Source organism: Staurois parvus, unplaced genomic scaffold (genome assembly GCF_062004578.1).
Source record: "Staurois parvus isolate SC_StPar_1 unplaced genomic scaffold, SC_StPar_1.0 ptg000096l, whole genome shotgun sequence".
NCBI lineage: Eukaryota > Metazoa > Chordata > Amphibia > Anura > Ranidae > Staurois > Staurois parvus.
In genome coordinates this window covers 15,919,493-16,063,671 of record NW_028317892.1, presented here as the reverse complement: position 1 = coordinate 16,063,671, position 144,179 = coordinate 15,919,493, and the positions used below count along the sequence as shown (strand labels likewise).

Below are 144,179 nucleotides of genomic sequence, written 5' to 3'. Positions count from 1 at the left end.
AATAAACTTTGGTCCAGCTTCAGAATCTAGAGTGCTAAAGGCACATGAGATTGCATAAGCTCTGAATTTGGCAGTTCCAGGCTTGACAATGATCACAAAGTCAAACCAGGAGGAAAACAAGGAACAACAGGCTTGCCTAGAATTTAGGTGGTGGTTTAAAAGTACTGGAGGTTTTTTATGACTTGTGTAAATGGTGATTCAGTGAGGTGGCCCTTTCAAGAGGTATCTCCACTCTTCTACGGCCATTTTGACAACAAGCAGTTCTCAATCTCCAACAGTTCTTTTCTGTTGGAGAGAAGGAAGCACAGGTCTAATCCAACTGGGAGACTGGAAAAGAATGGCACCTACTCCTACAGATGAGGCATCAACCTTGATATAGAAAGATTTAGTTGTGTTTAGTCTCAGTAGAGCAGGGCTGACAAAGGATTAATTTTTCATTCCACGTGAGAGCAGTTATGAAAGCAACATAAACAAGAGAGGTTGTGGGTAAACTACAGTAGTAGTTAGTGAAGCCTAAAAAGCGCTGTGTAGCTTTGAGACCACTGGGCAGGGGACAGTTGGAAATAGCAGCAATTTTCTTAGGGTCCATAGGAAAACTATCTTTAGAGACAATATAGCCCAAAAAAAGACACCTGTTGAGCTTGAAGAAACATTGCTCTGTTTCAGCATAGAGTCCCTTTGTGCAGCAGTGTTGCAAGACAAAGCAGACAGGACATCTGTCAGTGGGCACATCCCTGGAGAAAACTAATATATCATCCAGGTATATGACACACTTGTAGAGGAGATCTCAAAAGATCTGGTGGTGAAGTGCTGGAAAACAGATGGAGTACTACAGAGGTTGAAGGACACCACTAGATCTTTGTAGTGTTCATCCCTAGTAATAAATACAGTCTTTCACTCCTCTTCCTTATTATGTGAACCAAGTTTTATGCACCATATGGGTCTAGTTTTGTAAAGCTCTGGACTCCATGGACTGAAAAGCTCCATAGTAAGAGGCAGCAGGTAGTGGTTATTGTAACTGATTTGCCTTGCCGTTGGATAAAACATCTTGGTAGTCCATGTAATGAACCAGAACAGGAGAAATGACCTTGGATATAGCCAGAGGAAGAGGCTTGACTGACCAGACTTTGGTGAGGCATCTGGAGTGACAGAAGGACCCCAGGCAAGCAACTGAGAGGATGACCCATCCAGCACTATACAGTAGAATGTTGTTGGAGCCTAGGATGACAGCAGAAGTGGCCTGTTACAAAATGAGGAAGAAGATTGCCTTGTGGTGAAGCGCACCCACAGAAATCTTGCTGGGAGTGGTAGGAGAGCAAACAGGCCCACAGGAAATGACAGCGACATTTACCAAGAAGATTCAAAGTGCTTTGGGGAAAGGCTTGAGGGTCCAGACAAACCTTTTTTAATGTGAGACACAGAAACGATGTTGCCAGTTTCTCCTAAATCTAGGAAGACTTCCAAGGAGACCGTGGCCTTATGAAGTTACAACTGCACAGGAATCTTAGAACATTTGGAACAGGAGTGAGAATGATGGTCCAGCATGCCCCCTTCCAGATATACTAGATGTTGGAGTTTCCTGGCTGCTGTGATCATTCTTTACAAAGTGTCCTTTTTGCCCACAGCAGATTCAAAAGCTTTGGGACTGAAGTTGACCTATTCTATGAGGGACAGATATGTGATGCTTAGGTTCCGATCAGGAAGGCAAAGCAAAGGATGTAAGTGGTTCAATGTAGTCCTGAAAAGTTGGTAACAGAAAAGGATAAAAAGCCTTCCACAGACAAGACCTCTCTTTGAAGCATTCTTGAAAGTGAATGTCTATTTGTGTGGCCAGAATTACCAAATGATCAAGAGTAGTGGGAATTTTGTGACCAGCCAGACCACTTTAATACACTTGGACAAACCCTGCTAGAAGGAAGGCTTCATTAATCCAGGTGACTTCAGCTGTGACAGTCGAAACTGCAAGGCATACTGTCCTACTGTATAAGCTGGAGGCTTGAGCAGCTTCATTGAAGATTCCATAGAAAAGAGCCGAAAATGCAGAAATGTTGTTGGTCACAGGGATGTCTTTTTCCCAGTTCAGAGGCCAAGGCTTCCACAGAGAAAAGGGAAATAACATAGGCCACTGGAAAAGTTTTGTGCTTGCAGCTACTTTATGAACCTGCAGCAACCCTTTGGATCCATAGAGAAGAGTGGTGGAGGCATCAAGCTTTGAGGTCATCAAAACAAAGACTAATGAGCTGGAGGAGACTGTGATGGGGCACGAGGAACAGAAGCTGCAGTGAGAGATGGCTAAAGTTGTATCACATGAGTCAAAAGAGCGTGGAAATGACGAATCGCCTGAACTTGAGTGGCTTCCTGAGAATCAAGTCTTTAAGAGATTAATTAATACAAAAAAGTGCAGCGCTTAAATAAATATACAATATATCTAAAATTAATAATAAACAGTGTAGTGACACACTCAATCCCCTTAGAAATACTCAAATAAAGGGGATAACACACAAAAAAAATTGTGCAACACGTGACTTCCCACTAAGGGAATATAGCAAGTGCAAGTGATAAATGCTCCAATCGTGATTCACAAAAAATGCCTCAGTGACTCTCAAAACTTAATATAAACTCAAAAATACAGTCCACACACAGTGCATATATATACACTATATACAATCTGCTGAGAGTGCTTCCATTCGATGATCATGCAAGTGACTGTGTAAAATTCGTGTTCAATCCTCCAGTGGCCTAAGTGGCCCCTCACCTCATATACTCGACCCTACAGGGTCAGCTCGCTCAAAAGATCACAGCAATCCTGATAAGGGCAGATTCATCACAGGCTCCCCTCAAGGAAAAAAACGCTCCTTATTCCAAGCCTCCATGTAGTATAGTAATATTCTCCCCGGATCATAAATAGACAAGAAAAGCTACCATAGTGTAATCCGTTTTATTTTAATCACATATAATAAAGGTTGCCCACTCACATGTAACTCCTTCTTGTATACAGCTTCGTATCACCTCATGTTAGAGGTGTACTCCATGGGTATCCAAAAGGTGTTCCAATATGGCCCCCACGTCAGAAATGACATCAGATGATTATATACAACAGGTCAAAACCATTGGGGAGAGGTTTGCAGAAAAAGGATATTCACATGATTATATCGGTAAAGGAATGAAGGATGTGGGTGAAATTGAGAGATCCATACTTCTGAGAGATAAGGTTAAGGAGAATAGAGATAATGACCAGTTAGCCATAATTTTAGATTTTAATATGCATTTTAAAAAGGTTGAAAAGATTTTTAGAAAGCATTGGCCTATCTTAAAAGCAGATCCTGTTTTGAATAAAATCCTACCAGATTGTCCTAATTTTATATACAGAAAGGCACCTACTATTAGAACCAAGGTTGTCAGAAATGTGATGGACCTACCTGGTATTAAGAAGGTGGTGACGTTTTTAAATCAAAAAGGTTTTTTTCCATGTAGGAGTTGCTACGCATGTAAAGAAACAAAAGGGATGAATAAGAAGTTGAAATCATTTCAGTCAAACGTAACAAAGAAGGAATATAGTATTCAGGATTTTATCTCATGTAGAACTGAGGGGGTGGTCTATGGCTTGGAATGCTCATGTGGGCTTCAGTATGTGGGGAGGACGAAGAGACCATTATGGAAGCGACTTCGTGAGCATGTGCAGAATATAAAAAAGGGATTTCCCAAGCACAGTGTGTCCAGACATTTTTTGACTCACCACAATAAAGACCCCTCCTCATTACGTTTTTGGGGTATTGAGAAATATAAAGGCCACTGGAGAGGGAGTAATAAGATACGTTGCCTTAGCAAAGCAGAGTCCAGGTGGATATATGATATGAGGACGCAGGTCCCTAGAGGCCTGAACGTGGACTTTGATCTAAATTGTTTTATCAGTGATTTTTAGGAATAGGGGTATATTCTCTCTTTTTATTTATTTAGTTACTATCTGGCAATTTTGATATGTCGAGTGATCTTTTCCATATTTTTAGACATGTACTGGATTCATTATAATTATTCTATTTATTATATTTATTGCGGTATTTATTTAGGAGTGTAATGTAATTTTAAATACTTACGTTTACATATATTTATATTTTTATATATTTATTTATTATCATGTACTAATTACTTATAGATTCCAGTATTGTTTGTGAACCAACAGTTGGGGGTGTCTACATGGGTATTTTTTGATAATATTTTTGGGCCCCAGTATTTATTATGTCCTGTCTCTATTATTTTTAATATTAATTATTAATTTTTAATATTAATTTTATTTTATTTATACTTATATTAATTCCGGATGTTAATAAAATATTGCAATTTATGTATTTATAGAAACCTGAATATGGTCTGCACTCATATGTTGATTGAGTGCTTAGTTAATTATTTGGTGTTTTATGATAGGGTGGTACAGTGCACATATATACATACATTAAATTTGAGTTCAATTATGTGCATTTAAGTTTTTTTTTTTATATATTCTTACATATTATTCTTCGTTTCCTCCTTGCTTTTAGTATTGGGTTACCATAGTTACATATTCGGCAGCTGTATGTGCGGACCCCAATAAAATGGCCGCGGGAGTTCCGCCCATGGCTGCTGATTGGGCATTATGTATTACACTACACTATTATTCCTTGTTTTTCCTTTTACTATCGGGTTACCATAGCTATACATTTGGCAGCTGAAGGTGCGGACTCCAACAAAATGACCGCGGGAGTCCCGCCCATGGTTGCTGATTGGTCACCATGCATTTATTTATTGAGTTGCTTCCTCTATGGGCGTATACCCTAAGGAAGTCACGTGATAACGTGACGTAACGCGTCGGCACACGAGGAGGTAGTTCCGGGTGCGCGGTGACGTCATTTCCGGCGTGGGGGCCATATTGGAACACCTTTTGGATACCCATGGAATACACCTCTAACATGAGTCACGTGTTGCACAAATTTTTTTGTGTGTTATCTCCTTTATTTGAGTATTTCTAAGGGGATTGAGTGTGTCACTACACTGTTTATTATTAATTTTAGATATATTGTATATTTATTTAAGCGCTGCACTTTTTTGTATTAATTAGTCACTTCACCTAATAGGTAATAAGGTTAGTGTCAGCACCTTTTTTAGGGTTAGGGCTCTATTTCAAGCGCAGGAGGATTTTTTTCTTTAAGTCTTTAAGAGAGTTGCTTGTTGAATCAACTGGTGACTAGGTTACATAAGACAAGGTTCGAGCAAACTGTCACAGAAAGGGGTCTGTATCCACTAAGCATGAGACATTTCAGAAAATGCAGAAAATGCAGGAGTGTACCGGAAGCTGGGTTGAAACACAAGTGTCACAGAGAACATCAGAGAGCAGGGGTTACTGGTGGAGGCACAAGAATGCAGGGGATGCTGGAGGTACAGGCGTGCAAGGGCCACTGAAGGCACAAGGTACATAGGAGCAGAATTTGGAGGCACTAGGAGCTCAGCTTAGGCGCAGTGATGCATTGCTCATATGCTGAGCCTTTATGGAAGCACTTGAGATCTGATTGACTACAGTTTCAGCACAGCCCAAAAGATGGTGGCCAGGGATGAGGTGAATGTGACATATTCTGTTTTAGAAAAGAGCTATGGCAATACCTCTGCAGTATCAATTGCCTAATATTACAAAAACAAATAAGGTAACAGAGCAAGTAAAAAAAAAAAAAAAAAACACTACAGGAAAATTTTATCAAGAACATCTACACAGAAAAAAAGGAAATAAAAATTGGATGTGCTGAATATACACCGCGTTCCAAATTATTAGGCAAATTCTATTTAAGTGTCACACAGATTAAATATTTTGTTTTTCAGTTTAACTCATGGATGGCATTGTGTGTCAGGGCTCTTTTGATCACTGAAAACAATCTTGGACACCTGTGATAATTAGATTGGCCGGTGAGCCCAATTTAAGGAAAAACTACTAAAGGACGGTGTTCCACATTATTAAGCAGAGCACCATTTTCAAGCAATATGGGGAAGAAAAAGGATCTCTCTGCTGCCGAAAAGAGTGAAATAGTTCAATGCCTTGGACGAGGTATGAAAACATTAGATATTTCACGAAAACTTAAGCGTGATCATCGCACTATTAAGAGATTTGTGGCTGATTCAGAGCACAGACGGGTTTGTGCAGATAAAGGCACATTGAGGAAGATTTTTGCCAGATCCATGCATCGGATCAAGAGAGCAGCTGCTAAAATACCATTACATAGCAGCAAACAGATATTTGAAGCTGCTGGTGCCCCTGGAGTCCCACGGACATCAAGGTGTAGAGTCCTCCAGAGTCTTGCAACTGTGCATAAACCTTCTATTCGGCCACCACTAACAAATGCTCACAAGCAGAAATGGCTGTATTGGGCAGAAAAATACATTAAGACTAATTTTCAAACAGTCCTGTTCACTGATGAGTGCCGTGCAACCCTGGATGGTCCAGATGGATAGAGTAGTGGATGGTTGGTGGACGGCCAGCCTGTTCCAACAAGGCTGCGACGTCAGCAAGGCAGTGGTGGAGTCATGTTTTGGGCCAGAATCATGGGAACAGAGCGGGTCGGCCCCTTTAGAGCCCTCGAAGGTATAAAGATGACCTCTGCAAAGTATGTGCAGTTTATGACTGACCACTTTCTTCCCTGGTACAGAAGGAAGAACTATGCTTTCCGTAATAAAATCATCTTCATGCATGACAATGCAACATCTCATGCTGCAAAGAATACCTCTGCATCAATGGCTGTTATGGGGATAAAAGGGCAGAAAGTCATGGTGTGGCCTCCATCCTCCCCTGACCTTAATCCTATTGAGAACCTTTGGAGCATCCTCAAGCAAAAGATCTATGAGGGTGGGAGGAAGTTTATATCCAAACAGCAGCTCTGGGAGGCTATTCTGACATCTTGCAAACAAATTCAAGCAGAAACTGTCCAAAAACTCACAAGTTCAATGGATGCAAGACTTGTAAAGCTGCTATCAAATAAGGGGTCCTATGTTAAAATGTAACGTGACCTGTTAAAATGTTTAAAAAGTTAAAATGTTGTTAAAAGTTTGATTGAAATAGCTTTTGATTTCAGTAAATATGCTGGAAACACAACAAATGACAATTTTCAGTACTTTACAACCTATAAAGTGTTTTGAAACTTACTGTGCATAATAATTTGGAACAGTGCATTGTAAGTGTTTTATGTTTAAAAAAAATACTGTTATCATTAGGAGGCTTGTTCAATAAAATTTGAATTGTACTCTTAATAGTTGATAACATGAGAATTATGCTGACTGTTATGTACATCAATTATTTAGGGAAATGAGAAAAATATAATTTGCATAATTTGGAACATGGTGTATACCCTCATCCCTCTCCAAAGAAGCTAAATACCATTTCATGTTTTACACCCAAGGAGGTGGAAATACCAACCATCTGTCTCTGTTACATCCAATGGACCATCATCTTAGAGGATATTTTGTACTGAGAACTCAGCTGGCCACTTTGGGTGATGCTTTAACCACCTCATTACCAGGCCAATTCTGATACTTCTCTCATATACTGTGTGTAAAAATCAATGGATTTTTTTAACCGAATATTACTTAGAACCCCCATATATTATATATGTTTTTGTAGCAAAGGCCCTAGAGAATAAAATAATGGTTGCTGCAATTTTTTATGTCACACGGTATTTGTGCAGCGATTTTTCAAATTCAATTTTTTTGGGGAAAAAATACACTTTAATGGATTATAAAACCCAAAACACAATATATAACTAATTTTGTTGTAAAATATGAAAGATGATGTTACGCCGAGTACATAGATAACCAACATGTCATGCTTTACAATTGCGCACGCACATGAAAAGGCGCCAAACTATGGTACTTCAAAATCTCCATGGGTGATGCTTTAAACATTTCTACAGGCTACCAGTTAAAAGTTACAGAGGAGATCAAGTGTTAGAAATATTGCTCTCACGTTCACGGCCATACCTTACATGTGTGGTCTGAACACCGTTTACATATGTGGGCGTGGCCTACGTATGCATTCACCACTGCACGCAAGCAAGGGGCGACAGGGCACTTTAATTATTTTTTCTTTATTTATCACTTTTTTTTATTTTTACACTCTCTCTTTAAAAAAAAAGATTTTGATCACTTTTATTCCTAATACAAGGAATGTAAACATCCCTTGTGATAGAAATAAGCAGTGACAGGCCCTCTTTATGGAGAGATCTGGGGTCAAGCTAGTGCTTTAAGGAAAAAAATGTCATTGCTTACTTTCAGCCAGAACAGGAAGTGATGTGGTGACGTCGCTCCGGTCCTCCAAGGGCATAGAGATGAGAGGAGGCCATCTTTCCTTCACTCATCTCTATGCCCAGCCACCGTGATGGACAGATGGGTTATTGGGCCAAAGAGTTTGCGCAGCGCTGTACATTAGAGTGGGAGACAGTACATGAGACAATACAGTAACAATACAATACACAAGGGGTTTGAGGGCCCTGCTCCTTGGAGCTTACATTCTAGCAGGGAGGGGATAGTGGTACAGGAGGAAATGGCTGTGGGGGATGGAGTGGTAGGAGGAGTGGGGGAGATCAGCAGTTAGGTGAGGGCGGTGTAGGCTAAAGGTGAGGAGGGTCGGTGACAGTCTGATAGATTGGGGTGGTGAGTTCCAGAGGATGGGGGAAGCCCTGGAGAAGTCATGGAGTCGGGCATGGGAGGAGGAGACCAGGGAGCTAGAGAGTCTGAGGTCTTGTGATGAGCGAAGAGTACGTGTTGGGTGGTATTTGGATATCAGGTGGGTGAGGTAGTTTGTGGCAGTATTATGAATAGCTTTGTATATAAGTGTTAGTAATTTGAATTTTATGCATTGGGCAATCGGAAGCCAGTGGAGGGAATGACAGAGGGGGGTGGCGGATACAGAACGGTTGGTAAGGTGGATGAGTCTGGCCGCAGAGTTCAGGATAGACTGAAGCGGGGATAGCCTGTGATGAGGTAAGCCGGAGAGGAGGGAGTTACAGTAATCGAGTTGTGAGATAACAAGGGAGTGAATGAGTTGTTTAGTAGTTTCTGGGGTTAGGAACGAGCGTATTTTGGAGATGTTGCGGAGATGGAACCTGCATGAATTTGCCAGCGATTGGACATGGGGCTGGAAGGACAGATTGGAGTCTAGAGTGACACCTAGAACTTTGTCTTGCGGGGTGGGACTGATGGTGGCGTTGTTGGTCATTATGGAGAGGGTTGGGGGGGGGCGCGGGCTGGGGGGAAAACTAGGAGCTCGGTTTTGGAAAGGTTTAATTTGAGGAAACATCCAATCTGATATGTCGTTCAGTAGGCAGGTGATTCGGGCGGAGACTGAAGGGGTGAGGCGAGGGGTAGAGAGGTAGATTTGCGTGTCATCGGCGTAGAGGTGGTAGTTGAAGCCGTGGGAGTGTATCAGCTGGCCAAGGGAGGAGGTGTAGATGGAGAAGAAGAGGGGCCTGAGGACAGAGCCTTAAGGGACCCCAACAGAGAGGGGGAGAGAGGGGGAGGTGGCAGCGTTATAGGTAACACTGAAGGAGTGCTGGGATAGATAGGAGGAGAGTCCGGAGAGAGCAGAGTCTCTGAGGCCAAGAGAGCATAGTTTTTTAAGGAGGAGGGGATGGTCAACTGTGTCTAAGGCCGCAGAGAGGTCGAGGAGTAGGAGCACTGAGTAGTGGCCATTAGCTTTAGCAGTTAGCAGGTCGTTGGTGAGTTTGAGTAGGGCGGTTTCGGTGGAGTGTAGGGGACGGAAGCCAGACTGTAGGGGATCAAGGAGGTTGTTGTCATTGAGGTGGGAGCTTAGTCGATTATAGACTAAGCGCTCGAGGAGTTTGGATGTAAATGGCAGCAGGGAGATGGGTCTAAGGTTGTTTAGGTCGGTGGGGTCCAGGGAGGGATTTTAGGTATGGGAGTGATGTGCGCGTGCTTTAGAGGAAGGCACCAGTAGAGAGGGAGAGATTGAAGATGTGAGTGAATTCGCCACTCAGACCACTCTTAGTAAATAGGGAATCGCCAGCTGAAAAAAACAATGGCACTTTGCTGCAGCCATAATCTAGGTATCCACTTCCCAACTGAGGACATATACAGTATGTACTATTGCCGATGGGAAAGGGCACAGTAAACTGTATTTCCACTTGTGCAGCCAAACTGGGATAACACCTACTTTAATATCTGTTATGTGTCACAAGTTACACAGCACAAGTTTAAGAAAATATTTAAAACTTGCAGCTTATCTTTTTTTTCTGGAAACTCCAACAATGAAAAGTTTTACTTAGTTCGCTTTGTTCACCATTGGGTTAGGGAGCTGCATTTGCCATAATTGACCCCATATGTACTAATCAGAACACTGTCTGAGAGTTAAACATTTAGAAGCCGGCCTCCTGAATTGTATGTTAATGAGGACTGGTTTCAGCCTGTTGCCAGCCTTTCAATTGGGACAGACCACAATAAACTTGTTCAGAAATGCGTGCCATCAGTCATGACATATTCTTCAACACATCTAAAAGGTAAAAAGTATTTTGTTAAACATTTTGTTCTTTTAAGTACGATGTGTGAATGGGAATATATAACAAGCATATAATGAAGTTTTCTCAAATCTGATTGCAAAAGTGGAAATACGCTTTAAAAGGTCTTGAATATGCAGGGGCGAAGGAAGAATCATAAAAAGAAGAACAGAGGGAAGAGATTAGCAGTGGCATGACCTTAGGAAGTTTAAGGAAATTAAAACATGTAAAAATGAAACACGACAAACATGAGAATACCTTATAATGAGCATTAAACAGTATTTATGAGCTCTCCCTTAAAGTGTATTGTGGTTTGTGCTTCTGTCTGGATGACAAGTCCATCTCTACAATGTGTTTCTAAGACCCCATTCACACTTGAGCGTTTTTCAGCTCGAAGCTCAGAAATGCTCAAGAAGTAAAATCCCAATATTTTCAATAGCCCCTGTTCACACTTGAGCATTCTGTCGTCTGTAGTAAAATACCTGTTGCTCCATGAAGTACTTTTCAGGCAGATCTGAGCATTTTGTCCCCATAGACTTGAATGGAAAATGTCTGAACAGTGGAAGTGAGCATTTTTTCAAGCGTTTTTTCAGGCGTTTTCAGATCAAACAGCAGCTATTTATTGGTCACAGAAAAAATGTCTAAATGAAAAACACCTGAAAAAATGCCTATAATATTTGCAAATCTGCTAAAAGAAAAAAAATCTCAAAAACGCCTGAAAAAAAACACTTGAAAAAACACCTAAAAATGCGTAGCTCAGTGTGAATGTAGCCTTAAAGCGGAGTTCCACCTGAAAGAAAAAAAAAAGTCAGCGGCTACATAAACTGTAGCTGCTGACTTTTAAAATACAGACACTTACCTGTCCCGGGATCCAGCGCTGTCCTCACCACGACTGGTTTCACCAGCTGTCTTCTCTCCCTGGCGCCGGCATCTTCAGTGTGGGCACCCAGTTGTGACAGCTTACGGCTTCACAGCCAGGTGCCCACTGCACATGTGCGAGAAACGCTGCACTTTGTGAATGGCCCCGTAGTCTTCTGGGACCTGTCATGTGTCCCAGAAGACTACGGGGAGGGAGGGGGGAGGACAACTTCCGCTTCCGATCACCTAGGCGAAGTGGGAGTGGGTACCTGTCAAATTTGGGTACCCGCTCCCCAAAGGTGCCAATCCTTAAAAGGGAACGGGGGACAAAGGCTTAAAGCAGAACTTCCCCTTTTGGGTGGAGCTCCGCTTTAAGGATGTGTTCATACAAAACTACAGCAGTCTGCAGGAACAGCTATTTCTACACACAGCAAAGACAAAACAGAATTCTCTCTACTGGACACAATTTTTATTTCAATAATTTTAAAGTGGTTCTAAAGTCAAACTGTTTTTTTACCTTAAAGTCTGGGATAGGCAAAATAACCACTCATTAGTAGACTATGCTACACAAAACACTAAACAGTTAATACATTTGTGAAATTTCTTACCATTAAAGAGAAAAGTCCAACTGGATTTTCAGGAAGTCATCTCTGTAATGCAAAAGATAACAGCCTCTGCACTGCCAAGGAGGAGGTGTAACAGCAGGGATTACATTATATCCTCTCCTCTCTCTCTGCAGTAAAAGGAAACTACAGTTCCCATCAACCTCTGGGAATTGCATTGAATGTGGGCGGGTACACTAGGCTTGTACATGTGTAATGTGTCTGAGAGTCTGTCTGCTCACCACTCCAAGTGGGGCTGAATTTCATCCCTGCTTCCTGTAGAAAGAACTACAGAAGGGATGTGCCAAGACCAGTGGCTGGGGGAATAGGAGGCAAAGCAGCCACTGGTCTTATAAACAGGAAAACAAAGAATAAACAGTTTGATTTGAATATGAATAGGCTATTTCAAAGCAACTACTGAATGAACCAGAAAATGGATGACATATTCAGTGAAGGTAGGAAATCAGCAACAGGGGCATGTAAAGAAGTTTTTACCTGGAGTTCTGCTTTAATGCATTCCCTGCATTAAGGAAAAAAACACTCCACTATTTCCCACCCCATCCCTAAACACTTACCCGCCTCATCTCACCAATCCAGCCCTGTCCTGGCTGCAGCACCACTCTCCTCTCTTCTTGGTCTCACAGGAGACATTGGGGGCAGCAGGAGCCCTAGGCTCCAGCTGCTGTCAGTCAGACTTCTGTAAGGAGGGAGCAGGGGCATGGCTTACCGGTACTGTGTGTCTCTATAAATGCACATAGCCCTGTTCAAGAGTGCACCTGCACAAGTGTCTTCACAGCACAAGGCTTGCTAGAAAGAGGGAGGAAGAGGGTGCAGACAGAGCCTTTAGAAGACTTTCAAAAGGTAATATTGTTGCAAAGAGTATGTAAGTATAACATCATTTTTATTTTATTTAAAAATCTTTAAATTAAAACTAAAATGTATTTTAGCAAGTACATATTGTATTTCGAGATATTAACTAGCTGCCGACCGCAGATAGCCGAATGACGGCTGCACTGCGGCCGGCCAGTTCTGAGTGGACGTCATATGACGTCCTCCCAGAACGCGCTCTCCTGCGCACCCCAGGGGGCGCGCACCCGGCGATCTCCGTGATCGCTGTGTCCTACAGACACAGCTGATCACGTGATGTGGTAAAAGGCCAATCACAGCGGCCTTTTACCACGTGATCAGCGGTGTCCAATGACACGCTGATCACAGGGAAATGCAAGTGCCGGTTCTCGGCTGCACTTTCCTCACGCTGTCAGATCGTGAGGAAAGTACTGCTGAGAACCGGCAGTTGTCAGAGCGGGGATCAGCACCGATCATCAGGGCACTGATGATCAGTGCCCAGCAGTGCCACCCGCAAGTTCCGCCCACCTGTGCCCAGCAGTGCGCCCACTAGCTCCGCCCACCTGTGCCTAGCAGTGCCCCCACCTGTGCCCAGCAGTGCACCCACCTGTGCCCAGCAGTGCACCCACCTGTGCCACTCTGCAGTGCCACATACCTGTGCCCAGAAGTGCCACCTACCTGTGCCCAGCAGTGCCACCCACCTGTGCCCACCAGTGCCACCCACCTGTGCCCACCCACCAGTGCTGCCCACCAGTGCCACCCACCAGTGCAGCCCAGCAGTGCTGCCAGTCAGTGCCACCAGTCAGTGCCCAGGGGTTGTGCCAGTCAGTGCCGCCAGTCAGTGCCCAGCAGTGATGCCAGTCAGTGCCGTCTATCAGTACCCATCATCAGTGTCACCTATCAGTGCCGCCTATCACTGCTGCATATTTGTACCGCCTATCCGTGACACCTCATTAGTGCTGTCTATCAGTGCCGCCTATCCGTGCCACCTCATTAGTACTGCCTATCAGTGCCCTATAGTGCTGCCTATCAGTGCCCATCAGTGCCGCCTATCAGTGCCCACCAGTGCTGCCTCATCAACGCACATCAGTGAAGGAGAAAAAATACCTGTTTGAAAAATTTTATAATAGAAACAAAGAAACTTTTTTTTTTTTTTCAAATTTTTTACACTTTTTTTATTTTTAGCGCACAAAAAGTAAAGCGCCCAGTGGCGATTAAATACCACCAAAAGAAAGCTCTATTTGTGAGGAAAAAATGATCAAAATTTCATATGGGTACAATGTTGCATGACCGCGCAATTGTCAATCAAAGTGCGGCAGCGCTGAACGCTGAAAATTGGCCTGGTAAATAAGGGGGTATAAGTGCCTGGTAGGCAAGTGGTTAATTTACATTAACCGCTTTTTCTGCTGCCCTATAGCAGGAATACTGTTACAGGGCAGCAGTGGTGCGCAAAATCATGTATACAGTATATACGTTATTTTGCATCTCTGGGTAGGGGGCACATGTGAGCCGCGCACGGGCCCTACCCGCGCAGCTATTCACTGCCTTGGCTGTCAATCACTGGGTCCCGGCCAGTAATTTCTCACCGGCACCCAATGATCACCGAGTATTACTGATGGGGGTAGAGAACTGTATGTAAAGAATACAGTTCTCTCCCCTGTCAGCTCCAGCAAACTGCTTTGTATGGCTCTGCTAAGCAGAGCCATACAAAGCAGTGTGCTTACAGACACAGCTTACTGAGAAACAGCACACAGTTAACCCTTTGATCGTCCCACATGTTAACCCCTTTCTGCCCAGTTCCATTAGTACAGTGTCAGTGCTTTTTATTAGCACTGATCACTGTATTAGTGTCACTGGGGATGTCAGTGACACCAAGTCAGTCCCCCCCAGTGTCAGAATGCCCTCCAGAGTCCCACAGTCCCGCTATAAGTCGCTGATCGCCGCCATTACTAGTTAAAAAAGAAAAATATCCCAATGTATATAGCACCATTTACATGTATTGGGATTTTTTTAGTAATGACATGTAGCAGAATACATTTTGGCCTAAATTTATGACGAAATTTGATTTTTTTAATTTTTTACTGGACATGTTTAATAGCAAAAAGTCAAAAATATTGTTTTTTTTCTCAAAATTGTCACTTTTTTTTATAGCACTAAAAATAAAATCTGCACAGGCGATCAAATACCACCGAAATAAAGCTCTATTTGTGGGGGGAAAAAAAGACATAAATTTCATTTGGGTGCAACATTGCATGACCGCGCAATGGTCAGTTAAAGTAACACAGCGCCGTAATGCAAAAAATGGCCTGGTCAGGAAGGGGGAGGGGGGTAAATCCTCTGGAGGGCAAGTGGTTAACCTGAAAGTAATATTTGTCAAGATTTTATATTTGTTGTTTTGTTTACTCTTCTGTTTTGTATATTGAATTTGACATAATTTGCAAGTACTCCCTCTAGTGGCCTTCTGTATTTTAGAAAATGAGATTACAATCCATGCACACTGGTTTAAAAAATGCATATTTTAAGCTCAGCATTTAGAGGCAGAATAAAAACATCCTTCTGTTTTGTGTTTTTTTACAGCACTTTGCTGGTAGAAAAAAACGCTAAACGCTCCTAAACGTTGCTAAGCGTTCCTAACGTTAGTACAAAAAAATGCTCAAAATGAGCATTTTTTTCTGCCAAGAGCACTGGTGTTTTTTTTAGACAGTGTGCATGGATCCTTAAAGTTATCCAGAAAATTAAGTCTTGCTAGATTTCTTTAGGCTGGCCCCTTCTTCGGGTATAGTTACGTAAAACAGCAAACATAAGTGCCTATACTATTTAAAATCCATTAATACATTGTCTGCCCCTGCTCTGCACTTGCTCAGTTTCTATCTGTTTTTTGGAAATGTGCTAAGTTTGTAGAGGCCAATCTGCTGGCAACCTAAAGATTTACTGCTGCTCATGGGCTCTGGGCTTCAGAAAAATAGCAGCCTCCAGCAAGAAGAAACAGGAACAATTCTGGAGGCAATTTACAGTACACACTAATTATGGTAGCACAATTATTAATGTGGAATGTATGTTTCTTGCTAAATAACATTATGTTTTTATTAAGCTGTTCCACTTTAACGTAAATGTACGGTTTTGTTTCTTTTTAAACAAACTGTTTAAAAATAAAATGAAATGTTTCCAGTTAATATAGTTGTGGAGGCTGGTCCAGGGCTGACTTAGAAGAAACCGAAGAAAGTTTCTGAATTTTCAAACTTTTATTATCACAGCCATCTCAATTTGACAGCTGTGTGGGTGCGGGTAGACGGCCTCAAAGGCACACTCTCTGTCTCTGACAGTCATTGTTTGGCCAGCAATCTTCCTGCCTTTGATTTTTCAATCACAGTTTGTGGAGCCAAGTGGTGTCATCAATGTATAGCCAGCTTTGCCAGCTTAGAAGATAACAGCTACTGCTGTGCTCTCTCTGTTGAAAATCCACAATGCCCAGGAAAACCGGTATCATGGTTGCACCCTGTATTAAATGTTTAATAGTCGAATAAAGTTTTGATATAAACAGGGTCATTTCACCTTACAGATTATCTATATACAGTCAGGTCCATAAATATTGGGACATCGACACAAATCTAACATTTTTGGCTCTATACACCACCACAATGGATTTGAAATGAAACAAACAAGATATGCTTTAACTGCAGACTGTCAGCTTTAATTTGAGGTTATTTACATCCAAATCAGGTGAATGGTGTAGGAATTACAACAGTTTGCATTGTTGAATTGTGTCCATGTCCCAATATTTATGGACTGTATATAACAAAACCACACCTAGCTAAAAGTGTAATCACCCACAGATCCAATGCATAAATACCTCCCCCCAGAGGCTACAAATGTAGGTACAGGCAATAAAGGTCACTATATAGTTTATATTATTATTTTTTATTATTATTATACAGGATTTAGATAGCGCCAACAGTTTGCTCAGCGCTGTACATTATAATGGGAGACGGTACATGAGACAGTACAGTAACAATACAATTCAATACATGAGGGGTTCGAGGGCCCTGCTCCTTGGAGCTTACAATCTAGGAGGGAGGGGATAGTGGTACAGGAGGAAATAGCTGTGAGGGATGGAGTGGTAAGAAGAGTGGAGGAGATCGGCAATTAGCTGAGGGCGGGGTAGGCGTCCCTGAAGAGATGGGTTTTCAGGGTGCACCTAAAGGTGAGGAGAGTAGGTGAAAGTCTGATGGATTGGGGTAGGGAGGAGGTGACCAGGGAACTAGAGACTAGGAGGTCTTGTGAGGAGCGGAGAGTACGTTTTGTGTGGTATTTGGATATCAGATCGGTGATGTAGTTTGGGGCAGTGTTATCAACAGCTTTGTACGTCAGTGTTAGCATTTTGAATTTTATCCGTTGGGCAATCGGAAGCCAGTGGAGGGATTGGCAGAGGGGGGTGGTGGATACAGAGTGATTAGTAAGGTGGATGAGTCTGGCCGCAGTATTCAGGATAGACTGAAGTGGGGATAGCCTGCGGTGAGGTAAGCCAGTGAGGAGGGAGTTACAGTAGTCAAGAAGATATAATAAGGGAGTGAATGAGTTGCTTAGTAGTTTCTGGGGTTAGGAACGGACGTATTTTGGAGATGTTGCGGAGGTGGAGTCTACATGAGTTTGTCAGTGATGGGACCTGGGGCTGGAAAGACAGATTGGAGTCTAGGATGACACCTAGAACTCTGGCTTGCGGGGTGGGACTGATGGTGGCGTTGTTGGTCGTGATGGAGAAGTCGGGGGGGGGGGGGGGGGGGGGCGGGCTGGTGGGAAAACTAGGAGCTCAGTTTTGGAAAGATTTAGTTTGAGGAAGTGGAGTGACATCCAAACTGATATGTCGTTCAGTAGGCTTGTGATACGGGCGGAGAGTGAAGGGGTGAGGCGAGGGGTAGAGAGATAGATTTGCGTGTCGTCGGCATAGAGATGGTAGTTGAAGCCGTGAGAGTGTATCAATTGGCCAAGGGAGGAGGTGTAGATGGAGAAGAGAAGTGGCCCAAGGACAGAGCCTTGAGGGACCCCAACAGAGAGGGGGAGTGAAGGGGAGGTGGCAGCGTTATAGGTAACACTGAAGCAGCTCTGTGATAGATAGGAAGAGAGCCAGGAGAGCGGGGTCTCTGAGGCCAAGAGAGTGTAGTTTTTTGAGGAGGAAGGGGTGGTCAACCGTGTCGAAAGCCGTGGAGAGGTCGAGGAGTAGGAGCACTGAATAGTGGCCATTAGCTTTGGCGGTTAGCAGGTCGTTGGTGAATTTGAGTAGGGCAGTTTCGGTGAAGTGTAGGAGACGGAAGCCAGACTGTAGAGGATCAAGGAGGTTGTTGTTGGTGAGGTGGGAACTCAGGCGATTATAGCCTAAGCGCTCAAGGAGTTTGGATGTAAATGGCAGCAGGGAGATGGGTCTAAGGTTGTTCAGGTCAGTGGGATCCAGGGAAGGTTTTTTAAGTATGGGAAGGTTTTTTAAGTATGGGAGTGATGTGCGCGTGCTTCAGAGGGGAAGGAAATGACCCAGTAGCGAGGGAGAGATTAAAGATGTGAGCGAGGGAGCGTAGGATGGAGGAGGAGGGTGATCGCAGGAGTTGTGAGGGGACAGGGTCAAGGGGGCAGGTGGTGAGGCAGGCTTCAGAGAAGACCTTAGTGACCTCTTCAGTGGTAGCAAGGTCGAAGGAGTGGAGTGTTGAGGGGGTTTTAGTGTGAGGAATACTAGGTGGGGTGGAAGTCTGAGCAGTGGCGAGGTCGAAGGAGAGGAGTGTTGAGGGGGTTTTCGTGTGAGGGATGCTAGGTCGGGTGGAAGTCTGAGCAGTGGCGATGTCCCTACGAATTGTGTAGATCTGGTTTTTGAAGTGGTTAGCAATCTCGTGGGCAGTGAGTGAGGTACTGGGTGGAGGTGGGGGTGGAGAGAGTAGAGAGTTAAAAGTAGAGAAGAGCCAGCGAGGACTGGAGGAGAGGGTATTAATGAGGGTAACAAAGTAAGCTTGCTTGGCAGCATGAAGGGAGGAAGTGTAGATGAGGAAGGCGGATTTATATCGGGTGAACGCTTGTTGGGATGTGGTTTTGCGCCATAGTCGCTCCAGCGCACAACTGCGTCGTTTGAGATTTTTGGTATGGTCAGTCTGCCAGGGTTGTAGCGGTCGGGGTCTAATGCTTCGTGTAATTAGGGGTGCTAACGAGTCTAGAGCGGCTGATAGCGAGTTGTTATAAGCAGTAGTGGCCAGGTCAGGGGAAGGATACTGTCGTAAAGTTGGTCAGCTGCAGAGTGGAAAGGGGCAGGGTTCAAGTTGCGGAGGTTTCGGCTGGTCATAGTCTGACGTTTGGAAGGGTAGGTGTTTGAGGACGAGGAGACGGAGAAGGTAATGGGGTTGTGATCAGAGAGAGGAAAGGGGGTGTTTTTGAGAGGTTGTGGGGAGTACAGAGATGAGAGAAAACAAGGTCCAGGGTGTTCCCGTCGGAGTGGGTGGTGGAGTTTATACACTGTGCGAGTGCAAAAGAAGAGGTTAAGTGGAGGAGTTGGGATGTAGCCGGGTTCTTGATGTTGATAGGGATGTTGAAGTCTCCAAGGATGATGGTGGGTAGCTCGGAGGAGAGAAGGAAGGGTAACCAAGTGGGGAAGTCGTCGAGGAAGTGGGACACGGGTCCAGGAGGCCGATAGATTACTGCAATCCTCAGATGGATTGGAGAGAATAGTCGAATGCAGTGGGCCTCGAAGGAGGAGAAGGATAGAGAGGGAGGGTTTGGGTGGACTTGGAAGGTGCTCAGCGGTGACAAGAGCATACCAACCCCACCACCTTTTCGACCACTGGGTCTGGGTGAGTGGGTCCAGATGATACCTCCATAGGAGAGTGCCGCAGGGGAGGTAGAGTCAGTGGCTTGGATCCAGGTTTCGGCGATCGCTAGGAGGTTGAGGGAGCGGGAGACAAAGAGGTTGTGGATGGCGGTGAGTTTTTTGCAAACCGATCGGGCATTCAACAGTGCACACGAAAACGGGGGGGTGGTTTTGGGGGGCGGTTTTGGGGGCCAGAGGGACAGGAATTAGATTGAGGGGTTGCGGCAGTTCGTGGAAGTAGGAGGGTGCCTTGAGGGTGAGCAAGGTGGTAGAGGACCAGGGTTTGGGGAGATGTCCCCAGCAGTTAGGAGAAGAAGAAGGGTGAGAAAGGTGGCATGGGAGCGGGAAGTACAAGAGCGCGTAAGTCTACCAGTGGTTGTGTTCGAGTCAGTGGGAGAATGGAGTATCAGGAGGAGGTGGTGAGAGCCGTAGTAGGGAGATGGAAGCAGTGAGGGTGCTATGTACAGTTGTTTGGCAGGAGCAGAGGGATATAGAGAAGAGATTTTGGGAACGGAGGAGAAGAGTATGAGGAGGAGGAGTAAAGGAGGCATTTTAGGAAGGTAAACGGAGTGGCGGACAAGTGTGGTGGAAAGTTTGGTCTCGTGCTCCTTTGCGGTAGAGTCGGGGAGACCACCGGTGTCCTCCCCTGCCCTCAACTACCTGGGTGGTAGGGTTGTATGGTGGGGGCTGAGTGCTGTAGTTGGCCTGGTGGTCAATGTAGCTTTGGGCCCTGCTGGGATGGTGGCGGCCTAGATGCGGCGGGCTCTGCAGGCCAGGTGCCTGAGTTGTGGGCGGCGGCGGAGTTGTGGGCAGTGGGAGGCTCATACGGCCGCACTCCCTTTTAGTTGTATTCTGGAGCCTGGAGGTGACTATGATCGGCGGGCCCTGCAGGACAGGCACCGCTGCGATGAGGCTCTGACGGGGAGGCAGCGGTGGAGCGGTGGGGAGGCTCGGGCGGCCGCTCCTCCTTTTCGGCGTGTACCTCTAGAGCTTGACGGGCGGTGGCAGACCGCGGCTCGGCGTGTGTGCATGGGCAGCTCGTGGAGGGGCGCTGGAGCGAGGAAGGACCGGCGCCGTGTGGATGGACAGGCGCCGCGTGGAGGACCACCACCGCTCTCCCCTCCAGGTAAGGGGAGGGTAGGGGAGACCACTTGCGACCGCCGTGAGCCCGCTGCTCCCGGAGTTGGTGGGCGGGAGCGAGCGGGAGTGCGGAGCCAACCGGAGCTGTGTTCTATGCTGCTGCTCCGGTCGCCATCTTGGATCGCTAGTGACCTTTATTGCCTCTACCTACAGATTGTCTATATAATTCAAGCAAATCAGACCTCAGCCAAAGACTTACAATGATAAAGATGAGCAGTAATGTACAACTGAACAGGAAGCAAAGGCTAAAGATGTAATGCATAAATATGGTTGACTCATGTACAAATATTACATTTGTATTTGTATTAATACATATTTACAAACTAAAGACATATTTTTTTTTTATTTACACACAGTTGTGACATTGTTTACTGACCACATTCTTATTTATATCCAAAAAATGTAAAAAAAATATTATCTTGTCAGAAAAAGGAAGATTGTCCTCTTTTTCCAGCTCACTTTAGCTATTAGTATTCTTGCAGAGCACTGTTCTAATAAAGCTCCAAAATGTGTACCATGTTGCTTTTTTGAAAATAAAAATAAGTGGAAGTAAAAATGTGAGCAAAAATGTTTCAATCATGTTACCTATTTTAACCCATAACCTAACCTTTACATGTAGACTTTTCTTTTACACTGATGCTCCATTCACATATTGTGGGCGGAATTGCCGTGAATCTGCCTGCAATTTCAAAATGCACTGTTAAAATGTGAAATTGCTCATCTGCAAGTTCTGAAACTTCTTTTGGGCAACAAGCGTCGCACGATTTTGTTTTTGTGATTGTCGTGCAAAAAATTGTGTGGCAATCTTGGCAAAATCTCCCCATGTTTTCAGGTGCAATTGAAATGAATGGCACCTGAACACACTGATCAGCGGTTTCATATTTTAACAGCACATTTTGAAATTGTGGGCAGAATTGCAGGGATTCCGTCCACGTGTCAAAAAGCCTATATGTGAACGGAGTCTTAAAGAGGAGCTGCACTCTAGAAGCTATGCCCAAAAAAAATAAAAAAATATATTCTTCAGATTTTTTTAACATATAAAAAAGTAATTTTAACATATATTGGTACATATATTTGTAAATGCAGTCCAAAAATGTAGATTTGTATTCTTAAAGACATAGAGTATATCTGAAAATGTATTTAAAAAAATATTTTTCATATATTTTGTAATAAAAATGCATTTCAACATACATTTTTTTATTTTTTTTTATTGAAATATATTTTGAAATATATTGAATATGGCCAAAATTGTAGTATTTCAAATATACGTCAATATATTTGGGAAGAGTATTTTAAAAATATATTTCAAAATATATTTTTCTTCCATGTGGGAAGAAAATGCATGCTGGCACCACATCTACTGTAAGAACAATTTAGCTGCAATACTATCATTTTTGGTTTGGGTTCAGTTACGCTTTAAGTTCAGAAACACTTTAAATTCAAACTTTGGCATTTAACCTGGAACTTAACTCTTAACCTAATCCTGAAAATTAACACCCCATTTAAAAATGATAGTTTGTTTCTTAGCTATTAAAGAGATTCAATAAACTCAATTCACAAAGCTAACACACCAGAATAACAAAGTGAAAGTTATTACAGTTCAAACAATGTGAAAGTTATCAGCCTAGTCATGAGTTTGGAAAATTACTGTCACATGGCTAAACCAAGGATTCTTATCATTGCATAAACACTTACTGAATATGTTCTAACATCTCTAATATTTTCTCAGTCAATCTTAAAATGAGAATGCAGATCAGGAGTAGCGTCTTCACTCTGACTTTACTTGCTGGATGCATGTTCCAGGACTTAGAAAGTATTAAAGCCAGAACAGCCAGGCCACTTATCTTTTCAGAATGAGGTCAACATAAGCAGCCAATATTTTTCTCTCTGTACAGGTTTCCTTTAAACATTCCTTGGTAATTATTGCCATTTAGTAGCATCTACTGTATATATAGTATATATCTGCTGCCTCTAGCTTATTAGCTGGAAAAGACCAATCAATCTATCTGTTCAGGGATGTGCTCACTAAAAGCTTTGTAAAGACAAAAACTGTCTTGCTTCCCCAAGGAGTTAGAGCGAGGCCACACTTAGTACAAATGTGGCAAACCTTAGAAAGCATCAGATAAATGTTTGGCACAGCCAAGACCTTCCCAGAGGAAATTACAAAACACATTTCTTACAATGAAGTCTATATTTATAGTCTGTGTGACGACCTTCTAGTAATGGATGTTATTATTCATAAAATATTCAACTAGAATTGATTTTTCTGTATGCCTTCATGGTAGATGGATATTTTGAGCAGCAGAGTATTCTACAACTGCTTTTCAAAAGCAAATGGATCTGTAGAGAAATTAAAATAGATAGTCTTATCAATGCAGAGAATCAAAAACAAGAAATATATATAGAAACATTATTTATTACTGTGAACATAAAACAGTTTTCTAATGCTAACCACAGATAGGGAAATGTGTTTCTGTTCAGAAAGATATCTGACCGTCTACTGCGGAGTTGGGTTATGCCATCGTTTTTCATGTAACTTGCCCAATGAATTTAGGATTTGCATGCATATTTGGCCCGCTTGCACAGTTTTTTTTCAACAATGTTCTTCAGTGGTTATGAGTGTTTCCAACCATTGAAAGCACCAAATATTCCCCATTCGTCTGATCCTTGCAAACTGTTGTATGGCCACCTTTATAATCTGGTATAACTTTCCAAAATTTGGACAGGGTTCAAGGTATCTAGTTGTAAATGTTACTTTGTAGGTAAGTGGAGGGTACAGTTTACTGAGGCTGAGGCACTCTCATTGGCCACACAAATCTGTTTTCTAGTAAGGGATTGTTCAAACCATGCGGTCTGTCCGAGCATGTGCTCTATTTTGCATCTTCCTTTGCTGCACATTTTAATGCAGCCCATTAATTTCAATTAACTGTCATATACCTGTGCCTGCGTGGTTTCCTCTGGGTACTCCAGTTTCCTCCCACACTCCAAAGACATGCTGGTAGGTTTGATCCTGTCTAAGTTGGCCCTAGTATGTGTAATTATGAATGTAAGTTAGGGACCTTAGATTGTACGCCCCTTGAGGGTTAGGGACTGATGTGAATGTACAATAAATATGTAAAGCGCTGCGTAAACTGATGGCGCTATATAAGTACCTGAAATAAATAAATGAAAATAAATATGTGCATGATTATTTAAATCGTGACACACCATAATCATGGTACTCCAGTACCATGTCCTGGGAGCTCCGGAAGAGCTCTGTGTTTACAGCTGCCCAGTGATCTGGTGACCCCTTTTTTTCCCCCTCTCTACAACAAGAAGTCATACTAATTGCGCCTTCCCCTCTTCTTACTATGGGGCACCTATGTGACCCACACTTGGCGCCGAAGAAGGAGGGGAACATGGAGGAGGTACCACCCACCTACCCCAGGAGTAAGGTACCCAACAGAGAGTCAACAAAGGGTTATCAGTTATTGTACTTAGTACAGTTCAGAATAAAGGATGACAACGTTGCTTGTGGAACACAGATGCTAGTGTTACTTTGCAACAGGTAGAGAATGCTGGTAGACATATACAGGAGGCTTGCATTAACAGGTACAGTATCCCTTGCAGTAACAGGCTCACTAATACTGTACTCCACACAGGCAATCAAAGTGATTGTAAACCCTTTTTTATTAACAAACATACTTACCTGCTCTGTGTAATGGTTTTGCGCACAGCAGCCCTGATCCTCCTTTTCTGAGGTCCCCCAGCATTCTCAGCGCTCCTGACTCCCCTCCATCAACTGCCCACCACTTGATAAGGGAGCACTCCTGTGCACTCGTTCTTGAGCCAGTTTTGACACACAGAGCGTGGCTCGGGCCTGCCCCCCACTTCCTCCTCACTGTCGGTGTTGTACACTGAGCCTAGGTTCACACTTCTGCAGTGCAGCATATCGCATGTGATTCGCACAGTAACCGCACCACATTCCAACAAAAGTTGCAGGACCCTTTTTTTTTGTCTGCACTAGAATCAGATTGCATGGGTATTCACACCCATGCGATCCGATTCTACACATCGCACCGGGTTTTGCGAACCAATTTCGGGGTATTGTTAGTTTAACATATACACCAGCAGTTCGCATGAACGGGGTGCAATTCTGATGCGGTATGGAATTCACACAAAGACTGTGGCGAATTTCGCACCACATCAGTGTGAACCTAGGTTAAAGCTTCATTTAAAAAAAAAATAACAAACATGTCTATACTTACCTGCTCTGAGCAGTGATTTTGCACAGAACAGCCTCGATCCTTTTAGGGGCCCTGCAAATGCTCCTGGCTCCTTAAATACAGTAAATATCTGAAAAGTGTGCACGCATTTGTATTCAGCCCCGAGTCAATACTTTGTAGAACCACCTTTCGCTGCAATACAGCTGCAAGTCTTTTTGGGTATGTCTCTACCAGCTTTGCACATCTAGAGAGTGAAATTTTTGCTCATTCTTCTTTGCAAAATAGCTTAAGCTCTGTCAGATTGGATGGATGGAGAGCGTCTGTGAACAGCAATTTTCAAGTCTTGTCACAGATTCTCAGTTGGCTTTAGGTCTGGACTTTGACTGGGCCATTCTAACACATGAATATGCTTTGATCTAAACCATTCCATTGTAGCTCTAGCTGTACGTTTAAGGTCGTTTTCCTGTTGGAAGGTGAACATCCGCCCCAGTCTCAAGGCTTTTGCAGAACAGCTTTTCTTCTAAGATTGCCCTGTATTTGGCTCCATCCATCTTCCCATAAACTCTGACCATCTTCCCTGTCCCTGCTGAAGATAAGAATCCCCATAACATGATGCTGCCACCACTATGTTTCACGGTGGGGATGGTGTGTTCGGGTGATATGCAGTGTTAAAATGTGGAAAATTTCAAGGGGTATGAATACTTTTTCAAGGCACTGAATATAGACATATAGGGGTTTATTTACTAAAGCTGGAGAGTCCAAAATCAGACTCCCTTCTGCATAGAAACCAATCAGCTTCTAACCTCAGCTTGTTCAATGAAGCTTTGGCACTGAAACCTGGAAGCTGATTGGTTTCTATGCAGAAGGGAGTCTGATTTTGGACTCTCCAGCTTTAGTAAATAAACCCCATAGTATTTTTGTGTAGCTGTGTTTGCCCCATATTGGCACTATATGCCCATACTCTCAATAGTGGCTATTTTAGCAAATAAGAGTTGTCAAATCTGCAAGATAGTCTAGGGATTGGCTAGAGAGAGATCACTTTGACTCAGCTAGCCAGCTTGAAAATGTATTGCAATATATGGTAACCAAGAATCCTCATTTTACAGGCAATAGTTTTCCATAGGTAAGGGTTAAGTGGTAACACCTCCTCAGTATCTTATGTGTTCAATATAAACTTGATGACCAGCGACGTACTGGTACATTGCTGGACTTCAAGTGGTTATCCACTTCCTGTCCGCCCTATAGCAGATATACTGCTACAGGGTGGCACGGGTGAATGCATGCCCTACCAATGGCGCCATTTGCGGCCACGGCTGTCAATCACCAGGTCCGGTCAGTGATTACTCACCGGCGCCTGGTGATTGCAGAGCATCTCCGATGGGGAGGAGAACTGTATGTGAACAATACAGTTCTTCTCCCTGTCAGCTCGTGTGCAGCACAGCCATGCAGAGCAGTCTGATTACAGTGAAGCACACACACAGAGACACAAGTAAAACAGCACACAGTTAACCCTTTGATCACCCCTCATGTTAACCCCTTCCTGCCCAGTGTCCTTAGTACAGTGTCAGTGCTTTTTTTTTAGCACTGATCACTGTATTGGTGTCACTGACACCAAGTCAGTGACACCAAGTCAGTTCCCCCCAGTGTCAGAATGTCTGCCGCAGTCCCGCTATAAGTCGCTGATCACCACCATTACTCGTAAAAATTAGGAAAAAAATAAATCCAGTATCTATACCGCCATTTGTAAACGTTATAACATTCATGTAAACCAATTAATTTACATGTATTGGGATTTTTTATTAGCAAAGACATGTAGCGGAATACATCTTAGCATAAATTTATGCCGAAATTTGATTTAAATTATTTTACTGGACATGTTTAATAGCAAAAAGTCAAAAATATAGTTTTTTTCTCAAAATCGTTGGTCTTTTTTTTAATAGCTCAAAAACTAAAAAACGTACAGGCAATCAAATACCACTGAAAGGAAGCTCAATTAGTGGGAAAAGGACATAAATTTCACTAAGGTGCAGTGTTGCATGACTGCGCAATTCTCAATGAAAGTAACGCAGCGCTGTAATGCAAAAAAATGGCCTGGTCAATAAGGGGGGGAGTAAATCCTCTGGAGGGCAAGTGGATAAAGAAGACCCTACACCAAAATATTTTTAAACAATGGCCAGCGTGTCCCCTCACAATCCTAAGGTATTTGGTTCTGGGGGGGACCCCATGTCGTTTTTTCTTAAATTTTGGTGTGGGGTTCCCCTTATATCCATATCAGACCCCTAGAGGGTTGGGGGGACCCCCTCGCTGCATCTGAAAAAATACTGCATGTGATACCGCCAGCAAAACCCTGGTGATAAATATTGCATCTTTTTTTACCTTCTGTTTTGTTTGTGAATTGGATTTAACTGCTTACCGTATGCTTTTTTTTTTTTGCGGTATTTACACATTTTTAATTTTGCGTTAAATACCTCAGAATTGTTATTTTTTTTGTGTGAATTGGACATTTTGTTTACACATGTGATAATTTATGCAAATGAGTCATGTGACAGTGTTATCGCTAACCTTTAGTGAATTCACCCCTTCATTTTATATTTGACCAAACAAGCAGGTATTATATTGTGTTTTTGTGCATTGAAATTGAAAAGAGTGTATTTGTTCCACAAAAATTGCTTTTGAAAAAACTCTGCACAAACATGGGGGGGTGGTATTTACTAAAGCTGGTTCACTCAGAATCTGGCGCACCTGTGCATGGTAGCCAGTTTCTAACCTCAACTTGTTCAATTAAGCTTTAGCAATAAAACATGTAAGCAGGGCCGTGGATAAGGGGGTACCACCAGTCCTCCTATATGGGGCCCAGGCCAGCAGGAGGGCCCAGGCAGCTGGGTGAATCAGATTTGTGGGACTGATCGGCACGGCGGGGAGACAATTACTGGAACCAATCCCATGTATGGCTCTCTGCAGCAGCTGAAAGCTGGCTTCTCCTCCTGATGGCTTTCAACTTTTGCAGAGAGAGCCATACATGGGATTGATTCCAGTAATTCACCCCCCCCCCCCCCTGCATCACCCTCCCTGTGCACCGTGTTTCTATTTGCTGCCTAGACCCCCTGTGTGCCCACACTCCTGCCAGCATTCCTTCTTTCCTTTCTATCGGCAACTGCAGTTACACAAAAGGTTCCTTCAGTATGGAGACTAAGGGAAGGGTCCGGTAAATATGTCACATTTACCAGCCCCTTACATTCCTGAATGATTGCAATGAGGGATTGGTACCGATCACTCATTGTGTTCATTAATAAGTGAAGCATACTAAACTGTGTTTTTTTTTTTTTTAGGTGGCCCTGCCAGGTTGGCTGTATGGGGCCCCGTGATTTCTAACAGCAGCCTTGTCTGTAAGCTGATTGGTTTCCATGCAGAAGTACAAGAGATTTTGAGTGAACCAGCTTTAGTAAACGAACTCTAGTGTGACAAAAAATTGCAACACCCACCATTTTATTCTAGGGCTCTACTTTAACCACTTCCCGTTTGGCCCATGTATATAAGCGGCCGGACAGGAGCAGTACAGGTGGCCGTTTATAAATGTCCTCCCCGCTCCCTGCCTGAGCAGGGGTTGCCTGCTGTGTCTGGAGCCGAGCGCTGTACAGGACCTCTGTGTGAGGTCCCAATCATGTGATCACTGATTGGCCAATCAGTGATCACATGAATAGTAGTACGCAAGATGTAACTTCTGACATCATTGCTTACTACTAGTGAAATCTGTGAATGATCACAGAGGTCACATGGTACAAGGCTATTCACAACAGCCTTGTACCATGTGACAAGCTGTGACCAATCACAGCTCTCAGTATTTATCAATGGCTACAAGAATGCAGCCAGAGAGAAGAAGAAATTATTGCTTTTACAGCCTGTATGGGTGTAAAATGAAAAAATACAAGTAATACAGTGTCACTATGGTGACACTGTACTGCTAGGGTGACAGTATGTTAAAAAAAAACAAAACAAAAAAACATAAATAATAATATAAAAAAATAAAATAGTCAAAGAAATTTTTGAACATTTATATTTTTTTGGTTATAAACTAATTTGGTTTTTTTTTTTCTTACTAAAATGATAGATGAATACATATTGGCCAAGGTTTATAGAGAAAGATTATTTAATTGTAAAATTTTATAAGAAAAACACTTTTTTTAAAAAAATGTTTGGACTTTTTCATTTATATTGCAAAAAAATAAAAATCCCAGTGGTGAATAAATACCAGCAAAATAAAGTTTTATCTGTCGCAAAAAAAAAATTGATATGGCTACAGTGTTGCATGACCGTGCAATTGTCAAAGTGTGATAGCGCTGAAAGCTGAAAATTGGCCTGGACAGGAAGGGGGTGAAAGTTTCTGGACTTGAAGTGGTTAAAAAATATATAATGTTTGGGGGTTCTAGTAATTTTCTTGGCTTGGTCTTAAAGTGTATAAATGATGCTATTAATTTCTATTGCTTGGTGCAGGCTGTTAAGGATGAAGTTGCTATGATACTGGCTCGATGTGTATACATACTAGGCAGGGGCGGTCTGACCATTTGAGAACTCGGGCACTGCCTGAGGGCCCGGGGTCAGAAGGGGGCCCCATGAGATGCCCCTGGTACCTTTTCATAGGCTTTCTTGGGTGTGGTTTGAGTGTGGGCAAGGACACAGGGGCCCCATGGTCCCCTATTGCCCAGGGGCCCCATGAGTTGTCAGTCCGCCCCTGATACTAGGTTATAACCCCTTTGCATTATATATATATATATATATACATTTATGAGTTTAGACAATATATATATATCACTTCTTTGGTTTTCAATGAAGTTTACATTTCAAGCTATAGCCAATACATATCACTCACACTACCTGTGAACGTCACAGAGCACGAGCACCTTCACCCCACTAAATCACAGAGGCGAGTCGCTCCGCCCCTTTTTGCGTTCCAAGCTTCGTTTTCACACCGAAAGTAAGACCAATGAAATGCAGAGGGGTGAAGCGAAGTGTGCAGCTATTGGTTGCGATGCAGCGCCCTCGTCCCACGTGACAGCCCACTGGGTGTGATAGTTGTGTCAGTCCTGCTGGAAGTAGGTGACCGGTCATGGTGAGGACTTCCTGGTGTGGTACAATTACTGTATAGCAGACTTGGCGTGTAGTTGTTAGTGCCAGTTCTTGGTGCAGGCTTTCAATGTGCTGCTGATTACTGTGTACAAATGCTAACGTGTTGACCTTTAGGTGGTGACGTTACTGGTGAACTTGGAAATGAGGAGCAAAGGACACCAGTAGTGTATGAAATCAGGTCTAACGCCTCCTCTCTCAATCTGCAGATATTCAGGCTTACAGCAGCGAGCAGCCGCCTCAGCTTTTGCAGACGTGGAAGAAGTTTGTGCTCACACACAGCCACCATGCTGCCAAACACAGGGTAAGCGGGATAAGAATGAACACGGTGCATGTGCTGGTGTTTAAAATCAAAAGAAATAAACCCCATGTTCTTTGTTTGCAAACATATGCTGACTGTGTGGCACATGAAGAAACTCATTCCTTGTCATGCTTCTGCCATCTAATTCTATAATATAGGGCAGCACAGTGGCTTATTGGTTGTGCTTCTGCTTTGTTGTTCTGGGATCCTCTGTTCAAGTCCTGACCAGGACGCTGTCTGCATGGAGTGTGCATGTTTTCCTTGTGAATGCACATGGTTAAGCTGCAATCACACAGGGGTTTAGCCGCACTGCGAATCCCAGCGGTAAGAATCTACGATTCCAGACGGAGTCACAGCAGGTAATCACTGGCTGTGCTAACAGTCACGGATACCCGTGGACGCCAACAGTCTGTCATTGCCCTGTACAGACGCAGCTTTCTGTATGCAGCTGTCAGTCTCAGCCGCAGGAATCAATACATTTCTGCAGCTGAAATTCATAGCTTGGCTAAATGCCTGTGCATGTACAGTCAACTTGTTCAGGTTAGCAGGAGTAGGTGCACTTAGTTTAGCACTCTCCTGACCTTGGAGGGTGCTAGATGGGAAGCATTCAACCCATGTTTAGTTCAGGGCAGCAGTTACTAAGCACTTTATCAAAGTATTTTAAAGGGTATAATTTATTTTTATACATGTTTGTCATTATTATGTATTCTTATGAAATCTTGCATAATAACATTTTGTATTGTCTTTTTGAGTCAGCAGGGGGAGCTTCCCCTCCTCCCTCACACCCCCGCCAATCACAATTGTTTGGAAAACTAAAATGTATTTATTTCATGTACTTATATAGCGCCATCAATTTACGCAGTGCTTGCCATATATATTGTACATTCACATCAGTCCCTAACCCTCAAGGGGCATGCAATCTAAAGTCCCTAACTGACATCCATACATACACATACTAGGGCCAATTTAGACAGGAGCCAATTAACCTACCAGCATGTCTTTGGAGTGTGGGAGGAAATCTGAGTACCTGGAGGAAACCCATGCAGTCACAGGGAGAACATGCAAACACCAGGCAGGTGGTGCCGGGGTTGGGATTCGAACCAACGACCCTAGTACTGTCGGGCGGAAGTGCTAACCATTTAGCCACTGTGCTGCCCATATGTATTATTCACAATTTTTCTGTTTATTTTGTTATGGTATATATCTGAATATCGATCAGTCCTGAAGTACTGACGGCCAGTCTAATTTCTTAAGGCCCAAAAATATCAGGGCAGTACAGCTATCCCCCAAATGACCCCTATTTGCAAAGTAGACAGTCCAAGGTGTTTAACTACTTGCCGTCCGCCTGCTGTTTATAAACGGCAGGACGGTGGCACTCCACGGGCGGGTTGCCGTTCATAAACGGCACCCGCATTTTCTAGCAGTAGCGCGCAGCACCGCGATCCAGTGCCCGCTGTGTCCTCCGATCATCTGTGTGAGGTCCCGATCATGTGATCACTCGTTGGCCAGTCAGGGACCACATGCAGAGTAGTAAGCAAAATGTCACTTCTGAGATCATTGCTTACTACGTGTGAAATCTGTGAATGATCACAGAGGTCACATGGTATAAGGCTATTCACAACAGCCTTGTACCATGTGACAACCTGTGACCAATCACAGCTCACACAGTAGTTCTCAATGACTGCAAGAATGCAGCTAGAGAGAAGGAGAAATGATTTCTTTTACAGCCTTTATGGGTGTAAAAGCAATCGGTGTAAAAAAAAAATAAAAAATCATCACCCCCCCCCCCCCCCACAAGTAGTACAGTGTCACCATGGTGACACTGTACTGCTAGGGTGTGACAGTATGTTAAAAAAAAAAAAAAAACTAATATAAAAAAAGTTTTAAATATTTTTGGTTATGAACTAATTTTGAGTTATTTTTTTTTTCACTAAAAAGGTAACGGAATACATTTTGGCCAAGATTTATGATGAAATACTAGTTTTTTGCAAAATGTTATAAGAAAAACTTTTTTTTTCAAAACTTTTGCACTTTCATTTACATAGCAAAAAAATTAAAACCCCAGTGGTGAATAAATACCATCAAAATAAAGCTTTATCTGTCTAAAAAAAAAAAAGCTAAAAAATTCATATGGGTACAGTGTTGCATGACCGCACAATTGTCATTCAAAGTGTGATAGGGCTGAAAGCTGAAAATTGGCCTGGGCAGGAAGGGCGTTTAAGTGTCCGGACTTGAAGTGGTTGATAAGAGGCATGGCGTGTTTTTTGAAGTTTGTAAATTTTTTTTGAAAATTTTAAATGTTTTGGCATTTTCTTTTTATTACATATTGTCACCAGAGAAGTACAGCATCATCATATGATCAGGGATGCTGATTGATGACAGTATGTTTTTAAAACCAAAAAAAAAAGTTTTGGATTTTTATTCTGTTTTTTAAATATTTATTTAACATTTCATCAGAGTAGTTCAGTGTCACCATAGTAACTCTGGGGGGTGATCATGGATTTTTGTTTTCTTTTTTTTTTTTTTTTTTTTTTTTTGCTGTTACAATGAAGATCATTGAACCAGCAGTGCTTTGAACTGTCATGAATTAGTTTTATTCATGCCAGCTGTGATTACTAGTGATCTGTGACTATAGTTAATCACATGGTACAGGGTGCTGTGATTGCCCTGGGTATCATGTGATAGCTGTAGGCCAATCACAGTTCACTAGTATAGAAGGTAAACTGTTATTATTAAGTGTTCTTGCATAGCAGGAACACTTATTGTATTCTCACATATATATTCTTATTATTATAGCCATATTTACCACCCTAACTCCTCCCACAGTTTTTATACTACATAGACAAGTGATATATCAAAACGTGCCGATTGGTGTGCTATTACTTTGTGGAACGTTTCGCTGAATCGTTCAAGAAATATCGCGGTTTTTGTGGCGAAATTTTCCCATAGGAATGAATGGTGCATCTAGAGTGGCAGCAGAGCACAGCTAGAGTGTGCAAAGGAAAAATCAGAACATGATTTGTAAACTGCCATCACTCTGTCATTTTCAAGCCCAACTACACATATCTTATATCAAAACGTTCAGCTAACCCTGCCGTCACTAAAAATGTTCACGGCTAGGACATACTCCTGATAGTTTTCATAATATGACCATTTTTTTGCAACTCACCCCTCCCATTGACATTCATTGAAACTCCACTCTAGACACCTGAAATTTTAAGGGACGTTTTTAAACTGCGACTGTGCCTTCATTTTTTATCTTTCAGAGACATGCTATACATCAAAATTTAGCTTGTGATTCCTGCAATACCAAGCTCTTCGCAGTAGCATTTATACTTTTAAAACTACAAGTGTTTGAAGATGGCAATCGCCAGTGAAGTTGGCAAGTTGCAGCAGTGTGTTTAGAACAGACCTTCTCATATTCCTATGACTGAGTGAGTTGCTATAGCAACCAAAGGTCACTCAAGAGGCAGCTGAGTCACCAGGCTAACTGTGAGCTGCCAAATACAAGCTGAAATGCATTTCTCACTATCAGGCTTGCCATGTGCACTGCTTACATTTCATCATTACTTGGTAAAGGTTGCCGGCAAGAACACTTTACACAAGTTCCCCGGAAATTGTAGATTTTCTAGTTATTATTATTATTATTACATCGAGTTTATATAGCGCCAAAGGGTTTGCTTAGCACTGTACAATAGAGGGGGGGGGCAGTACATGAAACAGTACAGCAACAACAAACAGCACACGAGGGGTTAGAGGGCCCTACTCTTTCGCGCTTACAATCTAGGAGGGAGGGGGTAGTGGTACAGGAGGAAGTGGCTGTGGGGGAAGGAGTGGTAGGAGGAATGAAGGAGAACGGCTGTTAGGTGAGGGTGGGATAGGCTTCCCTGAAGTGGTGGGTTTTCAGGGAGCGCCGGAAGGTGACAGTCTGATGGATTGGGGTAGTGAGTTCCAGAGGATGGGGGAGGACCTGGAGATGTCGTGCGTGGGAGGAGGAGACCAGGGAGCAAGATAGGAGGTCCTGCGAAGGGTACGGGTAGGGTGGTACCTGGGAATCAGGTTGGTGAGGTAGTTAGGGGCAATGTTGTGAATGGCTTTGTAGGTCAGAGTGAGTAGTTTGCATTTGATGCGTTGGGCAATAGGGAGCCAGTGGAGGAAGAGGCAGAGGGGGGGTGGCAGAGTTGGAGCGATTGGTGAGGTGGATGAGTCTGGCCGCTGAGTTCAGGACGGTCTGAAGTGGGGAGAGCTTGCACTGGGGTAGGCCGGTGAGGAGGGAGTTGCAGTAGTCAAGGCGTGAGATAATCAGGGAGTGTACGAGTAGTTTAGTGGTGTCTGGGGTAAGGAAGGTGCGTATCTTGGCAATGTTGCGAAGGTGGAGCCTGCATGTGTTTGTAAGTGATTCGACATGAGGTTGGAAGGAAAGGTTTGGGTCCAGAATGACGCCAAGGACTTTGGCTTGCGGGGCGGGATTGATGGTGGTGGTGTTGGTAGTGATGGATAGGATGGGGGGACGTGGGGAGGGGGAAAGACGAGAAGCTTGGTTTTGGAGAGGTTAAGCTTGAGGAAATGGAGCGACATCCAGTCAGAGATGTCATTTAGGAGGTGAGTGATTAATTTATAAATGCTGCATTGATAATGTGATCACATGTAAATCACCAGCATGTGTGCAGTAGGCTCTGCCAAGACCCGATGACCAAGGAGATCTTACGGGTACATCTGCACATGTTCTGGAGAGGTTTAGCTTTAAATTTACAACAATCTATGAGAGTAAGTCAGAGCAGCCACCTCTCTTCCCCCCCTAAATGTTTTTGGTTTCAATAAAAGGTAGCATTGCCTACAAAGGATATAAGACTCTTGTGATCAGCTTGGATAACTCATAGGTAATGCCTTGTCACGTATTAAATGTTAATTTATGTATTAAGATGTTAATACAAAAACAGACATAAAAGATATTTTTAAAAATGTAAAAAACAAAAAAATAGAATTGAACCAGAACCAATGCAGGTTTTCTTCAGAGCTGACCTTTTATGGAAAAGATTAAACCAATCACAGTAGTTTGTACAGCACAGGTACTTCTGTTACACATTATAGAAATGGTATTAGCCACAGTATTTGACAGACAGGATGCAGGACCTTCCTCAAGTTGGCCAGTGTCAGTCCTCAGGCTGTCCAATGCTGTAGCAGCAGTATATTGCAGCGGATGTAGTGGAAAAAATCAATCTATAGATTTGGCTTTGATATCTTTACAGCAAAGTGTATAGAACAGTAATGTTCCACTATCATCACAAATGCTAAGTCCATTGTATTTACTGAATTGAGTGATGGCAGATAATACTACTGTTGGCCATAGGGGACTGCTTAGAGAAAGCCCAAATGCATTTTTCCTTTGATCCTTGAAAGAGTGTGTAGTTTCTTTGCATACTGGTAAAATCACATGCACGATCAGTCTACAGGTCTTTTTTGTAGTGTCTACCAAGCTTTACCAGGAGCTTGTAAAGAAAAGTGATTTCCCTGATATTTACATTATGAACAGATACAGTACCTGCAGCTTCTCAAACAATTACTTTGTGGAAGAAAGTCCAGCTGGTGGCCTGTTGCTTTTAGTGTGCTGGACATTCTCCAGTGAAGTCATTTTTGGAGGAGCTGCTGTTTGCTGGTATATAGAATTTCCTTACAACACTGAAAGCGTACAAAGCATGCTATGCGGCTGAGCAGTGAATACATGTGGTTTAATTCACCTTGTGCACTTTTCACTGTGCATATATGAAGCAGAATTGCATTTACAGGTTTTATTTTTGGTAACAACAATTTGCAAAAAAATATTAAAGCCAGTATTGCAATGAAACTAGCGTTTTTAAGATGGAATTATTAATGGCAGTTCCTGCATTTCTCTGTAATTGGAAAATAAGCTGAAATGCTGAACTCTTCTTTTGGAAATGTTAGTTTCCTAACTTGATACGATGATCCAATCACTGTTGGGGAACAAGCATTCTGATTGGGAGTTCTGATTTTACTGACTGTATTCTTTTTTAACCACTTCCAGACCGGACACTTTTACTCCCTTCCTGACCAGGGCAATTTTCAGCTTTCAGCGCTATCACACTTTAAATGACAATTGCACGGTCATGCAACACTGTACCCAAATTAATTTTTTACCATTTTTTTTAGACAGATAAAGCTTTATTTTGGTGGTATTTATTCACCGCTGGGATTTTTATTTGTTTTGTTATGTAAATGGAAAAGTCCCAAAATTTTTTAAAAAAGTGTTTTTTTTTTTTATAACATTTTGCAAATAAATAATATTTCATCATACATCTTGGCCAAAATTTATTCCGTTATCTTTTTAGTAAAAAAAAAAAAAATACAAGTTAGTTTATAACCAAAACTTATAATTTTTAAACTTTTTTTACATTTTTATTTTTTTTTTTTTATATTTTTTATTTTTTTTACATACTGTCACCCTAGCAGTACAGTGTCATCATGGTGACACTGTACTACTTGTGGGGGGGTGATGAAGATTTTTTTTTTTTTACACTGATTGCTTTTACACCCATATAGGATGTAAAAGCAATAATTTCTCTTTCTCTCTGTGTGCATTCTTGCAGTCATTGAGAAGTACTGAGTGAGCTGTGATTGGTCACACCTTGTCACATGGTACAAGGCTGTTGTGAATAGCCTTGTACCATGTGACCTCTGTGATCATTCACAGATTTCACACGTAGTAAGCATGATGTCACAAGTGACATCTTGCTTACTACTTTGCATGTGATCACTGATTGGCCAATCAGTGATCACATGATCGGGACCTCGTACAGAGGTCCTGTCCGACGATCGGTGTTTCACTGTGTCCGGAGGACACAGCGGGCACCGGATCGCGGTGCTGCGCACTCCCACGGAGCACGCACAAGCAGGGTGCGGGGAGGCCGTTTATAAACGGCCACCCGACCCTGCAGTGCCACCGTCTGGCCATTTATATGCAACGGCCGGTCGAGAAGTGGTTAAGATCAATCATTGAGAAAGCATTAAGGTAAGAGTGAACAAGGCAAATAGCTTTTTTCTTAAATTTTTTTTTTTTTTTTCCTTCAGCTGCTAACCCCCCTTACCACTGTTACGGTATTAGGAGTTTGGCAATATCAGTCAGGTTTCCCCTTTCATCAGTTTTGTACAGTTCAAATGATTGAGGAGCTGTTGCCCTGAATTACCTTGCTCTTTACTATGTTGAACAAGGACATAATGGGGTTGATTTATTAAAACTAGAGAGTGCAAACTGCATAGAAATCAATCAGCTTCCGGGTTTTATTGCCAAAGCTTAATTGAAGAAGCTGAAGTTAGAAGCTGGCTACCATGCACATTCTGAGTGCTCCACTTTTCGTAAATCAACCCCTATGTTTCTTTAAAGTTCCACAGGAAAATGCAACAAAATGTACTGAAGGTTAGGTTCTAGAGCTTAGCTATAGCTGTAATAGTCAATGCAACTCATATGGGGTGCAGCATTATCTTTATACATCCAAATGTGTGGGTTCTGTCTTGCCTTCCTATATTACCTCAATTATTCATTAGGGCCTAGATTTCCCTGAATATTGGCTACAGGATATATCCCTATAGGATTATAGGGATACCCTAGAGATGCATAACAAAACTTTTCTCATTAGTGTGAGATATACTGACACTGCTCATGGGGTATTGTCTTTTTTGTAATGAGCTACCGTGTGTTACCCACAGCATCTGGTACAAATTTTAAACTTTACAATTTAGTTAAATGAAAATCACGCTTAAAGGCGCCCATCTGAAACCATATATGGTGGATTGGTAAAATTAATGTGTTAGGGCATCATAGTACCATGGGTTTGTGTATATACCTTGCTGATTTTTTAGTTCTCATGTTTTGCAGGAGACTTGCTGGGTGCACTATCTTTGTCACCGGTGCCAGTCGCGGTATTGGAAAAGCGATTGCTCTGAAAGCTGCAAGAGATGGTGCCAATGTGGTTATAGCTGCAAAGACTGCAGAGCCACACCCTAAGCTTCCAGGAACAATATATACTGCAGCTGAAGAAAGTAAATATCAACCAGTTGGTCATGTTTTTATATTTTGCTTGAAAACACTGTATTTCATTTTCTTAAGAATATATATAATATATATTTGAAAATCAGAATAGTGAGTCTTCTGTAATGGGTATAGATAAACAGTTCTAGAAGACGTCTCTAAGGCTTACCATACACTATTCAATTTTCTTGAGAATTTTGCTTTAGATTTACCAAAAACCATATAATATGAGGTCAAACTTAAACAACACTTTCAATTGTATCCATTTAGACGGGCCCTTGCGCTACATAGTTGAAGGTAACTCTAAATGAAATTGGATAGAAATTGAACAGAAAATTGTATAATGTATGGCCAGCCTAAGTAATTGCTGCTTTGACAAAAATAAATGATTAAAACTGATCACAGACATGATCAGCAAGCATTTCCTTCAATAGTGATTTTGTAATATTTGGGTGGTACTGAACACTCAATTTGTAGATGAAGTGATTAGGGTACCTGGTGTGTGAAGTTTTATATTTACCTATAGAGCTCCCCTGAGATTATCTGCTACCTTCAACCTATTTCCTTACCACTTTTGCTGTTGGTTGTGTGCCACGCCTGTGGATTTCATTGTTCTCTGATGAAGCAGTTATTGTATAGGCTCTGAAATTTCGGAGTTAATATACTAATGGCAAATAGTGTGTGCACTGCAAGTGCAGTTGCTCTATTTTTAAGGGGAAGCTCTACTGATTTCCCTTATCCAATCATGTGCACTCAAAAATGCTTTTTTTTTCCCCTTACATGTGTTTGGGTATTCTTTGCAAAGTGAAGCTTTCCCTCATTTACTAAACTCTGGAGAAACTGCACTTGCAGTGCACAGTATGGGGTTGATGATTTGCTGAAGGCAAATGTACTGTGCACCTGTGCAGTTGCTCCAGAGCTTAGTAAATGAGGTAAAGCAAGGAAATGAAAAAAAACAAAACAAAAAAACCCAGCATTTTTGCTTGCAAATGATTGGATGTTGGAAATCCAGTAGAGCTTCCCCTCAGGTGTAGAGCAACTGCACTTGAATGCACTCAAAGTGCGCTTGCAATGCACAGTATATTTGCCTTTAGTAAATTAACCCTTATAGTTGCCTTTAGTAATTCATCTCCATGGTGATGTTGAACTTTATGAAGACCTGTTGAGTGCACTGGGGAGCCATCTGCATTGACTGGTAAAGGAACAGGTGAAAACAGAGGGGAGGAAAACCTAAAGAAAAAAAAAAAATCTAAATCTACCCACACATCTAACATTTCCTTCCCCCAGACAGACAATGCTGCTGTCCAAAATTCCCCCTTCATCCAGAGTGGGGCCAGATCACCAGGTAAAACAAAGGGGGGGAGAAAACTATTGCAGCCACCACACCTAATGATTGGTAAGTTGCAATATATTAAAATCTGGGGTTTAATACCACATTAACTGTGGTAGATCTTTTAGCCTAGGGTTTCATCAACAGTTTCAGAGATGGTTAGATCTGTAGATTCTTGGAAACCTAATAACACAAGCAAATAATGAGCTTTAGGTAGAGAACTCATTTCAGTATATTTTCCTTCATTTTAGGTTTGTATACTGTCTCAATAACATTCTCTCAATTTGCTTTTGATGTTGGGTATCCCACATACAGTATGTACTGTTTGCATTATGTTTAAAAATGAAAGTGGTTTTCAAGTCAAAATAGTTTTTTACCTTTTTTAATGCATGCATGCACTTTTCCGGCTACAGCACCGCTTTCAAAGGAGATACTGAGGGCAGCAGAAGCCATAGGCCTCGTGTTACTGCTAGTCAAAATTGTGTGGGGAGTTAACTATGGGAGCTGGGCGACTTAACTATGGATGCACGGGTGCCCCCTTAGCACCCCACTTGCTAAGGGGACACGAGGAGGAGGGAGAAGGGGACAACTCTGGTAGGAGACCGCCAAAGAGGTAGTAAGGGACCACTCTGTGCAATATCATTGCACAGAGCAGGTAAAAAATAACATTTTTTTTTTAATTTGAGCCAAAAAAATGACCTTTTAGTATTACTTTAAATGCTGTATTAGTATCCAGTCTGTACTGTCTGTGTTATTAGCATGTTTTTTATTTATCCTTCTCTGTATAATAACTTCCATGTTTACATTAGTTGAAGCAGTTGGTGGAAAAGCCTTGCCTTGCATTGTTGATGTAAGAGATGAAAAACAAATCAGTGAAGCTGTGCAAAAAGCAGTGAGCACATTTGGAGGTAAGAATTGTTGTTGACCTGTAACTTATTTCAGATACAGTCTTAAGAGTTCCATCAAAGTCTATCTTTAAAATAGCATGGCTGTTATAAGCAGAAGTTGTCCACTTTTTTTTCACTGCCTGTGCTAGTAGAAAGTAAAAGTTGGTTAAGGTATGCGGGTGAGGTTTGGTAATAGCATATACATATCAAAATATAAGAAAACGTAAAAGTTTCCCTTTCTGCAGAACCTGCAGTTTATTGGGACCAAATTTTTGGAACATGTACGTTTTTAGTGTCCTGACATATCTGATCTAAAAAACCATGGTGCTATGCTTTGGAACTCTCTGGGCATGGGCTGGCTGGAGCCAAGAAGCTTGTGCCCAGTCTTTTGCAAGTATCCCTACAATGCGGTTTGGGGTTCACTGCGTAATGCTTCTAAGCTGTAGCTTGTGATTTTACATCTTTGGCGACAGCTGAAGGACAACTCAAGCAAAGTATTAATATATTAGGCAAGAACAAAGTCCATAGTTAGGTATGCACCAGGGAGGTGGCATTCAGGCATACAAGCAAATAGAAACCAGGGATAGGGTCATAGCCAGAATAGCAGCCAGAAGTCACAAATTGGGATGCTGACAAGGACAAACCAAAAACCTTTGGTGAGACAGTGTCCCAATAGCTAGAGCTGGTTAAGGCTCTAAACACATACATATTGCCAATCTAAGTTTATAAATCCTAATTTACATATCAGATTTAGAAAGTATTTGGCAAGATGATTTCTTGAGACCCTTAACCAGTTGCCCCAGAACATTATATATTTTTTGAAAGCAAAGGCCTTGTAGAATACAAAATGTAGTTGTTGAAATTTTTTTATGTTACGCATTATTTGTGCAACTCTTTATTGAATATTTTTAAAATACACTAAAATGCAGTCTGTTGTACACAAATACAATTTAATCACCCATTTTTCGTACATAATAAAATATGAGGTACTGCAGGGGAAATGGGTAAGAAACATGTCAAGCCTAAGAACTGCAAAATGGCAAAAAATTACGGTACCAAAATTTTATCTATAGGCAATGCTTTAAATGCCTTTTACAGCCTTTTTTTTTTTTTCTTTCACATTACATTTATGGGATGGCAACAAAATTACAGACAAATCAAGTAGGCAGTTTATCAGTTTAGAGCAGTGGTTCTTAACCTGGGTTCGATCGAACCCCAGGGGTTCGGTGAGTCAGTCTCGCGGGTTCGGCGGAGGTGAAGACCCACACCCGACTCATATGATTCGTGCAGTAAATATTCATTATTATGTTTTTGTGTGAAAATCGTGTTTTAATGGTTTTGTTCATTTTGTGCACCTATGTATAAATATGTACCTAAATATATACCTATGTTTTTTGAATTTGAAAAATCATATTTTATTTTTCCAATTAAGAAGGGTTTGGTGAATACGCATATGAAACTGGTGGGGGTCAGTACCTCCAACAAGGTTAAGAACCACTGGTTTAGAGTAAACCGTATATGATGGTCCTAGAATTGTTTTCACTTAAATGTTTGTGGAAATATATAATGTGTAGTGAATCGTGATTTTCATACACTTGTGTGCAGCGATGGGGGTGATTTAAATTTTTAGCAAATTTTATTCTAATTTAGATTTTTTTTTTTCCCCAAATTTAACTTTATTGCTATCACATGTGGGCTAACCAGCTCCCTATGTGATAGCATGCAGGTGACTGTCCTCTTTATGGAAATGTTGGTCTATTGGGAAGGGGGAGGTGGCAGGGGGGGCTCACTGCCTGCACAGTAAAAGCAGTACAGCTGCCTTGATCACATTTACATGACAGCCAGGAGCCGATAGAGCAAATAAATACAACCTCATAGCTGCTACTGCATCCATGAGCTTGTAAACCGCACAAGGGGCAGTACTTAAATTCAATGTTACATGTCCCTTGTGCTGCTGACTGGTCTGTTAGTTGAAATCTGAAATCCTTTTCTAAATGTGTGCATTGGAGGTTTCTTGACCTCCTGTTTCTAAAAAAAAAAGTTGCAAGAAAACTCTGTCTCCAAACTTTGAAACAATTGTTGAGTCCGTGTAGAATGAATTCTGATGGAATACTGGTTGTCCTTTTTTGTGAGAAAGGATCTCGGTGCTGAGATACTATTGTCATTAGGGATATTGGTTTCTAATGAGGTAATGTCCATTCTGGCCAAAAGGCACCCAGGAGACAGAAAATAGTTCCAGAAAAAAGTGCCCAGTGTCTGAGATAAGAGGGCAGTGACACCACAAGGGGCTGTAGAGATAAAAAGAATTTGGTCGGTGGTTGCAGACAGTCTGAGACAGATTGTCAATATTGGAATGGACTAAAACCTTTATGGATTTTCGGCAATCCATACAGCGCTGGAAAAGACGGAGTTTAAATATGAGTTAACTCTGCAGTGTCCAGTGAAATGTAACCACAGGTGACTCCAATGTCACTAAGCTGTAACATTTCCTTCTGGATAGTAGCATTACTGATTGAGTGACAGTCCCAGGGGGACTTGGTTATGAGATCATTATTTGGTCTAAGTTTTGTATGTCTTCACTTCTTGTGTTCTGTGTGCTAACTTGAGATAGGGGTTCCTTGCTTCCCTGAAAGTGCAGCATGAAGTGTTAACAGATATTAGGTTTTATTGCAGTCTTTGTCCCTGTTGGGGAGAGTCATCTCTAGGTCTGTGGACAACATTGGTCTGGTGTCACCAACAAAACTGAGGGAAAATCCAACATTTTGAGTTTTCATCAGAACAGTAATCGAAGGGAAATCCTCCAGTGGGGACATTTGTTTCAGAGGCAGCTGGTCAAGAAAGACGAATGCCCTAACTTGGGAGAGGTTTTTCTCTTCCTATTGTGTCTATGGAATGCGGCAATAAAAAAAATTAAAATAAATAAATGGAGGGGTAAATGGAAAAACACATTTTTACTGTAATTATATTTTTAATGAATGAAACCTTCTTTTTTTTTTTTTTTTCCCCCTCATCTTCAAATGCAAATTGTCACCTAGAGTTTTCTTTCTCTAATCCCCCTTCCTTTTAATATTTTAGGCTGCAGTCAGACAAATTCACAGCTCTTTAGCCAGCTCACACAGGTGTGCATTTTCAGTGCAGTGGGATTTTAAAGATCGCAGGCTTTTTTCCATGTGTTGAAATAAATGGACTGCCTTGTAAGCAGCCGCATAGATGTGAACAAAGGGTTCCTTCACATGAGGTTGGGAATGCTAAAACCATGCGGTTGAACATGTTTTTACCACCCCCCAACTGCTTTCCGTTTAGCTGCCGTGGCAACAGCCAGGGACATACACATGCTGTGGCTGAAAGTATACCCCCAGGTGAATGGGGCTGCACTTCAATCTGAACACATACATACATATTTAACAACTTCAGTTATGGGCACTTTTACCCCCTTCCTACCCAGGCCAACTTTCAGCTTTCAGCACTCTTTGAATGACAATGCGTGGTCATGCAATGCTGTACCCAAACTAAATTTTTATCATTTTGTTCACACAACTAGAGCTTTCTTTTGGTGGCATTTTTTTTTCAATATTTATTGATTTTCAACAAAATTCATTTTCTCCGATTAAAAAAGAAAACAAAACAATATCATTTTACTACAATACTTATCTCCCTAAAATATCTCTATTTCCCCCCCCCCCCCCCTCCCATCCAACCACTCTGCATTTTTCCCACCTCCTCTCTATAAAAAGCAATCAAAGTATATCTAATAGGATATTATATCTTCATACATTTCACCTTCACTTTAAAATCTTCCCATTTTCTCCATTTTGCATAATATGTCCCCATCTTATCTACATGCATATAATAAAGTTTCTCCATCTCAAAAATCTGATTCACTCTAACTACCCATTCCTCTTCCGTCGGCACTTCCTTTTTTCGCCAAAACCTGGGTATTGGACTCTTCGCTGCACTTAAAAAATACCATATACCCGAATCCTTATACACTTTCACTGATAACTCCGTATTGTGGAAAAGACAAACCTCTGGGTCTAATCTAATATTAATTTCAGTGATCCTCCCCACTAAGTGAACTATTTTCTTCCAAAATGTTTGTATTTTTGAGCACTCCCACCATATATGATACAGCGTGCCTATCTCTCCACAGCCCCTCCAACACAATGGTGAAATCACCCATTCATTTTATGTTCAACATTCGGTGTAATGTGCCATCTTATCAAACACTTGTAATTTATTTCCACTTCTCGCATACTAATATTTTCATGAATTAATCTATATATTTTCTTCTGCTTCCCCTCATCTATTTCCATTCCTAAATCTTTCCCATTTCCCTATATACATCGGTTTTGTGCTAGTGTCTAAATCAGTGAAAATCTTATATATTTTAGCAATTCCATGTTTCCCATCTCCCCGTGATTCTAACAACCTTTCAAATGGATTCCAATCCTTTCTAGTTCTCAAAGGTTTCGGGAGTCTCCCAACAAAGTGCTTCAATTGGTGATATCGCCACTCATCTATCCTACTGAAAACCTCTCCTTTTTTTTTTTCCAACTCTTTAAATGATCCCAATTCTTCCCCCACCATTATATCTCTCAATTGTGCATCTTCCTTTATAATCCATTTTCCTGTAATACCCTCTCTACCTGGGACTCTGTGTTCCTTAGTGGCATTAACAGTGAATTAAAAACCCACCCCTTCTGTCTGTGCAATATATCCCAAACTCTTAAAACATTTAAAGTGTACAAACTTGTGTTAGCATCCAATCCCCTATATTGTGCGGGCACCCATATAATCCTACTTAAATTCGTTCCACTCTGTGTATTTTCGATTTTTAACCGAACTTTCCCTGGATTGTGCGTCCAATCAAAAATTCTCGCCATTATTACAGATTTATAATATCTTTTAAAGTTTGGTACTCCCAAACCACCCCTCTTTATTTCTCAATGTTTCATAACATATTCTAGGTTTTTTGTTCCTCCATATATATCTTGTTATCATTTTTTTAAGTTCATTAAAATATACCTCTGGAAGTTTGATTGGAACCATTTGAAATTTATATAAGACTTTGGGTACAATTACCATTTTTATCATATTTATGCGTCCTATCCAAGACGGGTTTCCTCCCCCTAATCTCTTTAATTCCTCTTTTAGTCTCGTTTTAATAGTGAAATATAATTTAACTTATAAAAATTCTTATATGAAGCAGAAAGTTTTACCCCTAGATACTTTAATCCTTTTTTTCTCCATACGAAGGGAAATTCTTCTTGTATCTTTTCTTTTTCACTATTTGTAAGATTTATGTTTAAGATCTCAGTTTTTGTCCGGTTAATTTTTAAGTTTGATAGCTCCCATTATTCCTTCAATATCCTCATTAAATTTGGGAGTGTTTATCCTAGGACTTCCCACATAGAACATCACATCTTCCGCATAGGCCGCTACTTTATGTTCTCTATCTCCTATCTGTATTCCCTTTATATCTATGTTCCTCCTTATTGTAGACAGCAAAGGCTTCAAAGATAAAACATACAACAATGGACATCCCTGTCTTGTTCCATTTGACATCCCAAAAAACTCCGACCTTTCTCCATTAACCACAATAGCTGCTGAAGGTCTCCTATATAACTTTCCAATCCACTCTCTTATTCTAACCAGCCCTAGCGCTTCCAAGTTGTCCATCATAAATCCCCAGTTCACTCTATCAAATGCTTTTTCGGCGTCGATTGACAGCAGCACCATCGGGGTTTTCCCTTTTCTACTTTTCTGAATAAGCAACAATGATCTCAAGCCGTTATCTCTGCCTTCTCTCCCTGGGACGAACCCCACCTGATCCCCATGTATCCAATCAGGCATTAAATCCTTTAACCTGTTTGCCAATACCTTTTGCTTACAATTTTTAGTATCTACATTCAACAATGAAATTGGTCTATAGCTTGAACACTGGGAGGCATCCTTATCTTCCTTATGAATTAAGACTACATTAGCCTGTAGGGATTCTCACCTCATTTCTATCTCACCCCCAGGGCGTTCATATATATCTTCAGTTTGGGTATTAAAAAATATAAAGAATTGTTATAGTATTTCACAGTATACCCATCTGGCCCTGGGCTTTTCCCCACCATAGTACTTTTTAATGCTATTTTTATTCTTGTGTGATTTCTGATTCTAGGGAGTCCAATTGTACTTCGCTTTGTTTTGGTAAACCTGTATTTTTTAAGTATGTCCTTCTTTTTTCACTATTTTCTGTTTCAGCATTATTTTATAGTATCTTGGGAGATATTATACAGCTTACTATAATATTCCTTAAATACTCTAGCAATATCTTTAGTTGAGTGAACCAATTCACCCTTGGGGTTTCTTATTTTTTCTATGTAATTCCTATTTTTCTTTTTCCTTAAGGCTCTCATTAAGTACTTTCCCGGCCTATCTCCCCATCTATACCTTTCGCTTATTACTTTATTGAAGACTCTCCTTTTTTCCTCTTCCATCAAGGTCTCTAGCTCTTCTTTTTTTTTTATTACCTTCTGCATTATCTCTTTAGATATTTTACTTTTATGTACCTGTTCAAGATTAAATATTTCCTTTAGAAGTCCGCTAATTTCCCCCCCCCCTTTTTGTTTTTTTTCTTTTTTGCCCCCATTGCAATGAGTAACCCTCTAATGTAAGCCTTATGGGCCTCCCACACTGTAGCCACTAACACGTCTCCTGTATCATTCTCCTCAAAAAATCGTTTGATTTCCACCTCGATCCTCTGATCAATCTCATGATCCAGAAGAAGTGCCTCATTCATCTTCCAAGCTAAACCTCCCTTCACCTCTCTTCCCCATCTTGATTTCATTGTGACAGGGGCATGATCTGATAAAGACATTACTTCTATTTTTACTTCTACTGCAAACTCTATGAATCGATGTTCAATCAGTATATAGTCCAATCTAGAGTATGTCTCGTGCGTGTGAGAAGAAGGTATAGTCTCTGTCTTTCATGTGCCTAATTCTCCATATATTGACCAATTGGCACTCATGTATCAACTTCTTTAATGATTTCAGAGACCTACTCTCCTCCCTCTGGACAGAAGAGGTTGTATCCATCCGCAGGTCCATACAGACATTAAAATCTCCAGCCACTATCAGACGGCCTTTTTTAAAATCCATCAATTTTTTCAATACTCCCTTCAAAAATATCTCCGGCTTCTTATTTGGACAGTATATATTAGCCATTGTGCACTCAATTTCTTGCAATTTGCCCTTCAGAAACAGAAATCTTCCCTCAGGATCCATCATTCTATTCTCCAACTCAAACCTTATATTCTTTGCGAACCCTATAGCACCCCCTTTGCTCTTTTTAATTGGTGAATCTGCATAGTACCATACCGGGTAATGTCTAGTATTCAGCCTAACATTTGACTCTATCTCTAGGTGTGTCTCCTGTATAACAAAAAACACTGAAGATGTTCTGTGTTGCAACTCTCTAAACAACCTAAATCTCTTCCCAGGACAGTACAACCCATTTACATTGTAAGTTACAAACTGTACTTCTTCCATATTACTCTTTTCCTCCAACTCCTTCTCCCTTCTCCCCCTACTCTCATAGCTTCTTCCAGCCTGCTGAGTGTTAATCCTAATACCCCCCTCCCTCTCTTCCCCCCCCCCCCCATCCTCCTCACAACACCCGCCCTCCCCCTTTTTAGGCTTAAAGTTTGCCTACTAATCCTTTGTGAGCCAAAACCTACCTTAGATTCTTAGATTTAAGACCTTGGGGTTGAACTCTGTCCATGTACGGCTCTCCTTTTCCCAGCCCCCCCCCCCCCCATCCCCTTTTTGTATGTAATTCAATAATTTCTCACGGACACTTAAAACAGAACAGAGAAATCATAAAGAGAGAGAGGAGGAAGGGAGGAGAGAGGAGAAAAAAACAAAAAAAAACCCTCAATCATCTCCACCGTTCCCTTCCCTACTTTCCCCCTCTTACTAGCTGCCAATCCTCTTTTCCTATAGCCCCTGTATCTCCTCCTTCTTCCAACCCTGGTAACTTTGTTCTCTGTAAGTCAAGTCTATCACAAAAGTCTCTTAAGTCCTCAGGAAATCTCAGAATAGCCGTGAGTCCATTTTTCCATCTGATTAAGCTCGCCTGGGCTCCCCATCTATAATGCACATTCTGTTTTCTCATCTGATCTACCAGGGGTTTTAAAGATCTCTTTCTCCATAATGTCTCCGGTGCTAAGTCCGCAAAAATTTGAATGTTTATTTCTTCATACTTGATACTTGTTCTTCCCTTTTGATTTTCTTCCAAATCTCTTCTTTATCACTCAGCCTATGAAATTGGATAATTCTATCTCTCGATCTTTCTCTAGCATTTCCTTGTTGAACTTTTCCTATTCTGAATGCACTGTCCAATTTAAACATTTCTGAAATAGATCTGTCCATTATGGAGTTTAAGATTTTACTCATTAACCCTTTCAAGTCCTCTCCCTGTGAACTCTCTGGGACTCCCCGTATCTTGAGATTATTCCTTCTATCTCTATTTTCTTGAGCCTCTATTTTATAAAGCAATTTTTTTTTATCTTTCCTGATTTCCAGTGTCCGTTTTTTTAAGTTCTCAGATATCTTGGGCATGATTTTTAAGTTTTTCCTCAGTTTCTTCCACTCTGCATAACAATTGCCCAAAATCATTCCGTATCGTTGCTATTTCTTGCTTTATTGACTTTTCCAAGTTTTTAAACATTTCTGCCATCTTTCTTATTCGGCACTTGCAATTCCCTTTCGAATTCTCTCGTCTCCATATTTTCTATCATATGTTGACTGCCATTGTCCATTCCTAGGGATAGTCTAGGACTTTTTTCCAAACTAATTTCCAATTCGCTCTTTTCATTTATCCACAGGGGTCTTTCTGGGGTCACATTTCCCTGAGACGTATACTTTTTAATCAAGCCGGCCTGGGCTCCCTTGGCCCCGCTTCCTTTTAACATTTTTTTTTTCTTCATATCTTCTGAAAGGCTGACCTCTTCTACAGCCATCAGGGAAAACTCAAATAGACACTGGGGACCTGGATTTATCCTACTATTTAAATGTCCACTTAAACTTTCATTTTCATTTCTAGGGTCATTTATCTTATTCCACTTTACTCTTCCACGCCTTCAATCCCCCTGGGAATCCCCCTTTTTCACTTCACACACTGTTCCTTTGTGCCATACCAAACTATATACAATTGAGCAAAAGCCGCTCTCGCTCCCCCTCCTCTTCTTTACTTCTTCTGTGAGATGACTCAGGCTACTCTTATTGGTCTCTCCAGGCACTTTTCCTTTCCTTTAGGGGGGAATCCTCAGGGTATCTCGATTTAAGTACTTAGGGGTCGGGCAGGGCATCCGCTTCGCCCACCAACTGGGAATCCGAGGAATAGACTGGGGAGCAAGCTGGGGAACCGGCATCGTCTCTCTCTCTCTCCTCCGGACGCTGGCCGGCTTCTCCTCCTCCCAGTGCTCCCTTGCGACTGCCCACGTGGTTCCACCTCGTCACACCGTTTCCCTGGCAACATGACGCTCTCTCCAGGATCCCCGCTGCAAGCCTCGCTCGGAGCCTCGGAGGGAGCGACAGCCGGATCCCGCTCTCATCTCACGGGCACCACTGCACCACCAAGGCCAAGACCCTCTTTCTTACAGGTAAGTCCGGGATAGAAGGCTATCACCGCTAGGCCATAGGGGAGGATTTGGGATCGGAGGTTTTCCGGAGAGCCCCTACATCGTGCTCTCCAACGCCGCCATGCACAGGCCCCGCCCCCAATCTGATACTTCCCTGGAGTCTTTTGGTGGCATTTAATCACCGCTGGGTTTTTAGTTTTTTGCCAAATTAATGAAAAAAGACTGAAAATTTTCTTCAATCCTGTTATAAAATTTTGCAAATAAATAATTGTTCTTCATAAATTTAGGCGAAGATGTATTCTGCAACATTTCTTTGGTGAAAATAACCCAAATCATTATTTAGTCTGTAGGAAAGTTATGGTATATATCGATCAATCTTGAAGTACTGAGGGCCAGTCTAATTTCTTAAAGCCCAAAAATTTTTCAAAGTAGAAAGTCCAACGTATTTAATAAGAGGCATGGCGAGTATTTTGAAGTTGTAAATTCTTAAAATTTTTTGTCACCAGTGCAGTACAGCGTCGTCATATAACTGTTGTGGCGGTGATCAGGGACACCGACTAGTGACAGTACGAGCAAAAAAAAAAAATGTTTCAAGTTATCTTATCTTTATTTTTTATTACATTTTTTTAAAAAATTTTTATGATTTTTTTTTTTTAATTTGTTTTTTTTCATAGCACAGTGACCAGAGTAGTAGAATGTTACCACAGAAGTGATCAGAATTTTATTTTGCACATTTTGATTGCTATAAGCAAGCATTCAACTGAATGAAATCGATTCAATCAGGTTTTTTTGTTGTGATTAGCTGTGATTGGCCACAGCTAATCACATGACACAGATGGGCTGTGATTGGCCCAGTCTGTACCATGTGATTACTTTGACCAACCACAGCTAGTGACACAATTGTGTACAATGGATGGCATGAAAGGAAACCATCCATTGTTTACTTTTGTCATGTGAGCTGCTGTGATTGGTCCCAGCGGTTACATGGTACTGGCAATGGGCCGATACACAGATCTGTCATCTTGTCCCTTGGACACAGCCGGTGACAGATCTCAGCACGGCAGGACGTCATATGATGCCCATCCGGATGAATGAGAGCCTCGCTCGGCCATCATTTTGCTACTGGCCGGCGGGAACTGGTTAAGCACAGAAGCGCAAATACACAACCCTAAAACCTGCCGTACTACCTGCACTCAATTCCGTGCTGTACTGTCGGGTACTGCCCTGTAGGGGGAGATTTAGAGCTCAGAAAGCTGCCTCTTTCTTCCACTGCTTTCACTTCACTGTGCTAACCAACTCCTGCTGTGCCATTGTACAGTTTTGCAGAGGAGCAGGAGCTCTGTCTGATTTGGCAGTCTTTGTCAACAAGGATGCCCTGGCACTTCTGACAACCTCAGGTGGCACTCTAGTTGTGAGAGAATGTTGTAGACACTATTTAAAGTGACAGTGTTGCAAAGACAGTGTTTTCAAATAAAGGCGTATTATGTTATAGTCTTGCAGCTGACAATTAAAAGAGAAATATGGGGTTTAAAAAAAAACCCCAAAACAGACAGTTATACTCGCCAAGGTGGATGCAGCATCCATGCTGCAACTGTCCCCCGCTGGTTCTAAGAATGAGAAAAATCATTTTTTTCCCTCTGCATCCTTAGTTACATTACTTATCTGTAATTAAGTATGCCACATGATGTGCACGCTGCTGGATTCTGTAGAAATGCTCACTGCAGGGCTGCCCTGTCCTCTTCCTGCTGCTGAACGTTTGGTACTGTGGGGGGTTAACAGCTTCGGGTCTCAGGGCTACTCTAAAGCCAATTATAACACAATGAGAAAATTGGACGAAAAATACCGCTTTCAGAGCAATCGTCCAATAATCTGATCGTTGGTACACAGCTTTCGGAGTTGATCAAGGCAGTTCATGCAAAATTATCTGAATGGACAAGCGTGAATTTTTCTTGTACACTACCAGAACAAATTATTTTTGTTTATTCAGTACAGTATTCATCTGACAAAAATTAAGTGACCAAGACCGCGCATGCTAAAAAACTGAAAGACTTGCAACTGTTACAAAAAGAACAAAACGAAAGAATACAACACATTGCATCACTTCTGAAATTGTTTTCTGTCGAATTTTTGTAACCTTTTAATTTTCGATATAAGACTAGCATGCAATAAAACGGATGATCATTCATCTGATATTCTCATCGTGTGTAGGAGGCTTCAAGCTGATCCAACGTAGACAGTCACCAACCCCCCTGCCCGCTCTCTCTTCCACTGTGTAAAGTTCTGCCACTGATTACATTCCTGTAACATGATATGATGGATAGTCTGGTCCATCACAGGATTCTCTTTGCCATTTGGAGAGTTTACCTTCGCTTCTTCTCCAAAAACAGGAAGTGTGCAGAGATAAACTAGCCAAGTAGTGGATGGAGTTGGCAGCCACAGCACACTGCAGGGAGATGCACACAGCCGATACACTCAGTTTGACTCTAAATCTGCTGACCTACTGTATCTGTCCTGTACAAGTCACACTTGGAAAGCTGTTACTAGTAGCTGCAGTCACACTTTAGTTGAGTGTCTTTTGGCCATTTTTTTCATTTTTTTTTTTTTACACCCTACTGTCTTTCAGGACAGCACCCTTGAGAGACCTTGGTTCCTCCGCACCTGAGGAAACACCACCTCCACCTAGACTAAAATGCAGCCTCCCCACTAGGTCCTCAGTAATGGTGTTTCCTCTGGTGGGGAGACACGACTTAGAAGCCCTTCCAGGGCCTCGGAGACTAGGGGGAAGGGACCGGGTGTGGTCTGCGATTTTCCACCCCCCCCCTCCTCGGTGGGGGCCCAGTTTAGTCCTTTGGGGGCAGAGGTGGGGGGTGCCTTACCTCCTGCTCTCTGGCCTGGCTTCTGCCTGGGGAGGAGAGAGGTGCTGGGAGGCCCATAGGAGAAGTGCCACTGCTCCCTGTAGACGCTGGCGGTGGAGCTTTCACTGGGCTGGATGGCGGGGAACATCACTTCTGGCTGAGAGCAGGACTTCCTCCTGGTGCACGGCTTCCGGCCGTGGCACCGTGATAGCAGACTAAAGATTGGGCTGATGCAGGGAGCTGCAACCTGCAAAGGCAGGCTACGCAGACCTTGGGGTGGACCACCACATCAGGACATGTCCGGAGCAGAGGCACCAGCCAGACTCGGGCAGCCCAGAGGAGCATCTTCCCCTACCTGTTTGGCCCCTAGCTCCACAGGGGTGTCCTCAGTCCTTCTGGTGGTAGGAGTGACAGAGCAGGGGGTTGGGGGGTCTCAGTCTAGGAGATTCCAATGCCCTGCTAGGCGCTGCCCTTGTGTGGGGGGGGGGGGGTCCTGGAAGGATGTGATGTAATGGGCGGACTTTTCTGTGTGTTCTAGGTGAAAGCCAGAGAGAAGCCGCACCACGGGACTTGTGCAGGGTGGCACTTAAAACTCCTGGACTAAGGTGCTATGCGGGTCTTGTATAGAGTGCCTTAGTAAGGAGGAAGCTCCTTCCCAGGAGGACTTGGTTAACTCAGTTAAGTAGTTGACAGCCACTTTGATTCTTTATAGGTCCCTGGTAGAGAATTTATTTCTGCCCCAGGCACAGAGCTTCCTCCCTTCCCATCAACAGTCTAAGGCATCAGTCCTTCAGGTTTCCCCAGCGACCAGTGAAAACCGTTCTTTGCTAAATCCCTTAAATGCAGTTTTCCCTTTTGATGAGGATTCATCCTCTGTATGGAATAAGAGCCCTAAGCTTGATGCGGCGTTCTCCGAAGTTGCCAGAAAGACTGACCTAGCTTTTGAGCATATGGGGGTGTTGTCTGACACCATGGACAGGAGGGTGGATTCTCTTCTTCATAAGTCCTGGGACTCCACACCATCCAACTTAAAGCCTGCCATGGCCACTACAGTGGTAGCTCGGATCATGGGATACTGGCTCACACAGTTACAGGCCCATATTGTCGCAGGTTCCCTGAGAATAAATCCTAGTCTCTTTTTCCACCTTATTGCAGGGTGTCTTATATTGCTGGCGCTTCAGCAGAGTCAGTGAAGATGACTGCAAGGTCGGCGGCCTTGACTAATTCAGCCCGCAAAGTCCTGTGGCTTAAGACCTGGCAAGGGGACGTTACCTCCAAAGTTAAACTCTGTGGCATGCTGTTCACAGGGGATCTTCTTTTTGGGCCCGGTCTTGAAATGGTGTTGGACCGCACCGCTGACACGAAAAAGGCCTTTCTGCTTAAGAAAAAACCCCAGGCGCAAAGGAGGAAGATATTTTGCCCCCAAAAGCAGGTACAAGCCAAAAGGCCAGAGGAGCAGAAGAGGCCCTGGAGGCAGAATGGGAGAGGCAGGGGAGGAATGATTTTTCTGTCCTGAGCAGCTCCGACAGTCTCAAAAAGGTTTGGAAACTTAACAGATGGTGTGTCCAAACTTTCTTTGAAGTGCATAGTCTAGTATCATAGTCTTGGAATTCCTGCAGGCTGGGGTCGACAAAGGGCTAACAGTGAGTACTCTAAAATGCCAGGTCTCAACTCTTAGCGTGTTTCTGGAGTCGCCCTTGGCCAGGGACGAGCCTGTGATGAGGTTTTTTTAAGTTCTTGACCAGACAAAAGATAGTGAGAGGGCGGCCATTTCCGAAATGGGATCTGACCACGTCAACGTGTTGACAGGTTCCCTGTTTTGAGTCTTCAGGTTTGGATTCCCTGAGAATTGTGACCTTCAAGACAGTATTTTTGGTAGCTATTACCACAGCTAGAAGAGTAAGTGAGTTGGAAGCCCTATCAGTCAGGCACCCCTTCCTCCAGATTTTTTCAGATAGGGTAGAACTCAACCTTTTTACCCAAGTTAGCCTCAAGTTTTCATTGGGGCCAAGAAATAACTTTTACCGTTGTTTTTTTCTCATCCTGTGTGTGACCAAAAAATGAAATTTCACTTGTTGGATGTTAAGAGATGTATTCTTCATTATTTAGATAGGACTAAAGATGTCAGGAAGTCAGTTTCCATTTATGTATTATTTTCAGGGGCAAAACAGGGTTGTAAGGCCTCTAGATGCACCTTGGCTAGGTGACTGAGACTGGCAATTAGACAGGCATATCTGGCCGAAGGGCTAGAAGTCCCATAAGGCTTTGTGGCTCACTCTAACTGGGCCATGGCGGCCATGTACACTGAACTGACTGGTGCAGCTCCGGGGCAGTTATGCAAAGCAGGTACCTGGTCCAAATACAACACATTGACCTGGTCTCGGTAAAAGAGCAGGTCTTCGGAAGCAAGGTCTTGCAAGTGGTGGTCTTGCCCTAGGGGTAAGTGCTTGCTTATCCTCTCAAGGGTGCTGTCCTGAAAGACGGTAGGGGGAAAAGCAAAGTTGCACTTACCGGCAACTCCTTTTCCAGGAGTCTTTCAGGACACCTCCAGTTACCCACCCTTTTATCGGTTTTGTTGTTTATATAGTTGCGGTTCTTGTGGTGTTTTGTGTCTCCCCAAGTGACCAGAGGTGATCAGGCATGAACTGAGGTCCTTGTGGGGAGGCCGCATTTTAATCTGGGTGCAGGTGGTGTTTCCTCAGGTGGGGAGGAGCCGATGTCTTTCAAGGGTGCTGTCCTGAAAGTCTCCTGGAAAAGGCGTTACTGGTACGTGTAACTTGCTTTTTTTTTAATACTGACATTTACAGGTGTTTTTGCTTGAGCATTTCATGTTTTAATTATTTTTAGCCAATGGAAACCTAGTTACTAGGGAGAAAAAAATGCATGTATGCACATTTTCTGTGTGTTTTTTCAGACCTTTCTATGGAAGTCTTCGGGGTGCAAAAATGCTTGAAGCTTTTTCAACCTATAAGCTTCAAGTAACACTACGCTGGTGTAAACAGGCACATTTGAAAACCATGGCATTTTTTATGTTGTCATTTGGAGCTTTGAGCTGTAAAATGCACAGGGCCTTAGTTTTGCCTGAGGATGCTTACATTTTCTTTTATTTATGTAAACAGGTATAGACATCTTGGTAAACAATGCCAGTGCAATCAGTTTGACTAGTACTGTAGACACCCCGATGAAGAAAGTGGACCTTATGATGGGAATCAACACTAGAGGAACGTATCTCACGTATGTAATGTTTAGTTGCTATTTTGCATTTGAATTGATGGCTAAAGATTAATAAATAAGGTATTTGCTTAGAAAGTAGCCCTTATGATTGGAATCAACACTAGAGGGATGTATGTAATGTTTGGTTGCCATATTGCTTTCAAATTGATGTCTAAAGATTAGTAAATAAGGTATAAATAAATCCGGCTATAGCAGCAAAACCTTGTTAGTGCAGTAAAATGCATTGTTTGTTCATGTACTTTGTATGGTAATGCATATGTGTAGACTGAGCAATAGTGATTTATAAACCTGGAAGAGACCATTGTGTGTTGCCCCTGGGAGCCAAACAGATAAATACACCATTGAAATAAATACAGTATATGAGAGCTGTTTTATTTACTGGGGAATTGTATGTTTTTCCTTCCAGTCCAAAGATTTACATAGCTCTGATATAAACCTTTGCCATTGGTGACTTGGCTTCTCTCTACTGCAGGTAAAGCATATCTAAACTCATGAAAAATTTTATGGCAGCCTACCAGTCCTTAAAGTGGAGCTCCAGTCAAACCAAAAACTGCAGCCACTGACTTTTAAAAAAAACAGTCACAATCCACTTTAAATTTGGTGGTTGCTTTTTAGTTTTTCGCACTTCCTGTCCTAGAGTCCTGTCCTACATTCACTCCCTGCATTTTTGTAGTAGCAGCTTTGTCACGCTAGGACAGGAGGTGTGTTGGAACTACAGACTCCCCCCTACCTGTTTACAACACCAGAATGTGGGCAGCACTAGTTAGTAGTTTAGAGGTGAACTAGACAGGGAGTCTGCAGGAAGTTATGAGCGTAATTCATTTCTGACAGAATCAAAGGGGGAGATTTACTACAACTGGAACACTCAGAATCTGGTGCAGCTGGGCATGGTAGCCAATTAGCTTCTAACTTGAGCTTGTTCAGTTAGGGTGTGAAAATAAAGTCTGGAAGCTGATTGGTTTCTATGCAGAGCTGCACCAGATTTTGCACCATGCAGTTTTAATAAATAACTCCCAAAGTGTTTTTGCACCTCCCAGTTTTATATTTAAAAGGGAGAAAATAAGATGTTCATTGAAAAAGGTCTACATACACTTTAATTCTATACCTTCAGCATTGTAATTTATGTGAATGTGGGGGAAAGTATTGCAGTTATTTAATATTATGGCATAGCATTAAAAAAATGGTGCACTACTCTTCTCAAAACTTCACTCATTTACTGTATGAAAGTACTGGTTTGTGTATGAGGGAGTGTGCATGTGTTTGCATTCAAGTGTGTGTGTGTGTGTGTGTGTGTGTGTGTGTGTGCGCGCACGCGCAAGATTAGCAGTTTGTTCATTTTTGTATATATGTATGGACGTATCTCTGAGGGTATGTGACAGGGAGCTACTGTACATAACAATGCATACATACCAGCAAGAAGATACTGCTTGGGAAAATGTGACTGTACATAGATATGTACTGTGTATAGATACTCCATAGTGATACACAGTATTTCATGGGGAATAATTATGGCATTCAGTTAATTATTGACTAGATATATAGGTACTATCATTAGATGTGATCTCTGTTTATACTAAAATTTTAGCTCTATTCACCTTCAAATATTTTTCTCTTGTGTATATCTAGCTCTCCAACATGTATGAGAAACATTTTGATGTCCTGTGCATAAGAAGTTGGAAAGCACAGTGGTTGTCCTCAGAGTTTTGCATGCGGCCCCCGGCCTATCTTGAGGGGCGCCAGGGATGCCGTGCAAGCACAGCAGTCATGTCAACTGACATAGGCAAGCCCAGCCCATGCATGGCTGTAAGAACATCGGGGATGCCATGCAGACATACAGGCTGCAGCAGCCTACATTGACAAGCCCAGCAAATGCATGTTTGGAGGAATGCCTGGGGGCTGCCATGTTTGCAATAACATTGGTAGCAAGGGTGCCAGTTAAGTAAATGTTGCATAGCCTGATCGAGGGGAGTGGACAATTGCACCCATACCCTTCTCCCACCCCCTATACTACATACATAGGCTACTTGCGTACCAGTGATTAGGGTTGGTACGAATTGTAGTGGCAGTTCCTCCTGCGGTGGTCACTGCACTTTGTCTGCATCCAACAGAAATCACCGCATTTAATCACTGGCTGCGCAGAGAGATGTAAATAAATGCATTTGATATATATTTATACAGACGTCACATCTGCTGTGCAGCAGGAAGGTGAGCAGGGTCTGGACCAGAACAGAACAACTGGCAGACAGCACACATGGTAACATGAGAATGCTATAGCAGAAGGTGAGCAAGGACCAGAAGATCAGCAGAGTTGGCAGACTGGAGCAGGAGGAACTAGGATATGTCACACGTGGTGCGCAATATAGCAAGAGGTGAGCAGGGACCAGAGAAAGTGGTGGATCAGTAGAGCGGGGGATCAGCAGAACTGGGGGTTACCACTGAGCGGGGAATCAGCAGAGCTGGGGGTGCTACTGAGTGAGCAATCTGCTGAATGTGGGTATTAATGAGCTGTGTATCTGCTGAGCGGGGGTACTAATGAGCTGGTTATCTTCTAAATTTGGGTTATAATGAGCTGGGGATCTGTCGAGCTGGGGGTAGTACTGAGCCGGGGTTCTTCTGAGCCCCTTTAAAACAAATAGAAAATAAACACACACAGGGCATTTACAAAGCTTCTTTAAAGCTTCACAGAAGCAATACTGAAGCATACAAAACACATAAAAAATGCATGTTGATGTAGTAGGCACTTTAACCACTTGCTGTCCAGAGGATTTACCTCCCTCCCAAAAAAAGGCCATTTTTCTCCCTACGTCTTCCAGGACAGCCATCTGAGACCTTGGGCTCCTCCCTCCGGATCAGGAAACACACCATCCCCCATGCCTTTAAAAGGCGGGCCTCACATCCAGTTTTTTGTGTTTCCTGAGCCGGAAGGATGCACGCCGTAGGAGCCAGGGTGATCCTCGCACCCTCAGGAAGGCTGGCCTGGAAGGGTGTGGTGCGGTCTGTACCTCCATCCCCGGTGCCTTCCACGTGGTGGGGCTGGCATCTGGTGGTGTCCTTCAGGCCCAGGTGGGTAACCGGCGCTGCCGCATGTCACTGGGGCTTGCCCTGATCGTGGCCTCTCCTCTGACCCGGCATTCAGTTGAATGTGCAGGGGAGAGGCGGGACTTCCGGTTGGGCGCGGCCTTGCGTTCCAGCAACCGGAAGTAGCAGGGCGGATGCGCTCCACAGGCCGGAAGTCCGCCAGTGACGTCGGCGCCGGGCGCCGGAGACGCGGCTCCGATCTCCAGAGGCGCAGGCACCACCAGGGGAATTAAAAAGCCGGTGGGCGTGCGGAGCGGCGGCGCTGTCTCCACGCCAGGGGGACGATGGAAGCAGGACCTTCTCAGGGACCGACCAGGGCCCCTGGACATTCCGATGGTTTTGGACTTTTTTCAGGAGGGGGCAGATAGAGGACTCTCGATCAGCACCTTGAAAGTACAGGCTTCTGCTTTTGAGTATTTTTTTTGCAGTGCTCTTTGCAACAAAATCCCTTTGTAGTTGATTTTTTTAGATCTCTCTCCAGGGCTAGGCCTGCTAAGGTGGGAGGTTGTCCGAGTTGGGATCTGTCTCTGGTCCTAAGGGCTTTGGTTCGAGAACCTTTTGAGCCTTTAGAGGAGTCGGCTTTCAAGTTTTTGACCTTAAAGATAGTTTTTTTTGGTAGCAATCACATCGGCCCGTAGGGTGAGTGAGCTACAGGCGCTCTCAATTAGGGAGCCTTACTTGACCATTCTTAAGGACAGGGTGGTGCTTAGGACTGATCCGGGATTCCTTCATAAAGTATCCTCCTCTTTTCACAGGTCGCAGGATATTGTTCTGCCGACCTTTTGTTCTTCCTCTGAAGGTAAAGAGGAAGAAAGCCTAGGTTTGCTGGATGTAAAGAGGAGTCTTATAATTTATTTAGACAGGTCCAGGGAATTTAGGAAATCGGATTCCCTTTTTGTGTTGTTTTCAGGGCAGAGAAAGGGGTTAGCAGCATCTAAAGCCACGATAGGCAGGTGGATTAGGCTGGCTATCGGGGAATCTTACAAGGTCTTGGGGATTCCGCCTCCTTTTGTTAAGGCCCACTCAACTAGATCCTTGGCAGCGTCCTGGGCGGAGAGGGCCGGGGCTTCGCCGGAGGAAATCTGTAAGGCAGCCACTTGGTCGAGGTTTTCCACCTTCGTGAAGCATTATCGCTTGGATATCCGGTCAGATAAGGAACAGGCGTTCGGACGCAAGGTCCTTCAGGCGGTGGACCCACCCTAAGGGGGTAAGTTCTCGTTTATCGTCTCAGATGGCTGTCCTGGAAGACGTAGGGAGAAAACCAGAGTTAGACTTACCGGTAACTCCTTTTCTACGAGTCTTCCAGGACAGCCGGTAATTCCCACCCTTCTAATGTACAACCGAGAGAGTTAAGGTTGACTGCATGAAAATTGTATTTACCTATATTTGTGTCTTTCAGTGGCTTCCGCTAGTTCTCTTTTAATAACTGGATGTGAGGCCCGCCTTTTAAAGGCATGGGGGATGGTGTGTTTCCTGATCCGGAGGGAGGAGCCCAAGGTCTCAGATGGCTGTCCTGGAAGACTCGTAGAAAAGGAGTTACCGGTAAGTCTAACTCTGGTTTTTTGTCATATGGCGCTACATTATTTTAACTGACAATTGCGCAGTCATGCAACACTGCAGCCAAATGAAATTTAAGTCCATTTCCTGCCCCACAAATAGAGCTTTCCTTCAGTGGTATTTGATCGCCTCTGCGTTTTTTTTGCTTTTTTTTTTTTATAATTTTTTGCGCTAGAAAAAATAATGCCAATTTTGAGAAAACGAAACCTATTTTTGACTTTTTGCTATTAAATGTGTCCAATTAAAAAAAAAAAATTTCAAAATCAAATTGTCATAAATTTAGGCCAAAATGTATTCTGCTAAAAAAAAAAAAAAATCGCAATACGTGTAAATTTAATTGGTTTATGTGAAAGTTATAGCGTCTACAAATGGCAGTATTGGAATTTTTATTTGTATTTTTTTTATACTAGTAATGGCAGCGATCAGCGACTTATAGCAGGACTGCGGCGGGCATTCTGACACTGAGGAAGGGGGGGGGGGGGGACTGAATAACTCACTGCTAATAAAAAGCACTGTCCCTGTACTAATGACACTAGACAGGGGTTAACATCTGGGGCGATCAAAAGGTTAACTGTATGCTGTGTGTGCTTTACACTATAAGCACACTGCTTTGTATGGCTCTGCTATGCAGAGCCATACAAAGCAGTTTACTGGAGCTTACAGGGGAGAGATCTGTGTTGTTTACATACAGGTCTCTCCCCCGTCTGTGATACACAGCAATTGCCGGGTGCTGGCATGGAATCACCGATCGGGACCCAGTGATCGACAGCTGAGGCCACCAATGGCTTCGCAGGTAGCCCCCTACCCGGAAATGCAAAATCGTGTGTGTGTGTGTGTGTGTGTGTGTGTGTGTGTGTGTGTGTGTGTGTGTGTGTGTGTGTGTGTGTGTGTGTGTGTGTGTGTGTGTGTGTGTGTGTGTGTGTGTGTGTGTGTGTGTGTGTGTGTGTGTGTGTGTGTGTGTGTGTGTGTGTGTGTGTGTGTGTGTGTGTGTGCCACGTGACACAACTGATCACAGTGTAAACACAGTTGCCGGTTATTGGCTGCACTTTCCTCATGCTGTCACAGTGTGAGGAAATGAGAGCCGGCAACTGTGAAAGAGGACATCAGTGCAGTCCACCAGCCAATTGATAGGTTGACAGTTTGGTTGAGGACACAAGCAAATGTAGCAATTACCAATTCTGGCATTCCAGGAATGTAACTGTTTTTTGAAACCTTTAAATTGATGGGTTTAGTTCCACTTTATGATTTACTGCTGTTCAGGGGCTCTGGGCTTCAGCAAAATGGCAGCATCCAGCAAAAAGAAACAGAAGCAATGCAGGAGGCAATTTACAGCACACACTAATTGTGGTGGCATAATTTATTATTTCGGAATGTATGTCACTAGGAAAGAACATAATTTTTTTTTTTCAAGTTAAAGTTCCACTTTAATTAGGCAGCCACAATCAATGTGCTTAGTATACTGTATATTACAAAAAATATATATATATCCAAGAGTACAGCCTAGCTGCTCAGTACTTTAGCTTGCTGAAATTGCTGTAGTGAATCCACCCTGCTGCCTTTTTTTTGCAATCCGGTGATTTATGAATTCTTAAAAGGTGAATTTAAGTCTGCAACAATTTAAACATTTGTCCCTTTGCTTGCTGTACAGTTTTCTTCCCTTAGTCTTTTCATCCTTCTCTGCACTGGCCTGTGGGAGAAGTTAGATGGAGCTAGCACATCACTTTCAATACTATTATTTAGCCTTTATAAACTAATACACACAGCTTCACCTAATGTGAACGCTGTAAACCACCAGGTGGGGGTTCAACACCTCCTGAGTCCTGCAAAAGTGATCAGGCAACTATACTGCCTCTTAAATCTTGTTTAGTAAAACAGAAGCAAGCTTTTGGCTGCTTTTGCAGCTGCAAGCTTGTTTTAACCCCTCCAATGCCATGATATTTAAGATATGTCTTTGACAGTGGAAGGGTTTTAAATAATATCCTCTTATTTAATACCAAAAAATGCACTCGGTAGCATTTGTGCTCACTGTGTGGGCTTCAAACAAGACATTAGTGTCCTAAAATCTTTGCAATTGCAACCCAGTGGAAATGTTGCTATTGTGCTAACTTTTGTTCAAGCAAACTCAACTGGATCATATTACACTGGTCATTTATGGCGATTTATTTCTCTTGCCCTCTTTGTAGTGCTGGAAATGAAAAAACTCTAATCTAAAATACTGGAGATGGTTCTAATTTTCACTGTTGGGTATTTTCTTGTTTTTCGTATTGTGTTATATGTTTTAGTGACACGAACTGTCAACATACTTTGTCTCTCTAACCTCTAGATAAGTTGAATCACTGTCTGGGAAATATAAGTGAATGGTTATTCTTTAATAGAAAAATACCTGACTGAAAAGGAAAAGCTGTATTATAGTAGAACTATAGGAAAAACTTTTTTTTTTTCTTATAACCCCTGTCAGATTTTTTTTTTTTGCCATCTATTTCCCATTGCAGAGATTTCCCTTCACTTCCTGTCCCATAGCCAAACAGAAAGTGATAGGAAATCCCTGAAAATTAAGGAAATTCCTATGGGACCCCCAGGTCACCAGAAGTATTGTCACTATTGGATTAGTTCCCCTCTTACTTTTCTGGGGACAACCCAAAATTTGGGATTATTCGTTTTACTTTCACTTTTAATGATAAAGGTAACCAAGACAAATGGTGAATTTCCTTAACAGGAGCACAGACAGCAATAAAAACTGTTAAGCATCCTTATCCTTTTAAATTAAAAGCACATTTTGAGTTTTAGATTTACCATCTCTCTGCATTATGTAAATTAACAGCTTACTTATGGCCTATCCCTTTAGTCAGAACTTTTTTTTTTTTTATATTATATATTGCGGTACATATCAGAATTACAGGAAACAGCATTTGTATATTTTTTTCCTCTTCCAAAAAACCTAGGAAATGGATACATCTGTATGTACAGTGTGTACATATATAAATATAAGCTACTGTGTATGTGTATATCTATCTATCATTCATTCGTATAATCTTGAAATCTGCTACCAGTAAAGGATTATTATTACGCTACAAAAGATACACATAAGCTGAGAAGGGTCCCATCATTTTTGTTCATTACATTTTCATTTGTTTTATTTAACCGCTAGCCTACAGGGCACTTTTACCCCCCTCCTGCCCAGGCCAATTTCCAGCTTTCAGCGCTGTCACACTTTGAATGACAATTGCGCGGTCATGCAACACTGTACCCACATGGAATTTTTATAATTTTTTTTGTGACAGAGCTTTATTTTGGTGGTATTTATTCACCTCTGGGTTTTTTATTTTTTGTTAAACAAACCAAAAACAACTGAAAATTTTGAAGAAGAAAAAAAAATTTTTCTTAGTTTTTGTTATAAAATTTTGTAAATAAGTGATTTTTCTCCTTCGCTGATGTGCGCTAATGCAGTGATGTGCACTGATAGGCTGCACTGATGGACACTGATAGGTGGCACTGATGGGCACTGTTAGGTGGCACTGACACATGGCACTGTTAGGTGGCACTGACACATGGCACTGTTAGGCGGCACTGACACATGGCACTGTTAGGCGGCACTGACACATGGCACTGTTAGGCGGCACTGACACATGGCACTGTTAGGCGGCACTGACACATGGCACTGTTAGGCGGCACTGACACATGGCACTGTTAGGCGGCACTGGTGGCACTGAAAGGCAGCTCAGATGGGCACTGATATGTGGCATTGATGTGCACTGGTAGGCACTGATATGTGGCACTGGCACGAGGCACTGATGGATACTGACAGGTGGCACTGCTGGGGCTACACTGATAATCAGAGCACACTGATCATCAGTGCCCTGATGATCCGTGTACATGTCCCCTCTGCGGAATGCCGATTACCGGCTCTCCTCTCAGCGTGACAGCTCGAGAGGAGAGAATTGCCGATAACCGACATTTCCCTGTTTTACATGTGATCAGCTGTGATTGGACACAGCTGATCACATGACCGAGCCGACATCTTCGGCTCTTTCCGTGATCGGTGATCCGCTGTGTCCGAGGGACACAGTGCACCACAGATCGCGCGCTGCACACTCCCTGAGCCGCGCATGCGCGGTGAGAATGGGAGGACGTCATATGGCGTTCTCCCAGAACGAGAGAACCACCTGCGTCCGTCATATTACTATATGGCGGGCGGGAGGTGGTTAAAATATTCTGTTCATTCAAAAGCAATGGCTGATTTTATTAAATTTGGAATAAACAATGATGAGGACCAATTGCTTTTGTCAATTTCAAGTTGTTGTAGAGAAAATTGTGGGTTCTTTTTCCGTGGAAGAATACCAACAATTTGTCCATGGTTGTAGAGTATGTAGTAAGGTACCACTTTGTTAGATCCATATATAAATGTTTCCTGCTACAATAATGCAGGTGTACATCTTTCTACTAAATGCCATGCATTTTAACTGCTGTTAAACCAAGGGTTTTACACCCCCAGTCAGACTCTGAAGAAAGAATTATAGTTAATTAACCCCCAGAATAACCTTCTACGCCTGCCAAACAATACCGCTTTTGAAGACATTAAACATAGCTCACAAACGTGCGTTGTTTTTTTTCTTGAGAAGAAAAACCCTTTTTAATGTATTTTACAATCACAATTCAGTGTCTTTTGTGTAAAAGAAGCGTCATTAGAAGGAACAATGCGGAGAGCTTTGACACATTTATTAAAATGATAATGCACTGAAGTGTCTTTACTGTGTTTCATACATTGGTGCATTTTCCAGCTGGGGGAATGATGTAGTATAAATAATACTAATAACCAAAGTGTGGTGTGTGTGCAGAATAATAAAATTGGCCTAGATCAAATGCAGTGGAGTGCCGCTATTTAATCAAATGGATTTGAATAACCCTTCAATGCCAAGTGTGTTTTTGCATTATTTTCTACCGCAATCAATATTGGAGAAAATGTACATAAAGTACCCTTTGAATAATCAGGGTGAAAAAAAATTAGTTTGAGATTTGATATAATGCTTAATATATTCGCATGAAGCAGTGATGATGCACATGGTTGCCTCTAAACAGCTGCTTTCCATTACAAATCTTTCAGCACAATATTGTGAAAATGGCTTGGAGGCACTAGCAGAGCTTCTACTTTTTATTGAAAGTATTCTCATAACAAATTACTTGACAAGTGAAATAATTCTGAATAGTAATGCACATGGGACATAAATAACGAAAATGGCTTCACACTAGGCCTTGACAAATAATAAAAGTTTAATAGCCTGAAAAAAATATTGCTTCATCTTAATATCAGTGTTATTGATCTAAGGCAGCATCTTTTCTGAATGCCATATGGGCAGAGTGGTCAAATGGTCTTTATGCACAAAATGAAAATTTAGACCAGTTCATACATTTAAACGGAAAAAAAATGCCCTTTATACCCACACAACCCACACAACCCCCACACGCACCTACTTATCCCTAAATTCTTCATTTCTGCCTTAAATATCTCATTTTAACTCTTCCACCATTATCAATATGATGGGATACTGAATAATAAAGGGTTACCTCAGTCTAATCTGATATAGTCATAAGTAGAGCAACTAAATATTTTAAGCACTTGCCTACCGGGCACTTATACCCCCTTCTTTACCAGGCCAATTTTTAGCTTTCAGCGCTGTCGCACTTTGACAATTGCGCGGTCATGCAAGATTGTACCCATATGAAATTTTTAGCATTTTTTTTTTCACAAATAGAGCTTTCTTTTGGTGGTATTTAATCGCCGCTGGGCATTTTACTTTTTGCGCTATAAACAAAAAAAGTGAAAATTTTTATAATAGAAACAAAGAAACTTTTTTTTTTAAAATTTTTTGCAAACGGGTAATCTTTCTCCTTCACTGAAGTGCGTTGAGGCAGCACTGATGGGCACTGATAGGCAGCACTGATCAGCACTGATAGGCGGCACTGACTGGCATCACTGCTGGGCACTGACTGGTGGCACTGCTAGGCATTGACTGGCACAACTGGGCACTGACTGGCACAACCGCTGGGCACTGACTGGCAGCACTGCTGGGCTGCACTGATGGGCACTGGTAGGTAGCACTGGTGGGCACAGGTGGGTGGCACTTCTGAGCACAGGCGTGACACAGGTGGGTGCACTGCTGGGCACAGGTGGGCGGAACTGGTGGGTGGCACTGCTGGGCACCGATCATCAGGGCACTGATATATCGGTGCCAATTCCTGCTCTGACAACTGCTGGTTCTCGGCAGTACTTTCCTCACGCTCTGACAGCGTGAGGAAAGTGCAGCCGAGAACCGGCAATTGCATTTCCCGGTGATCAGCGTGTCATTGGACATGGCTGATCACGTGGTAAAAGGCTGCTGTGATTGGCCTTTTACCACATCACGTGATCAGCTGTGTCCTGCGGACACAGTGATCACGGGGATCGCCGGGTGCCCCCCCCCCGGGGGCGCGCAGGAGAGTGCGTTCTGGGAGGACATCATATTACGCCCTCCCAGAACTAGCCGGCCGCAGTGTAGCCGTCATTCGGCTATCTGCGGTAGGCAAGTGGTTAAAATCCTTTTAAAGTTACATGTAAACAAGTGATCTAAATTGCAGGTGCAGTAGAGCCTACATTATGTCTTGCTGTAATGTGTGAGGTCTTTTAGCTCTAGTGCCAGTGAACAAACTTTGAGTCCCAGGCAGCAGGTTGCAGATTGGAAGCAGTAGTCTCTTGGCAGCTGTACCACACAGCCCCACTGTAAGTCATAGCTGGAATGCTCCAATCAGCATTGAACTTGGTTGATCACCAGAGAATGTGTTCAACCTCTGCAGAGATACCACTGCTTTCACAAAGTGCCAGCATACGTCTGTGCAACCAGCTGCCTGGCCACTATTTGTTCAAATTTCCATATAATCAACAATCCAATGGACAATTGTACTTCAAATCCCTAATGCTATACATGTACCAAATAGGTTAGTGATTTTATTTAAAAATCACATTAGAAAGTGTTTATCAGCACTGTGTATACCTGCTGAGCATAATCTGCAAACTTTATTTAGAAAATGATTTCATCAGGTTGCACTAATTTTGTGTTTGTGCTGTTTTTTGTCAGTATATATTAACCAGTTGCTGCTCGTCACAGTAGATTTACAGTGACAGGGTGGCAGCTGTAGACTCAGCAACGTAAATAACGTTGCGAGCCTGCTTTCGAGTCTGGAACTCACATGCATGCACCCACTGCTGGTCCACTCTGCGGTTGGACACAGCACAATTTGTTCAGCAGGTCTTGGCTAATGAGTTATGACTGGGACCTGCTGATCAGCTGTGTCCAATCACAGCACAGAGCCTTTTGTTTACAAACAACACAGGGCTTTGTACACATAGCAGGGATGTGGCTGTTTGCCAGGGCTGTTTTGCTTTTGCAGGAAGAAAAAATAGCCACGTCTATTAGTAAAAAGCTGCACATATTACACATTGTTAGGCACATAGTTAAATCTTTGGCCCTTGATGTTAACCCCTTCCCAGCCAGTGTCACAAGCACAGTGACAATGTAGAAGATTAGCACTGGTCACTGTACTAATGTCACTATTGATGTCAGTGTACCTCCCAGCAAGTGTCAGATTGCCAACAACACTACCACAGTCCCCACTGTAAGGCGCTAATCACCGCCATTACCAGTATAGCGTCTTAGCTGCGTACATTCTAGTATATATACCATAGTTTGTAGATGCTATAACTTTCATATGTCTTTTTTAACAAATGTAGAATACATTGTGACCAACATTTTATGAAGAAATTAGTTTTTGTTTTTAATTGAATATATTTTCTAACAGAAATAATTTTTTTTTTTTTACTTTTTGCGCTATAAACAAAAAAAGACTGACAATTTTGAGAAAAAAAAACAATATTTTTGAGTTTTTGCGATTCAACATATCCAGTAAAAAAATTTAAAAAATCAAATGTCAAAAATTTAGGTCAAAATGTATTCTGTTGCATGTCTGTCTTTTACGGAAAAAAAAATGCCAATATGTGTAAATTAATTGGTTTTATGTGAAACTTACAGTGTTTGCAAATGGCGGTAATTTTTTTTTTTTCTAGTAATGGCGGCGATCAGTGACTTATAGCGGGACTGTGGTGGCCATTCTGACACTGGGGGGAACTGACTTGGTGTCACTGACATCCCCAGTGACACCAATACAGTGATCAGTGCTAATAAAAAGCACTGACACTGTACTATTGGTACTGGGCAGGAAAGGGTTAACATGTGGGGGCTCAAAGGGTTACCTGTGTGCTGTTTTACTATGAGGCTGTGTTTCACTGTAAGCTCACTGCTTTGTATGGCTCTGCTATGCAGAGCCATACAAAGCAGTGTGAAGGAGCTGACAGGAGAGATCTGTGTTTTGTTTATACACAGGTCTGTCCCCTGTCGGAGATACCCGGCGATCATCGGGTGCCAGTGAGAAATCACCACCCAGGACCTAGTGATTGACGGCCAAGGCCGTGAATGGCGGCGCGGGTAGGCACCCCCCCTACCCAGAACGGCAAAATCATGTGTAGATATACGTGATTTCGTGCACCCATGCTGCCCTGTAGCAATATCTCTGCTATAGAGCGGCGCGAAAGTGGTTAATTTTCTTTTTATATAATAAAAAATCCCAGTAATGATCAAATTCCACCAAGAGAAAGCTTTATTTGTGTGAAAACAAATTATTATATAAGTTTAGTTTCGGTACAGTATTGCATGACTGTGCAATTGCCAGTTAAAGTAGTGCAGTGATGAATAGCAAAAAATGCCCTTGTCATGCAGGGGGTAAAACCTACTGGAGCTCAAGCGGTTAAATAACCATTCCTGGGATGAGTATTTCAAACTATTGCTGATGCTAGATAGTCTAGGCACCCTTTTAAATTCTGTACAACCTGAGGCACCCATTCTAAAGTGTCAAAAACAAAATTAATAGTTTTACCTAATGAAGCCGCTTCCACAAACATAGGACACCCAATATTAGAGGTGGTTAAGTTTTACAAAGCAATACCTTTTGCACACTGGTACTGCATAGTTTTCCAGCGTTTCTCTTCTCCCTCAGTTTCTCTCCCTCATTCAGCTAACCTGACCCCAGTCCAGATTGGGAGGGCCAAACAAGTATGTTCTCTGGCTTCGTTTCTCTCCCTCATTCAGCTAACCTGATCCCAGTCCTGATGGAGAGGAGAAAACAAGAATGTTCTCTGGTTCCGTTTCCCTCCCTCATTCAGCTAACCTGACCCCAGTCCTGATTGGGAGGGACAAACAAGGATGTTCTCTGGCTCCAGACAACCTCTTTATCTTTATCAATTAACAAAATGGAATGTAAATGAACAGAAAAGAAATCAAATCAATGATTCAAAGCAGCATCAGTTCTTCTAGGTACACTTGCTCACAGTTTGTAAAGGAACTCTGCAGGTTGGTTGTTCCAAACGTCTTGGAGAACTATCCATGGATCTCCTGTGAATGTAGGCTGCCTTTATATCCTTCTGTTTCTTCGTGTAATCCCAGACAGACTTGATGATATTGTGATTCGGGCTCTGTGGGGGCCAAACCATCACCTCCAGCACTCTTTTTGTTCTACTTTATGCTAAAGCTGGTTCTTAATGTTGGCTGCATGTTTGAGGTCATTGCCTTGCTGCAGAATAAATCTAGGGCCAATCGCATGGCTTCCTGATGGTATGGCATGATAGATAAGTATCTGTCTGTATTTCTCAGCTTTGAGGACACCATTGATTCTGACCAAGTTTTCAGCTCCATTTGAAGAAATGCAGCCCCAAAATTTGCAAGGAACCTCCACCATGCTTTTCTGTTGCCTACAGACACTCATTATTGTACCACTCTCCAGCCATTTGGTGGAAAATCAGCCTCCTGCTACAGCCAAATATTTCAAATTTTGACCCATCAGTCCATTGCACCTGCTGCCATTTTTCTGTTCCCAAGTTCTTAGGTTTTTGTCCATAGTTGAGTCACTTAGCCTTGTTTCCAGGTGGAGGTATGGCTTTTTGGCCACAATTCTTCCATAAATACCACTTCTGGCCAGACTTCTATAGACAGTAGATGGGTGTACCTAGGTCCTGCTGGTTTCCATCAGTTCTGTGCTAATTGTACTGCTGGACATCTTACACTGTTGAAGAGAAGTAAGCATGATATCTTTTATCTGCTGCATTGTTTCCTTGGTCGACGACTGCTTCTATGGTCCTCAATGTTGCCTTTTTCTTTGTACATCTTCTTCAAAAGAGCTTGAAAAGCACATCTTGAAACCCAGTCTGCTTTGAGATCTATGCCTGGGAGAGACCTTGCTGATGCAATACTACCTTGTGTCTTGTTGCTGTGCTCAGTCTTGCCATGGTGTATGACCTTTGCAATGAAACTGCCCTGCATAGCAAAGTTTGGCTGTTTTTTTACCCAGTTTTAAGCCTATTTATGCAGCTGTTTCTCTTTCAGTTAATGACTGCGTTTCATCATACATATAAAATTGATGATCATCAGCACCTGCTTGGTATAATTGATTAATCCTACACTTGACTATGATCCTACAAAATCCCTAACTTTGTGCAAGTGTAAGAATGGATGCTGGTTTGAAGCCAGAGGGTAGTAACACCAAATATTGTTTTGATATAAATGTTTTTTCTGTTTGTTGACTTTGCATTTTGTACATTGATATAAATAAACCTTTAAAATACATATTTTTAAAAGCATTGGTCAATTAGCTACCACTCGCCTGAACGAATAAAATTCAAAATACTAACAACTTACAAAGCCATCCACAACTGTGCCCCCAGCTACATCCCCAACCTGGTCTCAAAATATCAACCAAACCGCTCTCTTCGATCCTCCCAAAACCTTCTGCTCTCTAGTTCCCGTGTCACCTCCTCCCATGCTCGCCTCCAGGACTTCTCCCAAGCTTCCATCCTATGGGACTCCCTACCCCAATCTGTCCAGCTATCTCCTATCTATCCACCTTTAGGCAATCCCTGAAAACCTTTCTCTTTAAAGAAGCCTATCCTGCTTCTAACTAATAAACTGCCTTTTACTTCCTCCATCAGCTCATCCCCCACAGCTAGTACTTTTTTCTATCACTCAACCTTTCCTCCTAGATTGTAAGCTCTAAGGAGCAGGGCCCTCTGTTTCCTCTTGTACCAAATTGTATTGTAGCTGGAATGTCTTCCTTCATTTTGTAAAGTGTTGTGCAAACTGTTGGTGCTATATAAATCCTGTATAATAATAGACGGGTGAAAAATAGGCATAAGGAGCCCCCATGTGAAAGGAGCCTTACTTTACAACATTTCTTCACACCTGCCTAAAACGTTTGCACTGTACTGTATGTAAAAAGCTGCAAGCACAAAAGGGGAAAGAAATCGTCTAAAATTAAATATATGTAAATGTTTTGTCCTATACTCAATCGATGTTACTCAATAATCTAATCACAATAGTGTATAAAATTCATACATATATCGGACATAATACAATTGCTCGTCTTTTTTGTTCCTTTTATTGTGAATGTATTTAGTGTTTGAGCACTTGAGCTTTCAGCACATAAAAAGAAATTACTGAAATCTGCATAACAGAGCATGTTCCTATTCACATGCGTGTATTTTTCTGTGTTTTACACAACCATGCCCTGAACTAGGAGTGTAATTTGTTTGCGGCCTGCTGAGTGTTGGTTCTGATGATTGCAGAAAGCTTTCTATTAGTATATGCAATAAGATCAAACAGTAAATTATAGAGTATTGCTATACCTCAAGAACCAGTATTGCTAGTGGGCACCTTTCAGCCCATGTCGCCCCCCCCCCCCCCCCCCCATTACTGGCTTTCCATGCCTTGTTCTATTCTGTATCTACGTGGAGATCACCATCTTGGTAGAGTAAGACCTTGGGTGAGAAATGCTCCCTTGATGAGTGTGATGACTGACAGCAGGGATGACTCATCATTGTTGGGAAGCTGGCAGTTGTTGAAGGATATTCCCGTACTTCTCTAAAAACCTCTGAATTGAGCGATAACTAGGATTAAACCTAGTGGAAATATGGGACCTTCAATAGGTTCAGGTTCTACCCTCTGGTTATCTATAAGTCTCAAAAGATTGTCAGTGTACTTCCTTATAAATCACCTATGTGAAAGTTATACTATATGGGTTGGTGTTACAATAGAGGATAAATTCATGGATTCTGGTTTCGGGCCTTGTAAGATGATTATCACATCTATATATCTCCCAAACAAGACCATGGGTTCTGAAAAAGGGTTGTTGGCCTATATACTGTACAAAGGTCTTCCCAGTAACACATGTAGAGGTTAGCATAACTTGGCCTCATCGCTTTGTCAACTTTCTGCATGTAGAACAACTCAAGGAAACCAGTAAATTTGTAGCTTAAAATAAATGTTACAGCCTCCCTCTTTCTCTGTTCTGCTATGTTCTTATTCTTCCAGAAGTTTCCTTCTGCTTGTAAAGTCTTTACCCTGTGAGTAGGATAACATATTTTTAATAAATGTTATTGATGGTCCTACATTATGGTCTATGTGCCATGTTTCTTTTTCACCCATTGCTTACTTTACATAGATAGAGTTCCCCCCCACAGCATGCAGTGGCAGACCTAAATTTAGTGTCAGTGATGCATGTTTTGTATGCGGGCTACCCACCTGTACAGTCTTTTGGCATTACAGGTGATGTCTTCTTTTTTTTTTTTTTTTTTTTTTTTTTTTTTTTTAGTGTTGCATATTTTATATAAAATATATTTAAGGCTCTTGCAAGTCTTTATTTAATACACTTTGATTGGACTGAGTTGAGTGCTATGTGTTGAGCATCTTTGCAACCTAGCAGTTTTTGTTTTTTAGCAGCAGGATTGTAAACCTGTAATTTTCTCTATCATATATTACGGGACACAGAGCAGGCTATAAACATAACTATTTGGGTTAAGCACCCCTTATAGGTTAATAGACACTGGCAGACAAAAACAGACGGAGTCTTCTCCTATATAACCCCTCTTACACAGGAAGACCCTCAGTTTTTTCACCAGTGTCTTGAAGGTGATGGCCTCTGAATTTCAGCTCTCTGTAAGAGTAGCACCGGTCTCAAAAAGGTTCTAATGGTTATCAAGGGACTGGATAATCGGAATTATTCGGATAGCTGGTGGCTAAAATGGATGGTACTTGACCCTGTTGAGAAGATGGAAGACGCAGGGATTGCCTGTAATGCGGCCTTATGGTGCTGGAGCCTACTTTAATGTAGCCTTGTGCAGTTGTTATCTGACCTAGGCGCTTTCCGGCTGGGTGCTATACAGGTCCAAGGCAAGGGCCCCAGGAAAAGATCGGGGGACCGAGTCCTTAAGGATCTTTTATGACCAAGCCTGCCGTGATTGGATTTTTTGCCTATTGGACAAGAATGTCTGTTGGACGAGGTTGGTGGGTTTGCTCCCTCATCCTTCTTTTCTTTTGGAAAAAAAAAAAGAACATATTTTGTTTATATGTGTTATGTGGGGCAAACTGTTATAGAATACAGCTGTCATACATAACGAAGGCTGTCCATTTTTATCAGAGCATACAGTCTATTCAATCTTCGGCAGCAGAGGAGCCAGCTCTGTGTTCTTAGATGACATAATGAAGTGAAAGGATGCAGTTTCTTGCGGCAGGCGTGCATGAGGCATGCATGTGCAGTAGCAGCCAAAAGCTGTGGGCGGCCATCTTTCTTAAGGATTGTGTGCATACACGTGAACTCTGGTAAGCAGCAGGAGAGGGACAAAGAGCAGGATAGCCTGCTGGGCCCATGTGTTTTGAGGTGCATGGTACTGGTGGCCAGTCCAGACTGTGGGCTAGATTAGAGCTACTGACTGTTGGGCTATGATAACTGATTTTGGCTGGATCACAGCCTAGCCTAATGGGAATAATCTGCTAACAAAGCAAGATTATTTTGTCACAACCCTTAGCAGTATTGGCAGTTGGCTTTGAAGTGGGTAATGTCTTCCAAAAACCGGAGCGGAGGAAATGCAGCAGGAAGGGGCGCATGTGCTTTGCCACCAGATCCTGAAGAACCTAGTTGATCTTTTATATATCCAATACACGTGTATGGGCCCAGTGGCTTATAAGCATGTAGACCTTGTGGCGCTGTAACTTTTTATATTTGATATCCAATATATCCCAACTTTTGGGACAGTATCCTACGGGGAATACATGCATATAGAATAATTGTCATCTGGGCGTCTATATTATGACATTGTTTTTAATTTTCTGTATGTCAATATGTATGTTGTGGTCGCTGAGCACAGTGTGTTACTTCTACTTTGCTGCATTGCAAAATGGTTTTTGCAAAGAATTTAATAAAACGTTTAAATTGTAAAGACTGATACAAGCCTTGTTTGCTGTCCAATTAACCACTTGTCTCATAGGGTGGGCAAAATAGTCACTCATGTGACTATTTTGTTCTTTTGCTATTTTTTGGTTTAGACAGCAACACTTATCAAGTGACTAGGCAATCAGTGTTTTTCTATATTCCCCTCTTATTCTTTCAGTTCTTTAAATTTAGTTCCTACACTGCTCCCCCTCCACCTGCACATTGCAACATCAGTACTGCGGTTTGTGCAAAGTGTACTGATGAAAAACTGTAGTGTATGAGCTTTTACTCTGGACTAACGCTCCACAGGAGTAAATAATGTGCAAGATTTTCACAAGTGATGATGTGGTGCCAACAAGCCCACATAGCTCATATCTTTCTTGATCAAAGACATGCAAGTATAAGAATGAGAGGGGAGCCTGAGGGAAGAGGGGAGATCACAACAAAACCCTGCACTGCTCATTCTGCTGCAACTTGCTCTCACATTGGCCAGTCATCTCAATTTCAATTTACACCTTGACCGGGCTGCTTTACCATCATTCCCATATTCTGCTGACAACATTCTTTTATCTCCTCCAACATCAGCTTCATAATAACCCATGTATCATCCTGTAGCCTTTGTCAACTTAGAAAAAGTAAACACTGCTCACGGTTGGTCTTAATCTAACCCACCTCCACTGCACACTAGCAGTTGCTGGCCCTGTTCATTGCAGAAATCATGATGTGAGGGGAAAAAGTCCAGCTGGCCGCACATCTGTAAAATCACCTTTTATTGTATCAAAATCCACATAGACACTCCACGGTACAATACACAAGGGAAAATAGCACAAAAACCAAAGCGTTTCACATCGGCACTTAGGCATAGCCACAATGACATTGCTTAACACTGGCTTAAGCCCTTGTCAGCTTCCCTCAGCTGTGTCGTAACACCTGTGATACCAATATGATTGTAAAATCCGTTCTTCCAAAATCTTTGTGATAGCTACCAGAGCCAGCAATATCAGAAACGGGCACGGACTCCTCAATTCAGGCAATCGTTCATTCACTCCTCACTCTGACTGCTGCATCTGGAGACTAGTATTTGTATTTACAGGTGATAGTAAATGGAAAGGCTGTGATATAAAATTGTTGACAATTCACTCAAAGATATTTGTTGAATGGAACCTATATTGTGTTTTAGAGAATTTGTAGGTTTCCAACCCTAAGAAATATTGCTACAGTGTATATTCCATATATCTGCAATATAATAGAGCAGCACTACAGATAATGAGTATTAAAAGTCCACGTAAAGTCTATAACGAATCCTCTGCACATGTCAAATACAGGCGAGAGGCTGAAAGTGAAGGTTCCCCACTAGTGGTGATTCCAGTTTTCTGTTTTCTCTGAATACTTGGACGGAAGGGAACTTCTTCATAGCTATTGATTGAGACTTTCACTTAAATGTTTCACATGTCATTCTGATGAATGGTTACATTATTACTATGATACATTTATATTATTGACTCAATGGGAATCTTGACGTGTACAGAGGATTCGTTATAGAGTTTATGTGGACTTTTAGTATTCATTATCTGTAGCGCTGTCCTAATCTACTATATTGCTTTTTTTAGATGTGGTTTGATCATATGAGGACTTAGCGGCAGCAGATTATCCTATTCATTCATTGATTCATTTATCGTTTTTACACCAGAATTGCGCACAGGTTGCTTTTACTGTGTATTCCATACCCGTTAATATCTTGTGGATGACAATGAATCCTTTCTGTTCCATTGTCTCTTCGCTTACTACAAGTAATTTCAGGGAGTTTTGGGGATCAAATAGTGTTGCACTGCTCTCTTACCCATGATGTTGTCCAAGGGTAACTAAGCCATGCAGATAATTGAGTATTTACAGGTATAGAACATATATATTGATGCATTTATTTTTAATCATTCACTGGCCTGAGACCACGCTTAGTGACACAGCTATGTATGTACAGTATATTTGGTGTGTGTGTGTATTTGTGTTTTATATCAGAACTTGTTATTTTATGTTAAACACTTTTTTGTGAGTATATTTTTTTTCAAAATAAATAAGGTTACACATATCCACTACCTTGTTTTTCACAACCTGGAATGTAATTTCTTTTCAGATCAAAAATCTGCATCCCACACCTAAAAAGAAGTAAAGTAGCACACATTCTAAACCTTAGTCCTCCACTCAACTTGAATCCAGTTTGGTTTAAGAATCACTGTGGTAAGTTATGACATTCTTTTCTATTGTACTTTTATGACTTTGGTACTGTACTGGACATATACACAGTAATAGTTGTTTTTGACATTGTCACTTATGATTTCATCATCCTCATAGGAATTAAGTCAAAATAGATATTTGAAAGTAGTTGCTTAATAACAATAAGATGTATAATAAACTTAAAAACTTGAACCCTCATTACGTTGTTTTATTTATTTATATATATATATATATATTTATTTACACAGGTGAAACTCGAAAAATTAGAATATCGTGCAAAAGTTAATTTATTTCAGTAATGCAACTTATAAGGTGAAACTAATATACAGTCATGGCCGAAATTGTTGGCACCCTTGATATTTTTCCTGAAAATCAAGTATTTCACACAAAAAAGGTATTGCATTAACACATGTTTTGCTATACACATGTTTATTCCCTTTGTATGTATTGGAACAAATATAAAACAGAGGCAGAAAAGCAAATATGACATAATGTCACACAAAACCCCAAAAATGGGCTGGACAAAAGTATTGGCACCCTTAACTTAATATTTGGTTGCACACCCTTTGGAAAACATAACTGAAATCAGTCGCTTCCTATAACCATCAATAAGCTTCTGACACCTCTCACCCGGAATTTTGGACCACTCTTCCTTTGCAAACAGCTCCAGGTCTCTCTTATTGGAAGGACACCTTTTCCCAACAGCAATTTTAAGATCTCTCCACAGGTGTTCAATGGGATTTAGATCTGGGCTCATTGCTGGCCACTTCAGAACTCTCCAGCGCTTCTTTGCCATCCATTTCTGAGTGCTTTTTGACGTATGTTTGGGGTCATTGTCCTGCTGGAAGACCCAGGATCTTGGACGCAAACCCAGCTTTCTGACACTGGGCCCTACAGTGCGACCCAAAATCCTTTGGTAATCCTCAGATTTCATGATGCCTTGCACACAGTCAAGGCACCCAGTGCCAGAGGCAGCAAAACAACCCCAAAACATCATTGAACCTCCACCATATTTTACCGTAGGTACTGTGTTTTGTTCTTTGTAGGCCTCATTCCGTTTTCGGTAAACAGTAGAATGATGTGCTTTACCGAAAAGCTCTATCTTGGTCTCATCTGTCCACAAGACGTTTTCCCAGAAGGCTTTTGGCTTACTCAAGTACATTTTGGCAAACTGTAGTCTTGCTTTTTTATGTCTCTGTGTCAGCAGTGGGGTCCTCCTGGGTCTCCTGCCATAGCGTTTCATTTCATTTAAATGTTGACGGATAGTTCGCGCTGACACTGATGCTCCCTGAGCCTGCAGGACAGCTTGAATGTCTTTGGAACATGTTTGGGGCTGCTTATCCACCATCCGGACTATTCTGCGTTGCAATCTTTCATCAATTTTCCTCATCCGTCCACGACCAGGGAGATTAGCTACAGTGCCATGGGTTGCAAACTTCTTGATAATGTTGCGCACTGTGGACAAAGGCAAATCTAGTTCTCTGGAGATGGACTTGTAACCTTGAGATTGTTGATATTTTGCCACAATTTTGGTTCTCAGGTCCTCAGACAGTTCTCGTCTCCTCTTTCTGTTGTCCATGCTTAGTGTGGCACAGACAGACACACAATGCAAAGGTTAAGTGAACGTCTCTCCTTTTTATCTGCTTTCAGGTGTGATTTCTATATTGCCCACACCTGTTACTTGCCCCAGGTGAGTTTACAGGAGCATCACATGCTTGTAACATTCTTATTTATCCGCAGTTGTGAAAGGGTGCCAATACTTTTGTCCAGCCCATTTTTGGAGGTTTGTGTGACATTATGTCGAATTTGCTTTCTTTCCTCCCTTTTTTTGTTTTGTCCCAATACACACAAAGGGAATAAACATGTGTATAGCAAAACATGTGTTAATGCAATACGTTTCGTGAGAAATACATGATTTCCTGGAGAAATATCAAGGGTGCCAACAATTTCGGCCATGACTGTATGAGATACTCATTACATGCAAATCAAGATAGTTGAAGCCGTGATTTGTCATAATTGTGATGATTATGGCTTACAGCTCATGAAAACTCCAAATCCGCAATCTCAGAAAATTTGAATGTTACATGCAATCAATAAAGCAAGAATTGTACATAGACCAATATCAGACCTCTGAAAAGTACAAGCATATATATGTACTCAGTACTTTGGACCCCTTTTGAAGCAATTACTGCCTCAATGCGGTGTGTCATGGAAGCTATCAGCCTGTGGCACTGCTGAGGTGTTATGGAAGACCAGGATGCTTCAATAGCGGCCTTCAGCTCTTCTGCATTGTTCGGTCTCATGTCTCTCATCTTTCTCTTGGCAATGCCCCATAGATTCTCTATGGGGTTCAGGTCAGGCGAGTTCGCTGGCCAATCAAGCACAGTAATCCCACGGTCATTGAACCAGGTTTTGGTGCTTTTGGCAGTGTGGGTAGGTGCCAAGTCCTGCTGGAAAATGAAGTCGGCATCCCCATAAAGCTCGTCTGTGGAAGGAAGCATGAAGTGCTCCAAAATCTCCTGGTAGACGGCTGCGTTGACCCTGGACTTAATGAAGCACAGTGGACCAACACCAGCAGATGACATGGCTCTCCAAATCAACAGACTGTGGAAACTTCACACTGGACTTCAAGCATCTTGCAGTGTGTGCCTCTCCATTCTTCCTCTATACTCTGGGTCCTTGGTTTCCAAATGAGATGCAAAAGTTGCTCTCATCAGAAAAGAGGACTTTGGACCACAGAGCAACAGACCAGGTCTGTTTTTTCTTTAGACCAGGTAAGATGCTTCTGACGTTGTTTGTTCAGGAGTGGCTTGACAAAGAGGAATACGACATTTGAAGCCCATGTCCAGGAATTGTCTGTGTGTGGTCGCTCTTGATGCACTGACTCCAGCCTCAGTCCACTCCTTGTGAAAGTCCCCAACACTTTTGAATGGCCTTTTCCTGACAATCCTCTCCGGGCTGCGGTCATCCCTGCTGCTTGTGCACCTTTTTCTTCCACACTTTTCCCTTCCACGTAACTTTCTATTAATGTGCTTTGATACAGCACTTTGGGAACATCCAACTTCTTTTGCAATTACCTTTTTGAGACTTTCACTGCTTATGGAGGGTGTCAATGATGGTTTTCTGCACAACTGTCAGGTCAGCAGTCTTTCCCATGATTGTGATTCCTACTGAACCAGACTGAGACCATTTAAAGGCTGAGGAACCCTTTGCAGGTGTTATGGCTTAATTGGCTGATTAGAGTGGGACATTTTGAGCATAGAATACTGCACCTTTTCACAATATTCAAATTTTCTGAGATTGTGGATTTGGGGTTTTCATGAGCTGTAAGCCATAATCATCACAATTATGACAAATCACAACTTGAACGATCTTGCTTTGCATGTAATGAATCTATCTCATATATTAGTTTCACCTTTTTAAGTTGCCTTACTGAAATAAATGAACTTTTGCACGATATTCAAATTTTTCGAGTTTCACCTTTTGTATGTGTGTGTGTGTGTGTGTGTGTGTATAGTTCTATAATGGATATAGGCTGAAAGTGCGCACACTCAGGTTTTAGTTTGAGGGTATGTACATCCAAATTGGAGGAAGGGTTTAGAAATTACAGCTCTTAAGTGTAGTCATCCTCCTTTTTTCAAGGGACCAAAAGTAATTGGACAATTGAATATAATCATAAAAAACAATTCATTTTTAATATTTTGTTGAGAATCCTTTACTGGCAATGACTGCCTGAAGTCTGGAACCCATGTACATTGCCATAGACTGGGTTTCCTCCTTGCTCTAACTGCAGCTGTCTTCAGTTGTTGTTTGTGGGTCTTTCTGGTTTTAGTTTTTCCTTCAGCAAGTGAAATGCATGCTCAATTGGGTTGAGATCAGGTGAATGACTCGGCCATTGCAGAATATTGCACTTCTTTTCCTTCAAAAGCTTTTGGGTTGCTTTTGCAGTGTGTTTTAGATCATTGTCCTTCCGTACTGTAAAGTGCCAACCAATCAACCTTGCTGCATTTGGCTGAACCTGGGCTGCCCGTATATCTCTAAACACTGCAGAACTCATCCGGCTGCTTCTGTTTTCTGTCACATCATCAATAAACACCAATGACCCAGTGCCACTGGAAGCCATGCATGCCGATGCCATCACACTGCCTCCCAACAAGTTTTACAGATGACGTTGTATGGTTTGGATCATGAGCTGTTCCAAGCCTTCTCCACACTTGTTTCTTCTCATCATGAATGGTACAGATTAATCTTAGTTTCATCCATCCAAAGAATGCTTTTCCAGAACTGGTCTGGCTTTTTTAGATGTTTTTTGGTAGAGTCTAATCTGGCTTTTCTATTCTTCAGGCTTATGAATAGTTTGCACCTTGTGGTGAACCCTTTGTATTTGCTCTCCTGAACTCTTAACTGTAGACTTTGACAATGATACGCCCACCTCCTGGAGAGTTTCCTTCACTTGTCTGGCTGTTTGTGATTGGGTTTTTCTTTTACCATAGAGAGGATCCTGCGATCATCCACTACTATTGTCTTCCAAGGACCTCCATACCTTTTTTTTATGTTGCTGAGCTCACCAGTGCGTTCTTATTTCCTCAAAGTACCAGACTGTTGATTTGGGCACTCCTAATGTTGCTTCTATCTCTCTGATGGATTTGTTTAGTTTTTGAAGCCTTACAATGACCTGTTTCACTTGCATGGACAGCTCCTTTGAACGCATAATGTAGGTTCACAGCAATAGATTCCAAATTCAAATACCACACTTAGAATCAACTCCAAACCATTTACCTGCTTAATTGATGAAGAAATAACGAATGAGTAGCCCATACCTGGCCATGAAACAGCTTTTGATTCCATTGTCCAATTACTTTTGGTCCCTGGAAAAAGGGGGGGGAGTGGCTACTCTTAAGTGCTGTAATTCCTAAACCCTTCCTCCAATTTGAATGTACACACCCTCAAATTAAACAAGAGTGTTCTCTTTCAGCCCATATCCATTATATAACTATACCTTGAATATATTTTGGTAAATACCTGAAAAAAACTAAAATTGTGCCTGTGTCCAAATATATATGGACCTAACTGTGTATGTGTATATATAATCTCTCATGAATGAAATCATATACAGTGTGTATAAATGCTGTATATAATATGAATTGGCAAATCTTTTGTATAGCTTTAGCATCAGGGCAAGAGAAAATATTTGTCTTTTCATGCACTGTACAGCTCCTTTTTTTTTTTTTTTTTTTTTAATATTTTAAGCATATACCATTGCAAAGTATGGAATGTCCATGTGCGTTTTGGGGATGGCTGAAGAATTTAAAGGAGAAATTGCTGTCAATGCTTTGTGGCCTAAAACAGGTGAGCCGTTACTTCTTTTTGCAATTTTATTTTAAATCCTTGTTTTATATTGATTTTAGTTGTGTGTGTGTGTGTGATGCAACACAGGATCGACCCTAGCAATCCAAGTCCTATAAGTAAACAGACCAGGGTTGAGTCATTCCAATATACTTTTTATCAAATTAGTCGGCAACTAGCAGCATATGTGTGCACAATCACGGTGCATATGCAGTATCAGACAATACCACACATGCAAAAAGAACATCACCTAGTGGTAGCGCAAGGGCAAAAGAAGGCAGACGTTGCGCAGTGGGCAGGCTGTGGCAGACATATTTACTCACTCACATGTGCCGTAGCAAACAAAGTTGGCAAAATGGGGATAACCCATGCATGTGCGACAGAGAACAACCTTTCATGTTGCTGCTACACATGTGGGTTAGTGCCGCCATAATTGTTGACACTGTAGAGAATTCCACACATCTTCAGCAGTGAAATAGCCAACCATTTTCGCTAAAAATACAGGGCTTGCAGTGAGCAGAGGTTTAGCCTGGGCAGAGCTGATGGAGAGAGCATAGAAGCATTGTCCAGGGTGACTGGGGAGAGCAATCACGCTGCAGTCCTCAATGCCACTTACCGGAAACATGTCGGTCGCCCAAGAACTACCAACAACTGAGGGTGACAGTCAAGAGAATGAAGCTGTCAGGCACCTGCAGTTGCTGTGTGCTGACACTGGACCCTCTACCCATCATGCTATTCCTTGACTGGAGGGCACTATATGTCGGCAGGGTTGTGTACTTGGGCTCTTGCCATTCTCTGTTACCCTGTTCCTCTGACTGGCACCAACCATTTTCGCTAAAAATACAGGGCTTGCAGTGAGCAAAAGTTTAGCCTGGGCAGAGCTGATGGAGAGAGCATAGAAGCATTCTCCAGGGTGACGAGGGAGAGCAATCGCGCTGCAGTCCTCAATGCCACTTACCGGAAACATGTCGGTCGCCCAAGAACTACCAACAACTGAGGCTGACCGTCAAGAGAATGAAGCTGTCAGGCACCTGCAGATGCTGTGTGCTGACACTGGACCCTCTACCAATCATGCTATTCCTTGACTGGAGGGCACTATATGTCGGCAGGGTTGTGTACTTGGGCCCTTGGCATTATCTCTGTTACCCTGTTCCTCTGACTGGCACTATCTTTGTGGCACTTCACTCAAAACTGGAATGTGTCTCCATTAATTTGGTTATGGTCTGTTTAAGGGGGACAACAAGAAAGTAGACAAGGGTGAGGGATTCTGTGGTGATCCAATAGAAAGGGGAAAACTGATATACAATATTCCCAGGATTGTTGAGCCCTAGTATGGGACCCAGAATTCAGAGGCTCAGAGAGATTTTAGGTGGGAAAGAGCCTCCAACCCTGACTATGGGGGCTTCAGTCCTGAAAGGTTTACCCGCCTGCAAGAGAGGGCTTAAAAGGGCAGGAAGCAATCATCAGATGTATGTGAGGAGGTGAGTGGAGCAGGACACAGTTGTGAGAGGGCTTGTTGTTGTTGTTGTTGTTATTATACAGGATTTATATAGTGCCAACAGTTTGCTCAGCGCTTTACAATATAACGGGAGAAAATACAGAAACAATACAGTTCAATACAAGAGGGATTTGAGGGCCCTGCTCCTTGGAGCTTACAATCTAGGAGGGAGGGGCTAGTGGTACAAAAGGTAGTTACTGTGGGGCATGGACTGGTTGGAAGAGTAGAAGATTCCAGTATTAACTGAGGGCAGGATAGGCTTCCCTGAAGAGAGAGGTTTTCAGAGATTGCCTAAAAGTGAGCAGAGTAGGTGATAGTCTGATAAATTGGGGTAGAGAGTTCCAGAGGATGGAGGAAGCTCTGGGGAAGTCCTGGAGACGAGCATGGGAGGAGGAGACAAGGGAGCTAGAGAGTAGGAGGTCTTGCGAGGAGAGTACGGTTTGGGTGATATTTAGAGACAAGATTGGTGATGTAATTTGGGGCAGAGTTTTATAAATGGTTTTATGTTCTTGTTAGTGTTTTGAATTTTATCAGTTGGGCAACGGGAAGCCAGTGGAGGGATTGGCAGAGAGGGATGGCAGATACAGAATGGTTAGTAAGGTGGATGAATCTGGCAGCAGCATTCATGATAGACTGAAGAGGGGATAGCCTGCGATGAGGTAGGCCAATGAGGAGGGAGTTACAATAGTCAAGGCGAGATATAACAAGGGAGTGAATAAGTTGCTTAGTGGTTTCCAAGGTTAGGAAAGGTCGTATCTTGGAGATGTTGCAGAGGTGAAGTCTACACGATTTGGACAGTGATTGGATTTGGGGCTGAAAGGACAGATGGGAGTCTAGGATTACACCTAGTACCCTGGCATGAGGGGAGGGACTGATGATTGTGTTATTGATCTTGATGGAGAAGTCGGGGGATGGGGCATGGGCTGGGGGAAATACTAAGCGCTCAGTTTTGGAAAGATTGAGTTTGAGGAAGTGGAGTGACATCCATGCCGATATGTCACTTAGTAGGTTAGTAATGCGAGAGGAGACTGAAGGGGTGAGGTGAGGGGTAGAAAGATAGATAGATTTGTGTGTCATCAGCATAGAGCTGGTACTTAAAGCCGTGGGAGTTTATCAAGTGACCAAGGGAGGAGGTGTAGATGGAGAAGAGAAGGGGTCCAAGGACAGAACCTTGGGGGACCCCTACAAAAATAGGGAGTGAAGAGGAGGAGGCAGCGTTATAGGTAACACTGAAGGAGCGCTGCGATAGGTAGGAGGAGAACCAGGAGAGAGCAGAGTCTTTGAGGCCAAGAGAGTGGAGTTTTTTGAGGAGGAAGGGATGGTCAGTATCAAAAACAGTATCAAAAGCCACAGAGAGGTCAAGTAGTAAGAGTACGGAGTAGTGGCCATTGCTTTTAGCAGTTAGTAGATCATTAGTGAGTTTTAGTAGGGCAGTTTCAGTGGAGTGTAGAGAGTGAAAGCCGGACTGTAAAGGTTTAAGAAGGTTGTTGTCGGCTAGGAGGGAGATCAGGCGATTTGTAGACTAAGCATTCTAGTTTAGAGGTAAATGGCAGCAGGGAGATGGGTCTTTAAGTTGTTTAGGTTGGTGGGGTCCAGGGAGGGCTTTTTAAGTATGGGAGTGATGTGCGCATGCTGTAGAGGTGAGGGGAAGGCACCAGTAGAGAGGGAAAGATTGAAGATGTGAGTGAGGGAGCATAGGATGGAAGAAGAGGGTGACCATAGTAGTTGTGAGGGGACAGGATCCAGGGGGCAGGTAGTGAGACTGCCTTCTGAGAAAACCTTAATGACCTCTTCGGTAGTAGCGAGGTCAAAAGAGGAAAGCGTTGAGGGAGGTTTAGTATAAGGTATGCTAAGTGTTTGTTTTATATACCTATATCTGTTCTAGTATCTAGGCATAGTCTCAGCAGCTAATATATGCTTAAATTCACCTGAGCGCTGATATTTCTCCTATTTTTATCGCCTATATCCAGCCTCCACATTAAGTCTGGGTACAATGAGCTCAGTCTATTCACATGTAATAGAAAACCTTTGTACGTACACTCTACCCTGACCTGTTATGTAGTTTCAACAACATATAACCAATTGCAAGGATGCTTCAGTAAATACATGGTATAGGTTGTCTGGCAAGTAATATGCTGTTAAATTACATAGTTCTTAGTGCCATGGAAATTAACATTTTTTTAATACCAAAAAATGTGTGTCATACCTCACGCTTGGGTTAATCAGCATGTATAGTCTTGTCATGAATCATCTGATTCTATCTAAAAACCTGTCAGACATACTCTAAAACGTCAATATCTGGATATGCTGCACACATATATGCCAATAGCATTTCATAAAAGAAAACACACATGCAGAAAAACCATGGTACTGGCATACATATGAAATCCTCTTCTTTTTTTTTTTCTTTTTTTTTTGACAGTAGTATGTAATTCCTCGGTGTCAGAAGTAGTTGAGATCTTTTTCAAAAATGCCTTGGGATAGCTCGTGGATAGCAATGTACATATTTTCCATTTATCTTCTAGCATCAAGGATATTTTGGACATTAACAATAATTGTCAATCTGATAAACTGGTTTTTAGCCATTGACCCAAATGTTGAAGGGAGATGAAAACAATAATTGGTTACAGTCCAGTAGCTACACATACAAATCCATCATCAAACTGGAACCGATCACTAGCATCATAAAAAGAGATACAATCTTTTTCATACAATATATTAAACAATCTACAGATGAGCCTTATTGATGTGCTCATCAAATGCCAGAAGGGATTGAATGTCACCGTGCCATACAGAAAATTTTACCGTCAATGAAGCACCACCACACAAGACAGTATGTGGAAAATGCCATGATGGGAAAGACAGATATGTCTTCCAGTCTATTTATACCTTCACCTGTACCATGTTGGGCATAGTAAATTCCCTTTACTGAAAAATTGTTTTTCCAGGCTGAAGCTCAAAAGCTGTATGATAAAGTCAGACTGTCACTCAGCGCACATACAACACTCTTGTTATGGCAATTTTCATGTGACAGCACTGAAGAAATGACACTTTGCTACAATGTAAAGTAGTGAGTGTACAGCTTGTATAACAGTGTAAATTTGCTGTCCCCTCCAAATAATTCAACACACAGTCATTAATGTCTAAACCGCTGGCAACAAAATGTAAATGTCCAAATTGGGCCCACAGTGTCAATTTTTTGTGTGGCCCATTATTTTCTAGCACTGCCTTAACTTTCTTGGGCATGGAGTTCACCAGAGCTTCACAGGTTGCCACTGGAGTCCTTTTCCACTCTTCCATGATGACATCACAGAGCTGGTGGATGTTGGAGACCTTGTGCTCCTCCACCTTCTGTTTGAGGATGCCCCACAGATGCTCAATAAGGTTTAAGTCTGGAGAAATTCTTGGCCAGTCCATCACCTTTACCCTCAGCTTCTTTAGCAAGGCAGTGGTTGACTTGGAGGTGTGTTTGGGGTCATTATCATGTTGGAATACTGCCCTGCAGCCCAGTCTCCAAAGGGAAGGGGGGGTCATACTCTGCTTCAGTATGTCACAGTACATGTTAGCATTCATGGTTCCCTCAATGAACTGTAGCTCTCCAGTGCTGGCAGCACTCATGCAGCCCCACACCATGACACTCCCACCACCATGCTTGACTGTAGACAAGGCACACTTGTCTTTGTACTCCTCACCTGGTTGCCGCCACACACGCTTCACACCATCTGAACCAAATAAGTTTATCTTGGTCTCATCAGACCACAGGACATGGTTCCAGTAATCCATGTCCTTAGTCTGCTTGTCTTCAGCAAACTGTTTGCTTCCTTCTGGGACGACAGCCATGCAGACCAATTTGATGCAGTGTGCGGCGTATGGTCTGAGCACCGACAGGCTGACCCCCCACCCCTTCAACCTCTGCAGCAATGCTGGCAGCACTCGTACGTCTATTTCCCAAAGACATCCTCTGGATATGGCGCTGAACACGTGCACTTAACTTCTTTGGTCGACCATGGCGAGGCCTGTTCTGAGTGGAACCTGTCCTGTTAAACTGCTGTGTGGTATTGGCCACCGTGCTGCAGCTCAGTTTCAGGGTCTTGGCAATCTTCTTATAGCCTAGGCCATCTTTATGTAGAGCAACAATTTATTTATTTTTTTTCAGATCCTCAGAGAGTTCTTTGCCATGAGGTGCCATGTTGAACTTCTAGTGACCAGTATGAGAGAGTGAGAGCGATAACACCAAATTTAACACACCTGCTCCCCATTTACACCCGATGCACACCACACTTTTCAGATATTTATTTGTAAAAGTTTTGAAACCCATTTATCATTTTCCTTCCACTTTTCAATTATGTGCCACTTTGTGTTTGTCTATCACATAAAATCCCAATAAAATACATTTACGTTTTTGGTTGTAACATGACATAATGTGGAAAATTTCAAGGGGTATCAATACTATTTCAAGGCACTGTATATCACAGGCCTTATGACCTGTCTGCTATTGTAACTGATATTTTTACCTTGATTTTTCTTGCTTAAAAATCTTTATTGAGAAAACAGCAGAGCGTATTCTTCCAAACTGGTACTTTAAAATAATACTTAAAAACTACATTCTTAACCATATTGAAACCAAGGGTAACTTTGTTATTTAAAAAAAAAAAATTCTCAAACAACTGATCTTGATGCATCAATGATATAGAAATATTGCAGTTTAAAGATAAAGCATATACTAATGCGTAACCTGATATTAATCTGCTTGTCATGTGATTTAATTGTGTAAGTTTATTAGTTTAACTTGTTTTGCTCTTTTGTGTCTATGAGCATGAAATGTAATTCATGTACAGTACTTTTGATAAGCCTGTTCTAATTTTAAGGTATATGATGATTAATAATAATGGGGGAACAAAGGTGCAATATTATCTTTTTAGAGCATTGTTTATTGTAACTTTGCCAATTTGTTTACTATTTTAAATATCTGCAGCTCTTTAGTACCATTACCTGTCATTCACAAATTTTACTCCCGTTGATATACTGTAAATACCAGTCTTCCATTTTTTTTTTCTCTCATTGCTATAATACTTGATCTGTTTTACTTTCATGAGGGTTAAATGAATATATTGGACCACATAAATGAACAAAACACATGTTCAGATGTGAGATCAATGGAAATTTGGTTGAAATGTAGAAGGGGTAGTATACAGCCCTATAATAGAGCATTAGACTGTAAGTTGGTTGCTTTACATTGTTCTCAGATGTTTCACCTTTTGTTTATAGCTATACATACAGCTGCTATGGATATGCTGGGAGGATCTGAGGTGGAGAAGCAGTGCAGAACTGCTGACATAATGGCCGATGCTGCATACTCCATTTTAACAAAACCTAAAAGTTACACTGGAAACTTTGTAATTGATGAAGAGCTACTGAGGACTGAAGGAATAAAGGATTTCGATGTTTATGCAGTTTCTCCAGGTAGCAATGTCTAAATGTCTATTTTATAAATTAATGGCAAATGGCGTAATGGCAAAATAGCTGCCATGTACAGAAAACTTTTATACCTGGCTTGGAGGATTACTTATGCATTGGTCTGCCAAGATCAAAAGTAACCTGGACTGTGCCAAACGTTAATTGGCCATCCAAACTTTGTAGTTTTTGGTACATTATGTCACTCATTAATGTGTGTTGTGTTCGGTCTGTCAGCACACAAGAACAGACAAAAAAAGGACATGCAGCACACCACAACAAATGGAAGTGTGTTACCGTGCATTGTGGTGAGCTGCAGAACAGTATTGGGTTCGCGCATTGGGATGTCATTCAGAGTGAGTTGTTCAACAGTGTGCAAAGGCATGCAATGCTCATGTTATTACATCGCAAGTGTAATTGAGCTCTTAAATTTTATAAAATTAATAAATATTGCAACAGGCGGTCTTTCCCCTTCCTCTGTTTTACAAAACTAACCTAGAATACCAGTCACACTGTCAGTAATAAAAAATAAAAATAAAAAAAGTGTTCAAAAATCAACTCACCAGCCAGCTTGCCAACAACCAAATTAACCTGTCTAACAGTATGCGTTAAAAACAGGGGTTTAGTTAGCACACATTTGCAAATACATATGTAAGCCACAGAGCCACATCACGGCACCCTGATATTCTGTGGTCCTGACTCTACAAATTTGAGTCCCCATAGTAGAGGCACATGCCCCTGGTCTAGCCTTTAAATGTATGTGCCTCTACTATGGGGACTCAGATTTGTAGAGTTAGGACCACAGAATATCAGAGGGCCGTGATGTGGCTCTGTGGCTTACGTATGTATTTGCAAATGTGTGCTAACTAAACCCCTGTTTTTAACGCATACTGTTAGGTTAATTTGGTTGTTGGCAAGCTGGCTGGCGAGTTGATTTTTGAACACTTTTTATATTTTTCCTTTATTACTGACATGCGTTGCCCGGTTCACTTAGTCCTTGCTTCATAAGCCAGTTATAGACTGGGGCAGGTGCCATGTTTTACCAGTCATACTGACCAGTAAATGGAGTGAGAGTGCCAAAGTTTTTAGAAAGACCTTCTTTCCTTGATCAATTATTTTATATGAGTGGATAAAGATAATTTCTGGTGGCTTAAAGCCCTAAAGCTTTGATTATTTTTTTTTTTTTTATAGGCAGGATCTGGCATTACACAAATAATGCAGAGAGACTGCCATGAAATATTTTTAAAGCGGATCTATTTGTAACTTTACAAGTCCTGTCTGCCAAAAAAATCTTTTCAAAATCTTTCAAAAGCCATACCTTTCATAATTAAAAATAATTGCCGAGACCTAGTCTGGTAAATTTGTCTAGGTCGAGAAGTGCTGCCAGAGAGAATGGAGTCATCTTCTCAGTCTTGTCTCTCCCAATTATCACATAGACTGTACACTGTAACTTTGGGAGAAACCATAACATACAAGATAGCAGCAAGAAGGTGATCTCTGTGACACACACACAAACCGTTCCATGTAGTCTACTGCACATGCTTGAGGATTTACAGGATTGTTTCATCGCTTGTCCAGCATACTAGTCCAAGAAGATGATGCTGACTCTTGGTGATTCTTGAACAAAAATGATACTATGAAGAAAGAATGTTAAGGCATTTTCTAGACCAGCCTTTTTCATCCAGGATGCCCAGTGCTTTGGTGCCTTCAGGGTTCTGCAGGGGTGCCTTGGCAAAATGCCTAAAAATTGCCCAAAAATTGTATATAAGCCAGTGGGTGGATCAAGCCTGTCTCTTAGTTACACAAAGCCACATTTTTCACCATTTACAACATTCCACCCGCTGGCATCATTGGTTGAAAAGGAGGACATTGGTCACCTGCACAGTATCCTTGTCTGCCTCTCCCCTGCCCCTCTCAGCCTGCACTGTGGTTACATTAGGTGAGTAAGGGAGAGAAACATTGCAATACTAGTCAGAATCCGTGTGCAAAGGTATGTTTGCTTTGTAAAACTAAACCACCTCCAATGTTGAGTGTCATACATTTGTGGATGCATTATGTAAAACTATTTTGATTTTTACATTTTAGAATGGGTGTCATCGGGATTATGCAGAATTTTAAACAGTCCCTTGGATGAAAAAAGGTAGAGAAACACTGGTCTAGGCAGTTTATAATTATCTTGAATTATAATAAATGCCTGTATGTGTTACACTAAACATGCAATTTATTCAACATTCGGTAAAATTTTCATTAGGTTTATGCACAGGGAGAGGAGTAAGACTTTTATTTTAAGTGAAGGTATTTTGACATTAGAATATTTTACTAATTTGTCAGAAAAGGGAAGCAACTTGCCTGCCTGAAATGGGGTTGTTAGCAACTTAATTGCTGGTAGACAGGTGAATTGCATATAGACCTCCTTCAGTTCAAACGCCTAATCTGTAGGTGCGCCTCCGAAATAACATCAGAAAAGTCCATTGTTTAGCAGCTCAAACTGGTGTATTGCAATCCTTTTTTTAAGGCTCTTTTTGATTGACCTGCATGGTGTTGAAATGCTTGCAGGTTTACAGTGCTAGGCTGTAGCTTTTAAATTGAAAACATTACAAAAAAAAAACAAATTGAGATATGCAGTGTTATTACACTCTTTCTCATTAGATCTTTTGCGGACCATATTGATGTATATGAATCAAGCAGATCACCAGTGGGACTGATTTTTTTAATTGGCCCCCCATTTCCATTTTGAAGTTTGATTAAAGACAAAAAGATGGCCAGTTTCTACAAATTCAGAATACCTTCTGAATAGAATAGTTCTGTAAAACTACAGCATCAGCTTGTAGTGCTTCAATTTTATCTCTGTACATTACATTACAGGACAGAGAGACGAGACGGATGGATAGAATATAATGTTTTTACATTTTTCTCTTAGGGCATCCTTTGCTTCCTGACTTTTTCTTAGATGAAAGCCCAGATGTTGTCACCAGTAAACTGGAGGGGCTGGGTAAGTAGTTAATTTTTTTTTAATAAGGTCATTTTTTATTGAGTCAAAATAACCTTTCAGAAGGTAATTAATGTAGTGCAGAGTACCATCTCACACCATATATCTCGGTAATAAAACACGGAAAACCACTAGTGATAAGGTCAGGGAAGTCATACAGTATCACTGCAGCCACAGCTGCGCACTCACTGTCCAAGGTAGAAGTGGCTTTTGAGGGTTCTGGTACTGTGCAACACAATACATTATATTTTTGCTTCATAATTTACTTGATAGCTTAAGTGGTCCAATCCCACACCTTTGTGTGTGTGTGTGTGTGTGTGTGTGTGTGTTGTTTTTTGTTTTTTTTTTAAATATAGTGGCGGCAGATACATTGTAGGCCTGTGCCTAATGTCATGGTCTTACCAGATCACATGCCATTGCTACAGCTCTCTCTACTTTGGAGATCCCCAATAATTTTTTATGTATGGTGTGACTACTTATAAAAGGACAGAGGCTCTGGAGAAACACAGGAGAAGACTTATTTGTTGTGTCTGAAAGGTGTTTGTGCATGCATAGGCAGAAAGCTGAAAAGAAGTATGTAATCGCTGATACACTCCTTGGTAGGCCACAGCATCCACCACAGGAAAAACTGCATTTTGGAAACTGTAGACCAGTATTGGTCTATTTGGCAATTATGTAGGGCCCCAGAGACTTTGCAATAGCAGCATGCTTTTGGTCATTGCATCATTAGGTAACCCTTTAATGAGTTGTAACACACTTCAGCACCCAAAAAACTTTAGGCCTGCTGCATTTTTTTGCAGTGTACCAGAATGCATACTGAAGAGAACGTGGGAGTAAAATAAACCCAACCATTGGTGTTAGTAATAGTAATCCCCAGCATAGAGTTTCAGTGGCTGCAATCAAAACTTCCAGCGTGGTGTTAGTGGATGCAATAATAACCCTCAGCATTGCTGTCAGTTGCCACAATAACCACTCCCATCCTTGATGTTGATTGATGTCAAAATAACCCCCTGCATCAGTGAGGCTGGCAGAAATACCAAAACCTCAGCATAGCTGTTGTTGGACTCATTAAAAAAAAAAGCACTCTTGGTGTAGGTGGCCACAGTAATATCTCCCAGCATTGGTGTGATTGGATACAAGAATAACCACCAGCATTGGTATCACTGGCCCCAATAATAACCCCTAACATTGGTGTATGTGACTGCAACAATAACCCCCAACGCTGGTGGCAGTGGCAGTACTACTAACCTCCTTCGTTGCAGATCCAAAGCTCTTCAGTATTTTATGTTCTTTGTCTTACTTTTTGGTAGATGGTATTTTAAGAATGTTTTGCTAAGTTCTGTGAGTTGCATCTTCATTTGTGTATCTGGCTTGTAGAAAGAGCATAATTTACATTTTACAGTATCCATAAAGCCACATAATTACATTGTTTTTAATTTATTGTATTGTGTCTTCTGCGTTTAAACGTGGGGAAAAAGCATCATCAAAAGTCCAAAGTCCAGTAGAAGATACCTTTAAAGCCATTGGAAAATCCATGAATGAAGATGCTGTAAAGTCTGTTCAAGGCGTCTATCAATTTATACTTTCAGGTAGGAAGTTATATTTGGCTGTCACTATGTACCTGTAAAAGAAAGCGATGCTGTGAAAATGGTGGAAGAAGAAACTCAGGTGGATGTACATCAAGAAATAGTGAGGAGATTTAAGAAAAGTGAAATCTTGATAATGTGCCAGTTGAGTTTTGTATCTGGCAGGACAGCAGTTCTGATTGAAGGTGAAAATGCTGACAATTTGATTGGTATGTACTCTGTTTATTTAGGCACTGCCTAGATGTGCCTACAGTTGGGAAACAAACTTGCTGTGGTAACAATATATAGTGGGTATAAAAAATAAAATAAAATCACCTCCTTTAAAATAATTACATTTTGTTGCTTTGCAGCCTAAAATGACAGTTTGTTTTATCCATCTGTATTTTCTCAGTGCAAATTAAAACATCCAAGTGAAAGATTTAATACCAACATGTCACTGAATTGGGAAAAAGGATCACCCCCTACTGAAAATGACTCAATCAGGTGTTGCTAATCACCTTTTCAATGGCACACAAAGCCGTTTGACATTCAACTGTGGTCATTTTGATTAGCTCAGCATGAAAAGAGCTTTCTTGGAGCATTTCAGTTCCTGGTAGTGCAACTAAAGCAAACAATCAACTATGGGTGGCAAGGCACTGTCAAAAGATCTCTGGGGTAAAGTAGTGGACAGGCACAAGTCAGGAGATGGATCCAAAAACGTTTGAAAGGCTTTATCAATGCCTAGAAGCACAGTGAAGGTATTTGGTACAACACAAACCCTTCCTGGATCAGGACGTCACTCTAAACTGGATGAAAGAGCCAGGGGGAAACTAGTCAGAGAGGCTACCAAAAGGCCTACAGCAACTTTGAAGCAGCTGCAGGAATTTATGGCAAAGCATGGTCATTGTGTGCATGTGACAATATCTCAAATTCTCCACAAATGTGGTTTGTATGGGAGGGTTGAACAAAAAAGCCACGCCTCAGGAGACAAAATGGAATTATTTGGCCTCAACACGAAATCCAGTACAGCTCACCATCCAAATAACACCATTCCAACAGTAAAGCATGGAGGTGATATAATCCTGTTATGGGGGTGTTTATCTGCAGCAAGGACTGGAGCACTTGTAAGGATAGAAGGATTGAGGAAAATCCTCTGCCCTCTGCCTGAAAGTTGTCAATGGGAAGATGGAAACATGATAATGCATGACAAAGCACACAGCAAAAATGACCACACAGTGGTTGAAGGAGAAAAACGTGAATGTCCTTGCATGGCCTAGTCAGAGTCCAGAGTGGGCAAATACTGCAACGTCTAAATGTGCAAAGTTAGTAATAACCCAACAGAGGAAAGGCTGTAATTTAAAGCAAAAGGAGGTGACACAAAGGGCTGATCCTTTTTTCCAACTTGGTGACTGTTTTTGAATTTTTTTTAAAAACATTTTCTGACATGTTGGTGTTCTTATTTTCCATACCAACTGTAGATTTGTATACAGTTGCAAGAAAAAGTATGTGAACCCCTTGTGATTACGTGGAGTTTGGCATGAATTGGACATAAAATGTGCTCTGAACGTCATCTAAGTCACAACAATAGAAGAACACAGTCTGCTGAACATAATACTACACAAACATTAGATGTTGCCATGGTTTAATTGCACATAACATGTAAACATTCACAGTGCAGGGAGGAAAAAGTATGTGAGGCCCTAGCTTAATGACTTCTGCCAGAGCTAATTGGAGCCAGGAGTGAGCCAACCATGACTCCAATCAGTGTGATGATATTTGATGTGTTGCTGACAGCTGTCCTGCCCTTAAAAAACACACACCTCTTTTGGATTTACTGGTTTCAAGAAGCACTGTCTGATGTGAACCATGTCTCGCAGAAAAGAGCTCTCAGAAGACCTACGATCAAGAATTGTTGACTTGCATGAAGCTGGAAAGGGTTACAAAAGTATCTCCAAAAGCCTTGATGTTCATGTGTCCACGGTAAGGCAGACTGTCTACAAATGGAGAAAGTTTAGCACTGTTGCTACTCTCCCTAGGCGTGGTCGTCCTGTAACAATGACTGCAAGAGCACAGCGCAGAATGCTGCATGAGGTAAAGAAGAATCCCAGAGTGTCAGCTAAAGACCTACAGAAATCTCTGGCACATGCTAACATTTTTGTTGACACATCTACAATAAGGAAAACCTTAAACAAGAATGGAGTACATGGGAGGACACCACGGAGGAAGCCATTGCTGTCCAAAAAGAATATTGCAGCACGTTTGAAGTTTGAAAAAGAGCATCTGGATGTTCCACAGCACTACTGGCAAAATATACTGTGGACAGATGAAACCAAGATTGAGTTGTTTGGGAAGAACACACAACACTGTGTGGAGAAAAAAGGCACAGCACACCAACATCAAAACCTCATCCCCACTGTAAAACATGGTGGAGGGAGCATCATGGTTTGGGGCTGCTTTGCTGCCTCAGGGCCTGGCTGGATTGTTGTCATTGATGGGAAAATGAATTCCAGAGTTTATCAAGACAGTTTGCAGGAAAACGTACGACCATCTGTCCGCCAACTGAAGCTCCGCAGAGGATGGGTGATGCAACAGGACAATGACCCAAAGCATACAAGTAATTCAACAAAACAATGGCTGCAACAGCGCAGAATACGCCTTCTGGAGTGGCCCAGTCAGTCCTGACCTCAACCCGATTGAAATGCTGTGGCATGACCTTAAGAGAGCGATTCACACCAGACATCCTAAGAATATTGCTATACTGAAACAGTTTTGTGAAGAGGAGTGGTCCAAAATTACTCCAGATCGTTGTGCAGGTCTGATCTGCAACTACAGGAAACGTTTGGTTGAGGTTATTGCTGCCAAAGGAGGGTCAACCAGTTATTAAGTCCAAAGGTTCACATACTTTTTCCTCCCTGCACTGTGAATGTTTACATGTTATGTGCAATTAAACCATGGCAACATCTAATGTTTGTGTAGTATTATGTTCAGCAGACTGTGTTCTTTTGTTGTGACTTAGATGATGTTCAGAGCACATTTTATGTCCAATTCATGCAAAACTCCACGTAATCCCAAGGGGTTCACATACTTTTTCTTGCAACTGTACATAATGGTTTTATTTTACCGTTAGCTTCTGGAGAAAAACTGTTTTATAAGATGTAGCAATCAGATTTTACTTTTGGGTGATCCATATTGTAGCAAAAATATGAAAGAAGAGAGTTTTTTGCTTTGGAGAGTGAGAACAGGGAATGGCCAGTTTAGGAAATAATTTGAAGGCAACACCTCACTTAAAAGGCAACTTATTTCTGAATCTAGGAATAAAAATGTAAATACATTGCAGTTTGCATCATTAGATGTTGTGGCTGCATTAGTTTAGTTTTTTTTCAAGCTTGCCTTTTTTATTTCTACCTGTTGGTTCTGATCGTTACCCAATTCCTGTCCTAGGGTGACAGCAATCACTCACTGTTCTGTATCTTTGGAGAATAGTGTTGTGTTTTTGTTTGTTTTTTGATTTTGTATCCTGTTTGGCTGAGTATAGATCTGTTTTGCCAGCACCTTTAACAAACCGTAAACAACATGGTTTTCAAGGAGCAGGTGACCTCCGGCATCCTTAACAACCATCAAATATTATGTTTGTTAAGGAGTGGGTGGCTGTCCCATCTTTAACCACCGTAATTCATCTGCTGTCAGTGGTTTTTTTTTTTTTAAAAAGAAAAACCGCATGGGGGCAATTCTTTTGTTTATATTTTGCTGTCCGCAGGTGAGTCATGGTTGTTAGGAACAAAGCTATTTATTGGTTGTTAAGGACACCGGTGGGTTCCAGCTCCTTAACAACCAGCTGAAATAAATACTTTTTTTAACCGCTTCCCGTCCACCCTATAGCAGATATATTGCTGCAGAGTGGCAAGGGTGTGCAAAATCCTGCACCGCCATTCGTGGCTGTCAATCATTGGGTCCCGGCCGGTGATTGCTGAGCATCTCCGACGGGGGGAGGGGGGAACTACAAAACCGTTCTCCCTGTCAGGTCGTGCATACTGCTTTGCAGCCGTGCGTTTATACTGAAGCACCAACACAAGACACGATATAATACTGCACACCATTAACCCTTTGATCGCCCCACATGTTAACACCTTCCTGCCCAGTGCCATTAGTACAGTGTGAGTGCTTTTTATTAGCACTGATCACTGTATTGGTGTCACTGGGGATGTCAGTGACACCAAGTCGGTTCCCCCCAGTGTCAGAATGCCCGCCGCAGTCCCGCTATAAGTCGCAGATTGCCGCCATTACTAGTACAAATTTAAAAAATAATCGCATTGTGTGTGTGTATATATACCGCCATTTGTAAACACTATAACTTTCACGAAAACCAATTAATTTGCACGTATTGGGATTTTTTTTTTTAGCAAAGACATGTCGCAGAATACATTTTGATGTAAATTTATGGCTAAATTAGCATTTTTTTTTACTGGACTTGGTTAATACAAAAAAGTAAAAAATATTGTTTTTTTCCTCAAAATTGTCTTTTTTTTTTTGTTTTGTTTTTAATGGTGCAAAAAAACCGCACAGGCGAACAAATACCACCGAAATAGCTCAATTCGTGGGGAAAAAAGGACGTACATTTCATATGGGTGCAGCGTTGCATGACCGCACAATTGTCAGTTAAAGTAATGCAACGCTGTAATGCAAAAAATGGCCTGGTCAGGAAGGGGGGTAAATCCTCAGGAGGGCAAGTGGTTAACTATCACATGCCTTGACCACTTCTTATTTACCACATGCATTTATGTATGTATTTCCTTTAGTTAATTGACTCTAATGCCGATTTATGCAGTATTTACTGAGAGTGTTTACTTTGAGGTAAACACAACATAAAGGGATTTGGGAAAAAATGTGCCAGATCACCTAAATACCTCTGCTGCTTTAGTGAATTGAGCCCACAGAGTCAATAACAGTTGCTCTACCCTTTCTGCTTTATATATAGTTAAATTAAATTTTTGCTGTTGGCTCTTAACCCTTTCACTGTTTTTTGCACATTAAAAAAAAAAAAAAATTTTAGGCCTAAAGATTACTTAAAAGCCAATAAAAATGAAAAAAAAAATTTGCACCTGAGGTGACATAATATACAAAGAATTTCAGCTAGGCACTATACCCTGATACCAGGCATTCAGCATAAATATATAACAGTGCAGCGCTTAATTTGAACCAAAATCTTTCCAAAGTGTAAAGTAATTCTGACTTTCACGGATTAATATAATAAATGTAATAAACGTGGAAATGAACATAAAGCAGAAAGTGATCATAAAGTGTCCAACAAGATGTGATTGGTATAACCAATCAAGTATTCAGTCTCACATGCTGTGATGGCAGTTTGAAACCTCAAAGATAGCCACGGTGACACCATCAGCTGTCATTCAAGGCTTATCGAAAAGCTTGTGACCCCCCTACTAAAAGTGGTCCATAAATGCTCATTAACCACTTGCCGTCCGGCCGCTGTATATAAACGGCTGGCTGGTGGCAGTTTAGGGGCGGGTTGCCGTTCATAAACGGCGCCCGCCATTTTGGACTGTGCGCGCTCCCTGGGAGCATGCAGCACCACGATCCGGTTCCCGCTTTGTCCTTCAGACACAGTGGTACACCGATCGTCATACAGGACCTCTGTGTGAGGTCCCGATCGTGATCACTGATTGGCCAATCAGTGATCACATGCAGAGTAGTAAGCAAGATGTCACTTCTGACATCATTGCTTACTACGTGTGAAATCTGTGAATGATCACAGAGGTCACATAGTGCAAGGCTATTCACAGCCTTATACCATGTGACAAGCTGTGACCAATCACAGCTCACAGAGTAGTTCTCAATGGCTGCAAGAATGCAGCCGGAGAGGAGGAGAAATTATTGCTTTTACAGCCTTTATGGGTGTAAAAGCAATCCGTGTAGAAAAAAAAAAAAATCTTCATCACCCCCCACAAGTAGTACACTGTACTGCTAGGGTGATAGTATGTAAAAAAAAAAAAAAAAAAAAAACAATATAAAAAAAATGTAAATAAAAATTTTAAAAAATTATGTTTTGGTTATAAACTAATTTTTGGGTTTTTTTTTTTTTTTTTTTCTTACTAAAAAGATAACTCAATAAATTTTGGCCAAGATTTATGATGAACTATTATTTATTTGCAACATTTTATAAGAAAAACAACTTTTTTTCAAAATTTTTGGACTTTTTCATTTATATAGCAAAAAAAATAAAAATCCCAGTGGTGAATAAATACCACCAAAATAAAGCTTTATCTCTCAAAAAATGCTAAAAAATTCATATGGGTACAGTGTTGCATGACCGCGCAATTGCCATTCAAAGTGTGATAACACTGAAAGCTGAAAATTGGCCTGGACGGGAAGGGGGTAGAAGTGTCCAGACTTGAAGTGGTTAAGGTAATAAAGATGACAGCACGGAAATGGATAATCCTCATAGAGAAGCTCAAAACATATCAAATGGGTAAGCCACAGCCTCCTCTGTAATTGATGCTGGCTCCACAATAATACAGCTCAAACCAATGTGATCAAAGCATGCAGTAGAGTACATGTAATAAAGAAATGCTCCACATACTGTAAAACCACAAACTTGAGGAATTTATTAGGTAGAAATGCACTTACAGCATGCTGTAGTATACAGGCATGTATATAAAACTGCCAGGGAATCTTCTTCCAGGAACAAAGATGGAAAATGGCCAGTTGCGCATGCATGGTAGCATATGTGTGTGTGTGGCTCCATCCTATGCGTTTCATCATATGTGTTGTCATCAGGGGCAAACCCACATGCCAGACCACACTCATAAATAGGGGAAGCGGCCGAGGAGGGTCGGTGTCATTGGTTGACAAGCATCAAGGGAAAGAACCCAACCGGCTGGATCTCATTAAAAAAACCATACAGTGAATAACCATACTATAGCCGAATCGTTATGGACAAAAACCTATATACTCTACAGCGCCATTTTAAGAGGAAAATTACTATGAAAACTGTAATTCAGACAAAAAAATTCTAAAATTAACCACATGCCGCCCAGCCACTGTAGAAATACGGCGGCAGGGCGGCACGGCTGGGCAAAACCACGTTTTAAAACGTGTGTTTGCAAAACAGGTATGGGGCGCTCGCGAGGTGCGCCACCGCCCTACCTGTCCCGCTGATCAGGGCCGCGGATGTCAGTCGCCGGGTCACAGCCGTTTGTTACCGGCTTTGTCCTTCCGATTAGCGACAATCACTGACAGAGAGGAGGGCTGCAGTAGCTCTGCTTTCTGTCAGTTCCCTGTCAGCTCCTGACATGCTGAGCAGGAGAGAAGAGTTTTATCTCTCCCGATCAGCTGTCCCCCCTGCAGTACACACCCCGCCCCCTAGTAAAACACTCCTCTCGCACAGTTAAACTTTTCAGTAAATAAAAGTTAACCCCTTCCTCCCCAGTGCCATTAGTACAGTCAGTGTTTTTTTTTTTGCACTGATCACTGTATTGGTGTCACTGAGGATGTCGGTGACCCCAAGTCAGTTCCCCCCCCAGTGTCAGAATGTCTACCACAGTCCCGCCATAAGTCGCTGATCGCCGCCATTATTAGTATAAAAAAAAATGTAAAATCCTAGTATCTTTCCTTCCATTTGTAAACGCTATAACGTTCACGTAAACCAATTAATTTACACGTATTGGGTTTTTTTTTTTTTTAGCAAAGACATGTTGCAGAATGCATTTTGGCCGAAATTTATGACGAAATTTGATTTCTAAATTTTTTTACTGGACATGTTTTATAGCAAAAAGTCCAAAATATTTATTTATTTTTTCTCATTGTCAGCCTTTTTTTTTTTTTTTTTATAGCGCAAAAAATAAAACCGCACAGGCGATCAAATACCACCGAAAGAAAGCTCTATTTGTGTGAAAAAAAAGGACATAAATTTCATTTATGTACCGTATTGCATGACCGCGCAATTGTCCGTTAAACTATAACAGCGCTGTATAGCAAAAAAATGTCGTAAATTGCAGTATCTATACCATAGTTTGTAGACGCTATAACTTTCACACAAAGCAATCAATATACACTTATTGGGATTTTTTTTAACAAAGCATGGAGCAGAATACATTTTGGCTTAAATTTATAACTAACTTTGAGTTTACTATATATTTTTTATAGCTGAAAGTAAAAAATATCATTTTTCTTCAAAATTTTTGGTCTTTTTTTGTTTATAGCGTGAAAAATAAAAAGCGCACAGGTGATCAAATACCACCGAAAGAAAGCTCTATTTGTGTGAAAAAAAGGACGTAAATTTCGTTTGGGTGCAGCATTGCATGACTGCGCAATTATCAGTTGAATTAGTGCAGCGCCGAGTAGCAAAAAGAGGCCTGGTCATTAAGGGGGGTAAATCCTCAGGAGGGCAAGTGGTTAAGAATTGGAATAAAAATCAGTAGTTATTCAGTGATCAAACACATATTGAAGTCTAACCAGATTTAATAGTAAGTATTAAAAGGTAATCCTGCTTAACTGAATACAATTAAAAAGGAGAAATTACAAATGTAAATACAAATATAAAAAGATCATAAAAGACACATAAATGTAATTGACCCCTTTACATGACAAAAATAATAATTTATTAGGTAGACATTTTACTTAACCGTTTCAGTACCATCCTGCCCAGGCCATTTTTCAGGTTTCAGCGCTCTCACACTTTGAATGACAATTGCGCGGTCATGCAACACTGTACCCAAACTAAAATTTTATCATTTTTTTCACACAACTAGAGCTTTCTTTTGGTGGTATTTAATCACCACTGGGGTTTTTATTTTTTGCTAAATTAACAAAAAAAAGACCAAAAATTTTGAAAGAAAAACAAATTTTTCTTTGTTTCTGTTATAAAAGTTTACAAATAAATAATTGTTCTTCATAAATTTAGGCCGAGATGTATTCTGCTACATGTCTTTGGTGAAAATAACCCAAATTAGGATGTATTTTTTAGTTTTTAGGAAAGTTATAGAGTTCACAAACTATGGTATAGATCTGAAAATTGATCAATCCTGAAGTACTGACGGCCAATCTAATTTCTTGAGGTCCAAGAATGTCAGAACAGTACAGATATCCCCAAATGACCCCTTTTTGCAGAGTAGACAGTCCGACGTACTTTATAAGAGGCATGGCGAGTTTTTTGAAGTTGTATTTTTTTGTCATAATTTTTAGGAAAATGAAAAAATGAAAAAAATTATTTTCACTATTTTTTTGTTTTACATACTGTCACCAGTGCAGTACAGCGTCATCATTTAACTGGCATGGCGGTGAACAGGGACACTGACTGGTGACAGTATGAAAAAAAAATATATATATATATATTTTTTTTTTTATTATATTTAATTTTTTATTACATTTTTTTTTATTTTTTTTAAGATTTTTTTTCATATTTTAAAATAGTACAATGTTACCATAGTAACATTGTACTACTTTGGGAAAGTGATCAGTATTTTTTTTTTTTTTTTTTTTACACAATTTGCTTATAGCAAAGAATTACTTTGCTATAAGCAAGCATTTACCTGAATGAAATCGATTCATTCAGCTTTTTTTTTTTTTTTTTTTTTTTTTTGTGCTTAGCTGTGATTTGGTCACAGCTAATCACATGACATGTGCATGTGATTAGCTGTGACCATTCACAGCTAGGCACTAGTATACAATGGATGGCATCATGAATGAAGCCATCCATTGTATACAACTGTCATGTGACCTGCTGTGATTAGTCACAGCAGGTCACATGGTACCAGCAACGGGAGCCGGTACTCGGATCTGTCATCGGCCGTGTCTGAGGTGCATGGCCGATGACAGATCGCACTGCTGCGCCGCTCTGCACTAGCGCAAACGGCGCATGTGCGGGAGCACACCAAATGGCGTGCACCCAGAATGCAGATACACATCTGAAGCCGCCAAACGGCCATTGGCCGGGCGGCTAATGGTTAAAAGCCACCATATACCCTGTGGAGTTAAATAGTGGTAGCTCCAAATTTTTTTACGACACATATTAGCATATTGTATTTCTTACTGAAATTTCATACTTTTGAAACTTGATAATCCAATCTCACAGTGCAGTACATAGGCAGAGTATTTATATACCTTGTGTTTATAGGCTTGTACTTTTCAGGTGACTGGACAGTACTAAGCTTTCAAGGAAAACCTTGGGTGCCACACCCGGGCCAAGTGCTGTGTGGGCATCCTGTGATATTGCTTCAGGCACTGGATCCTGCATGGGCACTCACTTTGGCACTTAGTGTAACACGTGCAGTCAGCTGCAGGGCAGTTCCAGGGATGTAGTTCATCCCTATGGTACCCAGTGCCTGGAGAATCCTTTGGGGGTATGCTTACCATGATGGGCGAAGCTTGAGCTTTATATGCATTTCAGCGTCAATGACCGGTAAGAGTAAGACCAGGTCACCTTGTAACTCTGAATGTGGAATGTGTTCACTTTAGAGTGTAAATTTTTCGAACTACTAAAACTCAACCTCTCAAAGCTTCAGGTGGATGACCAGGAGTTAAATCACACCATTGGTCACATACCTTACCTTCCATTCCACCAACTCTTAAAAGGGCACTTCCTCCCGCCCTTTCATCACAAGAATCTGCTACAAGACACGCTTGCCCTATATTCCCTATGTATGTATATTCCCTATATAAGGTACTCCATGAGTTCCCCACAGGGGAATACCCTCACACATAGCTATGGCTGATATCATGAAAAAGGGAACCATGGCAATAGTGCAGGTGATTATTCATTCTGACAAAGGCCCACACAGCACTCGTCCTCAGAGTGATGATGCGCCCTTGCACCAGAGCAGGAGCTGGCTCTAACACAGGTCTCTGCTGCTGCATCTGTTCAATTTTAGGCACACAATGTACGCCCTACCTGACAAAAGCAGAATTTTCTGTATCTATGTCACAATTCCTTGGATAAATATTAACTTTAATACAGCCATCTCTCAAGGAGTAGCTGTGCCAGTACCTCCACAAGACAGGTTCAAAAGTTTTTTATTCAAACCTGTTTACGGTACCAAAGCCCAACAGGTGCATTTGTCGGCAGCACAGTGGCTAAATGGTTAGCACTTCCGCCTGGCAGTACTAGGGTCGTCGGTTCGTCTGGAGTTTGCATGTTCTCCCTGTGCCTGCATGGGTTTCCTCTGGGTACTCCGGTTTCCTTCCACACTCCAGACATGCTGGTAGGTTAATTGGCTCCTGTCTAAATTGGCCCTAATATGTGTATGTATGAATGTGAGTTAGGGACCTTCGATTGTACGCCCCTTAAGGGTTAGGGACTGATGTGAATGTACAATATATATGTAAAGCGCTGCATAAATTGACAGCGCTATATAAGTACCTGAAATAAATAAATTTGTCCTGTTCTGGACTTTAAAATCCCTCAACAAATACCTTCAAATTCCAAAATATCACATAGATTCCGCAAGGAACCTATATTGCCTATCTGAGACAAAGAGAATACATGGCATCCTTAGACATCCTAGGTGCTTTCTATTTATCCACCTCATACGTACTTTCTGTGCTTCACAGTCCCAGATAATCACTTCCAGTTTGTCGCATTGCCTTTTGGCCTCTCCAATGCTCCCAAGGTACTCACAAAGGTCCCAGCACCTCATCTTGCCCTTTTATTAGAACTGAGGGCATCTAGCACAGAAGGAAACCTTCACTGGAAGAACTCCTTGTAGCAATTGTGCATACAAAGATGGACGCGGTCCTCCATCTTGCTAAGGATTCTCCATCTTGTATCTCTCTCTCTCTCTCCTTCTAATCCCTCCCTCTCTGTTGAGTGACGCGTGGTCCCTGGATGCTGAGTTCAAAAGGCATCAAGGCGCAGCGGGAGAGCTCATGGTTATAAACCCCAATTAGCCTGGCCCCCGTATGTCTGTGAGACTCTTGCTTGGAAAAGGATCGTAAAGCCATAAACCAGTCCTTCACTGAGCTTCAAAGACATTCCAGATAAACCGTAAAACAGACATCACATTCAAAATCCATTTTCCCCTATGATTTCATATCTTGAACTATGGAAGACTTACAAGGAGACCAGGCATATATTCAGATCGGTCACTTTAATACAAGTCGCCTGATATTACACCCCCCCAGCTGGAATCTACAGGAGAGCAGAAAATTATATCTCCTTAACCGCCCCAAGCAGGTATGTCATATTTTATATCTAGACATTCAGCAGATGCTTCTGCATATTAATCTACTAGTGGCTAGGCGGCTACATGCCCCGAGGGTAAGTTATGGACCATGATAAAAACGGCGAGGGATTTTGGTTTTAGCTTGGGTCTCCGCCCAACACCCTCCCCAAATGAGGCAATTGGTTCTCTGCTGCAAGGAGACACCCTGCTGAGTTCCTCGAAACAGGCTGTTATGTTTGGAGTTAAGCTGAGTTGAGCTAAGTTGAAGAATTCTCTCTTTTAACATCGGAACCAACTTTGGGAGATAAAGGCCCTTTTTTGCTCAGGAAACTTGATCTGCTAAACCAAGGCTGACGGCAAGTACTTTATCTCTCTAAACCAGTGGTTCTCAACCTGTGGGTCGTGACCCCTTTGGGGGTCGAACAACCCTTTCACAGGAGTCGCCTAATACCATCGGAAAACACATGTTTCCAATGTGTAAAGAGCAGCTACTGTGTAGAAAGCAGCTGCGGTGTTCAAAGCAGATACTCTATTAAAAGCAGCTACTGTGTTGAAAGCAGCAGTATTGGAGGTAAAACAACACTCATGAATTATAATTACTGGGTAAATAATTTTATGGTTGGGGGTCACCACAACATGAGGAACTGTATTAAAGGGTCGCGGCATTAGGAAGGTTGAGAACCACTGCTCTAAACCTCTTTCTGTTATCTCTTTGCTGTGTTATTGCTCTCTGTATATTTATATATGTATATTGGCTTCATCTCTTTCTGTAAATATTTTTATTGAACCCTTTTTGACCTTTTAGTAATAAATCTTACTTTCTGAAAGTGTTGAACTGTTTCTAAAGCTCTTTAATGCAAACTTAGAATCTCTGCCTCTGAAGAGCGCTACTGTGTGTTTTAAACTTCTGTATATTTCTGCCTGCGGTGACCGCAGCATACAGATGCTTAGGCAAACATCATAGTGTTATTGCTGAGTTTCCTCTTTCTTTGTACAAAAGGAGGTGGTGGCAGTGTGAAGGGTTAATTGCGTAATTAACCTGACCCAGTAACAATCGCTCCCAGGCTGCAGGTGCACAGATTGTGGTCCATTAGCTGGAAAATCTTTGTGCAAGGTGCAGCTGGGCATGGCATTGTTACGCACGTGACAGCGCGGTTTTAGATTGGCTAGTCCTTCGGTCACGAGTTTGGTGAGGAGAGCTGGGGTCTGACGCCGCGATAGCCACACTCCTCTCCTATCCAGCTGTCAGGACAATTCAGATGCTCCAGACTTTTTCAGTTGGGTGATCAGTAGTTCCATCCTTTTCTTCGCCTGGAACACTTGGGTCTGGTCGTGGAAACATCCCAAGCAAAGGTTTTCCGTCCAGTAAAGAGTGATTCTTTCTCTAAAAGCCCATGCTCAAGAATTTAGGTCATAAAGACATCTCACAATGAGATCCTTCATGAAGGATCTAGGCTTCATGGTAGCCTCCTTCAAGGCTGTCCCATTTGTCCAATTTCATTCAAGAGCTCTCCAGTACAATATTCTATTCACATGGAACAATCCTGCTCTGTTTCTCAGACTACCCATGCTCCTGTCCAGTCACACAAGGAACTTTCTGTCATGATTTCAAGCCCAGCCCTAACAAGAGGGAAGTCTTTCCTTCCCTATAAGTGGAAAGTAATAACAACAGATACCAGATTTTCATGGTTTGGGAGAGTGTTCCAGTCCCTCATAGGCCAATGGAACATGATCACCTGTAAAAAGCAAAGCCCCATTAAATTCCTGAAGCTTAAATTAGTTTGGCTCTGCACCACCAGAACCCCCTTCTACGAGGACACCCAATTAAGGTGCAATAAGACAATGCCACAGAGTGTGTTAGGGTTACAGGGGAGGCGCCCAGGTGGCATGTCTTCAAAAGCTGTGCCATTGTCCAATCATCTGAAAGTACAAGCCTATAACCCATGAATGTTTTTCCTGTGTCCTGTACTGTACTCCAAGATATAAAATTTACATATAGGCCAAAATTCCTCTTTTGGACACACAAACAAAATATATTACCCAATTTTCTGTTAAAATATAAAAGATGAGGTTATGCAGAGTAAATAGATACACAACATGTGAAGCCTTAACCCTTTCTTTGCCAGGTGCGTACACCATACAGACCTGACAGCAGGGAGTTCTATACACAATTCGGTGGCTGCAGCCACCAGGATTGTGTATAAACCTGACAGGCAGACTCCTGCTTGTCCAGGTAGAAGCAGTCAGACGGCTCTGCTGTTGATCTGCAAGCCTGGGGAGAGCCATGGTGGGTGCCAGTGGGTGAAGGGGAGAGAGGAAAGCAGAGGAAAGCGTCCACTCCCCTCCCCTTCTTTGTGTGACCTGGAAGGCAGAGTGGGAGCGATAATTCCAGCACCAGACCTCCTCTGTAACGCTAAACCGATGACCTTCAAGGGCTTTTGAAGCGACGTCTATAGAAAGTATAAGGTACTGAAGTTTGATGCAATTTCATAGGTGCACACAAATGGGTATCTACTTGTGTGGCACAACCTCCTCTTTTATATTTTACCAAAAACGTGGGTAATTGATTGCGTATGTTTGACGTAAAATTCACTTTAGTTTGATTTTTACTGAAGTGTTGCTTCCTTTGTAATAATATCGTGTGACATAAAAAATTGGAACTACCACTACTTTATTCTCTAGGGTGTCTGCTTTCAGAAAATATACCATGTTTGGGGGTATTGTGTAATCTTCAGTCAAAAAATTAGTTTTTAACTGCTTCCCGTCCACCCTATAGCAGATATACTGCTACAGGGCTGCACAGGTGCGCAAAATCGCGACCATGGCTGTCAATCACCGGGTCCTGGCCGGTGATTACTCGCTGGCACCTGGTGATTTCCGACGATCTCCAACGAGGAGGAAAACTGTTTTGTTTACTAACAGTTCTCCCTGTAAGCTTGGGGACACTGCTTTGGATGGCTGTGCTCTGCACAGCCATCCAAAGCAGTGTGCTTACAGTGAAGCACACTGACACAGCACCCTAGTAAAACACTCCCAGCACACAGTTAACTCTTTGTTCGCCCCTCATGTTAACCCCTTCCTGCCCAGTGCCAGTAGTACAATGAAAATGCTCTTTATTAGCACTGATCACTGTATTGGTGTCCCTGAGGATGTCAGTGACATCAAGTCAGTTACCCCCAGTGTCAAAATGTCCCCTGCAGTCTCACTATAAGTCGTTGATCACCGCCATTACTATTAAAAATAAAAATCCTAGTATCTGTACCGCCATTTGTAAATGCTAAAAAACTTTCACGTAAACCAATTAATTTACACATATTGGGGTTTTTTGTTTAGCAAAGACATGTAGCAGAATACATTTTGGCCTAAATTTATGACAAATTTTTTTTTTTTTTTTTTTTTTTTTTTTTTACATTTTGTTTACTGGACATCTTTAATAGCAAAAAGTAAAACATTTTGTTTTTTCTGAAAATTGTCAGCCTTTTTTATGTAAAATGCAAAAAATAAACGCACAGGCAGTGAAATACCACCGAAAGAAAGCTCAATTTGTGGGAGAAAAAAGGACGTAAATTTAATTTGGGTGCAGCGTTGCATGATAGCGCAATTGTCAGTTATAGTGCCGTAATGCAACAAATGGCCTGGTCAGGAGGGGGGGGGGGTAAATCCTGAGGATGCAAGTGGTTAAACGTGTACAAAATTGGCTCTTGCAGTGAAAGGATTAAACTTGTATGTGCTGTGAACAGCAATGAACTTCTGTACCCTACATTGTGTGGCAATGCTTTAACCATTAGCCGCCCGGCCAATAGCCGTTTGGCGGCCGGAAAAATGCTGTAGATTTCCGGGTGGATGCCATATGGCGTACTCCTGGGCATGCGCAGTTTGCTTGCTTGCAGAGCCGCGCAGCGGTGCGATCTGTCACCGGCCGTGTACCTCGGACACAGCCAATGACAGATCTGAGTACAGGCCCCAGTTGCCGATACCATGTGACCAATCACAGCAGGTCACATGACAGTTGTATACAATGGATGGCTTCATTCATGCCATCCATTGTATACTAGTGTCTAGCTGTGATTAGTCACAGCGATCACATGCCCATGTCATGTGATTAGCTGTGGCCAAATCAAAGCACAAAAAAAAAAACCCTGAATGAATCGATGTCATTCAGGTAAATGCTTGCTTATAGCAAAGTAATTCTTTGCTATAAGCAAATTGTGTATAAAAAAAAAAAAATATTGATCACTTCCCCAAAGTAGTACAATGTTACTATGGTAACATTGTACTACTTTGGTCATAGTGAAATATGCTAAAAAAATCTTAAAACAAAGATTTTGGGTGGTAATGTCTTACCTGTCCTTCATTGAAGCTAATGGAGTGGCCACAGCGGCTGGGGAGAGTGATAGCCTGACACAGAATTGATGTTTTACACGTTGATTCTGGGTTCTTACTAGGTAGGGGAGATCGTCAAATGGACTTTTGCTAGTCTCCCTCTCCTCTACCCAGTGGCATCTGCGATCCTGGTCCTGGGTCTGCTGATGGGAACGCAGAGCCCTGGAAACATGGCTGGGGCGACAGTGATAAAAGCTATTCTTTTCAGTTACTCTATTAGCATTAACCCTACTTTCCTATTGCTATATTTGTATCCTTGATACCCCAACACCTAAAATGGAAGGTGTATCAACTCTTAATTCTTTTTATTCTTGCAGAAGTGATATGTGAAAGAACTCTTCTTGTGAACACAGCTTAAGTTTTCCATATTTATGTTTTATGACCTGCTTTAATTTCAGGGGCAGAACAAGGCACCTGGTATTTGGACCTAAAAAATGACAAGGGTGCAGTTGGAAAAGGGGAACCATCTGTAAAAGCTGATGTGGTGATGAGTTTGGACAGCGAGGACTTTGTGAAAATGTTTACAGGTTGGTAAAAATGATAAATAAAATGACACACGTTAAGAGCCCTATGTGTAAAGTTATGGTTAGGAAAAGGGCTGGTGTTGCCTGTAGCATCCACCTCATCAGGTGTGAGAATTGTTGGATTCAAGCAGTTGGTTTTTGCGGGTAAAACACATTTCCCTGTCCCACGTTTCTGCACATTAGGCCCAATGTTGCAGTTTTAGTGTGGGCAGTTCATTCATTAAAGTGGTAATGAAGTAAAAATAAAAAATCGAATATATTAGTTTACCGATCCTTACATGTGGTGGCATATTAGTTTTCTTTTTTAGGCTTTTTTCACCTGATGATATGGCCAATAACACACCTCCTGTATTAGAGTGCTCCAACTCTGGATGAAGGCACACAGGGGGCACCTTTGGACAGCAGCATTACTTATCTGGGAGGAGAGTGTTAAATGTACTAGCAGATTTGGCCAAACTCTAAATTCTAAATCCTAAAAACTCTAAGCTCTAAATTGAAGCCAAACTCCAGCTAACACTTTATAAACAGTTAAAGCAGTTTTTTAAAAAAAACCTTTTTGGATAAAGGTTTTACATACATAAAAACTGATCATTTGTATTCACCCTTGTCAGTGTTAAATGGTTTGTCTCATCCTTCTAACACCACTACATCTGCAAGAGAGCTTGTTCTTTTGAAAAATAACAGACTTACTGGACAGATCAGCAGGTGAAAATAAGGGGAAGAAAGCTTAAAGAAAACGAATGCAGCCACCACATCTAAGAACTGGTAAGCTGCAATATAATTGTTTGCTTTTAGGCTTAATACTGCTTTAAGGTCCAACCTGTAGTGAATGACATGTGTCACTCACCAGCTGCAATTTAAAAATAATGCCCAAATTATGAATGTGACTCATTGAGATTTTTTTTTTCCTGTACAGATCAGAACAGGAAGTAAAAGGGAATTGTCCAAACGGGTGGAAATCAGTATACAAAAAAAAAAAAAAAAAAGAATAGAATACATTTTTGTCCTAAATTTATGAAGATTTTTTTTAATTAGATATGTTTTATAGCAAAAAGTATATAAATAAAATAACATTTTTATTTATTTTTTTTCCAAAATTGTCAGTCTTCGTTTATAGCACAAAAAATAAAAACCCGTAGAGGTGATCAAATACTACCAAAAGAAAATTATATTTGTGGGGAAAAAATTACATAAATTTAATTTATGTACAGCGTTGCTTGACTGTGCAATTGCCGGTTAAAGTAATGCAGCAGCATATCACAAAAAATTGCCTGGTGTGGAAGGGGGGTAAATCTTCCAGAGGGCAAATGGGTATATAACTCAACCATCCACCCACCAAACCACAAATTAAATAAAAAAAAAAACAGTAGAGTAGGCTTCCTCAATAGTATCTGTCACTGTTAAACTAGCAAGTAGATATATGTTTGTAATAGGATGTAACAAAAAGAATTCATTCAAAACAATTGATACAAAAGACTTTAACCACTAGCCTACAGGGCACTTATACCCCCTTCCTGCCCAGGCCAATTTCCAGCTTTTAGCGCTGTCACACTTTGAATGACAATTGTGCCGTCATGCAACACTGTACCCATATTAAATTTGTAGCATTTTTTTTAGACAGAGCTTTCTTTTGGTGGTATTTAATCACCTCTGGGATTTTTATTTTTTCTTAAACCAAAAACCACTGAAAATGTTGAAAAAAAAAAACGGTTTTTCTTAGTTTTTGTTATCCAATTTTGTAAATAAGTGATTTTTTTCACTGATGTGCGCTAATGAGGCTGCACTGATAGGCTGCACTGATGGACACTGATAGGTGGCACTGATGAGGAGGCACTGGTAGGTTGCACTGATGGGCATTGACAGGCATCACTGATGGAAACTGAAAGGCAGCACTGATACATGACACTGTTAGGCGGCACTGACTAGCAGCACTGTTAGGCGGCACTGATGGGTGACATTGAAAGGCAGCTCAGATGGGCACTGATGTGGCTTTGATGTACACAGGTATGCACTGATATGTGGCACTGATGGGCACTGGCACGTGACACTGATGAGCACTGACTGCTGGCACTGATGGACACTGACAGGTGGCACTTCTGGGGCCACACTGATCATCAGGGCACACTGATAATCAGTGCGATGTTGATCAGTGTACATGTCCCCTCCGCGGAAAGCCGATTACCGACTCTCCTCACCTCTCGAGCTGTCAGCGTGACAGCTCGAGAGGAGAGAAATGCCGATAACTGGCATTTCCGTGTATACATGTGATCAGCTGTGATTGGACACAGCTGATCACATGACCGAGCCGACATCTTCGGCTCATTCCGTGATCCGCTGTGTCCGAGGGACACAGAGCACCGGCAATCACTGCGCACTCCCTGAGCCACGCATGCGCAGTGATAATGGAACTACATCATATGACGTCCTATCAGAATGAGAGAACCACCTTGCGCCCGTCATTGTAGTATATGGCGGGCAGAAGGTGGTTAAAAAATGTGTTCAATATAAACATCACATGTATTCAAATTACTTGGTGCAGACCCTTGTAGAAAAAGGGAGAATTACATTTTCTGTGGTTAGAGTTAAATAACTCTCATGAATCTACCTCTATGGGATTATTGCATTGCAAAGTGCTGTTACTCATGTCTAAATCGTAGTTTGAAAGGAGCTTTTAAAATGTGCATGTGTAGTTAATTCGAAAAAATTGCCAATATTAATTATTATATTATACAGGATTTATATAACGCCAACAGTTTGCACAGCGCTTTACAAAATGAAGGTAGACATAACAGTTACAATACAGTTTGGTACAAGAGGAAACGGAGGGCCCTGCTCGTTAGAGCTTACAATCTAGGAGATACTTATGAACTTTCCTCCACTTGAATGTATTTTTTCACATGGAAATAAACATGTCCAAAATAGATGAACATAATGCAGTATTAGAACCAAACAATATCCAGAGTATATGAAAATAGTTTGACATTTGAAAATCTTTCCCTATTATATCCATTGCTTCTAGACCAGTGTTTTTCAACCTTCTTTCAGTCAAGACACCCTTTAAAATCGGGCACAATCCTTGAGCACACTAGTCTGAGGTCTTCTCCACACCAGGTGCATTCGAGTGCATGTGCTTTTTTTTGCACATTCTCACACAAATACGCAATATGCTTACATGAATTTACTATTGATTACCATGCCTGCAATTAAATAAATTGTGCTGAAAAAAAAAACTACCAACACAAACATTTTTGTACCTCCCAGAGCTCACAGGAGCTCATATACAGCCCACTGAACAGCCTCCTCCCTGTGTATCTTTGTAGCCTCTCACACCAGCATGTGCCCCCCCAACTACTGACAGAGAAACTCCATCCAACACATCCAAAAAAAAAAAACTCTAGAGCGCATCCCGGAAAGCTATGCGAGCATCCGATCAGCCCTTAGCACGTCATCAGTTGGCAGAAAGTGGGCAGGAGGGTGGCCTGCCCAGCTTTCTGAGTTCCTGTGGCAGCTTGACACAGCAGACCAGCACCACTGTAATTAAAAAAGGCTTAACTGATGGCAAGAAGAATATATTACTAGACTGATGCCTTAGTTGGGGACATTTTTGCTCGTGCACGGCACCCCAGTTGAGAAACTCTGTTCTAGACAACCTAGCACTGTACACAGACAACTTTGTAATTCCATGTGTGTTGGGTAGTACGCTGCTGATTTTAATACAATGTGAGTGTTTTACATTGCTTGCAAATAAATACTGCACCATACTGCACTTAGAGGCGCTTTTTTCTTCCTTATCGCTGCTGAAGTGTGACTGTGGCTATTGACTTTAATACATTGTAAAGTGTACTATCCAGTATTTATGATGTTTGATATGTCTATATGCTCAATGTTATCAAATCTGCACTCATAAAAACTGTATATCATGTTTTCTCTTGTGTTTATTGAAGGACACAGCTCGGTATCATTTTTTGACTGTAGGATTATAATGAAACTTTCAGGAGTAGGACAGTCGCAGACAATCCCTTCCAATTTGTTGCACTGCCCTTTGGCCTTTCCCCTGGCCTATCATTTGTGGTGCTGTAACTCTGCAGTTTAAGAATGATACCGAGCTGTGTCCTTTTATGAACTCGGAGAAATGAATTGTATAAAAAATATAAAATCAACATTTTATATAAACTGTTAGCATATAAAATGTCTGAGCATGTGACTGTGACATATTTAAAGGACAAGTGTACCTTTTTAGTTAAAGTTTTCTCTTAAGGTATACCCCCCAGAGTACAGCCCACCTGCAGAAATACCTTATTCTTCGATCCAGCAATCTTCACTGTGGAGACCTGCCTGTAGCTGCACAGCTTTTGCGTTTGAAAAGGACCTTCATATTGTACTCTAAATCCAGAGCTTGTGCCCTGCAGGTCCGTTCATTGCTGCAGGGAGTACTCTGCAGAACCGCTGGAAACTGCAATGTAGTATTAAATGTGAATAAATATAAATAAATCAATAATACCCCCAGTGCACAAAGGGGTTAAACTATTATCAAGTGCAACACGTGGATTCCCAACGGGAATGATGAATGTGTAAAAGTGACCAGTGTCCTGACCGACGCTCGAAAAAAATATACCTCAAATAACCCTCTGCCGTGATACATACAAAAATTACACAATAATAAATACAGCAAATAAAATGTCCATGATAGTGCTCAAAACACAATATTCATGCAAGTGCTGCTATATGTTCACTCCGTGCAAATCTTTAGTGGCCGAAGTGCCCCCTCACCTCCTTAAATCGACCCTACAGGGTCAGCTCGCTCTGAGAATTAAGACAACTCTGGATGGCAACAGGATTCTGTTCAAATCCAGTCCCAAGTACTCCGATCCTTTAATGCACCGCCCTGTCAGCAGCATCCCCTCCGGATCATATGCAAACAAAGAACCTCCATAGTGTAAAACCGTTTTTTTTTTTTATTTGGATGTAAACAGTAAAGAAAATTGCCCACTCACATGCCCCTTCTCCTTTTAACACAACTCTTCTACCTCATGCTAAAGATGTATTGCATGGGTATTGATACAGGGATTTCAAATATGGCCCCCACGCCGGAAGTGACGTCACCGCGCACCCGCAAATACCTCCTCGGACCCTGAGGAAGTCATGTGTCCAGCGTGACGCAACGCGTCGGTACACGAGGAGGTATTTCCGGGTGAGCGGTGACGTCACTTCCGGCGTGGGGGCCATATTTGAAATCCCTGTATCAATACCCATGCAATACATCTTTAGCATGAGGTAGAAGAGCTGTGTTTAAAAGGAGGAGCATGTGAGTGGGCAATTTTCTTTACTGTTTACATCCAAATAAAAAAACGGTTTTACACTATGGAGGTTCTTTGTTTGCATATGATCCGGAGGGGATGCTGCTGACAGGGTGGTGCATTAAAGGATCGGAGTACTTGGGAGTGGATTTGAACAGAATCCTGTTGCCATCCAGAGTGGTCTTAATTCTCAGAGCGAGCTGACCCTGTAGGGTCGATTTAAGGAGGTGAGGGGGCACTTCGGCCACTAAAGATTTGCACGGAGTGAACATATAGCAGCACTTGCATGAATATTGTGTTTTGAGCACTATCATGGACATTTTATTTGCTGTATTTATTATTGTGTAATTTTTGTATGTATCATGGCAGAGGGTTATTTGAGGTATATTTTTTTCGAGCGTCGGTCAGGACACTGGTCACTTTTACACATTCATCATTCCCGTTGGGAATCCACGTGTTGCACTTGATATTAGTTTAACCCCTTTGTGCACTGGGGGTATTATTTATTTATATTCACATTTATTTTAGCGCTGCACTGTTAATAAATATATATATATATATATATATACTTTACTCGTGTAAGAGGTTAGTGTCAGCAGCATGAGTGTTAGGGCCCCATTTTAGCGCAGGAGAATTTTTCTGCCATTGCAATGTAGTATGGCTCCCCCTCAGAATAAGTTGGGCTGTGGAGTGTATGAAGGATGAAGCTGACCTGACTGAAAGGGTTTCTGTAACAAAACTGTGTATCTAAGAAGGGCTACACTGTGAAGATTTCTGAATTGAGGATAAAGGTGAGTACCTTTCCAGGTGGGCTGCATTTAGTGATAATGTTGTTCCTAGGGCATGGAGATACGTGTGTGTGTGTGTGTGTGTGTGTGTGTGTGTGTGTGTGTGTGTGTGTGTGTTTAGGTACCCAATCTATTTTCCAGCAGGGATAACATACTATATGTTATTGCATATTCATCTGTCCCATTACTATTTTGATTTTTTTTTTTCACATTTGTTTTTGAAAATGTAAATTAAACAAGAAATGAACATATATTCTGGCAATCATTAATGATATTTAATCTAATTATCAGGAAAACTAAAGCCAACAATGGCATTCATGGCAGGGAAGCTGAAGATCAAAGGCAATATGGCTCTAGCAATGAAACTGGAGGCGCTCATGGGACAAATGAATTCCAAGCTGTAATTTGTCAGAGACATCTATGTTACCACTGAAGACACAACCCTGAATCCTGCAAAAGAATCTGCTTGGACAAATGTTGTTTGAAATTATGACCGTTATCCACTGAGGACCGGTTCACACCACATGCAGTCCAGTGTGTTTTTTTTTTTTTTTTCTGCATCAAAAATGCAAGGATAATAAGTTATACGTTTTCCAATGGCAAAAACGCACTAGAATGCACCAGTCCTTATTTAAACTGAAGAAAAAGAGGGGAAAAAATGTACCGGAAAACATCAAAAACACGCATGCAGAAAGGCATCTTGACTGCGTTTCTGTGGCGTGAACCGGCCCTTAAAGCATGTTTTTATAATGATTTACCTGGTAAATTAATGTACCTCATGTAGATGTACTATCTGAATCTATCTGAATATTGTAATCTGGATGCAGTGCTTTCATAATAAAATGTGAAATTTCTGACACCATGGTCCAAAAATAAATCTCTTTAAATAAGCAATAGCTATGTATAATAACATTGACTCTACAGAACAAAAATAGACTATACAACATTTTATATATACTAAACCACCATATAATTTTACTAGTATGAAGAAAGGTGAAAACAGGTAAAATTTCCAAGTTATTAATAAAGGCATATTTAACATATTCAACACAAAAGCAAATTTTTACATGTACAGGCAGTAATGCATACGTATATGTATATCTAAGGAATGTATAAGTGGTGCGCATTTGATAAAATTTGTACATTTATACAGAACTTTTCAAACAATAAAAGGGTATTAAAGTTTAAAAAGGTTTTCTTGTGACGTTTTTTTTGTTTAATGTAATACTATTAGGTGAGTATATTATCAAATCTATTCCCATATATATTTAAATGTGTACATCTAAGAATAGTTTGTAAATTGAAAACTGATTAAACAGGTTCTTTGTCTGAAAAAATGCGTAGTTCTGGAAATGTTTTTGTTGGTTTTTGTTGCTTGCCCCTACCAGTGCATGTCACTCAGTAAGTTTAACCGCCTCCCGCCCGCCATATAGTAATATGATGGACGCAAGGCGGTTTTCTTGTTCTGGGAGGACGTCATATGACATCCTCCCATTCTAACAGCGCATGCGCGGCTCTTGGAGCACGCAGTGTGGCGATCAACGGTGCGCTGTGTCCCTCAGACACAGCGGATCACCGATCCACGGAAAGAGACGAAGCTGCCGGCTTGGTCATGTGATCAGCTGTATCCAATCACAGCTGATCACATGTAAACAGGGAAATGCCAGTTATCAGCATTTCTCTCCCCACGAGCTGTCACACTGACAGCTCGTGAGGAGAGGAGAGCCAGAAATCTGCATTCCTCGGAGGGAACATGTACACAGATCATCAGAGCACTGATGATCAGTGTGCCCTGATGATCTGTGTAGCCCCAGCAGCGCCACCTGTCAGTGTCCATCAGTGCCAGCTCTCAGTGCTCATCCATGCCACCTGCCAGTGCCACATTTCAGTGCCCATCTGAGCTGCCTTTCAGTGTCGCCCATTAGTGCCAGTGGTGCCAGTCCGTGCCATATATGAGTGCCGCCTTTCAATGCCCATCAGTGCTGCCTGTCAATGCCCATCAGTGCCACCTACCAGTGCCTCCTTATCAGTGCCACCTATCAGTGCCCATCACTGCAGCCTCATTAGCGCACATCCGTGAAGGAGAAAAATCACTTATTTGCAAAATTTTATAACAAAAACTATGAAAACCACTTTTTTTTTTTTCAAAATTTTCAGTGGTTTTTGGTTTAAGAAAAAATTAAAAACCCAGAAGTGATTAAATACCACTAAAATAAAGCTCTGTCACAAAAAAATGATAAAAACTTCATATGGGTAAAGTGAGGCAAGACCGCGCAATTGTCATTCAAAGTGTGACAGCGCTGAAAGCTGGAAATTTACCTGGGCAGGAAGGGGGTATAAGTGCCCTGTAGGCTAGTGGTTAAACTTGGTTGCGTGGCTTCCATTTTTATTTGCTCTAATTGGTATTTACACATAAGTAGTCTATTGTTTTCCTACATCTGAGATATTGATATCCACAATTAGGTCCATATATATTTGGACACCGGCACAATTTTCATACTTTTGGCTCTGTATGCCACCAGAACAAATTAATTTGGATTGTTTCGCTTTAATTTAAAGTGCAGACTTTCAGCTCTAATTCAAGGGGTTGAACATAAATATCCAGTACAAATTTTAGGAACTGCAATCATTTTTATGCACAGGCCCTCCATTTTCAGGGGCTCAAATGTAATCGGACAAATTAATATAATCATAAATAAAAGTTCATTTTTAATATTTTGTTGAGAATCCTTTACTGGCAATGACTTCCTGAAGTCTGGAACCCATGGACATTACCAAAGACTAGGTTTCCTCCTTTCTAATGCTTTGCCAGACTCAAGCTGCAGCTCTTTTCATTTGTTCTTTGTGGGTCTTTCTGCCTTTAGTTTTGCCTTCAGCGAGTGAAATGCATGCTCAATTGGGTTGAGAGCAGGTGATTGACTTGGCCATTGCAGAATATTCCACTTCTTTTCCTTCAAAAGCTCTTGGGTTACTTTTACAGTGTGTTTTTAAATCATTGTCCATCTGTATTGTGAAGTGCCGTCCAATCAACTTTGCTGCATTTGGCTGAATCTGGGCTGACAGTATATCTCTAAACACTGCAGAATTCATCCGGCTGCTTCTGTCACATCATCAATAAACACCAATGACTGAGTGCCACTGTAAGCCATGCGTGCCCATGCCATCACACTGCCTCCACCATGTTTTACAGATGACTTTGTGTGCTTTGGATCATGAGCTGTTCCAAGCCTTCTCCATACTTTTTTCTTCCCATCATTCTGGTGCAGATTCATCTTAGTTTTATCTGTCCAAAGAATGCTTTTCCAGAACTGGTCTGGCTTTTTTAGATGTTTTTTGGCAGTGTAATCTGGCTTTTCTATTCTTCAGGTTTATGAATGGTTTGCACCTTGTGGTGAACCCTCTGTATTTGCTCTTGTGAAGTCTTCTCTTGATTGTAGACTTTGACAATGATACGCCCACCTCCTGGAGAGTGTCCTTCACTTGTCTGGATGCTGTGAATGGGGTTTTCTTTACCATAGAGAGGATCCTGCGATTATCCACCACTGTTGTTTTCCATGGACGTCCATGACTTTTTTATGTTGCTGAGCTCACCAGTGTGTTCTTCTTTCCTCAGAATGTACCAAACATTTGATTTGACAACTCCTAATGTTGCTTCTATTTCTCTGATGGATTTGTTTCGTTTTTGAAGCCTTTCAATGGCCTGTTTCACTTGCATGGACAGTTCCTTTGCATGATGTAGGTTCACAGCAATAGAGTCCAAATGCAAATACCACACTTAGAATCAACTCCAGACCTTTTACCTGCTTAATTGATGAAGAAATAACAAAGGAGTAGCCCACACCTGGCCATGAAACCGCTTTTGATTCAATTGTCCAATTACTTTTGGCATCTTGAAAAAGGGGGGATGGCTACTCTTAAGAGCTGTAATTCCTAAACCCTTCCTCCAATTTGGATGTACATACCCTCAAATTAAATCTGAGAGTATGCACTTTAAGCCCATTATATAACTATAGCTTGAATATGTTTTGGTAAATACCTGGAGAAAAAACAAATTGTGCCTGTGTCCAAATATATATGATTCAATACATCAAACTTCATACCTCTCATATATTGCTACTAGGAAACTTCTTATGGGTAGCAAAGTCATAGATACCTTTTGGGTCCAAAAAGCTTTTCACGCAACTTACTCCACGTATGCTAGAGGTGTGTCTGTACTTTTCAGTAAATCTCTGCCTTGTGTGATTGATACTATGTATACCGATCCTCATGGAAAATGTTGTTATGATCTTGTGATAACGGCTCTTCCCCTTTTTCAGCTGCACTCTTGTATGTCATTCTGGAGATGATTACTCCCCATTGACCTGCTAAATTATTGATTATGGGCAATTTTAATGCTTCTCTGTCTCCTGATTTGGACAGACCCACACCTTCCAAACATTTTAGTGGCGATCTTTCCACCTGGGCCCTGGCGGCTGGAGTTGGTAGGATGTTCTCATCTCCACAATTCGCCATCTAGTGCTACACTTGTTTCACCACCTCCTACAAAACTTTATCCTGTATTGACATAGTTTTTGCCATTGCTTCCCTTTTGAGTGATGTCCTGGAAGGTACCTGCTTACCTAGTGGGTTGTCTGACTATTGTCCCTTAGCCTTCGTTCTCAGGACTCGCCCTTGCTGAAATAGATCTTTATGGCGTTTGAGAGCCCATTGGATTTCCCACCTGGATATCTTAAATAAAACGCTGCCTATTTTGGAGGAATATTGGGAACTTAATGCGGGGTCTTCCTCTCCAGATGTTGATTGTGATGCTTTCAAGGCCTTCACACAGTGGCACTATCTGTTCTACCACTGTGGTGAAAGGGACCAAGTCCCTGCTACACAACTTTTTCAGAACAGGGTAGAAGACCAGACTGCTCAATATAATTCTGACCTGACTGAAGAGAACTTTGACCAGCTTATGTCTACCAAGATGGAGCTTCATCTACGTTTTGGCTGAGGTCACGAGGCTTGAGTTACTCAAGCGGAAACAAACGTTCTTTGAACAGGGAAATAGAAATTGTAGGCTCTTGGCAATGTTGTCCCAACATTAGGTCCCGATTACTTTAATCCTAGAAATTAAGACCCATACGGGGAAGTGATCACTACTCCAGATGGAGGAGTTTAAACTTTATTATGACATTCTCTATAAGTCCTCTCTACCTCCAGACTCAGAGTTGCCAGAGCTGTCCTTTCTAGTTACCATTTCATTGATTTTCTGCTGGGAAAGCGCCTGGGCCTGATGGTCTACCTATCGAATTTTACAAAGCCCATGCTGACACTCTTGGCCAGAAATTGGCCACTTTCTTTACTTGATGTCTGGAGGATGACCTGCTCCCCACTTCTGTGAGTGAAGCTTATATCGTCCTTGCCTATAAACCCCTAAAACCCCACACTCTCTGTCTCCTATAAGCTTAATGCATTGTTAAATTGTGACCTAAAAATCTTAACCAAGCTCCTTACTGGTAGACGTAACTGTCTGTTACATTTGGTTATTGATCCAGACCAAACTGGGTTTATAACTCATAAATCTACAAATAATAATTTGTAGATTTATGAGTTATAAACCCATTTACCCAACTGTTCATAGATTATAATCTATGTACAGTTGTGTTCAAAATAATAGTGTGTTGAAAAAAGTGAATAAAGCTCAAAATCCTTCTAATAGCTTTTATTTCCATACACACAAATGCATTGGGAACACTACACATTCTATTCCAAATCAAAACATGAAAAAAATATATCAAATTTGTGTTGTTCCTCTAAAAAAATTGAAGAAAAGTGAATATTAGACTGTTCAAAAAAATAGCAGTGTTTGTATTCTTTACAAACTCAAACATTCATTATATAAACTGAAAAATGTTTGAAGATTTTGCTTTCCTTTGAATCACTTAATATTTAGTTGTATAAGCACTGTTTCTGAGAACTGCTGTACATCTGTGTTGCATGGAGTCAACCAACTTCTGGCACCTGTGAACAGGTATTGCAGCCCAGGATGATTGGACTACATTCCACAGTTCTTCTCTATTTCTTGGTTTTGCCTCAGAAACTGCGTTTTTGATGTCACCCCACAAGTTTTCTATTGGATTAAGATCCGGGATTGGGCTGGCCACTCCATAACGTCAATCTTGTTGGTCTGGAACCAAGATGTTGCACGTTTACTGGTGTGTTTGGGGTCGTTGTTTTGTTGGAACACCCATTTCAAGGGCATTTCCTCTTCAGCATAAGGCAGCATGACCTCTTCAAGTATGATCCCTGGTATGCGATAAATAGGCCCAACACCGTAGTATAAGAAACATCCCCATATTATGATGCTTGCGCAACCATGCTTCACTGTCTTCACAGTGAACTGTGGCTTGAATTCAGTGTTTGGGGGTCGTCTGACAAACTGTCTCTGGCCACTAGACCCAAAAAGAACAATCTTACTTTCATCAGTCCACAAAATGTTGCGCCATTTCTCTTTAGGCCAGTCAATGTGCTCTTTGGCAAATTGTAACCTCTTCAGCACGTCTTTTTTTCAACAGTGGTACTTTGCGGGGTCTTCTTGCAGATAGCTTGGGTTCACATAGGCATCTTCTAATTGTAACAGTACTCACAGGTAACTTTAGACCTTCTTTGATCTTCCTGGAGCTGATTTTTGGCTGAGTCCTTGCCATTTTGGCTATTCTTCTATCCATTCGAATGGTAGTTTTTCGCTTTCTTCCACATCTTTCAGGTTTTGGTTGCCATTTTAAAGCATTTGCGATCATTTTAGCTGAGCAGCCTATCATTTTCTGCACTACTTTGTTTTCCCCTCTCCAATCAACTTTTTAATCAAGGTACGCTGTTCTTCTGTACAATGTCTGATGACCCATTTTCCTCAGAATTTCAGAGAGAAATGCACTGTAACCAGCATGTACAACATTTGCTGCCTTCCTTCCTTAAATAAAGGCAATAATTGCCACCTGTTTTTTCAAAGAATGAATGACCTCACTAATAGAACTCCACACTGCTATTATTTTGAACATGCCCCTTTCAATTAGTGATTCAATTACATAGAATCAGCAGCATGCATGTCATGACTGTTGGGTCTGTTGGATTTCTATTACTCTACTGCACCTGCTAGTAAATTATTTGCCATGTAGAAATATAATTTCTACCAAAAACAGTGATTGATCAGGTTAGTGATGTCTGACTGCTATTATTTTGAACACAACTGTATGTTGTTCACATCCATGCCCAGCATTCCAACTTTGGGTCTAGAGTGGTTGCCTTTATCGACATAGAGAAGGCCTTTGCAACAGTTGAGTGGCTTCACCTGTGGGAAGTGCTGAGAAGAATGGGATTTTCCTTTGTTTTCATTTGCTGGTTGGGTACACTATGTAAACGCCCTACAGCTGCCATTAGATTGGGTGGGAGAATTTCTTCTCTCCCTTTACCTTACACAGGGGTACCCAAAAGGGCTACCCTTTCACTCCGGCCGTCATTGCTATCACCATAGAACTGGTGGCTGAGGCTTCTTTGAGTTTCTCCACATAGGTATAAAAGGCCTACAGATTGCCTGGCTGGAGGAGAGGGTGGCCTTGTATGCTGATGTCCTTCTGCTGTACCTTAAGGCTGCAGGCCCTTCCCTGAATGGAGCCCTTCAGGTTGTAAACACTTTTTCCACCATCACGGGTCTCAAAGTTAACTGGTCAAAGTCTTTACTGTTTCAAAAAGACCTTGAGGTTCATCTATCTGCCATATCTACCCTATAATGGCAGTGGGTTGATGAGTCCAAATACCTGGATGTGATTGTATCCCATCAGATATCTGAATATGTTCACCTTAATCTTTCCCCAATGTATCACTGTCAGGGCTCAATTGAAAGCATGGGAGAACCTGCCCTTATCCTTTCTAGGCTGTAATAACCTAATCAAAATGAAAATTCTCACAAAATTGCTCAAATCTTTCTTTAGGCTATTCCACCATCTTTTCTTCTCTTTTTTGTTTTTTTTAATGGGGCTCTCCTAGGTACAAGCTGACTACCTTGATGTGCCCCATGTCTAGAGAAGGTTTGGCCTTTCTCGATTGTCACCAATGTTTCATAGCCTCCCAATTGGTGATGGCTGTGCCCTGATTTGACTAACTCTTGTACCATTCTGGAGGCCCTTCAGAATCTTCTAATTCACGGTCCTGAGGCCTCTTACCCATTGACTCCTTCCATAAGACCATAAAAACCACTCTCAAGGCCTAGAAAGTTGGTCTGAACTGCAAAGGCTTTCTGTGGGCTGCTTTCTCCCCGAACAACCCGTTGTGGCTAAACCTGACTTTACATCATTTCTATCAGCTGCCTCATCAACAGGCTTGGGCCAAATGCAAAATAAAAGTGGTTTCCCAAAATAGTTGATAATTGCTCCCTAAAACCATTAGCCGCTCTCACCCCAGACTATAATGTTCTCTCTCTCAATAGCCAGTTCCCCCATGGAACACTAATGCTGGGGCAATCTGACTTGGAACGTCTCCTTCGGGCAGAATGTTCAGAAGAACCCACCTCTGTGCTATATAGTTGCTTCCTTTTGATTTCCTTCCCTGACCTTTCTACTCTTAGGCAGTGATGGTTGTGGGATATTTCAAGTCTCCAGGTGAGAATGTGTTTGCTGGGCTTAGTGAAGAATTTGGTTCCTACAGTGGCTGAAAGAATTATGATAGGCCTTCTTCTGTTCTGTGATAGAACTATTGCTATGTCCTTGAAGAAGGCAATCCTGTCTTCCCTTTCTTTCTGAAAACAATTGGTTAATGTTAACTTACCAAAGTACAAAGAAATGTACATGACACAGAGTGTCGGAAAAAAATATGATAGTGTTTGATCAAAATGGTTGGAGGACCCTTCCAAAGCCTTTCTATCTGCTTTCGCAGGAGCTACACCTAAAAGTTTTGATTTACAGTCAGGTCCATAAATATTGGGACATTGACAAAATTCTAACATTTTTGGCTCTATGCACCACCACAATGGATTTGAAATGAAACGAACACGATGTGCTTTAACTGCAGACTGTCAGCTTTAATTTGAGGGTATTTACATCCAAATCAGGTCAACGGTGTAGGAATTACAACAGTTTGCATATGTGCCTCCCACTTGTTAAGGGACCAAAAGTAATGGGACAATTGGCTTCTCAGCTGTTCCATGGCCAGGTGTGTGTTATTCCCTCATTATCCCAATTACAATGAGCAGATTAAAGGTCCAAAGTTCATTTCAAGTGTGCTATTTGCATTTGGAATCTGTTGCTGTCAACTCTCAAGATGAGATCCAAAGAGCTGTCACTATCAGTGAAGCAAGTCATCATTAGGCTGAAAAAACAAAACAAACCCATCAGATAGATAGCAAAAACATTAGGCGTGGCCAAAACAACTGTTTGGAATATTCTTAAAAAGAAGGAACGCATCGGTGAGCTCAGCAACACCAAAAGACCCGGAAGACCACGGAAAATTTGAAACATTCTTAAAAAGAAGGAACGCACCGGTGAGCACAGCAACACCAAAAGACCTGGAAGACCACGGAAAACAACTGTGGTGGATGACCAAAGAATTCTTTCCCTGGTGAAGAAAACAACCTTCGCAACAGTTGGCCAGATCAAGAACACTCTCCAGGAGGTAGGTATGTGTGTTAAAGTCAACAATCAAGAGAAGACTTCACCAGAGTGAATACAGAGGGTTCACCACAAGATGTAAACCATGTAAAAACAGGAAGGCCAGATTAGAGTTTGCCAAACGACATCTAAAAAAGCCTTCACAGTTCTGGAACAACATCCTATGGACAGATGAGACCAATATCAACTTGTACCAGAGTGATGGGAAGAGAAGAGTATGGAGAAGGAAAGGAACTGCTTATGATCCTAAGCATACCACCTCATCAGTGAAGCATGGTGGTGGTAGTGTCATGGCGTGGGCATGTATGGCTGCCAATGGAACTGGTTCTCCTGTATTTATTGATGATGTGACTGCTGACAAAAGCAGCAGGATGAATTCTGAAGTGTTTCGGGCAATATTTTCTGCTCATATTCAGCCAAATGCTTCAGAACTCATTAGACACCGCTTCACAGTGCAGATGGACAATGATCCAAAGCATACTGCAAAAGCAACCAAAGAGTTTATTAAGGGAAAGAAGTGGAATGTTATGCAATGGCCAAGTCAATCACCTGACCTGAATCCGATTGAGCATGCATTTCACTTGCATGCCCCAAGAACAAGCAGGAACTGAAGACAGTTGTAGAGGCCTGGCAGAGCATCACCAGGGATGAAACCCAGCGTCTGGTGATGTCTATGCGTTCCAGACTTCAGGCTGTAATTGACTGCAAAGGATTTGCAACCAAGTATTAAAAAGTGAAAGTTTGATTCATGATTATTATTCTGTCCCATTACTTTTGGTCCCTTAACAGGTGGGAGGCACATATGCAAACTGTTGTAATTCCTACACAGTTCACCTGATTTGGATGTAAATACCCTCAAATTAAAGCTGACAGTCTGCAGTTAAAGAACATCTTGTTTGTTTAATTTCAAATCCATTGTGGTGGTGTATAGAGCCAAAAATGTTAGAATTGTGTCGATGTCCCAATATTTATGGACCTGACTGTATTTATTATGGGTACGTATATAGCGCCAACAATTTACGCAACGCTTTACATGTATATATATTGTACATTCACATCAGTCCCTAACCCTCAAGGTGCATACAATCTAAGGTCCCTAACTCACATTCATACATACTAGGGCCAATTTTAAATAAGAACCAATTAACCTACCAACATGTCTGTGGAGTGTTGGAGGAAACCCATGCAGGCACAGGGAGAACATGCAAACTCCAGGCAGGTGGTGCTGTGGTTGGGATTTGAACCAACAACCCTAGAACTGCCAGGTGGAAGTGCTAACCATTTAGCCACTGTGCTACCCCATGTGTTTATTCATTTTTTTCCACATGTTGGGTTGACTGTGAATATTGGCCCCTGCGTGGACTGGTATGCTAGTTATATGTGTTGAGTACATGTTTTGCAAACAAAACTCAATCATATGCAAGAAAAATTATTTTTTAAAAAAGTATATTAGTTGCCCATGATTGGATAATTTAAGTCAGTAAAACTTTACCACATTCACTAAGCTGAGTGAAAATTCATTTTACAAAGAGAGGTTTGACTGTTTGAGCTGTTTTTCTTTATTTTATTGCACATGATAGCATATCCTGAGCAAAGAGAGCTCAGTGGCACACCATGGCCTGCATTTTAAAAATTTAAAATATTGGCCATGGTGTGGAACAACTTTGAGGTGTCCAGCAAGAGAGTGTTTGAGGGCCCTAACTTGGTAGAACATTTTGGGAATAAACCATAAAAAAACCTGAAAAAATTGCATTGTCCTGTATTTTTTCCCTTTGCAATGTTTATGTAATGTGTGTACCCTCATATATGCACTTCAAAATATGGAACTAACAAAGTGGATTGGTAAAGCACAAAGTGAATGCATGCATTTTACTTTAGAGTTTTATTCTGCTTTCAACCCTACATTGCAATGCACAAAGAGAAAAAAAAAGTTTTGGGTAAATTGTTAATGTAAAATTAAGATGAGATTAGGTTAATAAAAGCATGAATTTGCACAGCAGAGACTTTTTCCCAAACTTGCGATCACTAGCAACTCAGTATCATCCGGCATCATTGATTTGACCTGGCAATTGATTTTAGGGACAAAATATTTATATTTAATTCTTGGAGATATATAATCTTTCATTTAAAATAAAAACAACCACTTGTAATCTGTGTAATGGGGTGCTAATGCAGGTAACAATTGTAAGAAAGGGACAGAACATTTGCAGGGGATTGCAAGGATTTTAAGGGGCATTACAGTGGCTAAATGGTTAGCATTTTCTGCCTGGCAGTACTAGGGTTGTTGGTTCAAATCCCAACCATGCCACCACCTGCCTAGAGTTTGCATGTTCTCCCTGTGCTTGCGGGTAGGTAGGTTAATTGGCTCCTGTCTAAATTGGCCCTAGTATGTGTATGTATGTATGAATGTAAGTTAGGGACCTTAGATTGTACGCCCCTAGAGGGTTAGGGACTGATGTGAATGTACAATATATATGTAAAGCGCTGTGTAAATTGACAGCGCTATATAAGTACCTGAAATAAATAAATAAACATTGTCACTCAATAACAGGAAGTCACTTTCATGGCAGGATCAGCTAGATTTGGCTTTATAAAATTTATTTTAACAGCACTGTATTTTGTTAGATACATTTTCAGCTTTAAAAAGAGATACTTGTATCAAAAACAGTCTGTGGCATGAAAAAGTTTGACTCTCTGTCCTAATATAATTAACATAAAACTGATGTCAATTAATAATGTTACTTTCTCTCTTTCTTGTTGCATCGTTAAGGCAGCTAAAGAAGCAAGAAAATCAGTTGCAAAGCTCATTCTCTATAAAAACAATATTTTAAGGATAAATATTTTATATTCCAGTTTGGGAGCAGGCACATAGAATATTTATTTGTACTCTTACTTTCTAGTAACACTTTTTAGGCGAGTGTAGAATTCCAGACAACCTGAAGGTGGCAGAGTATCTCAACCTGGAAATAGTAAACGCCATAAAAACACTTGTAATGTAGGAGATCTGCTAGGAAAGAGACAATTCTATGCTTATAAAATATGAATATAACTCAACTGACAAAAACATAAAGCATGAGGTATTTTCACTCCCATGCATCATTAGCTAATTTTTGTTTTTATACCATGATAAAGTTGAATTTATGTATGTATATTATTGTAACAATTTTGGCATATTTTGAATGACAAATCCAATTTACTAAAATGATTCCACAAAAGTTCCTTATTGCCATGTGCCACATGCCAATACCCAGGTGAAAGGGATGACTGTTTACACTTTCTTACCTTTTACTGAATGTTAGACAAGTATGTTGGCTGATCATTTGAAATGAATGTTCTATTTACTGTATAAGCCTAAAAAATATTCACGCCTTTGGAAGTTTTCATGTTTTATTGGCATAGAACACTGAATCATGGTAGATTTCATTTTGTTTTTTTGTTTTGTTTTTTTACACTGATCAACTGAAACATTTTTTTTAATTGTCAAGTGAAAACCAACGTCTCTGCACAGTGCTATAAAGTAGTTACATTGAAAAAGATGCAAAATAACAAATTGTATCAGTATAACGTCCTTCAAGTCAGTACTTAATAGACACCTTTGGTAGCAATTACAGCTGAGCCTGTGAGGATAGGTCTCTGTCAGCTTTGTACATCTGGACACTGCAATTTGTTTGTATTCTACATAGAGATTACAATCGACCTTTTTCAAGTCTAGCAACAAATTCTGTATTGGACTGAGATCTGGACCCTGATCTGGACATTTTGGCCCTGATTCACTAAGATGTGAGTGTAATAGCAGAGACTGACCATTCAGGCAGACTCCGGTCAATCAATCAGTCGTCTGACCAGCGTCTAGCAAGCTCATTGACGAGCGTCTATTGACTACTTTGCTATCACTGGCACATTTTTAGGTGCAATACCGGATATGTTCGCTAGATGGCGCACAAGCGCGGGCTTTATTTACATTGGCGTTTTCATGATGGCAAAAGAATTCTTAGAATGTTTTAAATACACCTGTACACCTGTATTAGAATTTTCTATTTTCTTCTATTTATTTTCTTGCTGTGTCTCCAAAATGATCAGGAAACTAATGCATTTACTAATGAATGTCAAACATTCTGTACTCAAATGTTAAACATTTACACACTTATATCTCAAATAATTTATATACTTCTAATTTCCCAATATAATTATATATCTTCATTCTCTTTAATCACATAACTATTCTATGGTAAAGACAAGTGCAGCGCTATAAATGCATGTGATCAATAATGAACGCATGTAAAAACCAAAAAGTGCAAAGAATTGCAACAATGATGTAATATTGTAAATGGTGCTAAAATAAGTTCATAGAATCATTCCTGAATAATGGAATGTCCTTTGTGTGAGAGTACCAACTCAGAGAGTGCCTATGAATGGCACGTGTGGTCTCTCCGTGACGGACAGTAGTGCATGAACTCGTGAAAGGTAAACCACCCTTGGGACTGGTCTACACTCACCAGAACAAAAGTATTAATGCGCATGGGTTATACACATCGCACATCTGGGGGTGCAGCGGTATGCTGGCAGTTATGGGTTAGTCATCCAGCTCCATCCATCCATCCATCAGGGTGGGTGCCCAAATGGTCCTGGGGAGGAATTAGCTCAGCCACAGGAGCCAGAAAGGTGCTCAATAGTGTAGTACACTGTCACAGGGGTGGATGACCTTTCACGAGTTCATGCACTACTGTTCGTGGTTATATTTATCTTGTGTAATACCATTTTAGTAGTCTATATCATTTGACCAGCGCTCGCGCTATCATTTTCAAACAATGGAACTATTCTACATTATAACTCAAACTGTGTCTCCCACAGTGGTTTAGTGGTTAGAGCTCAGAACTTACAGCACTTGGGTCATGGGTTCTAATCCCGGTCATGGCTACATCCTAAAAAATGGAGATCAATTTTCTGGGTTGTGTCAGTGCCAGGAATATTGATCAAACAATTATGATTTTGCCTAATGACTAGAAAGTGGATGAATGTACTCTTCTGCCAATTAGGAAATGTGCAAGTTTCATGCCGTGTATATTTCATTGTAACATTTTTCTCTTTTAAATCTGTCTCCTTATACAACTTGACCCCCTCCCCCACCCCGCCATCACCTGTCCCATATGCAAATCTATGGATCACCGCCCCACTCTTTAACTATCTATTTACTGATCAAGTGAATGTGTCTCATTTTCTATCAGCTACAGCTCAGATCTCACATTATTATACAATTGCTGATTGTATCTCACCACTAGTCTGATTGAATTCACAATTCCTGGTCAGTCCCGTTCCCTGACCTCTAATAAACTTTAGGGCCAGTTCACACTACATGTGTTTCAGTTGCTTTTTCGGCATCACAAACGCACAGAAAGAAGGTTATATGGTTGTCAATGTCATAGTTCACATCAGCACTTGCATTTTCAGTGCATTGCAGGTGCTGTAAACAAAGTTGACCACGCTGCATTGTTTCTGCACAGAACTGTACTGGAACACATTGAAACGTCCTTGAATGTACTAAAACGCACATGTCCCTAACTACATTGAATACAAAGAAAATAGAAAAAAATAAGTGGAAGGGATATTAAAATGCAATGTAAACATGTCCAAAACGCATTCAAAATGTACTGGAACACACTAAACATGCATGCCAAAAGGGCATGAAAAAAACCCATCAGGAACACATCTAGACTGTTTCTATAGTGTGAACCAGCCCTTAGGACTTGTTCACACCATTGGTGGTGCAGAAACGCATGCAAGAACACACATTTTCCAGCACAGCAAAGAAATGCAATGCCCTATGTAGATGTGCGCAGGTACCATGATGAAAACGTTGTTGCACCTACACACGTCTATTAAAAACAGCCCCATTCACAGCCACAAATACGCATGGCACCACACTACTGTGCGGTTAGGTGCGACACACTTGGAAAATAACATAAAAATAAGCCAACATGGCTAAAACATATCTTGAAAATATGGGGACTCTGATATCCGGCGACAGTCCGTTCACCAACGAGAAGCAATTCTGCACCCCTAAAACCAACATAGAGGAAAGGGATGGTCAAATTGCTGTGCTGCTTCCAAACCACCTCTGGCATGCCAGGGTCATTATGCAGGTCCTCGATGCCAGTTCTTGCCTGCGGCCACAAAATATCCACTGGCCACGAGTGAAGGTGAGTGGAGGACGTGAAGGTGGATTTCTACCAGCTTCAACCGCAAGCAGTACCACTCCTGAAAAATGAGAGCAAATAATCATTGACACGTCATCATGACAGTCAATTCTCAGTGCAGGCTATCTAGAGTGTCTTTCCTTTTTAACCATTTCAAGAGTTCAAGGAAACATTCTTGGAGCATCTACTGTGTTTGGAAAGGCCAAAGGTCCCCCCCTCCCCCAGGCACACTAATGCTTATGCAGGCCATAGACGGGGAGAAAAATGGCCGATTTTTCTTTTAAAAAATGAAAAATTGGTTGTTCAAGCGGCCGACGTTGCCAGCAATGGTAAAAAAAAAATCGGCCGATTTTCATCCCGTCTACAGCCGGCAAAAAGTGTCTCTGCAGAGAGCTCCGCTATTTCTTTGACAGTTCCTTGACATTTACAGCGGTTGCAACAATGTATCTATTTGTATCCATTTAGGATACAGATGTTTTTATTCGGAAACAAATAGATACAATGTTGCAACCGCTGTAAATGTCAAGGAACTGTCAAAGAAATAGCAGAGCTCTCTGCAGGGACACTTTTTGCCATACTGGAATTCCTCTCATTTTTCATCCTCTTCTTCTTCTTCATCATCATCCTCTTCTTCTTTTTCATCATCATCCTCTTCTTCTTCATCCTCTTCTTCTTCATCATCTTCATCCTCTTCTTCTTCATCCTCTTCTTCTTCATCATCTTGATCATCATCATCCTCTTCTTCTTCTTCTTCATCATCATTCTCTTATTCTTCTTCATCATCATCCTCCTCTTCATCATCATCTTCTTCTTCTTCTTCTTCTTCATCATTATCCTCTTCTTCTTCATCATCATCATCCTCTTCATCATCATCATCATCATCCTCTTCTTCTTCTTCATCATCCTCTTCTTCTTCTTCTTCTTCATCATCATCCTCTTCTTCTTCATCATCATCATCATCCTCTTCTTCTTCATCATCATCATCCTCTTCTTCTTCATCATCTTCTTCATCATCATCATCCTCTTCATCATCATCCTCTTCTTCATCTTCTTCTTCTTCATCATCATCATCATCCTCTTCTTCTTCTTCATCATCATCCTCTTCTTCTTCTTCTTCTTCATCATCATCATCATCCTCTTCTTCTTCTTCTTCATCCTCTTCTTCTTCATCCTCTTCTTCTTCTTCATCATCATCATCCTCTTCTTCTTCTTCATCATCATCCTCTTCTTCATCCTCTTCTTCTTTTTCTTCTTTTTGTCTTCCTCTTGCAGGTCACTGCTCATGTGCAGATTTTTTATCAGTAAAAAATCGGCCAATTTGCCCATCATTGCCGCGAAAATCGGCCGATCGGCAAATTCGGCCGTTTTTTGTTTCCAACTTTACCGAAAAAAAAAAATCTGCCAAAATACCGAAAAACAGCCGAACAAATAGCCCACTAACGATCCGAAAATCGGCCGATTTTATTTTCGGACGAAAAATCGGCCAATTTTCGACCCATCTATGGCCTGCATAAGATATGGTGTGGCCCTAGGGTCAATGTGTGTTTAGAATACTTCCAAAATGCACATACAAAAACACTCCATCCAAATGCATGTTGCATTTCTATAGCATGTTAAACAGAAAAAAAATGCACTTACATAATGTTAACATGCGCAAGTAAAAGTAGACAAAATCCACATCCTTTTATTCTGGCTTCACATACATGCATTGTTGTCTAACACCGCACTCCTGGGCAAATCACATGCAATTTGTGTGCGTTGCAATTAGAGACAAACATTTTGCACACCTCAAATTGCACCGCATCCGGGCCAAAAATGTGCAGGACCCTTTTTCAGGGTATGCACATGTATTGTACTGTCCAAGGCATTGCACACTAACGCATTGCACACTAAAAATGTCAAATACGTTAGTGTGTACAGTGCATGAGTGTAAAATGTGTTAGTGTGTACAGTGCATGAGTGTAAAATGTGTTAGTGTGTACAGTGCATGAGTGTAAAATGCTTTAGTGCACACTGCAGTGTACAACGCATTGCACACTGTAATACACTGTAATACCGTGTACACCCACACATTGTAGACTGTAATGCACTGTACACTGTCATGCAGGATGGAGCTACGCATTGCACACTGTGATACGCTGTCCACTGTCATGCAGAATCCAGCAACGCATTGCACACTGTAATACCATGTACACCAACACATTGTAGAATGTAATGCATTATACGCAGTATACATGTCCAGATATTCAAAGATTAGCCATGAAGGCCTAGCTGGTTACCTATTGGGCGACCGCAGATAGCCGAATAACGCTACACTGCATTCAGGCAGCTCTGGGAGGGTGTCATATGACATCCTGGCAGAACGCGCTCTCCGTGATTGCTGTGTCCTAAGGACACAGCTGATCACGTGATGTGGTAAAGGCCAATCACAGCGGCTTTTTACCATGTGATCAGCCATGTCCAATGACACGCTGATCACCGGGAAATGCATTTGCCGGGTCTTGGCTGCACTTTCATCACGCTATCAGAATGTGTGGAAAGTACTGCCGAGAACCAGCAGTTATCAAAGCAGGGGTCGGCCCCGATGATCAGTGCCCACCAGTGCCACCCAACAGTTACGCCCACCTGTGGCCAGCAGTGCCACCCACCAGTGCTGCCTCATCAACGCACATCAGTGTTGCTAAATTACCAGTTTACCAAATGTTATAATATAAACAGACTTTTATTCATTATGAGCTATTTTGTGGTTTATCGAGCAAAAAGTAAAACACACAGCAGCAAGTCAATACCACCCAAAGAAAGCTCTATTTGTCTGAAAAAACTGATATAAATTTAAGATGGGTACAATGTGGCATGACCGCACAATTGTCATTCAAAGGGTAACAGTGCAGAAAGATGAAAATTGGCCAGGACAGGAAGGGGGTAGGAGTACCCAGTAGGCAAGTGGTTAATATCATTGACCCATCAATACCCAGGAGCTAATGTACAGATAAGTAGCATGTGCACCAAGTGAGATTCTGCTAGGCCCCACCCACAAAATTGCAATTACCTGTCCCTCACATGTTATAAACATGTTTGCAATGGCCACACTTACTGTACATATAAGGATCATCTCCTCAGTTGAGAACTGTGCTCTCGCCATGTCCAAATGCCAATAAGGTTATCAAAATTTTCAACCAACACAAAACCTCCAACCACTTCTCATCCACTTACACTCCCCACAACCACTTCCGGGTGCGCGCGCACGTGATGACGGACTTCCAGGATAGCCGTTCATGCGCCATGTGGACACCTGTTTGGTGCTTATTTGTTTGCAATCGCGCATTTTTATGTGCGGCTATGATAGCTTTCGCAAATGTGTGTTTCTTATTGATTTGTTTTTTTTAACCTTGGCTAATATTTGTTGCCAAAGGCCAAAAATAAACAAAGTGTGGACTATTTTATTACTGTAAATCGAATTGTAGAAAACCTGTAGCTGGCTGCACAGAGAATGTGACATTAGTACATAACAATATTGTGGTGCAAGTGGGTTTTTTTTTTTTGGTTTTGAAAAAGCCAGTTTGCACCCACTTGCATATTCACGCTCTTACAAGCTACATTTGAGCAGATTATATAAGTATACAAAGTAACTATTAAGGTTGTTCATATATTGAACATAAAATAAACACAAAAACATCAGTCAAATATTTATTGATCAAATATATCGTCATTTATTTGGTCAGCAGGAACAAGTAGGTACAGTCAATATCTTGGTGAGTCACAAAAATAGGATTGATGTGGCAAAAATAAAACACTCCTGCTCATAAGAGCTTACAATCTAAAGATACTTCTAGTGAACTGTGTGTGCACAGGTTATAGCAGGAAACAAAGGGGAAGATGAATCAAGTAACATTTTCATGCACATAGGATTTACTTACACAATCACGTAGTATGAAGATCCATTCAAAAAAAAAAGTCTTCAGATCAAAATATCAAGAAAACAAAGCATGTGAAAAAAAACCCTCCCACCTCTACAAATCCCCTCCCACCTCTACAAATCCCCTACACATACATTTGTCAGCAGGTTTGTCAGAAAAATGCATTGGAGTCTAAATAAGCAAGCAAAATTAAAACAAGAGCAGATTTTAAACAAAACGATTGACATGTGTGAGGCTTTCAATGCAAAGAGAAAAAACACAATCATTGTGCAATAACACACAAACACTTTACAAGGCCAAAAATATGCAAACATTTCCAGCCCACTTCCAAACACAGCCTGAGGGGTGTCTGGGGCAATTCAGCACAAAATCTCTTCTTCCCCCAAACCACACCATGCAAGGACTTAGTCACAAACCACCCGGCCTAGTAACAGGCCAAATCACTCCCTACTGCACATCTTTATATAAGCTAGGTTGTATTTGGAGCGCCAAACAAGGCCCCACACCCAATGAAGCCACACCCACCACTGACCTTAGTTTGGTCAGTGAAAGTGTTTTCACCTGATGAATCCGCTTCCTACCTGCATTAACCCTTGGTATACAGGCCCCACAAATCAGAAAGATATATACAGTGAAATGTACGTGTGCAGCATACAACAGAACATTGAGCAGGGATGTGAAAGGGAACCCCAATTGGAACCGTTATTGCTACTATGGTCACAATTCCCTCCAGATTCTCGCATGAGTTAAGACAGTCACATGACCACATCTTGTATGCAATACTGAAAATGACAAATCGATTTGACTAGTATGGTGAATTTCCCATCAATTGGCAAAACACTCCAGAAATCAAACATCACCAAACATTACACTCTGGGCAAAGCTGATTTACAAATCCTGCGACTTACAGTAAAGTTGACCATTTTAATGCAATTTTCAAGACATCTGACACAGATCTCTATGCAAATTGCCACTAAAGTAGTACATGTACTACTATAGAAATCAGTGTTTGAAACGCACCCATGTGGTCGCTCTAATAGCAGACAATAGGGTGCCACTTTGCAGACGATTTACAACTTGCATGTTGTGCAAATCACATGCCAAGTCCCACTCAATGTGCACGCTATTGGAGCGTTCATATTGTTGTGGTTCAAACTTGGTTGGAGCCGCAAGTAATAATAGAGTAATGAATACACTACTTTTCATGCAATTTGCTGAGAGATCGATGTCGATTGTCTTGCAAATTGCACTTGAAATCACCATGTACCCTAACTTTGAAATCATGCAACTTCTATGCAAGTCACATGATGTGACTGTGGTGTCAATAACACCACTTAAAAATCTGCTTTAATGTGACCGGGTAGCCCCCAGTAACATTGTTTGCGATTGCCATGCAATTGGCATTACAGGCGACTTGCAAATCGTAGACCAAGTCGCACCCTATTGGCCACTGTAGGCTCTGTTCACATCCAATTGGATTGTGAACTCGTGCAACTTCACTGTAAGTTGGGCAATTGCCGCATCGGATTAGATGTGACAGTGGTGTTAGCCCCCAGTAACATTGTGTGCAATTTGCCATGCAAAGGGCAAGTTGCTGGCCATGCCAATCGCATGACAAGTCACATCCAGGGTGTGCAATTTCAGGTGCGATTTGTGAATTGACATGGTACCTGATATTGGATATAATGAATGTGAGTGTATTAACGTACGCCATTTGTTGCAGTGAGAGTTCAAAGGTATTTGAAGATTTTGGCCATTTATTAGCAATTTAACATCTAGACTCAAATAGAAATCGCAATGCTACACACAATTGAAAACACAACTAGTTAGTAATTCTCTAGAAAACACAGTAAAATTGGCAACTTAAACAGTAATTTTCATTTGCATATAGTGTGAACGAAGCAGGAGAATTAACAAAGGAAATAAATCTTTGAAGGCGTGCGGTCTGCTTTGCATTTGGTGGAAAAATCCATACCAGTATTTGTGACAAGTTTGATGTGTGGATTCACCAACCAAGTCTTTTCTCTCTCGCTCACTCTTCTTTGTCTCACTGGCTCGCTCTTCTCTCTCGCTCACTCTTCTGTATGTCTCTCTTTATCACTCTTCAGTATGTTTTTCTCGCTCACTCTTCTTCATCTCACTGGCTCGCTCTTCTCTCTCTCTGTCAGCTCTTTGCTTGCCAAATCCTTCACAAAAGTGGGTTGAGTGTAAACCATCATTATCAAATCTATTAGTGCTCCAGGCTCTTATCTTACCCCATTGTATGACATTCACATAAGGTGCAGCTTTGAAGGTGTTTCAACAGACAAGGCCTCATTCTAATTCACATTTTAGGGATCACTTAGACAGAAAGCAAAGATGTTGCCAGAACATCTATTTGAAGACAGCCACACACGGAGATCATACTACTTCCTTGCCGTGGTTGGGATTCAAACCGACAACCCTAGAGTTGTGAGGCAGTAGTGCTAACCACTAATCCACGGAGCTACATTGCTAATCCAGCCTGTATTTCTGTGCTGTGAATCAATCTTAGGTCCCTGGGCAAGTTCAGTGTAACTACCAGATATCTCCAATGTGACACAAATGTTGTGCTATGTTGCCAATTCACATGTATGATGGTTCTATGTATCCCAATACAAAGGATTGCAATACTAATACAGGCGTACCTCGGTTTACCAACGCCTCAGGGAACGTCATATTTAGGGTACAAATGCCAAACCATTTCAGTTAATTGGTCTGTTTACAAATGTTTGAATAATTTGGTATGGGCATGTGGCCTGGTATGGTTCAGGAGGGGGGGAGGCGCTCGCTTGTCCCCCCCCCCTTTCCTGACCTGCTGGGCTGCATGCTCAGATAAGTTTCTGTTATGGATTTTGGGGGGTACCCCATGCTGTTTTTTATTTAATTTCAGCGTGGAGTTACCCCTTAACATCCATACGAGACCCGAAGGGCTTAGTATGGATGGGAGGGGGGACCCCACGCCGGGTTTTTTACAAATTGTTTATAATTCCCTGCAATACTTTTACATCAACTGTCAGTGGGGAACTCCGCCGACAGCTGAAACATGAGCGCTGCATTGGTTTTCGCTACTAAAATGCTGCATGAGTTGATAACATAACTCATGCGGGATTGTAGGAGCGACAGCCATGTGTTAATGTTTCAACTGTCAGCGGGGTTCCCCACTGACAGCTGAATGTAAAAAAAAAAAAAAAAAGCGTGGGGTCCCCCCTCCCATCCATACCAAGCCCTTCGGATCTGGTATGGATATTAAGGGGGAACTCCACGCTGAAATAAAAAAAAACAGCTTGGGGATCCCCCCAAAATCCATACCAGACCCTTATCCGAGCATGCAGCCTGGCAGGTCAGGAAAGGGGGGGGGGCGAGCGAGCGCCCCCCCTCCTGAACTATACCAGGCCACCTGCCCTCAACATGGGGGGGTGCTTTGGGGAAGGGGGGCTCCCCCCCAAAGCACCTTGTCCCCATGTTAATGGGGACAAGGGCCTCTTCCGTTATTGGGATAATTGGTCAGCCATTTTTTGGGATTTTAGCATATTTTGTTTACCAGTAAAGTTGAAAATTTTTTGTTCCAAATTTACTGATAAAAAAAATGTGCCAAAATCCCGAAAAACAGCTGACCAATTAACCCACTAACGGCCCGAAAATCGTTCGATTTTCTTTTCGGCAGAAAAATCGGCCGATTTTAGACCCATCTATGGCCTGCTTTACATGGGTCTAAAATCGTCCGCAAAAAAAATCGGCTGATTTTCAGCCCGTTAGTGGGTTAATTGGTCAGCCATTTTTGGGGATTTTGCAACTTTTTTTAATTGGTAAATTTGGATAAAAATTGGCCGATTTTGCAGATCGGCCGATTTTAGCTGCAATGATCGGCAAATTGGCTGATCTTTTAACAGATAAATAATCTGCACATGAGCCATGACCTGCAAGAAAAAGAATAAAAAAAAAGAATAAGAAAAAGAAAAATGCAGGCCTTAGATGGGGCGAAAACTGACCGTTTTAAAAAAAAAAAATCGGTTGTTCAATGGGCCGACGTTACCACCAATGGCAAAAAAATTGTTCGATTTTCGCCCCATCTACGGCCTGCAAATATAATAGCGAAGTAATTACTTCTGTCCCTGCAGAGAGCTGCGCTATTATATTTGACATTAAAAAGTATAAAGGTTACAACATTGTATCTATTTGTATCCGAATAAAAACATCTATATCCGGAATGGATACAAATGGATACAATGTTGCAGTCTCTATACTTTTTAATGTCAAATATAATAGCGGAGCTCTCTGCAGGGACAGAAGGAATGTTTCAGCTGTCATCGGGGTTTCCCACTGACAGCTGAATTTTAAATTATTTCCGTGAATTAAATAAATAATAAAAAAAACAGCGTGGGTCCCCCCTCTCATCCATACCAAGCCCTTCAGGTCTGGTATGGGTATTAAGGGGGAACTCCACACTGAAATTTAAAAAAAAAACAGCGTGGGTCCCCCTCAATATCCATACCAGACCCTTATCCGAGCATGCAGCCCGGCAGGTCAGGAAAGGGGGGGGACGAGCGAGCGCCCCCCCCCCCTCCTGAACCATACCAGGCCACATGCCCTCAACATGGGGGGGTGCTTTGAGGCAGGGGGGGCTCCCCCCCCAAAGCACCTTGTCCCCATGTTGATGAGGACAAGGGCCTCTTCCCCACAACCCTGGCCGGTGGTTGTGGGGGTCTGCGGGCGGGGGGCTTATCAGAATCTGGAAGCCCCCTTTAACAAGGGGGCCCCCAGATCCCGGCCCCCCCCCCTACGTGAACGAGTCTGCGGTACATGGTCCCGCAGACTCCTTCACAAAAAAACTAAGTGTGGTGTAAAAAAAACACAGTACAGGGTCTTTGACAAGTCCTTTATTAAAACAATGTCCCCCGAAGTAGATCCAACGTCAATCACGGCGGCGGCGGCGGCAGGGACCCGAAAAAAGAAAAAAAAAAAAGGTTCCGCTCCCGTCGGAGGCTCCCAGCCTTGTGAAGAAGAGGCTAGCTGACAGTTCTTATATAGGTATGGGGCGGGGCCAGCCGGGCACATCATCCCCGCCCCTTACCTATTTGAGAAATGTCACCCTGTCTCTCCGCTGAGGCTAACTAGCTGAATGCAGGAGACAGTCTGACATTTCTTATATAGCTATGGGGCGGGGCCAGCCGGGAACAGCAAGCATGTGACATGGGGCGGGTCACTCGGATGATGTCCCTGGCTGGCCCCGCCCCATAGCTATATAAGAAATGTCAGACTGTCTCCTGCATTCAGCTAGTTAGCCTCAGCGGAGAGACAGGGTGACATTTCTCAAATAGGTAAGGGGCGGGGATGATGTGCCCGGCTGGCCCCGCCCCATACCTATATAAGAACTGTCAGCTAGCCTCTTCTTCACATGGCTGGAAGCCTCCGACGGGAGCGGAACTTTTTTTTTTTTTTCTTTTTTCGGGTCCCTGCCGCCGCCGCCGTGATTGACGTTGGATCTACTTCGGGGGACATTGTTTTAATAAAGGACTTGTCAAAGACCCTGTACTGTGTTTTTTTTACACCACACTTTTTTTTTTTGTGAAGGAGTCTGCGGGAGCATCTACCGCAGACTCGTTCACGTAGGGGGGGGCCGGGATCTGGGGGCCCCCTTGTTAAAGGGGGCTTCCAGATTCTGATAAGCCCCCCGCCCGCAGACCCCCACAACCACCGGCCAGGGTTGTGGGGAAGAGGCCCTTGTCCTCATCAACATGGGGACAAGGTGCTTTGGGGGGGGGAGCCCCCCTGCCTCAAAGCACCCCCCCATGTTGAGGGCATGTGGCCTGGTATGGTTCAGGAGGGGGGGGGCGCTCGCTCGTCCCCCCCCTTTCCTGACCTGCCGGGCTGCATGCTCGGATAAGGGTCTGGTATGGATATTGAGGGGGACCCACGCTGTTTTTTTTTTTAAATTTCAGCGTGGAGTTCCCCCTTAATATCCATACCAGACCTGAAGGGCTTGGTATGGATGAGAGGGGGGACCCACGCTGTTTTTTTTTTTTTTTTTTTTTATTGTGGACCTTTATTTTTACATTCAGCTGTCAAAATAAATATTATCTAGACCTTTGAAATAAGTAAAATCATTACAGAAATAATTATAAAGGATAAGAAACAAAAATAGAATCACTAGAACTAAGGAAATCTAGTTAGATTACATGAAGATATGCCGAGTGCTGTTTATTAAACACAATAGTCGCGAGCGAGTGCCGGCTCTCAGAGGAATCCACAATCAGATTCACTATTAGTCAGTGGCTAAAAAGCAAACGCCCATGGCAGAAGTCTAAAATGTGTTCTGCACATGCTCAGTTGTATCTGCCAAAGACACTGCACGGGCTTCTAGATTTTTACTGTGTCGATTTCCTTGAAAAAAACGATTTTTAACACATTTTTAATTTTTTTGGAAATAGCAGATATTGTTTAAAGTGAAGTCCTGATATTTGGCAAAGCAAATTTCTAAGTGAACATGTCTCTGCAGTGATTTTTCATGGTTTTAGACTTGCTTCTTAGCAAGTCTGTTTTGTGAGTCTGATTTCGGGCGTGTGTCTTTTTGTGAATTAGATTGGGCATCTGCTTATGGGCTCTGCTCAATAGTGAATTAGGTTGCAGGGTAAAAAATGACGGACGCCCATGAAAATTGGGCTTAAGCCCATAAATATGCGCCCACGCCCAATAGTGAATCAGGGCCATTATGCCATTAACTTTATTGATTGTGTAGCACTACTCTTGGAGGATTCGCTGAATTG

General features: G+C 41.7%; 1 protein-coding gene across 4 annotated transcripts; it reads left to right on the top strand.

Annotated features, from left to right (window-relative positions):
* The first annotated feature begins 30,004 nt into the window (after positions 1–30,004).
* HSDL2 (hydroxysteroid dehydrogenase like 2) lies at positions 30,005–118,830 on the top strand. Of its 4 annotated transcripts, XM_089670935.1 has the most exons (13): positions 30,005–30,116; positions 30,340–30,434; positions 38,323–38,486; positions 40,615–40,713; positions 56,301–56,415; positions 77,522–77,625; positions 82,873–82,971; positions 89,735–89,929; positions 92,841–92,914; positions 94,378–94,498; positions 111,429–111,557; positions 114,574–114,665; positions 117,931–118,830. In XM_089670935.1, exons 1-13 carry the CDS (start codon positions 30,114–30,116, stop codon positions 117,937–117,939), a joined length of 1,299 nt encoding a protein of 432 aa, XP_089527061.1. In that variant the 5' UTR covers positions 30,005–30,113; the 3' UTR covers positions 117,940–118,830. The 4 variants fall into 4 exon arrangements, with proteins under 4 accessions (XP_089527061.1, XP_089527057.1, XP_089527056.1 ...); XM_089670931.1 differs by lacking the exon at positions 114,574–114,665 and having other exon boundaries at positions 92,841–92,912; positions 94,388–94,498; XM_089670930.1 differs by lacking the exon at positions 114,574–114,665.
* The last annotated feature ends 25,349 nt before the right edge of the window (positions 118,831–144,179 follow it).

Bases quoted from the DNA above. Each gene is read 5' to 3' on its own strand.
- HSDL2 (XM_089670930.1), top strand. The intron at 56,416-77,521 runs GTATGTAATGTT...ATTTCTTTTCAG, and splicing joins ACTAGAGGAACGTATCTCAC to ATCAAAAATCTGCATCCCAC. The intron at 82,972-89,734 runs GTGAGCCGTTAC...TTTTGTTTATAG, and splicing joins TGCTTTGTGGCCTAAAACAG to CTATACATACAGCTGCTATG.